Below are 144,179 nucleotides of genomic sequence, written 5' to 3'. Positions count from 1 at the left end.
ATCCGACTAGGGTTTTGACAGCAGTTCTATATAATATTGGGAGTTTTATCGAGCTAGTTATTCAGTTTCAATTTTGGTGTGGGATCTTGTTTCATGTGTTTAGGAGGATGTTTCTATTAGAGGTTGAGGTTCATCATTTCATTAGATCTACTGGTACTCCACGCTATGGGTAAGACTGTGAAGAAGAAGGAATGTAGTAGATCTAGGGTTGGTTACGAGTTCCCTTGAGGGGTTTATGTAGACTGAATAGGATAGCAAGAGAATACATGGTCTGACTTTATCAGTATGGTTCTTATTTGGTTTATATCCTTGGAATTAGAGCAAGGGTACAACTGCCTATCTCATTCTCTGGCTATGTGCGAGGTTCCACCTGTGACTTTTTGGGTTTTTGCTAGAAATCTCTATAAGTGAAGTTATGCTTACTAGGCTTTTAGGGTAACATATAGTTATGTTTATAGTTGTTATTAGGAACCTCTAAGTACCAGATTAGTCATTAATTCCAGTTAAATATTATGATTGGTCTACTTACGGGAAAGGTGTCTAGAATGGGCACGTTGGCTTGGTTAGTTGATTTCAGAAAAGATATATGTTGAAATGGTCCTGCCTCCCAACTGTCCTGCATGGCTTATTCTTATTTGATAACCATGAAAGTATATTTGGAAATAGTGAAGAATCTAACTTGTACCAGTTTGTCATAGATATTAATAAGTTATAATATTATAGGTTGATACTTAATAAACACGTTACCTACCAGTTGAATCGTCAGAAGGATAGTTGTTAATTGTCTGAGTAATTATCCAAGTGAGTTTTCTCACTATATTGTATACTCCAGTATGTATCCTCTGTATTTTAGGAGGTGGTTGCCCTATAGTATGCAATTAGGAAAATAGACTGGTTTAGTTAGCTGCATGTTATGTATGATTGTTTGTCTGCTATATACGTATTGATATATTATGTTGGGAGTTGAGAGCGGACTAGATTCACGCTAAAGGCTCATATACTCAGGTGGACTAGCTTTAAGCTGAAGGTTAAGAGGCGGACAAACTGTATGTTGAAGGCTAAGGGGTAGGACAGTTTTGTGCTGAATGCCATTATGTGTATTATTGGTGGATCGACGAAAGGTCATGAGCCATTATGTGTATGCAATGCATATGTATTGTGGTATATGGTATTTTGGGGAACTCTCTAAGCTTTGTGCTTACCCAGTTAATTATAAATGTATTCAGGTGTCTCTTAGAATCATGAGAAGGGCAAGGTTTGGCTATACACATGCACATTCACATCATCCTTTCTGCATATTGTAATTATACTCTGATATATTTAAATAAATAAAAATGAAAAATTCATGTTGAAAAATGGGACATTACAATTTAGTATCAAAGCCGCGGTTTGAGAGAGCTGGATGAACACTCGCTTGATTCCAGACTCAAACTAAGGATCTGAATATCTTAACAAATCTTTTAAGGAAAAAGAAATATATTTAAAAAGAAAAGAATGTGATGTGTACAGTCATCCAGAGCTCAGCAAAGAAAGTGATTCCCAAAATATTCATATTATTATCACTATTGATATATGGAATATTAGAAATGCATGCTAGTATGTAGGCTAAGGATCTTTTCAAGAAATTTAGGATAGAATTGCCTAATACTTAAGATGCCTTATGAACTAGGGATTTGTTTGTTATTTGCTGATTAGAACCTATATTGATATTAATTAGCTATTTGAAAAATACGTTAGGTTGCATGCTCCCCATAATTAAGTAGTTTAAGATTTCTTGATTTGGCGATATTGTGTAGCTCTTGTGTGAGTCCAACTGTTGTAATGTAGGATCTTTCAGTCTACAAACTTTTTTATTTTAGTGGAATACAATCGTATTCATTAGATAATTAGTTAATATTGGCAGAATTTCGTCCTCGACTGATAGCAGGGTAAAGTGGAGGGAATCCAGGAAGTGTAGTATGTGCTTGATAGGGCATATATTCATAAGGTAGGGCGTCGGTAGAGATATAAATTCCTAGTGGAGTCTAGGTAGATCTATTGTATGTGTGTGTTGGGTCACATACATATATGTTTAGTGATCATCATGTTTAGTGTTGAAAGTGAATTAGAAACTGCAAGGAATTTCTTGAGACAAGTATGAGTAGGTGTGAAAGCTAGTAGAGGCCTATACTACCTAAAGCACAAGACTCGTACTTGGATCAGGAAAAGTCACAAAGTTATTAAGCCACTGGTAGTTGGGTAGATAGTATGACTAACACTATAAATTTGTTTTGTGTTGTTTCTATCATTACCTGGTGTATGGTGATGTCTAGGAAAGTGGCTCTGAGCCTGGGCCCAAGTGGCCAGCAAGGATCGAGTCGAAATAAAGTAGATTTATGTAAGAGAGTTGGTTCTGAGAACCTTGTCCGACATCATGCTGAATTTAGTCATGTAAGAATTAGTCATTAAGGGGATCAACAGTAGGATTGTAGCGCTTGTTAAGGACTGAGCAGTTGCTACCTGTTATGGTGTGATTGTATGTTGACATCCCATAACCCAATGAGGAAGGATCGAGTTGTTAGCACAGAAAGTATAGGAGAGATAAAAGGTGTCTTCCATAAAGGGTTTGTCTCATAGAGAAAAGGGTTCATGTAACATCATGTTTCAAATCGTCCGTGATTAGGGTTTGTGGGTTGCGACCCAAGCATGAGGAAGCCTCGGGGCTGCGACGAGTTTCTAGAAGCGTGGGGCTTCTCGTCTCCTTTATGTGGATAGGAGGTTCATTGGAAATAGAGTTATATCGAGGAATATATGGAAGCTTGACGTTTTGTCAAGATAGTTCCCTTATTTGAGAAAGGTGGCAGCTGAGTACGCTGGGTGTACGTGTGAGTACGCTTAGCGTACTCATGTGCATGACTTTTAAGCGGAGCCACCTAGTACGTTAGGCTTACCAGAGGGTACGCTGGGCGTACTAGGAACAAAGTGAAAACCCTAAATGAGGTGGTGTCCCTATATAAAGAATAAGATGGCTTTATTCCTGGCCACCATCCTCACTCTATCAACCCTCTCAAACCCTAATCCTCGTTCTTGAGCTTGTGTGTGTCTATTTGAGAGCATCTAAGTGATTTTGTGTGTTCTTGGAGTGAAGAAGGAAGTTTGAAGAAGAAGGAGTGGGAGTCCAGGCTATAGATCTGAGAATATATGTGTTGGGAGCTTCATTTGGAGGTACAAAGCTCAAAGCTTTCTCACTCTTTTGTTTCGTGCATCATGTTAGACCATTTTAGGGTTTTGGTCCCAAAGTTGCATGCTTTATGAGAAAATGAGCTCCAGAGATTATGAGCAGCTCCTTTGAGTGTCTTTTGGAGTATAGTGTCATAAAAATCGAAACTTGGATGTTTGAATCAACCCATGCATGATATATGAGCATTTTGAGATAAGAGAATGAGAGTTTTGGGTGTTTGTGACTTTATCAGCCATGCAAAGGCTTAAAGTCACAGCATTTATGGAGTAAGAGCCTCTAGGGATTCCAGATCTGTGATAAGAGCTAAGGTCTTAACGGGTTAAGACCATGAAAGCGAGAAAAGCCATACTGGAGTGTGTATCCATTGAAAGTTAAGTGTATGCCTCAAGATTTTGGAACTGAAGGTCCATCATAGGATGAAAGAACATCTGTAGGTTCAAGCACCACTATTAGCGAATAGGTTCAAACCTATTGACTCTCACTCAGGAGGCAGTGATCATTGTAGTTAGGCATATGTGAGTGTCTTTCATGCACTTGCACCCAAGTGTTTTAAAGGTGTTAGGAGGATCGTTACTAGAGGGACAATTGAAACGTGACAAGATGATTATCCCGTGGAAAATGAAAATGATGGATCGGATCCAATAACAATTGTTGTTTCTAGTAGTTCAACTATGTTAGAATACCCACTTGTACCATTTAGTTATACATGTATGTTAGTGAGTTTCTAGGCAATGTTGTGCTTCTCACGACCTTATCTCGTTTTCGTTGTGCTATGCAAGGAGACCACTTACGGTAGATGTAACAGCCCGAAATCCAGGTATTCTTCTTTTGGCCTTACATCTTGGTTAAGTTGATGATTTAGGGTTTTCATGGTAGGCGAGTACGTTGGGCGTACAAGGTGTACGCTGCGCGTACTCGCGCGCCTCATTTGGACGCGTTTCCCCTCAGGTACGCGGGGCGTACCCAAGGTTACGCCCGGCGTAACTTATTCAGACCCAAACCCTAAATTCCTTTGATGGGGCTATAAAAGGAACATGTAGCTGGTCTTCTTAGCCACCATCCCTCAGAGTGAAACCCTAAAAAGAGTGTACCCTCGTTCTTAGGCCATTGTGTGTGTATTCTAAGCTTGGTGGTGTCATTTCAAGGTTGCAAAAGAGAAGAAGAGCTTGTTGGAGAGGCTAGAAGTGATGCTCAAGTGTAGATCTGAACCTTGCAAGGGCTAAAGCTTCATTTCCAGGTATAAAGTTCGGATCTTGTCACTTGGTTCATGTTGTATGCTTAAAAGGTCATTTTCTAGGGTTTAAGTCCCAAAGGTGGAGACTTATGTGCAAATGGCCTCCATAAGCTTAGATACTTCATATTTCTGATCTATTGGGGTTGTAGACTCATAAAAATGGCATCTTGGACATGGGGTTTGCACCATGCATGAGATATAGGTCCTTGAGTTTGAATAAAGGGTTGTTATGTGATGTTGGAGCCTTTACAGCCATGCCAAGGCTTAAAGGTCTCGACTTTATGGGTTTAGACACACTAGAAGAGTCGGATCTAGAAGTGGAAGTAATGGCTTAACCGATTAAGACCAGAAATGGAGAGTGGCTGATTCTGGGGATTACGTTGGGCGTAACTTCTAGTACGCGCAGCGTACTGGGTGGAGACCCCGATCAGGGAGGGGTTGGCGACGTACGCCCCGCGTACATCTAGAGTACGCCCCGTGTACTCTCAGGGTTTGACTTTTGTTGACTTTTAGGGTTTTGGTCAACTTGAGGACTTTAGGTCAAGGAAGGGTAAAATGGTCTTTTACCCTCTGAGGAATGATGATAAGGAGTAAAGTTCTAAGTGGTGGAAGTCCTTGTGTAATAAATGATATTTTTATGTTTAGGCAAGGTTGAGCCGTCGTTTGGGGTCGGTGTTAGCGAGGACACGAGATCTTAGACTTTCCATGAGGTGAGTCTTCTCACCATACTATACCCGGAAGGGTTTGACTGTGTGACCCGAAGGTCGGATATGGTATGATATATATGTGTTGTGTGTGATAAGTTAATCGTTATATGTGCCATGTATGATATGCTTGATATGGGCCGAAAGGCATTATGTTATGGGCCGGAAGGCGAATATGTTATGGGCCGGAAGGCGTTGTTATGTGGACCGTAAGGTTGGCGTGGGTAGGACCGGAAGGTTTACCTAGTCGGGACGGAAGTCCCCTGAGCCACATGGACCGGAAGGTCAGGGCCTGGAAAGGCGTATGTGCGTAGGTTGTATTTTGGGGAACTCACTAAGCATTTATGCTTATAGTTGTTGTGATATGTGTTTCAGGTACCAGCGAGGACCGTGGGAAGGCGCCGACGTGATCTGTACACACTGATGGAGGATTTATGATCTTGGGATTTATATGATTTGTATTATGACATGATACATTGGATCTTTATGACTTATTTTGGATGGAAATATATTTTAAGAAATGAAAATTTTGTTTTAAAAATTTCCGTTGTTACAGTAGACACAAGTAGTAATGTTACGATGAGAATGCCAAAAAGTCATTGGATATGAGAATCATGAGTTTTTCAAAGTAAAAAGGAGCTACAAATCACATATACAAAGCTAGCTTATACTTTGGTCATTTAGGAGTAGAAATGGATGATGAGTCAAACCCAAGCGGAAGAGAACCGACCCTTAAAGAGAAAGTGCGAAGAGTAGACTTTTGGTTTCTATGTTAAGGTTCCAGAGAGTTGTGGCGCAAGTAAGTGGAGGTGGTCAGTTTCGGGTTCGTCATAAGCGGGAAAGAATAAGGGAGTCTTCCGCAAGAATGCCCCCAGGATATAAGCTCTTGAAGTGGCTCTCAAGGAATGTCAAGATATTCATTCCAAGCGTTAGGTAGAATCTAGGAGTTTTCCAAATTCTAAGGTGCGGCTTAGATAGACAAGAGAACCATATAGGTTCATACCTTCTAGAGTAAAGGATTTATCCTTGCATCGGGGGAGCTGCTAGAAAAGAAATTCAATAGATCGTGTAGTTCGCCACAAGGAGCATCACATGCTTTCATAAAAATAATGGACTACTCACTATCGCTTTATAATGAATCGACAGTGTTCCTAGTTAAAGGAACAAATCGACACTTTACGTCTGAAAGCGATTGTCCGTCGTAGAGCATAAATTTTGGAAGTTCATACCGACGAATTCCTGGTTTTGGAAAACTTTGTAAGGAGTTCAAGAGTACGTCTAAGGTAGAAAACAAATTTCTATGGCTAAATAAGTATAGATATGTGAATTTGATGTGGCAACGTTGGCTAGATCCTAAGTTGATCTCGTGAAACCCCAATAGGATAGTGTGTATACATTGACCAAAGTTGCGCTAGGAGTAGGATTTTGGGGATGAAATCTCTATAAGTGGGGGAGAGTTGTAACACCCCGTTTTCACTTTATAGAAGAAATTAATATAAATGTTTATTTACTAAAATTTGAAGTAGAAATATATTACTTTTTAGCCAAAGTAATCATCATAAACATGTAGAAAGCATCTTTGTAGATATAAATAACACTTAAATCTTACTTCGTATGAAGAAGTTAAGATTCTTTAAAGTTTCACATTCAACCCTAGCAATGGTTTTTGGGATTTTACGTCAAAATCTAACTTCATATGAGGAAGTTATGATTTTTCGAAGTTTCGGCACAGTAGTGTGCGACACAGAAATCGAAATTAAGATTAGTTGAGTATTAGTCAAAACAATGTAAACGAGAGTTGAAGATCTCGTAAATACCAAACCATCGACACAAAGACAATCGAGAACGGAGTCCGTATGAAGAAGATATGAAATTTACACGATCTTTTGCAGTGTAATCTTCATAGACTGTTAAAATAGGACGAGAATTGACCGACAAAGTCTAAATTAAAGTTATAGTAATCGTTGATAGCCACCCGACTAGGGCAACACACACCAACCAGAGGCTACCATGTGTCAAACCCGAGAGCCACCCCTCCCACCTACCAAAAGACACAGAACACCTCCCCAAAAATGGTATATAATTAGCTTCTAATCCCCTTTTCATTCCACACCAATCCTCTCACATCTCTCTCTCTCTCTCTCTCTATCTTTATCTATCTATCTATCTATCTATCTTGTCCGACTTTTCTGGAGTTTTTCGGGGTTTTGAGGAATCTCATTTTATCAAGGCAACATTGTTCTGGGCATAAAGAAGTTCTCGGTATCGAGGTCAACTCGCAACTTTTTGGTTTTTCTCTAGAAATCTATGTAAGTTAAGCTAAGATTACTAGGCTTTTAGGGTAACTAATAATTATGTTTATAGTTGTTATTAGGAACCTATAAGTACCAGATTAGTCATTAATTCCAGTTAAATATTCTGATTGGTCTACTTACACGAGAGTTGAGGGTGTACTATCTTTGTGTTGGGTTTTCAGCATACTACAACATCCTATGGTGCACATACAACCCTAAATACCTTGGATCTATGTTTTCTATATTATACATGCAAATATGAAGTTTACAAGATATTACCCTATACTAGCATACAAATATCATATACTTGTGTAATAAAATAAATAGAATACATACATTGTTGTTGTTGCTTGACTCCATGAAGCTTGAGAGCCTAGTGCCCCAAGTGTGACACCTCAAATGGTTCACACAACATCATGAACACTTGGAATAACCATGAGAAGAAGACACTCCAAGCTCAAATTGACTAGCCCTCATATGTGTATTACTTGTGTCAATTTCTTGAGCTAAAGGGGTCCTTATATAGTGTGCACATTAGGGTTACACCATGTAACCCATGACTTTACCCATTTCTTATGCTCCATGGGTTTTAACCTCCATGGAGTATCCATGGACCACCACATGGGTTAAACCTAACATAAGGAATCTTGGATCATAAGCCCACATATATAAGAATGAATGATTTACACAATCAATCCCCAAATATTTAATTAGTCTCTTTTGATCAATAAATTAAGTCCAAATTTATTCTTGATCAATACTAATTAAATAACATAATTTTATATTAATATATTAGAACTTATAATACATTAATATGTCACAAATGTCCCCTTCTCACAAACGGTCTATCCAAATGTCCCGATGCCATGCAACCCAAATGGACCATGCCAAGTCGGGTCAAATCTTACCAATTATAGTTATGGACTTAGACACTAATCCAATAGTCTCCCACTTGGATAAGTCTAAAACTATTATTGTGTATGACTTCAAACCTAACTGGCAATCGTAGCTCTCAAAAGTTGTTGTTGAACTCTGACCTTGTCGATGAACTCTGACCTTTATCAATGACTTGTCCATTAGATAAGGGATCATATATTCCTCCATTCTAGATATCATATGGACCGAGACATGGATTATCAATCATTCTCTCTGTCCATTTGTTGTAACCCGATTTCCGATTTATGATGACTGGCTGATTGAACAAATCAAATCAGTCCTGGCTTGGCCAAGCGCTCACATGTATCATAATTAAATCATCGAGGGGCCCACAAATATCACTTTTATCCCGAAGGTAAAAGGAATAGATAAAATTTGACTCATACGGCTTGTTCTACTACTTGTTGAATCATACACAAACGCACGTTTTATAACATCGAGTTACCGAATGCGTTTTCGTGCAATCAATGTACAACCAACTCATAGTAACAACTCATATCTCTAGGTTTGAATAATATAAGATATTATCGTCTCATGATCACTCGTGATAAAATCCATGAAGTGATTTAAATGAGCGCGAGTTGAATCCAGTACTCAGAACTTATGAGCACTCATGAGTGTTGTAGCACAACTTTGTCCACCAACTTGGACCTCTACAAGCCAACCCATGATAGTCTTGATTCATATCTACTTCCAACATATGACCGACTGTGGATGGTTTGAATAACTTAGTCATTCTGGAAGAATAACCAAGTTATTATGGAAGTCAAAACATGCAAAGTGAAACACAAGAATAAATGAATCCAATATGGTATCAAACCCTATGAATATAAATAGACCACTTTTATTTATCACCATATTGATTACTCATTATTCATTGTTTCGGTTTTATCAACTTTATACCTGAATTAAAAACGCTAGTTGTCCCATGCTCCAAGCATGTACACTATGTTTTTCTAAACAATAGCTTTGCCATACACCAAGTATGTACTCTATGTTTATCTATGATCCTTACTTTGTGAACTAGATCTATTGAACATAATTTCAATGATTCTCTTTTCACACTTCCAAATCCTTGTCGTAAATGTAATAATTCCTAACATTTATCGAAATCTGTTTAGATTTTAAACTTATATGCATTGTTCCTCTTGTAATGATTATGCACAAAGTCACAAAGACTTGGCAACAATCATTACAGAGTATTCAAATAGAGAGCAATTCCATGGAAACGATGTCTCAAATTCAAAGCACATTGTTTTGAACATGCTTCTTGCATTAAGTTTCTTTAACCTTACACAGATTGCTTCCACCTATGAAGACTATTTCAATATGGTCCCATTTTGACTACCACTTAAGAACAAGAGTTGCCTCTTTTCAGACTATGTCAATATGGTCCTTCCAATATTAATAATATATTTCCCACTGTCCTTGAGTAACCAATCTTTGGTAAACCTTAGATTGTCCTCGACAATTGCTTAATCACTTTATTCATATCCAATTCTAGACATTTTCCTCCTTAATGCCCCAAGGCATTTGGAAAATTCAAAAAGAATAAATATTATAGCACATGTAATCGATCTTGTACCAAAAGTAAATGGGACACGATTCATGATGTTTCACATAAAGACATGGTTCTAGACCAGTCTTTTGCCATAATAATTTTTTATTTGCCATATTCTCAAATTTTGACTATGAAAAGGTATGCCGTAATCATAATCGAAATTTGAGAACGCAATATATATAATTTTCTTAAGTTGAACCAATCCAACATGAAATTTATATATAAATTCTTGACTAAAGGTGATTAAAATCTCAATATAAGCTCTTTGGAATGATTATAAACTCAATCTAAGCTTTTTAGAATTGAAATGAAGTATAATTTCCTCTCCCTTAATTATAACAAAACAACTTTTTCAACCTCTACAACCTCACAAATTGAAACTTTTGTTTTCTATAATTAACATTGCTAACTTGCAATACTTATCATAATTATCATGCTCCCACTAACATGATGATTATTAGCATAACACTTATGCTCCCACTAGCTTCGACATGTATCCAGAAAACAGTTGGACCTCTAGAAGTCAATACTTTATTGACATTCTTACCAAAGTTCAGATTTCTGATACTATACTGCTTTGATAAGACTTTATCAAAACCATACACCTTATCTTAGATAGATCACAAGTGTGTCTAAACAATTTCAAAACTATGAAAAGGGATGCCATAATCATAGTCTCAATTGTTTAGACCTTTTGCCATTTCTCATAAGTCAATGTTAGTGTGCCGGTTAACCACTCACGCTCCACTAACGACTTTGAGAACTGCAAATATCACAATTGCTATCTACTTAAAATCTACTTAGTGAAAGAATTTCCTCACCATCATTTTCATGAATCGGAGAGAAACCTTATGACACTTAGATTTTATGGTGTATGTGTTCTTATCCATGTGAATTTGTCAAACCATAATCACAAGACTAGGTTAGTGACAAATCCTAACTCATATGGATTGAACTTGTGCAATCTTAACTTCTTGCCATGTAGCAGCTCAAGGGCCTGCCATTGCTTCCAAGTAGCTATGAAAACAATTGAGAACATGTAGAACTCAAATGTATAGCCAACTTAACTGGAATGGGCACAGAAATGTCAACACGATAGGTTATAAACCTCTAGTTGTGTGTTAGTGATGAAATACAGGTTTTATTCTTGATTACTTCTTGAAACCCTTTCAGGATCTTTTAGACTCCCACTGTCTCCTTGACCTATAAGACTTTCTTGCCAAATATTCAAGAGATAGTGTGGATTCTAATCAAGACAAACACCTAACACAATTGGCCTAAGTTGGTCTCTGTTTTATCCAAAACATCACAACTTACCAAATTCAAATGTACAAGAGTAGAAAACCTTTTACTCTTACATTTCACTAGTGTTAATAAACCTTCTTTAAGATGTGTCACTCAAGTTACATTTGTGGTGGGCTTGATCAGTGCACAAGAATGTGTACACGTAATTAGTCTTAATTTTCTAATGCTTGAAAGTTCTCATTCATCATACTATACAACTTGCATGATTCCAAGTTTCGGACCAATTGAACCTTGGGTGATGAGAATCTTTCCTTATTTGGTAATATTAGACACTACCACAACCGAAAGAATCAAATCCATTTTTCCAATATTGCTATCAATGGAATCTTCTAAGCAACAACTTTTCACAAATGACATTGTAAGGATACTTAAAATAAATAAAATCAAAACCTTTTTCTTTTATTTTAAAACTTTGCGGAAAAACTTATCCTTACAATCCATATGAAAACCTTGTTGTTATCTATTCCTAAGCAATATAAATATCATAACTCTTAAGTAATAGCCCAAAATTCTGATCACCGAACCATGCGATTGAAATCCATCTTCGCGATCAGAATCAACATCTACTTAATAGAGTTAGACAATGGACTTTACCTGAAGTAGAGCCAAACTTATTGACTTTAACATCCTTAGGTAAATTTGGAAGCTTCGTAACCAATTCCCTTCCTTTGGCAATAGTTACCTATGGACCCTTGATAATGGGACTATCTCAGACTTAGCCTCTCTCTTTACCATTTGGTCAACCGAGTTGACTATGGTCGATCCCTTTCCATTGGGAAGAGAGAGCTTTACTGGATATCCAATGTCATCATTGTCAATGTCCATAGCGTTTTAGGAAGTTGATCTTAGCAAATAGATAAGATCATTAAGGGTCTTGTCTTAGTCTGTTTCATAGGATTCCCAAAAGAACTCACTGTGTGACTTAGAAAGTAGTTGGGCCACCAACTTTCTCAATACTTTGACACCCAACTCTCCCGGCTTGTCAATATGTGACTACATCTCCAAGATGTGATCACACCTAGACCTTGCCTTGCCAATATGGCTTGAGTGACCTTAAACGTTTTAGGAACTTGTGGGTTAGGGAGAATAATTAGAGGAGGTGAAAGAAGTATGATATCCATGGGACATCATCTTCATTTAGGAAAGCTTGTTTCAAGAGATTTGGGAAGATCATAAATGTCTAGACCAGACATCTTTTTGGGAGATATTCAAGATAGTTGATTTAAAGTCCTTAATATGATACCCAATATGAAATATTAAGGCTAGGACCCAACAAACTAATTTATAACTTAGAAGAGGGATGCCGTAATCCAAGCTATAAAATATTTGAAGGTAGGTGAATGACGATTCACCAATTTCCACCATGAAAAATGAAATAATTTATTAGGTTTTAATTGTATTTGAAACTCCTAGATCTTTTGAGATTCATTGAACTGTTCAAAGGCATGTTTCAATCTCGAGTGTGCCCTTCAGGTTTTGTGACTGGGATGCCAAGGATCACAAAACAAGGTGTGAAGTAACCATGCAAATATACTTGGTACCCTTAATATTTACCCCTCAATCGATGTGCCGTTTAACCACACACGCTCCATCGATACTATGATAAACATTAAGTTACCCTTTGCCTACCTTGTTAAATACGAGTTAGTGTGCCGGTTAACCACACACGCTCCACTAACCGACTTAAACAAAGTGCAAAGTGTAATTTCATGGATTAACACCTTATTCACATTTTCCTAAATAACTAAGATTGGGTATTAGTTACTTAGTATTTATCATTAATACTTTTAATGAAGGGAGAATTCTATTCCTTGTCCTACCCGTTCGGCTAACGACCCTCCACCAGTCAAGGAAGCGGTGGGTGAGAGTGGACACCCATTAAACTGCCATTTTATAGGCAGTAACCTTATACCCCCCTTATAGATCGGCTTCGTGAATGAGGCCTACTAACGGTAAGACTTGACTTTACTCTTATACATATATATAAATATTATTAACTTATAATATTATAAAGTGTAAGGGTTGAATTTTAACTTTTAAAATTCTAAGGGCTAACTTGGAATAAAAGTATTCATTAGAGAAAACTTTTCAAATTCCAAAACTTGAGGGCAGGTTTTGAAACTATTCAAAACCGTTGGATTTTCATAACTTATGAGTTTTAATTAAAGCTTTAAAACTTTTAATAAGAGACTCTTGGACATCCATAACTTGAGGACAAGTTATGGAGCCATAAAAACTATTTATAAGAAAAGACTCATCACTTTTTGTAACCTAAGGCATTTTTATGAGTTCTTAAGATTCATAAATGTGACTTTTCATATAACTTGAGGACAAGTTACAAAAACACATTTTATGAACAACTTTTAGATTAATTTGGATTGAAAACAACTAACACATATTGTCATTAATCTAAAAAAATAACTCATAAAACAAGGTAACACAAAAAACTTTTGGTAATCCATAACTTATGGAGTTAAATGTTTGTTTTATGATGAAACCTTTGAATAAATTTTTTTTAAAACCTTTTCATATCCATAACTTATGGAGGTTTCAAAAACTCTTTGGATCAAACTTTTGAAACTAATAAAATAATCATATCATTTTATCTTTTACTAAATTTGACCTAATTCAACTCATATAGTAAATGATTCAAATTTTACAAATAATTAGTTTTTTCACAAAAACAAGTAATTATCTTAAAATTTGACAAACGTCATATTTTTTTCCTTTTTTTTCAACTTTGAAAATAAAACATTTGCATCAATATAACAGAAAACAATCAGGCTCTGATACCACTATTGGGTTTTGAGCATACTACAACATCCTATGGTGCACATACAACCCTAAATACCTTGGATCTATGTTGTCTCTATTATACATACAAATATGAAGTTTCCAAGATATTACCCTATACTAGCATACAAATATCATATACTTGGTAATAAAATAAATAGAATACATACATTGTTGTTGTTGCTTGACTCCATGAAGCTTGAGAGTCTAGTGCCCCAAGTGTGACACCTCAAATGGTTCACACAACATCATGAACACTTGTAATAACCATGAGAAGAAGCACTCCAAGCTCAAATTGACTAGCCCTCATATGTGTATTACTTGTGTCAATTTCTTGAGCTAAAGGGGTCCTTATATAGTGTGCACATTAGGGTTACACCATGTAACCCATGACTTTACCCATTTCTTATGCTCCATGGGTTTTAACCTCCATGGAGTATCCATGGACCACCACATGGGTTAAACCTAACATAAGGAATCTTGGATCATAAGCCCACATATATAAGAATGAATGATTTACACAATCAATCCCCAAATATTTAATTAGTCTCTTTTGATCAATAAATTAAGTCCAAATTTATTCTTGATCAATACTAATTAAATAACATAATTTTATATTAATATATTAGAGCTTATAATATATTAATATGTCACAAATGTCCCCTTCTCACAAACGGTCTATCCAAATGTCCCGATGCTATGCAACCCAAATGGACCATGCCGAGTCGAGTCAAGTTTTACCAATTATAGTTATGGACTTAGACACTAATCCAATACTTTGTGCTAAAGGACAATATACTTTGGCGGACCAGCTTTATGTTGAAGGCTAAGGACATACCAACTTAATACAAAAGGCCAAGGGGCGGAACAGGTTTGTGTGAAGGCCATTATGTATATTATTGGTGTATTAGCAAAAGGTCATGAGCCATTATGTGTATGCATTGTATATGGATTGTGGTATATGGTATTCTTGGAAACTCATTAAACTTTGTGCATACCCAACTGATTATAAATGTTTTCAGGTATCTCTTCGGATCGTGAGAAGGGAAAATCTCTACTATACACACATGCATTCGCATCATGCCTTCCACATATTATAATTATACTATGATATATTTGAAAAAATAAAAATGAAAAATTTATGTTGAATCGAGAGGTTACACTTGTTATTCGAGGAATAAAAGTCAATGGTGGATTTAGTATCTGTAACACTATACTTGTAAATTATATAGAAAGAAATAGGGGTAAGCCTGGTGTTGTAATTACCACTATGTTGGAATTAGTTGTTATTGGTATGCTTAATGCTGTAATTACCATTATTTATTTATGATACAAATAATGGATATTATGGTCCACTTAGTGTTGGAAATATCACTGTGATGGAATAATGTTAGTCATGATAGTATTAGTGACTGTAATATCATGGATTAATATTTGTGGTAGTCTTGGTGACTATAACACCACGATATTGAGAATAATTATTAGTGGTGGTGTTGGTGACTGTAACACCATGGTATTGGGATTGGTTATTTGTGATGATCTTGGTGATTGTAACACCATGTATTAGTAATTGTTATTAGTGGTGGTCTTGGTGACTATAACACCAAAGGGCTATAAAAATGTATAAATGCTTGTATGTGAATTTTATATTATGATAATAACCTTGGTGGCTAAAATAGTATCATTTGGAGAATTGTAAATTTATAGTCACCTTGGTGGTTGAAATACTATACTTGTGAAAGAATATGTTGTTGTGAAATTTAGATCGCTTCAATGCTATTAAGAGAAATGTTGGTTGAGGGAGTTGTAATATATGTAGTATTGATTACTACTGAGGAGAAGTTGAGTGGAATTCATGGTGGCTTGCTTGAATTTAAGTCCAGTATGAATGATAAATGCCAAACTTGGTGTCAGTAATGTCGTAACATGTATTGAATGATTAGAAGACACTTAGGAATATATGATTTAGAATGTGATTATATAATTAGTTGTACAACTATATTATATTGTGTTATGCAAGTTTCTCACTAAGATATTTGTAGCTTGCATGTTTGTTGTTTGTGTGTCTTTTAGGTTCAAGTAGATGTGTAGAAGGAAGTGGAGTTAGTAGCGCCCGTCTAGGATTCTTACACTAGATTCTTGTAAGATCCTATTGATAACTATTTGTACCGATTTGTGATACGAATATACACCAAATTTGTAATGATTTATGTTTTGTAAATGGAAAATTTTTGGGTGTACTTTGTGTTAAAAAAAAATGGGTGTTACATCCATGCACTCAAGGAGTTTCACGTGAGACCACAAATTGTCCAAAAATCAAAACAAAGGCTCTGGAGTTCTTTAAACTACTAAACACATACAAAGAGGGACCAAAAAGATTAAAATCTCATTCTACACTTAGATAAATGCATGGAAATCAATAAAGCAGGGATCTTTAACACTTACTGTAACATCTTGATTCGGATTGTCCATGATTAGGGTTTGTGAGCCATGAGCCGGGCATGGGGAAGTCTCGGGTTGTGGCGAATTGATGGAATCGTAAGGCATCTCATCACCTTCCCATATGTATGAGGATTTTTGGAATCAGAGTTATATCCAAGAAGCCATGGAAGTTTGAAGATTTGGCAAGATGAGTCCCTAAAGTGGAGAAGTGTGGCAGCGAAGTACGTTGGGCATACGTATGCGTACGCTTAGCATACAAGTGCGTGTGTTCCTTAATCAAGAGCCACCTAGTACACTGGGCATACTAGGCACAAAAGGAAAACCCTAATGTTTTAGGTGGCCCTATATAAAGAATGAGATGGCCTCATTCCTGGCCACCTTTCTTAGAGAGCAAACCCTCCAAGACCCTAGTCCTTCATTCTTGGAGCTTGTATGTGTATTTAAGAGCTTTTGAGAGTTTTGTGTGCTCTTGAGGAGAAGTGGAAGCCTTGAAGAAGGAGTTGGAGTCCAAGCTTCTAGATCCGAGCATATCTGAGATGGGAGCTTCTTTTTGAGGTATAAAGCTTCAAACTTTACCTCTCTTTTGTTTTAAGTATGTTAATGGGGTATTTTAGGGTTTTGTCCCAAAAAGGTGGAGACTTGATGAGATCCTGAACTCCAGAGACTAAGACCCTCCCTTTTTGAGCTTATGAGTGGTGTAATGTCATAAAAATAGGACCTTGGGTGTTGGAACCAAGTTATGCATGAGATAAGAGCTTAATGGGTAAAGAGAATAAGTGTTTTGTGTGCTTGTGACTTCTTCAGCCATGTAAAGGCTTAAAGTCGTTAGCTTTATGGAGTAGGAGATGTTAGGAAGTCCAGATCCAAGAGATGAGTTAAGGTCTTAACGGTTTAAGACCCAGAAATTGATTTAAGCAAAACTGAGAGTACGCCCAGCGTAATTCTAGTACGCCCCGCGTACTGGGCCGAGGTCCCCGATCAGATTTGTGCATGCTTGAGTACGCTGAGCGTACCAAAGGAGGTACACCCCGCGTAATCCCTCTGTGGGCTTTTGGGCTAAGTGATGTGTTGGGCCTTGAGTGTTGGGCCTGGGGTTCGGGCTTCTCGCAATAGAGCCTTGGATCAAAGAATCATATGCATGTGCTTTGGGCCCTCGGGTTGGGCTTGCCTTTTTTTGGGGTTTTGGGCCATGTGAGGGCCCATTTATTATTGGGCCTTTGTGGGCCCAATGGGTTCAGGGCATTAATGGGCTGGTAGATGGTCTATCTTTAGACCCAAATAGTGAGAGGTTGGACTTAGCTCCTAATTGAGATAATTGTGGATTTGGCACAAAGTTAGAGGTCGGTGCGTGGCAACAATGTTTTTAGGAGCTATTCTTCATCCGAGGTGAGTCTTCTCACTATACTTTAGCTTGAGTGGTAGATATGTGTGACCGGAAGGTATTATGTGCTTACATTGAGTATTATGTTATCCTGTTATATGTGACATGTTATGCATTATGTCTTTGTGATTTATGCTATGCAGAGTTTATAGACCGGACCGAATGGTCCAACGATTTATGAGGCCGCAAGGCTTAAGCAGACCGGACCGGAGGGTCCAACGAGCTTAGGACCAGAGGGTCCACAGAGTTAGGGCCAGAGGGCCCACGGAGTTAGGACCGGAGGGTCCACAGAGTTATAGCCTCGAGTGGCTAATATGTGTTATATTTGGTATTTTGGGGAACTCACTAAACTTTGTGCTTACCATGTTATGTGTTATGTGTTTCAGGTTTTCTTGTCTGGATCGCGGGACGACATCGGCTTGATTGTACACACCAGAGAAGGAGTTAAGAGGATCCTGGATTAATAATGGAGTTGTGCTTTGTAATTAAATAAAAGAGATTTTTATAAGATATGTTATGAAGAGTATGCATTTTAAAAATGAAAAATTGTTTTAAATTTTCATGTAGTTACACTTACAATAGTCTAGAACTGATAAGAAGGATGCAAAACTTTAGAATATACTCTCCTTTATCTTCTACAATCTTCTTTTCCTAAGAATCCCACCAAAGACTCCAAAAAGCACACATAAACACCAAGAACACTCAAGTGGGGGATAGGGTTTCTTCTCTGATGTCACAACTAGGAATTCTGATACGTTGTAAACACTTAACAAAGAATGACATTGTAGTTAAAACTTGAAAACATGTATGGTATTTATTCAATGACAACAAAATTCCATCAAACACTCTATACAAACATTCAAATAGTCAACAAAAGGTTGGAAACCCTAAAAATCCCGGTTTAAGTCCATTTTGGACATTGAATTTTCTTATTGGGCCTAATGGACCAATAAGCTTCCAATTTGACTATTTTGGGCTTAGAACTCTTATATGGGCTCTAATTGGACCCATTTGCATGACACTTAACATTTTGGTCCTCATAAGCCTAAAATGGACTAGTTTATCTTTAATGGGCCTTAATGGGCCATAACAAATCTAATTAGCCCTAATAGGCCATAAAACTCATACTTTGATGAATATTGGGGCGTAAATTACTCTAAAAGGCCCAATGGGCCGAAAACCATCAAATTGGGCCCATATTATGGACTCAAGTACAAAAGGCCCAAAACATTCTTTTCCCTTACACTCACTCGGCCCAAGTTAGAAAGAAAAAAAGAAAAAAAAGAAAAAAAGAAAAAAGGGGAGAAATTAAAGGATTAAGGAGGGTTAGCCACCTCCTTATTACATAATGGATTTCCATGCAAAACTCACATACCTCCGTGCATCCATCCCTTCACCTCTCTCTCTCTCTCTCTCTCTCTCTTTCTATTTTCTCCTTCTTCTACTCTCGACCGAGAGTATCAACACACACACACACACACACTTATTTCACTTCTAAATCCTCTCAAGAACACCATCATTTCTCCTTCAAAAAATTTTGAGATCTAGGGTAATTCAAGAGGTTATTCCATAAGAATCATCATCATTGGTAAGCAGTGTTCTAAAAGGCGCGCCATGGCGGGCGCCAAGGCGTGAGGCGCGACGTCGCCGTTACGAAAAGCTTCATAACGTTGCTGTTAGGCGTGGCGCGTGGCAAGGCGTGCCATGGCGCATGTTTTTTCGTTTGAGACACGTTTTTTTTTCTCTTTTTTATACCTTTCTAATCGAACATACAAGTACTGCATTTTTTATTAACTTTATGTTATTAGTTGTTGATATAACACTTCTAAAAACTAGGTATATTTGATATAAATTTTTATTTATGCGGTAATATAATTATAAATTAATACAAAATTGCCGCCTTACATTACATCTTGGAAAACACCATGACTCGCCATAACTCATTAAGCTTGAGGCTTGGCCTTGCCGCCACGCCACGCCTCACGCCTCTTAGAACCTTGTTGGTAAGTTATTGTTTAGATCCATAACCTAGTCTCTTTATTTCATCAAAACTTCTTCCTAACTCACACAATTTCCGTGATCTACTCCTTAGAAGCTTCTTAAGTTTGAAATCAACCCAAGAAAGCTTGCTAGGGCCGAAAAATAGCATCAAACTCTTCCATTTCTTCTTCAAAACCGTGATCATCAAAGCAAGGTGAGTTCATACCCCTTTATTTTCGGTTTTCACAAGTTTTATGGGGGAGAATACAAGTAAAATGTGTAGATCTATGTGTATGTGTATGTTATGTGTGATTTCATGTGTTTATGTGGTAAATATGTAACAAAAAGGAAAGAAATCTCGAGATCTATGGCTCAAGGAGGAAAATAAACATGATCTAAGATGTATTACACTAAACAAGTCAAGAAAAATTACCCTCTAAGGTTATAATAAACACATTCCAACATAAAACTCATTTTGGGCTATATTTGTCAAAAAAACAAAAGTTGGGTTAAAAGTTGTCATTCACAGATTTCTTGAGGACCAAAAGAGTCAAAACAGTTAAAATAAATGTTTTATGAATATTATGTTCTTTAAAGGACTAGAAATGAAATTTGTAGCCTAATGGGCCAATTTTTGGGCTTTTCAGCCCATAGGCCCAAAATTTGCGAAAAATGTGGTTTTCAAGGGATTGAAATGGTAAACTTCTCAAAACTGGGGGTAAAAGGGTAAACAAATCTATTTCAGTGGTTAAAATGATTTTTTTTCAAAAAGGATCAAAAATATAAAGTTTTTGGAATTTGGGTCAAAATTGTAAAAGTTGCGAAAAGTTTGGACTTTAACTGAAAAACTCTTTACTGAAGGGGCTGAGTAAATTTTGAGCTAAAAACATTACTTCAACAAGTCTATGGGTAAAAAATGTCAAGAAAATGGTTTAAGGGCCTAAAATGTCTTTTTTTTTTAAAATAAGGGACTAAAATTTTCATTTTTTTTTAAAGAAGGACTGAATAGGTCAAACCAATATTTTGAGTCAATTATTTTATTATTAAGATATTTGGGTCAAAATACCAAATTACAACTTATGAAAATAGAATGATGAATATACATATATTTTCAAATATCGTTATAAACAATCGACAAACTTCGTGCCGTTACGAATTTAACAATTGTTCAATCAAGTTTCCGACAATTATACTATACCTAAAACAAGTAAATATTCAAATTTTTGGGCTTGAAAGATTCTAACCATGCTTATTGGGCCTTCGTGACCCATTGACATGACTTTTGGGCCTAACAATAATAACTCATGTCTATTGGGCCTCTTGTGACCCAATTGCATGCTTAAGGAACCCTCAATGGCTTTTATGTGCTATCGGGCCTCAGTGGCCCATTAACATTGCTAGTAAGGTCCAAATAAATCAAATGCGAAATGGGCCAACGTGTCCTTCGTATACTCAACAACCTTAAATAATACACGTAAGTAGTAGGACCTCGTGATCCTCTTCTCCTCATTTGTTAGGCTTACCTTCAATTCAAGTAAACAAATACATGTCGTTAATAAATGGTAATCAAATTCATTTTGGATTCAGCGAGTAATAACAGGCGACACCTTTATGGGTCGTTTGTAGTCTGTAGTTATAATCAAAGTCTCCTGGAGGGAGAGCGAGAGTTTGTGTATAGATCTATACGGGGGTGACTCCCCCACACCTCAGTTGTTCGCTTAGACTCGGCCAGTCTAGGGTGACAAAATCTTAAGATCAATTCTGGCGTTCGCTAGAATGCCAAGACAGACGAACTAGTCATTATCATGCATGGTTATATCGACTCACATAAATAAATCAAATACTATCCGAGTAATCAAGGAAAAATCATAATCATTCGTTGTGACGGTATAACAATTTGAAACAATTATATTATATTATCGGAAATCATCGGGTTTTTCGAGGAAATCAACACCACCCATTTGTACTTTTCAATAACTATAATGCAAAACTTCTCATTTATACACGCTTTGAAATCATTCATGCACAAACCTATGGATCTTCACGCTTTGGTATAAACAATTGTCTTTTCAGAAAATATCGGATTTTCTGGGTTTTATAAACTACACAAAACATTTTCATAACAACCCTGCTTATGAACTCGCCAACATTCCATATGTTGACGTTTTTCAAAATAACTTGTATTCTCAGGTAACAGGTAAGCTGAAGAGTAATACCAAGTATGTTAGGGTGTTATGCTTTGAAAACTTTCAAACAATTTATGCTATGGATATGTAATGTTTAAACAATGTACTTGATGTGAACAATGTCAGTTGTAATGTATTAATGCATGGTGAAGTTTATGTTATGTTTCATGTATATTCATCGTGATGATATTCAATTTGAGTCATGCAATCCCTCAGACGTTTCCACCGTCTGGTTCGGGGTGTGACATCTGAGGATGGAGGCTGATGAATGCACACAACCCTAAAACTTAAAGACATTAAATATGATCCAAGGCCCGAGGTCTAGGATTTTGAAATCAGCTACCATCACGTCGCAGTCCCCACATGATCGTGCCGCTAATTATCGACCTGGTCTATGCCAAGACACACTAATTTTCACTACGCGGTTTGCCAAAGACCTCAAACTTAGATAAACTTATCAAGGAAAGATCATACTAGAACCGGTGTTACATAGTTCATGGATCAAAAAAATCAATCGACTCCTCCATTTTGGCTTTCTGTGTCTCGATTGTTCTTCCCAGCCAAACTAGCTCCAGTCTCTAACTCTACACCCGTTGGGCCGTCATTTCCATTCTAACCCGTTATCGAGTGTCCTTCTTTACTACATCGCATCACCAATACAAAAACCACAAAGTCCATGAGTCTCACCTCTTCTACAACCTATCACTCGCTCCAACCACCCCCGAAACACCACCTCAGTCCATTCCATCCCCACTCGAACAATCAAAACCCATATCATATCAGACATTTCTAAACCCATAAATCCTTTCACTTTTAGTGCTTTCCACCACCTTTTCTCCCTTACCGTGTGTCACAAAGGAATCTATATCCGATCCTAATTGAAAAGGTGTTGTGACCGATGAGTTTAATGCTCGAATTGAAAATAGAACATGTTTGAACTCCATAGATTTATGACAACTCTTTTTAGTGTTATAAATTGTGTCTTGTTGGAGATGGTCGCTCATTATAGATGGGGGCGAATTTCATTGATACATTTAATCATATTGTGAAACTAACTACTATAGGTATAGTTTTAAGCCTTTACGATCCAAATCGTTTCTGAGTCACCAATTCGAATGTTAAAATTACATTCTTACACAATAATTTAAATGAGACGACGTACATGCATCAATCGATGGATTTTCGAGATCCTTCATATCCAAATTATGTCTATATCTTCTAAAAATTCTAGTTGGCCTCAAACAAGAACATCAAGCTCAATACAAGTGGTTCGTTGATAGTGTTTTCATCATTGTTTTTAGAAAACATCCATAGTAAAATGTGACGGTTCCCTTTTTATTCATAGACATGGTAATAACATTGCTTATCTCTTGGTCTACATGCATGATATAATATTTACCACATCTTTCACATCGTCTTTGCCATTACCTTACGGGCTTGCTTGCTCGTGAATTATCAATGAAGGATATAAGCTCGCTTAGCTATTTTTTGGGCATTGTTGTCCAACGTCATGCAAATGGCTCTTTCTCATCCAAACCCAATATGACAAAAAAATCATTGAACGAGTAGCCATGCTTTCTTGCAAACCGACCCACACACCGGTGGACACAACCGCAAAACTAATCTCTCTCACTAACAAACTATAACTAGATCCCGCATATTTAGGATTTTAGAGAGAGTCTCGACATTTATCTATCCTTGTTTTGCCTGCAAACCTATTAATATCTTATAGAGTAAATTACACGAATGGTCCTTATGATTTGGGATAATTTACGTGTTTGATCCCTAACTTATTTTTTTTTTAACTCGGAAGGTCCCTATTGTTTGTTTTTGTTACGCGCTTGGTCCCTACTGTTTATTTTTGTTACGCGTTTGGTCCCTGTCTTACCGAAAAATACTATTATTTAAATAGGAAAAAATGGTGGGTTAGATAAGGAAACGTGAGGGAGATGAGATTGGATGTGTGTTTATTTAAATAGATTAAAAGATCAAGGGCAAAATAGTTTTTTTAGGTAAGACAGGGACCAAACGAGTAACAAACACGAACAGTAGAGACCTTCCGAGTTAAAAAAATAAGTTAGGGACTAAACGCGCAAATTACCCTAAACCATAGGGACCATTCGTGTAATTTACTCTATCTTATACTTATCTTGTAAATTTGGATAAACATTCATTTGAGTAGATAAGATTACACTTTTGGATATATTACCATATTACCATATTGAAAATGAAATAACGAAGATATCCATTTCTCACATTAACCACCTAAATTGGAATTACACTTCTTCCAACTCGTTCATGTTAGTTATAAAATTTAATTATTTTTCATATTATCATAACATAATGATGAATAAAGTCTTGTGTCGGTTTTCCATTATCAAACCTTCTTTTAAAAACATCATCAATGTGTTGAGTTTTCAATTTCGCTTACGTCAATTTCTATGGCAATTAGATACTGTACAGTGATTAATGTTGTTAAAGTAGTGTCATTTTCTAACAAGATTTCAATGAAAACAATACGCCACCCTATAATAATCGATGTTTATTATAGTATTACCAACAAGTGTCTTCATCACTTTGTTTGTTCACAAGCCTAGTGGTAAAGTGCATGTGATTATCATGTGATCCAAGGAGTTGTAACACATTTGGCTATCGAGGATACTTGTCTTCCTATTAAAAATGTTGAAGATGATTTACATATACAACTCAACATGGTTCGAATGGCATCCTATGAACACAATTTTTTCTGACCAACATATGGTTTAAACGAGATACTGGAAGGCCCGATCCTAACATTCTGGAGGCTTTATACGAAAATCAAAGTGAGGTCTCATAAAAATTTATTGTAAAATATTACTAAGGGGGTGTTTGGATAGGAAAAAAAGAGGTGCTTATTGCTTATTCCCATAATAAGCTAATTTGAGTGTTTGGATAAAATCCAGCTTATTAGGCTAAATAAGCTAATTTTAATAAGCATCCCTCCCTATGCTTATTGCTTATTCCCACCACAAATAAGCTATAAGCAATAAGCTAAAATTCTAATCCAAACACCCCTTAAGTAAATTTCCTACTGTTAAATTCAAAATTTAAAGTTAATAACAAACATCTCATAAATTCATTACCATAATATTATGTATTTCACTCATTAGTATTTTTCTAAGAAAAGATAAAAAGTCAACAAATTACTATTTTCTAGACATCGACTTTATAGCATTTGAGAAGCAAATTTATCTATTACATTTTTGATAATCAATATTTTCAAAAAACTTATCCTCAATTGAAATAAAAGTTAAAACATTTAATCTCTTTTCAGGCATGGTGAAGAACAAATAGGATTTTAAAAGCTTATTTTTGATGATGCAATTGTAACAGGAACAATCAACAATATTCTATATGCAGACAATAAACTCGATAAGTGTTTACCATTTAAGAAATTTAATATTGTGTTTGTTGTATTATGTTCAAATGGTAAATATTTTTGCAACAATTCTAATTCGTTGAATAAATTATCAACATCAATGTCTGAGATATAGTCATTTTGCAACCTATTTTCAAGATTTTTTTTACAATTGCCTTTAACTCATTCATATTCACTGATTTCAACTTTTCTATTGTAAATAAAAAACTAAAAGTGTTTCATATTGTTTGTATTATTTAAACATTCTCTCCAATTAACCAATAGCTTGATGAAATATGTATACAAAATATTGAATCCTAAAACATATTTATATTTTCCTTTGGATATATAGAATTTCTTTAAATTATTATTAGATTTTGATTTTTGTTTTTCTTTGATTTTTTTCATAATTCAAATGACTTCAAGACTGCAATAAAATGGTACAACCAACAACCAATTTTATTTAACGATAACTTATAAAAATATATTTTACGAATATACAAACACCATAACTATATATTAGTCCTAAAATTTGAAGGCCCCTTAAAATTGGAGGCCCCATGCAACCGTACCTCCTCACACCTCAAGGTCGCTACTAAATGTTAAATTGACTCAATATTTTATCACTGTGATAAACAAAGTTGGCTTAAAGTGTTTGTTTACAAAGGTTGGTAAAGATTGAGTGTAACTCAGTTAAATTCAAATTGTTTGATGTCGTACTTGAAAACGTCTAACTTGATCTTACTCCCTAATATATCTCTGACTCAGTCAGATTTAAGATTATGCTTAACTCAATAGATCTTGAATTAATCAGATTTAATTGAATCAAGAATAACTATCATATATTTTTAACCAATTTTCAATAATGTTTTTCTATAAAAACACTCGTAATACATTTGATTAAACAATTAACCATGTTTACAGCACATACTCAGCCGGTCAAAACATTTTGAAGAACTCAAATCACCTAACAACCCGGATATAATTAATTCCAACATTATTCCATCAATAACATTTTAAAATTGAATTAATATATAGAAAAAAACAACTTAAACACAAAGTAAAACAAAATTCATGTATAAACAAAACAAACTTTTGACAACTAATAAACAACAAACTTTTCATCTTAAACTCGTGTTTTATATATATATATATATATATATATATATATATATATATATATATATATATATATATATATATATATATATATATAGTTATTTTAACATTTGTACTTTCTCAGCTTATATGTTCGTAATTATTATATAACTTTTGTTAGATTGAAATTATAGAAATAATGATTGATAGTACAAAAATAATGTGTGTATAAATTTTTAATTATAAAAAGAAAAAATAAAAGAATTATTTGAAAGCATAAAAAATAAAAGGAATTACTGAAAGGGGTAGTTGTGGTAATGCTTAGCTGGAATTAGCGGAAGACAGCTGGAAGAAAAGTGTACGGTGAGGGTGGATACGCAGCTGTACTCGTCGCCGTTTCATCCTTTTATGTCCACGTGGTCCCCTCACCTCTTGTCTCCCCACCATATTACTTTTTACCAAAAAAACCCCATTTTCACCTTCTTTTTACCCTAAATGACATTAATGTCCTTCCCTTTATTCAAGGTCATAAACGTCTTTTCATCCATAACTCAAATCTGAATGTTAACCCTTCTTTTAAATGATTCAATCACGAACATATTCTATGGTGTAGAAGATTCACATTTCCTCTTTATTAAAGAATAAAATCTTTTAAATGAATCATGTTTGGTTTCTTAAAAAAATTGTTTATATGAAAAAGTAAAATACTCAAAATGTCAATACCATGATACCTAAAAGAACCTCCTTCGTTAGCAAGAGAAATGAAATATACATTTTTTAAGTAAAAGATTTCATATTAAGATACCATTACTACTAGAAGATATATGTTAATAATGACACTAATCAATTAAATATTATTTTAACTAATTGGTTATTAATTAGTATTTAGTATCAAATAAAAGAGATTTGTATTTTGAACGGTGGATTTCCAACATTTTACCAAAAATAGTTTAAAGAAAATGTTTAATCAAATAGCTAAAACTCATAATAATTTATAGTTTTATAATTGATACTATAGAGATGTAATCTTACAAGAATATTTATATGTTAAAAAATATTGTTTTTGATAATTATAAGATAAATAAACCTTGTATAAGAAAATATAACAATTATACGATCATTAGTAAATTATTCAGGGTGAGTGAGATAGTAGATAATATAAATGTTTTACCGATACTTAAAAATATCTACCTTTTGTAACAAAATATTTTTTTCCCATAGAATAACCAATAAATTAATTCAATTAATTAAGATTCTTTCGATCTTTTTACATCATATGGTCTATTTAAGATGATAATTTATATTCTTAATATTTAAATCTATTATTTTACCGGCAATATCTTGTTTAATGGTTTAAATGTTGTTAACCAATTTAAAAGAATAAACAAATACAAATTGCAATATAAAAATGTAAAATAGACCACATGGTGAAGCTTGTAGAGTTGTAGTTGTCGCATTCTTTGCCCTTATCGAACACAACTTAATTGACTAGAGTTCGTAAAAGTTATTTAGTCAAACAAAATCTCTCTTTAAATTTTATTAGATTTAAAACAGATAAAAGTAAATAAACACAAATTTGTATATATTTTTTTATTATTGTACTTTTTTATCTTCAAATGATATAGCACGAATATTTATAGTTTTTAATGTATGACATAGGTTTCAATTCATATTAAAAAAATTAAGTACAATAGTAATATGCTAGGCCACACTAGATAATGGAAAGACAAATGGAAAGCATGTAGTATAAAAATAGAAAATGACATGTATGATGATGGGTCGATGTAAGGCGTATGACGAATATGAAATAATATATTCTAATGTTATATCAATGTTGTTTTAGGTGTACATAAAATTTTAATTTGTTGCATTTTAATATAAAGATACAGTTTAAATATACTTTTTATGACATAAGATTTGGGTCAATATTCATATTTTTTGTTTTGTTTTTCATTTCTACTATCAATAAATTTATTTTATTGTTGAGTAAAACTCATTAGTTTTTCTATTTTTATGCTTGATAAAAGTTATAAATGTATAAATATATATAATTAAAATACTGCAAAATAAATATTTGTTTATTTAGACCAACTCCAAATGCATTTTAATGCATAAAATCTACTCCAACCACATTATAAAATCTAAAACAAGGAAACAATTTCAGTTGATGAATAATTAATTAACTACCAGTCAAATTTTGTATTATACTACTATTTATATCTTATATTGTACAAAAAAAATACCAAATTTGGTTTTACATATAAATGTTAGACATTCAACTTAGAAAGTTAAAAACATAAATTATATAACATCTCTAATTACAAAAATATTATCGATAGTTATAGAATATTTATTATATATGAAATATAATTTATACTATTGTCATAATTGTTTTGTTTTAATAAAATATTACAAATAACCAGGGTATTTTTGGTATTTTTTTTAATATAGAGCTAAAAAATCATTAACTAGAGTTGAGATGGCAGATGAGGTGTATAATTTTTGAAAATTAAAAGAAAAATATATGAGAGAGAGAGAGAGAGAGAGAGAGAGAGAGAGAGAGAGAGAGAGAGAGAGAGAGAGAGAGAGAGAGAGAGAGAGAGAGAGAGAGAGAGAGAGAGAGAGAGAGAGAGAGAGGGTGACAAATCCGTCAATTCACAAAGGTCTAAGGGCAAATCTGTCATTTATTCAATAATATATAAGAATTGAGCAGTTCGCTTCCCAAAACTTCTCTCTCAGTCCAAAGACCGCCTCTCTCTTTCTTTCTTTCTCTCTCTCTCTCTCTCTCTCTCTCTCTCTCTCTCTCTCTCTCTCTCTCTCTCTCTCTCTCTCTCTATAAGATTTTATCGAACACCTTGTTTACGTCTCACCAGCGCCGGTATTTCGCCGGAACAGTACTCCTCCGGCAAAGGACGCTGTGAAGTCTCCCAACAAGTCAAGAGTTTCCTGTTTCCTAGTTTGGCAACTGAATCGCAAAACGGAATATATGGCAGCGGAGACGGAGATTCTTTAACCAGTTGATTCTTGAAGAAAGTAACGATAGAGATGGGGAAGGTAGGATTAGGTTTGGCTGTGGGGTGTGCAGTGGCGAGTTGTGCGATCGCGTCGGTGATGGTGGGGAAGAGAGTAAGGAGTCGGAGGCGATGGTGGAAGGTCGTTAGGGTGCTGGATGAGTTCGAAGAGGCGGCTTCGACACCAGTCGGAAGGTTAAGGCAAGTGGTTGATGCTATGGCCGTTGAGATGCACGCTGGTTTAGCCTCTGAGGGCGGTAGTAAGCTTAAGATGTTACTCACCTTCGTCGACAATCTCCCCGACGGGTTCGTATAGCCATTAACACATTTCTCGCTCATAGATGCATATATTATACTCTAAAATTCATGTATTTGTGATTTCCTTCTATGGGTTATGGAGCTTTTGTTCCAAGCTTAACTTCTTGTGCGAAAAGAAGCATTCCCTGATTCTAATTTCATTGAATTCTTAATTCTTCCTACATTCGGATACTTTTAATTAGTATATCGAATTCTCATACTGTTAATTTCAACCCTTTTTGCTAATGCTGCTGTCGTAGACTAATGTATCATCTTTGTGGATGTTGTTTTACATTGTATTCTTCTTTAAAATATCAAATTTCTGATCAATGTGTGGTGCTACTGCCCACTTGCCTATCTACGTCTATCGACTGGGTTTCTTGTAGAACCAATCTTGCCTTTTGTGTTTATTACTTGTTTTTTTGGGTTAGCGCTCTTAATATTCTTTATTTTGTTTGAAATTAGGGCATTATTAGGTTAACATATATTATCTTGAAACATTTTCCCCTATTGAAGCGTCTTTGAACCAGTCTTTCTCAAACTTCTTGTTTGAATCAATCTTTTGAAACTTCTTGTTGTGGTCATAACTCAAAACTCATAAGCATTTATGCAACTGTGCTTCTATGTTCATTAATTCTTTTTAACATTGTCCCGTATTTTTTGTTTTTTTAGGAGTGAAAACGGAATTTATTATGCTCTTCATATTGGAGGCACCAATTTTAGGCTTCTAAGAATCCAACTTGGAGGTCAAAGGTCAATCCTTAGTCATGATGTTGAACGAAAACCAATTCCACAACATTTAATGACAAGCACAAGCGAGGTTTTGATGAATTTTTCATTTCTACTTTCACAAGTTTATATGATAAATTCATTTGATCTTTTTACACTTTCTTCCCAATGTTTGCAGGAGCTTTTTGATTTCATTGCTTTGTCCTTAAAGGAATTCATTGAAAGAAATGGAAATAATCAAATTAGAGGAAAAGATCTTGGCTTTACATTCTCATTTCCTGTAAAACAAACATCTCTTTCATCAGGCACTTTGATCAAATGGACTAAAGGTTTTTCCATTGAAGACATGGTTAGTATAGCAATCAAATCAAATAGTCAAACATCCATGTAACATGGTCAACACTCAACCATGTGATTCTTGTTTCAGGTTGAAAAAGATGTTGTTGAATGTCTGCAAAAAGCATTGTCTAGAAGAGGTGTAGATATGAATGTTGCTGCACTTGTAAGGACTTTTGTTCATTGTTACTCTGTGTATTTAATTATTTATATAGTTATTAAGATTGTTAATATGATTATTAATATATTATATGTAGGTGAATGATAGTGTTGGGACATTAGCTCTTGGACATTTTTATGATAAAGATACAGTTGCAGCAGTTGTAATTGGAACAGGAACAAATGCATGTTATTTGGAGAGAGCTGATGCAGTTATAAAATGTCAAGGTCTTCTCACGACTTCAGGAGGCATGGTATCTTTAGTCTTTCAATTATAATTTAATTTAATTAAAAAAAATGGAAAATAATATCTACTCCAATAGTTCAAATTCACTTATGTAACTTAACTTTTCAATTAGGTTATAAACATGGAATGGGGTAATTTTTGGTCCTCGCATTTACCTAGAACATCATATGACATTGATCTTGATGCCGAAAGTCAGAACCCAAATGATCAGGTTAATTTAATTTCTTTTTTTTTTTTCATTCTGTAATTTCCATATTTTTTTTACCTGATATAATTTTTTGTGATTAATAATACAGGGTTTTGAGAAAATGATATCGGGAATGTATTTAGGTGACATTGTAAGAAGAGTAATTCACAAAATGTCATTAGAATCAGATATTTTTGGACCAATTTCCTCTAAGCTTTCAGCAAGATTCATGTTAAGGTATGTCATAAAACAAATATTTTCAAAAAAAAAAAAATCTTTACTCTTTTTACCAATATAGGGGTAGAAATGTTGCTATTCTCATCAAATTGGATTTTACAAAAAAGGTAAATTTATATTTTGTTTCTTGAAAATACTCAGTACACCATTAATGGCTGCTATGCATGAAGATGACACTCCAAACTTGAGTGAAGTTGCCAAGATTCTAGAAGAAACCCTAAATGTAAGATTTTTCCTAGTTTCTATATAAAAAAAATAGTTTTTGAATCTGGGTTTATTTTCTTTTTTGACAAAAGATGTGTTGTTTTTTTTTTTTAAAAAAAAAAAAATTAATTATCAGATAAACGATGTTCCATTGAAAGTGAGAAAACTTGTGGTGAAAATATGTGATGTGGTGACAAGAAGAGCTGCAAGGTTAGCAGCTGCGGGCATTGTTGGAATTTTGAAAAAGATTGGTAGGGATGGGACTGCAGGGATTACAAGTGGAAGGGTTAAAAGTGGAAAAAGTGGGAAAATGAGAAGAACAGTTGTAGCAATAGAAGGTGGATTATATTTAAGCTACAGGATATTTAGGGAATATTTGAATGAAGCAGTTGCAGAAATATTAGGGGAAGAAATTGCTCCATTTGTGAGTCTGAAAGTGATGGAAGATGGATCAGGGATTGGAGCAGCTATGTTGGCTGCTTCAAATTCAAATGTGGATACAGTAGTACAGGTTCTATAAAGATATGTTTATATATATTTATATATACTTATGATATATATAAATATAGATATATATATACATATAGGTCCTGTAAATTGTAAATTCCATTTTTCTTTGATGTTTTTCTTATTCATGATATATTGTATAGAAGGGAAGGGAATGTTGTAAATATGTCATATAGTTTGGTGTAGTTTCATTCTCACAATGTGTTCATTCATTTCTTAGGGAAATTTGGTTTTAGAATTTTGGTTTATTGAATGTGAGAATAGATACATGGAACAACACCTAAATGAGGACAAATTTGGTTAAAAAACAAACGTATATCATGTGTTGAGGTATCCTATGAGAGAGTTTGTTTTGTTTGGAGTGGATACAATGATTGACTTGCTTTATGTCGACTATCAAAGTCAAGGTTAAGGAAAAGATGAGCTTTAGTCCAAGAATTTCAGGTTGGCAACCATGGACCTACCTAACAATCATGATTGCCATTATAGAGACATGATGATCTTTGATGATGTTTGACTAGACAAGTGTAGATTTTGGTTTTTGGGGTCTTTGTAAATGGTGAGATATGATTTCAAAATTTAATGTTATGGTGAAGAATGAAGATGATGTATGTTTGGATTGGAAAGATGATTAATATGCCCTTAGGAGATTTTGATGGTGTTTTGAGGATATGCGGCTTTTGGCAAGAGGGGGAATTACTTTTGTCATTGGTCAAAGATATATGGCAAAAAGAGTGAAAAAGGAAAAGTTGGTGAAAAGATATGATTTCATCAAAATACTCCCTCCCACCCTCCCTCCCTCTCTTCCTTTTTCATTTTTCCAGAATGAGAAAATCATTGCTTCTTGATATTGAAATTGGTAATACATGTTTTTATACATCTGATCTTTTGAAAATAGTTGATAACCGAATAAAGTGAAAAATCTTTTCTTAATTCGGGTAGATTAGGTTGGGTTAATCGGGTTCAATTTTGAATTTGGTTGATCTGATATTATATTAGTCTGGGTCTAAGTAGAGTTACAAATATTCAGGTATAGTTTCTAAAAATACAACCCCAGTAGGCATGTTGGATAATACCATCAGACGCTTCTCTTCCTCTTCCTTCTAGCTGATCATGTTTATGAAAAAAAAAACATGCCTCTAATTTTCGATGAAAGAAACCCTCCGTTCATAGTTCGTAGTTCCTTGTGAGTCCGACATACATTCCGTCTCTCTCCACTTTGACTTTTGAAGACCGTCACCACCACCACGAAGTAAAGAAGTTGTTAAAGTAACTATATTATCATTCTTTTTTCTTAGTTCCTTCTATCGTTGCTATTTTTGAAACGACAGAAATATAATAGAAACAAAACTAGCAAGAGAAGTACCTAAGCATATCACAATATAAACACAATATAACTTGAAATAGAATAAATAAAGGAATACATACCGGTCACGACATCCAGTGTCGCACGAACCTCCTCCGCTGTCAGTTGGAAGGCTCTCCCATGAACTTTCGGCGCCTCGGCCTTCACTGGCTGGCTTTCTGTAGCTCATATAGCAGCAGGGACAGGTCCTTGTGTTGATCCCTGAAGCAGCTGCGGGCACTCGGGTTCATCTTACATTTCATCATTCTATTACAAATCTAAAAGAAAGACCTAGAAACAATTCATTAAAGACAACGGAGGCCTTCGGTTTCACCGTGGCAAAAACTTGGGCAATGCAAAAATTCCACTACCAGAAAGCAATAACCATCACTGCATCAAAGCACTTACGTTGCAGAGTCGCTAGAGGGGTTTGATCAACCATTAAATGATTGCATCCACATAACACATAATCGGGACATCAACGGACCACCACCTAGCAAGCATCTACTAGATACTTGAAATAACCTCGCACTCCAGAAAAACATGTTGTATAGTCTCCACATGAATCGAACAAGACTGGCACATAATAGAGTCTAACATAATCCTGCAAGTAGAATGTAACGATTTGGTAGCAATACGATTAAACCAAACCCTCTAAGAAAGGATATTCAACTTGTTAGTAACAAAATTGTTCCATCGAGTCAAAGAACCACCCGTAAATAATGTACGACCATCCAGAAAACATCTTACTGACGACACCAAATAGTCATCAGAAGAATCCAACCACCTCAGCCTATTTGTCCGACTAGAAAAAGCAAAGTTTTAGATCAAGTCAGAAAATCGTCAACCACTACTCCAACTCAGCCCATCCCCTAGACTCTTGGCGTAAAGAAGAAGGGAGCCACTCATCCTTGATTTTATCAAGGACCCGAACAACCTACACCTCATCAAGAGCAAAAATACGTGAAAATTGAATAGGTTGAGATCCAAGCCAAACATCAAATCAGAAATCTATCCTTTTTCCCATCAACATCAAACCAAAAATCCACCCTTCTATAGTTGCTTGTCTTCACAGTCTTGATGATAGTGGGTTTTTATTACTTTATATTCACATTGTTAATGATAGTTAGTTTCTTTCTTTTGCTTAATATTCACATTGTTGATGATAATGAGTTTCTTTCTTAGTTCTTGACGATAATTAGCAAAATATAGTAAAAAAAATGCACATTGAGCAAAATTTATTATGATACTGATTAGTGTCATAGTGGTATTCGTTATTCAGTAAAAAGTGAGGCGTGATCTAAGCCCAAATTTTGCCATGGTGGTATTCACTATTCACTAATCATTATCATAACAAAATTTTCTTAATGTGCATTTTTTTACATTTTATTTACTGAATTTTGCTAATTATCATCAATAATAAAGAAAGAAACCCATTATCATCAACAATGTGAAGATCAAGCAGTGAAAACCCCAAAACCCACTATCATTAACAATATGAAGACAAGAATCGATAGAAGGAAGTAAGAAGAAATAATGATAATATACTGTAAGGGAAACAGACGATACTTGTCAGGACTCAAAATCTGATGCCGCTTGCCAAGTTCTTATGACCCTTGTTAGGAAGTAATACGGATAACACGGAACCAAAAGCACACAAAGACATAGTATTTATGTGGTTTGGTTAAGGTGACCTACGTCCACAGCCAGGAGGGGAGTATTCTTTATTTATGAGCTCTCAAACATACATTACAAGTGCAACCATAAAGATTCGACCTACTCAGTAAAGATATAAATGACACACCAAATGACTTAGCAGACATCCCTATTTATAGTGGAAGGATCATACCTAAAACCCTAATGGGCCAAACCCATTGGCCCATAGGCCCATGAATGGTTTCAACAAATCACAATCCGCCATGCAGTAGCTTGTGGAACATTCATCCTTGATTTACATTGCATGAGCATCCGCAACACCCATAATGGAGCATCATGATCCATAATGGCTCATCATGATGCAAGAGTGACACATCATGATCACCATGGCTTATCAACCATCATGGTGACACATCAAGCAATAATCCTTAAGCATCTTCAACTTTTGAGCATCCTTGAACAATTTTGAGCATCATAGTGAACATCACAGCATAAGCAGCTCATCAAGCGATACCATGGCTTATCAGGAACATATGTGGCCCATCAAGACACCTAATGGAGCATCATAATGTACAAGTGGTCCATCATGATCATTAGTGGAACATCCATGCTTTAGTAACACATCAATGCTTCAGAGTACTCCATGACACACTAGAGTGGCGCACCTTGTACTAAGGTGGTGCACCTTGTCCATGAATGGCGTAACTTATGCCCAAGGTAGCTCATTTTCCTTAATCATAACGCATCTAGCTTCAAGGTGGCGTATCTTCCTTCAAAAGTGGTGCATCCCCTTCTCATGTAGCACACCTTGCTACCCAATAGCGCACCATACTACCTAATAGCACATCATGATTCATAAGTGGTGCATCTATGCCAGAAGTGGCGTATCTTGAGCATAGATGGGGCATCCATGCACCAAGGTTCTCTATTCCGCTCCTATGTGCTCCATATTTTTCCCATATGCTCCATTCCTTTCTCAGGTGCTCCATACCCTTCTCATATGTTGAATTCCCCCTTTATGATGATATGTTCCTTTGTCACATGATCTGTTCCTTTATTACATGATCCATTCCTTTGTCACATGATTCATTCCTTTGTCACATGCTCTATAAACTCCAAGTGCTCCATTAAACTAAAATGCAACATATACTTATTGTGATATCTTTGTTACTTTGTGGTGGTGATGACGGTCTTCAAAAGTCAAAATGGAGATCGAAGGAACACAAGTTAAAATCACAAGGAACTAAGAAATGAGGGTTTTTTTCATAGGAAGCAAGAGGCACACTGTAAGAGCCTATAATTATTGTATAACTATTTTATGTTGTTATTATGCGGTTAAGGGCATTTTGGTCCTAGTAACAATATGTTAAATTGTAGAATGGTATTAAGTGCCTATTTATATGTTTGTTTGATGTTTGTGTTGGATTAGGTGTCTAAGCCCATAACTATAATATGTATATACTTGAGTCGATAGTAGCATATTCCTTTTAGGTTGCCCTCAAGACTAGCAATTGAGAAGGACGATTTTGGAGAAAGAGGTTGATTTATTAATTTGATTAATAAATTGAAATAAGTAATTTATTAATACATTATAAGAATAATATATTAATTAGAAATAATAATATTTAATCAGAAATTAATTAGAATTAATTTGGGATTAAAAAAATTAATTATAAGTGTAGGGACTGAATTGTAATTGTTCAATAGTTGAGCAAAAGACAATCTAGAACCCTCCATTGACTATGGATGGTTTCTAGAGCCTTAGGGTTTCTATAATGGTCTTTTATGGATAATTATCCGGTTTAAGATAATCTTGGATTTGGGCTTATCTAGGGTTTCCTAACTGCACTATAAATAAGGCTTATACCCTATGATTTTGGCCACTTCTTCCTAGAGAACACAAGCCAAAAATTTGCCTCCTCTCTCCTTCTCCATAATCTTCTTCAATTGCTAGTGTTGGGTGTGAGCCATTAGAGGCGTGATAATTGTGACGCTTGTTCTCAAAGTCTCAACAACACTAAATGATTTAGATTGTTATTACTATATAACAATCAAAGGTATGTTTTTGTAACCATAATTATGTAATTTTGATTATATATTAGTGTTATAGGGTTTCTACATTGTTGTTCAGATGGTATGTTAAATTAGAGAAAACGTAGATCAATTTTAGGGTTTCATGCACACGTATGTTATGCTCAAAACCCATAAGTGGTATCAGAGCGTAGGTTTAGTTTTCTTTTGAATTGATATTAATGTGAACTTGAACAAGGAGGTGAAAACAGAATCGTCATTCTATTCATTAAACACTTCGCGAAGTTCTTCTTACACGGCATGTTGGCCTGTGAAATCGACCCAACACGACATGGCGATTGGTCATCACGGCGTGTTAAGCTGTCAGATCCTAAAAATTCAATTTTTTCAATATATATATATATATATATATATATATATATATATATATATATATATATATATATATATATATATATATATATATATATATATATATATATATATATATATAAGACAAGCCAGTCGAACCGCTAGTATGGTTCATTCATGAAGCCGATCTATAAATGAAGTATAAGGAGATTGTCTATAAAGTGACGATTGATTGGGTGTCCACTCTCACTTATCGCTTCCTTGATTGGTGGAGGGTAGTTAACCAAACGGGTTTAATAAGACACTTAATCCTCATTAATAAGTATAATGATCTATAAAGTAACTAAATACATTTTATAAAATTCTCAATATTAGTTACTTTAGGAAAAGTATGAAATTGTATGTTAATCCATGAAATTACACATTGCACGTTATTGGTCGTTAATGGAGCGTGTGTGGATAATCGACACACTAATATGGACTAATAAAGAGTGGTAATGGGTGTCTCGTAAATTATCATTGATTACTGGAGCACGTGTGGCTAACCGACACATTAAAATGGGATCATAAATGGCATCAAGAGTACCAAGCTAATTTGCATGGTTATTCGCATCTTGTTTGTGATCCTCGGTATCCTAGTCACAAATGGAAGAGCATAATCGAGATCAAACTTGTCATTGAAAAGTTCAATGATTCTCAATAGATCTAGGAATTTCATTCAAAACCTAATTCGTTCAAATTTCGTTTTTGGTGGTGAAATTAGTGAATCTTCATTTACCTACCTTTATATAATTTACAATTAGATTACGACATCCCGTTTCTAAGTTGCGAATTATTTAGTTGAATCCTAGCCTTGATATTTCATTTGGGTGTTATATTGAGGATTATTCTTATCTAACTAAAACTTTCTTTTCTACTCTTTCATATGTCTAGCTACTCCAAATGATGCTTCTGGTTCCTCCTCCTCCAACAACAACTTCTCTCTGTTGAACATTTGCGTAAATGTGCAATTGGATGACATAATCTACAACGATTGGAGCTAAGAAGAAGTGAGGATGTGAAGCATGGAAGGATGAACCTAATTATGGGCAATAGGAGATCTTCACATGTTACCAAGATTGGAGTTTATAACTTAGTGCTTAGTAATGGTGTTAGTTTAGATTTGATGAATTGTTGCTACTCATTAGAAATGACACAAAACATTATTTCTTTTTATGCATTGTTCAGACAAAGTTTTAGATATTCTTTTGAAGAGACTTTTTTTTTTTTTTTTTTTTTTTTTTTACATTCCTCCCAAGTTTTGTATGATATTTGTATGGATGGCCGAGAGAATGCTTGTTTCATTTGACTCACAATTTAGTTGGTTATCTTGCTTATTTATGTAATGCAATGCAATGTAACAATTCATTAGTATGTATTTTTTTTTATGACTCAACTTTTATAAATGTATATTTGCATATATTAGAAACAAAAATAATATGATGAATTCAAATAAACAAATATTTACAATAAATTGTAAATGACTATTTAGTTGGTTTTCTTGCTTATTTATGTAATGCAATGTAACGTAACAATTCACTAGTATATGTATTTTTTTTAATGACTCAACTTTTATAAATGTATATTTGCATATACAATATTAGAAACAAAAATAATATGATGAATTCAAATAAATAAATATTTACATTAAATCGTAAATGATTACATTAATTTTACAACATAAATTCATAATAACTTTCATTTCTCTCTTATTTCAACATGAATATTTGTCATATAATATGTTTTTTTTATGTAAAATATAAATTAAAAATAAATCTTAATTTTTAATTAAAAACGATGCATGGTCGGTCCTGAGAAATTAAATATCATCAAAGGCACGGGACAAACTAGATAGAAAAGATCTTGATTGTTATTATTTTAAATAATAATTTATATATAATATATAATAAAAAAATGGCCCCTATACAATTGTCCATTTTGCAACACCCCTATGAAGTGGTGATGTATGTTGTTGCTCCCGATTTAAATAATAAATATAGAATTTTAAATCAAAATATCATTTGCCAACCAATAGGATTTATCAAACCATATCAAGAAATCGGACAACCTAATCTTGTAAGCAACTATATATAATCGTATGACAATGTCCACCATCGAGTAAATTAAATCGCTCATTCCTCATAGTGAATATTACCATCCTGATAAATAAACTTACACAACATGGTCGACTTTTAAACCCCACCATTGGTAACTTTGAATGAAAGAAGTCGACATGCAAAGGTTTTTGAAAAGCGACATAGTGAAAAACATTATAAAAAAACCTATGAAAAAATATGTTCCCAAACATTCAATATATATTGTAAGAGTCTGCAAACTTAATTTGTATGTACTTCCTCCGGATATAGATGTTAGGTGCATTTAATATCTTAGGTGAGGAAATATTTCCAATTATTTATATTCATTTCCAATAAATACGAAACGCTACATGCATGAAATACGTTATGTGAGAATATTGTGAGAGACTCATGAGCAATATATTTTCAACTGATTACCTACAATATAGTGAATTTAATCTTTAACGATGTTGAATTAGATAACATATTGTTACATAAACAACGAAAAAAATAAATTCCTTAGAAGATAGATGCTATTTGCTAAATAAAAAACCACTGTTACACCTACTATAGAAGATATTTTGTTTGAAAAAGTATGATATCATCAAGGGAAAGCCATGCATGTATTATATAATGTACTTTTACTTTGTTTTTAGGCTGATCTTAGACCTTTTTTGATAACAAATGTTTGATTAATCCTTTATATTTATATTGTGTGTTGCATCGTTAATTATTTTTCCTTATTCTTGATCATATGTATTATTTTAGTGAATAACATACATACAGGATATTTTTCCTTAATAGCTCAATAAAATTTTGGCACGTCTCATAATTATCATCAGCCGAAGAGGCTTTGGGTTCTCTCCATCTCCTAGGGTTTGTACGCGTCACTTTTCCGATCATCATTTCCCAGTGTAACTATAAATTCCGCATTCTTCTAGCGACTAACAATAACCATTTCTCCAATTCTTCCCCTACAATCTCCTTACTTTCTCACTTGAAACTCCGAAGAGATGGCTGTCATTACTTTCTCTGATCTTCACACCGAGGCTGGCCTCAGATTCCTCGAATCCTTCCTCTCCGGGAAGACATACATCTCCGGGTTCGTATTTATCGTTTTCTATCGTAGTATACGCGAGGTTAATTTATCTTATGTTTCGTGGTTAATTTGAATTTGGTTTTATGTTACAGGAATCAAATTACAAAGGATGATGTGAAGGTTTACGCTTCTGTTTTGGAAAAACCCAATGCAGATCTCTATCCCTCTGCCAGCAAGTGGTACGACTGCGTTGCTTCGAAACTTGCAACAAGGTTTGTCCGATAATCACACTTTCGTTATTGAAAATTTCGGGTTGCTTCAGTGTTTGTTCTTAATGTGATCCGCATTATGATCTAAACGTTTTTTTTTTAATATGTATGATATGATCGTTATATCAATTCGTATTGATGTCAATTTCTTAGTGAATTATCAATAGTGTGTTCTTTACAATTTTTATATGATCATGGACATGGTAATTTTTTTATGCCTATTGATGTGGATTCTTAGTTTTGTATGATTGTATCCTTATTGCAGTTTCCCTGGTAAAGCAGCTGGAGTGAGAATTTCTTCCCAAGCTCCATCAGCAGAAGCTGCTCTTGTCAATGGAGCTGTCAATGGAGTTGCCAAGGTGAGTATATATGGCTGTTTATTATTATTATTATTTTTTTTTTAATGTCAGTTTACAAGAACAAAATAATGATATTTCAGGAAGATGCTGCTGACGAGGATGATGACCTGGATCTCTTTGGTGACGAGACAGAGGAGGAAAAGAAGGCAGCTGAAGCACGTGATCAAGCAAAAGCATCAACAAAGAAGAAAGAGAGCGAGTTTCTTGTTTTTGATTTTTCACTATTATTTAACTTTTCACAACATTGATTAATATGCTCTAAAATGGCAATTTGGTAAATAAATTGTGATTCAGGTGGGAAATCATCTGTTCTTATGGATGTAAAGCCATGGGATGATGAGACAGACATGAAGAAGCTTGAGGAAGCTGTTCGCAGTGTTGAAATGGAAGGACTTTTGTGGGGTGCATGTACGCTAATTTCATTTCTCAATCTAAACAACAAACCTAATACTTTTTTTTTTTTTAACGCATTATATCAGTGGACTTAGAAATTGTTGTACAATGTGCAGCAAAACTTGTACCAGTTGGGTATGGGATTAAGAAGCTGACGATTATGATGACGATTGTGGATGATCTTGTTTCGGTGGATACTCTGATAGAGGAGCGGCTTACAGTGGAGCCCATCAATGAGTACGTGCAGAGTTGTGACATTGTTGCCTTCAACAAAATCTAAAATTCAGCATCCTACGATTTGATTTGCAACAATTTTGCTTCGATTAATTAGCGTTTGGGGTTTTAATTTCATTAATTACTTTGAATTTGGTTTTGAGTTATCTAAATTTAATGGAAAAATGATGAAATTTCAATCAATCTTTGTTTGAGTACTTATGTTGTAAGTTTATAATCAACCTTACCTTATTATGTGTTTGAGTTTCTATGTAAATCTTATCGTATATTCTTTTTAATAATAACAATCTTGTTCTATTGATTCCTAGCATTCTTCAATGTTAGGACTCAATATAAGTCCCAATTGTGCAACATAACAAGTTCATATGATAAAAATTATTGGTTTATTTGAAAATCCAATAATGTTGATTGAAAGTATGTGTATAAATTGTTCTATCAAATAAATGATTCAATAAGATGCAACTTTACCACTTTTATCATAGTGAATTTAGACTTAGGATTGTAAATTAGTTAATGATCGATTTTGGACACGTGTTGGAACCTTAAATAAAAAAGAACGATTGTTATTGACCGGTTTCTCAAAAGTTGTTTTGTAGATGTTATTTTTATACATTTTCACATAATCATTCATATGTTTGTAATGAATAGATGATAGATTGAAGAGTTGCTAACTTCTGTTTTTAATGTTTATAGCTTATTTTTCTGAATAAAACAAAAACATTAAAATTCATAGGTTTTTTACGTTTTACAAACAAACATCCATATCGGTATATAAAGCATATATTTTATTTTTCTACTTGTTGACATTCACATTCACAATGTGAATATATATATAAATTGCTCCTAACTTTTACAAAAGCTAATTCACATATGAGTGTGATTACTGAATACATTTTTAAAAACAATCTTTGATCATTCACTAATTAAACATTAATATATAAATTATTGATATTCGACATTCGATGTGAATGTCCATCATATACAAGAATCATGTAATTACTAAAGATTTCTAATTCTACATAATTTTCATTTACATATGAATGTTGAATATATGTGTGTGTGATCATTGATATATATATATATATATATATATATATATATATATATATATATATATATATATATATATATATATATATATATATATATATATATATATATATATATATATATATAAAATTTACATATGAACTCGAATAAATATTCACATGCACACATGTCTCATTGTAGATCGTTGATAACTCCGATTCACATGTAAATGTTAGTAAACTCATTTCCAAAGTTTGTTTTAATATTCTGATCATTCACAAGTCAATTTACTAAGATTCACAAATAAACTATTCATATTCATCTAACATTGAATTAACATGTGAATTCAAATAAATAATCACATGTATATATACATGTCTTTCTTTTTAGATGATAATTTGGTTTTGTGTGAGTAGATTCATAGGTGAATCTTAGTAAATTCACTTACAAAATTTTATTTACTATTTCAACATTTTAATAATTTATAGGTGAATCTAGGGCTGGCAATTTTCGACACGACCCACGACACGACACGAAATAAATGAGTTTGGGTTGAGTTTTTCAACCCGCCAACACGCCAACCTGTTTATTAAACTAGTCATATATGAGTTTCTCAAAAAATAAATGGGTTTACCCGCCAACCCGTTTATCTTTTTAATAAAAAAAATTATTTTATTTTTAAATGTATTTTTGTATCAAGTATTAATATTTAATAAGTATTATATAATATATACCATTGATTAAGAGACCATTTGACTGTTTTGACGTTTTGACTCATGGTGGATGGCCTAAGGTCGTAAGTTGTAACATGTAAGGCTAAGTCTGTAACCATTTTGTACATTTGTCCTAAATAATAATCTCAAAATCAAATCGGGGATCCCCTCTGTTACTCTGTGATCGAAATCAGATATCGAAATGGTGTTGGAGAATTAACTTGTTTTTTGGGAGAAAAAAATGGGAATTGTGGCTATTACTTTAGCACTTGAATTATCTATGTTTGTATTAATGTTAAGTTTGAACATGTTTCTATGAATGTATTTAATTTTCATTTGGATGTTTAAGACTTAAATGTCTAAAATGCGGATATGTTTGTATCAACCATCAAGAATTTATCCATGTTTAATTGTCAATTTTATTTATGGAATCTGACCCACGAACTCAAATCTGACCCGCCAACCTGTGAACCCGTATAAATAAATGGGTTGGTGGGTAATATATGGGTTTATGTTCCAAACCCGCCAACCCGTGACCTGTATATTTAAATGGGTCGTGTTTGAGTTGACATTTGTTGACTCGCCAACCTGCCAATCCGCAACACGCCAACCCGAACACGACACGATTGTCAGGTGAATCTCTATAAATTCACTTACAATTAAGTTTCTTATGGGAGTTGATGTTCTAGGAGTTTATGTTGGGGTTCGTAAAACTAGTTATGGAAGTTGGTGGTTGGTTCTATATCTAGTTGTAGAAGATGATGGTGGGGCTCATAAATGCGGTGATAGAGATGATGGTGGGGTGCATAAGCTTGATGTGGAAGATAAGAGTGATGATTCCATTCTTGGTCAACTTGTGCTTGATGAGGGAAGTGTTAAAGATACTGCGCCAAAACCCATGTACCTATATCAATTTGATATTGCAACTTTAATACAATATGGATACACATTCTGCCATAAAATATGTCACGGATGAAAAGGGTAACATTGTATTTCCTCTCAAACTACAAATTGAAAAGGGTAACATTGTATTTCCTCAACAAGTTAATGATATAAATAACATGGTACTTTAAGTTACACAAGTTATGATTTAAGCATAAAAAGACAAAACAAAATTAGAGAGACTAACTTATTAACACGTCACCTAATGGTGAGTTAATTCTAACTAAAGAAACTAAAGGGTCGAAGTGTAAGTATTCTATATTTGAATTGGTAAGTATTTATCTCTTAAATAAATAAATGGATAAATATACAAATTCTAGAAGATACTTGCAGCATATAAAACCCAAGGTTTGTCCAAGAAGGAACCGATTTCTCTCTTTATTTCCCCTGCTCCCCTCTCGATATCTCTTCAATTCCCGATTTTAAAGATCGAACTACATTGTTTGGCTAATTCTTGGAGATACAACAGTCGAAATCTCTTAATTATTGAATAACAACTTCCTAACACCCATACCAACATTCTGAATAGTTGGATCTTCTAGATAAGCTCTATAGGACCCAAAAACACTACTTCTATTTGTTGGATAACAACATTTTTTGGGTTCGGTTTTTGCTACAACAAAGAGGAATTGTCATTTTGCAACTACATTATAAGATTTATGGTTTTAGCTTTTCCTCATCCAAGACAACTAAAGAAATCAACTCACATACACAAGTAAGGTATTGGTTCGATCCATACTTCTAGGATTTAAGTTTTTGTTGCTAAAAGGTCACTAGAATAAGATCCTTAGTGAGATATGATGATCGTGTTATATTTCATGATTTCGTTGCTTTTGTGCTCTAATGATCATCATAAGCAAATAGTGGTATAAGAGCCAATGTTTTAAGGTTCTACCACATTATCAGTGATTTGGTCATAAAAGAGTTTTTTTATGGGGTATAAATTCATACACGTAAAAATAATGCATTATGTCCCGGTTTTTAAAAATCACAATTACTTCTAGAAAAATCGTTTAAAGACGAGATATAACAATTGGTAAAAATAGGTTAACGTTCGACGGCCAAACCACCGGTACCGATATGTGTATATGACCAAAATTATGTAATTTTATGTTTATAATATATATTAAATATATTATACTCATCAATACTTTCAAACCGCCTCAAATTACTCAAACAACCATCTATCCTTAAGAATCGAGTCAAAAACCACAAAAATTAATTCTATTTGTGACGTTAAAAATGAATTTTTGAATCGAATATGCTTAGGACCAATTTATGATCAAATTTGATAGATTATGCTCTCTAGACTTTGTGGATATAAAGAACATCAAAAACGGAGGTTGTATGCACAAAAGTTACGACTGTTTTAAAAAACCAAATCAGTAAAATATTAATTTTCTTAATAAATGAAAACCGAATTGATCCGTTGAGGTACTTGTACACCTCATATGTAATTTCTAAGAACGTTGTTGGACTCTGACACATGTCTAATATTTGATTTCATAATCATAATATTTTAACCTGTTATTGTAACAAAGTCGCGAAATTTGTCGAATCTAAAACGAATTAATCACGAAACTTTAAACGGATTTTCCCAGAGACCTACATATCGGTATTAGGATCCGTCTGAGTTTTTAGAACCTTTGTACTGTCATTCACCAACTTCGGAAAATTATTAGATGCCGGGAATTGGGCATACAAATCAAGAAGGCTATTTTAATGCATTTTTAGATGTCACAAGTGTGATATCACCTTGTCTTGCACTTTTGGAACATGTTTAATAGACTAAATGGCGAGCCATGTGGCTAAAACGTCACTATCTATCTCTCAGTAAAACACATGAATGAAAGATGAATTAAATCAACACATCAATACATATATAAATACGTGAATAATTGAAGCAATACATTGCTTCTAAATCTAACAAAAGTACACCAATTAATTGACAGCCAAATTGAAACCTTCAATCTTTACCTATGAATTAACCCAGATAAATATACATAACTTGCTATCTTAAACTCAAAGTACATTAATAATTGAATGTTAGATGATGGAAAAGGTTGTAGTTCTGGAAGACAATTCGATTACTCAATTTCTTTCATCATCTTCTTCTTCGTGGCTACTAAAGAAACCGCCGAAGGTGGCTGTTTCCGGTGAGCAATGGAGGCAACAACCTCTCCCACTTCCTTCTATCTTCCCCTCAAGTTCATGATGGATCTAAGTTGAAACCACACTCACAAGCAATTTGTAACGTCCCGAAAAGCACAAGGTAAAAAAAATTCATTTTTTAATATAATCAAAACACCAATTCTCTTTTACTCAAACATTTAAAAGTATATCACAATAAAACAGTTATCAGATTACAATTCTAAAATCACTAAGTTGCGTAAAACATGGATGTATGTGCTGCGATCAAGTCGAATCATTCCCTTTTGAATCGGAAGTACCTGAAACCAGAAACGTTAAACCTTAAGCATAAAGCTTAGTGAGTTCCACAAAATACCACATACCATACATATCATAAATGCCATAGAAAGTGTTATGTGTCAACCATAGTCTTGTCATTATGCAACGATCCGTATCATGGTCTTTCCTTTCAGGCCGGGGGCTGAAACTCTAAGTCTCACAGACAAGTGGTAGGAGCCACCTCCTGGTCTTCCATGCAAGCATCACAAAGACAACTAGCATACAATCTACAACTAACTATCTACTTAACGGTCAAGGTCCGAACCCGGGTCTTGCATACAGATTTGCTAGGAGCCACCTCTAGGTCTTTCATACAAATTAAAACATTGTTAGGTGCATTTCATGTACCCATTTTGTAGCTTTATTTTATAAAAGTACATTGCATATAGGCTTAAACTCATGCATTTTGCACGTTTTCGGGATTTTTCATGAGGCAATTTCATTCAAATACTTTTGTGATATTTCAGGGACTTTTGGAGGAAGGATATTGTTGGAGGAGGTAAATAAAAGTTGCGGACAAAATTTCAGGACTTGCGGAGCACCGAGGAGCAATATATCAAAGAAACGAAGTTTGGCTTTACAGACGTTTACACGGCCGTGTAAATGGAAGCCTTGCGTTTACACGGGCCGTGTAAATGTAGATTTCTGCGCAGTATATTTTTGCGTTTACGCGGGCCGTGTAAATGACAGTGTTAATTTACACGGGCCGTGTAAACGTAAACGTGGGTTTTAAAGCAGTTTTTCACCATTCTTAAAGGGGGGAACCAACTTTTTACCAAGGTGTCGATTTTGGGAGCAAAGAAGGAGATTTTCTAGAGGATTTTGGAGTTGATTAACACTTGGGAACATTTGATTTCATTTTGTAAGAACTTTAATTTCATTTTCTAGATTTGTGATCTTGTTCTAGTCATGAGTGGCTAGAACCCTAGTTTCTCCAACTTCATGTCTTGACTTTTTAGTTGTGATTTCAATCATGTGATTTGATGTTTGCTTCTAATTCCTACCTAGTGAATTTGATTTTGTTTCAATTGAATGTTTGATTCTAATTGTGATTCTTATTGGCCATTTGAATTAGGGTTAGGTCATTCAAGTTATCAAATTGCAAAATCCATAATTGTTTTGTGAATTGAACTAAGTAACAAACACTAAATTGATTTCCATTGAATGGATTTAGTGTAAATCTTATTCACATACACTTTTACACTCCCGAACTTATGAGGAGTATTGGGTGTTGTTGGGAACATTCACATAAAGCTTCATGCAATCTTCCAATCTAATTCTAAGAGCTTGTTTAGATTAGGTTAGTAAGGTTAGGATTAATCAAAGAGCTTCTTTTGGTTAATCAATGTGGTGAATGGAAAGTGTTAGAGCTTGTTAACACTTTCAAGTACCAACTTAGGTGGAATTGAGTAGATATCATTTCATCCTTGGAATCACATTGTTAAATTGTCTTGCATAGAGTTGGAGTTCTCACAAATCCTGAATTTGTTTCATTTAATTGATCATTTAGTTATTGCTTTATCCTCTTGTTTAAATCCTTGCATACCAACCCCCCATTTATGTGACCATTATTGTACCTTCCGCAAAAAGGTATAAACACTTGTCCCATGTCTCTGTGGATCGACCCTGCTTACCTTGTACTACATTATTAGTTCATAGTAGTAGTGTTTAAGGAGTCATTTGTACCATTTATTTGTTGGATTTGACACACCTAACAAATTGGCGCCGTTGCCGGGGACACGGTGTTACTAATTGTTTATGCCAAGCATTTTGTGAGCAGATGCTTTAAAAAAAAAAAAGAAAAAAAAAGTCAGGTAGAAGATAAGTTTTCAATTGAAGGAAGTGGCGAGAAGGTTAATGTGTTGTAAAGGCCCACCTACTTAGAACAAAGCACATTCAGGGGCCAAGTCGAGCCAACGACTTAAAACAAGGGCAGCTAACCAGGAGGCAACCCGGGGTTATTTTTGTCCTTTCTTTAAAACTTTTTAGTGTTTGGTAATTTTTTTTAATGTCCCAAATGGTTTTAACTTATTTTTTATGCCTAGAAAATGAATCTCCGGCTCCAAAAATACTTCACGGGTAGCTTGAGGAGGATGAAGAGGAGGTTCACACCACAATTGCGAGGCTCCAAGAACGATTCGGTAAATTCTTTCCATATCTTTAACCGTTCATATTTTACTTAAAACTCAATTGGTGTGCATTTGTAACTGTTTTGAACTCATTCTCAACCCAACTACCATCCTCCACCATCCTACTCTTAATAGGCCGACTATGCCTCTCTCCAAGCATCGAGGACGATGCTATATTTTAAGCTTGGGGAGGGGAATCCATCCATGCATAAATCCCGTTGCATGTAGTTTTGTACATATTGCATTATTTTTCTTTTTCATTTTTCTGTATAGATTTTTTTTTTCAAAAGCCAAAAAGATTTTCTTTCTGTTTTTTATTATTCTTTGCATTTTGCATCTAAATTTTTGCATTGCATTCATTTGTTTAAAAAAAAATTGATCCAATCCCAAGTAACCAAATTTTCTCAAAACAGTTGAGTCGGTAAGTGAGTCATGTGCCTTGATATTAGACTTGCTCTTTTTATTGAAACTCTAAAAGCAAGTTAATCACACATGAACACACCTCCCGAAGCTACTTGTGCAAAACAGAAAGTGAGAAGATTGTCAACATTGGAGCATAACAGTAGGTATGAGTCAATTCTTTGGAACATATGATTGGTCTTATGAGTAGTTAATGCTCAATTGAACTTAAAATGCCAAATTCATAAATTCATAAAAAGAATATAAAATCTCAATGTCCTGAGCTTTCCAGCGCTCTAAAAAGTCCTTTCTACTCATTCCCTTTTATATACCCTGCTTGGGAACATAGTTTCCAACTATACCTACGGGTATTTGCATGCTAACTTTAGTCCCCTGAAAAATGTCTTAGAAGTCCTCACGGTAATAGACCGTGAGATGTCCCACAATAGAAAAAGTCAGGGACGAAAATATAAAGAAATTGGCCAAATAAATAAATTAATTAATAAGAGTGTTATGTGTTGACTTAGTTATTTGTATATGTGTTACTTTAAAAAAACTATTATTAAGTTAATCTGTGACCTTTGGGATTCGAACAAGTAAACTCTAAGGGGTGTTCTACACTTAATCACCTAAAGCTAAATTGTTTGGGATTGATTGGTTGAAAGTTCGCTACACGGGTTCCATAGAAAGTCATGAACTTAATAATAGCAAATAAAGCTAATCTGTGGCCTTTGAGTTTCGGGAAAGTAAACCCGAGGGATCTCTTCAAATCTAGCACACTAAGGTCATTTGATTTGGATGTGTTGGTTGGAAGCCCGTTACACGGATTTCAAAGAAAGCCATGAGCTTTATTTGTAAAAAAAATGTAATTAGGAAGTTTGTATATAGTTGTGTTTATAGTTTATTTATTGTGTTTAGGAAAAATACTTGGCTGTCAAAAGATTCCCTTGGACTTGGATTTGAATTTATGACATTGGACTGAATGTTAATTACTTCGACTGGTGTAAGTGGTTTGAAGTTTGTAATCAATCTGGATAAATATCAGGGAATTTTTAGAAAATATTTTTCAGAAAAAGATTGTTGTTAACCAACAAATAGCTGGAATCGGACATTATTATATTTTATGAAACAAAGATGGTTGAGCATGTTTTGTCACATATAATTTCACGAGAGTAAGACCATAATTTGTTCCAAGAATTGACTTGATGATATCGAAAAGGAATAAGTGTTGTGATCTTTGATTCTGTTGAGTTGTACTAGGGAGTGGCCAAAGTCTTGTCTCTATTATCATATAATATTTTGAGATTAAAGCCAAGTTAACTCAAGGCATGACAGGTACATTCTCAACTATGGTACAAAACAGGGTAATTGGGTTGGATCTTTTCATGTTTGTTTTGATTTCATGCATTAAGTTTCAAATAGTTTTAACTTTAATTTTCTTTTCTTCTATTCTATTTTATTTTCTCCAGTTTAATTCTTCTTGTTCTTTCTTGAGGACAAGAAAGGTTTAAGCTTGGGGAGATTTGTTAGGTGCATTTCATGTACCCATTTTGTAGCTTTGTTTTATAAAAGTACATTGCATATAGGCTTAAACTCATGCATTTTGCACGTTTTCGGGATTTTTCATGAGGCAATTTCATTCAAATACTTTTGTGATATTTCAGGGACTTTTGGAGGAAGGATATTGTTGGAGGAAGTAAATAAAAGTTGCGGACAAAATTTCAGGACTTGCGGAGCACCGAGGAGCAATATATCAAAGAAACGAAGAGTTTGGCTTTACAGACGTTTACACGGCCGTGTAAACGTAGATTTCTGCGCAGTATATTTTTGCGTTTACGTGGGCCGTGTAAATGACAGTGTTAATTTACATGGGCCGTGTAAACGTAAACATGGGTTTTAAAGCAGTTTTTCACCATTCTTAAAGGGGGGAACCAACTTTTTACCAAGGTGTCGATTTTGGGAGCAAAGAAGGAGATTTTCTAGAGGATTTTGGAGTTGATTAACACTTGGGAACATTTGATTTCATTTTGTAAGAACTTTAATTTCTTTTTCTAGATTTGTGATCTTGTTCTAGTCATGAGTGGCTAGAACCCTAGTTTCTCCAACTTCATGTCTTGACTTTTTAGTTGTGATTTCAATCATGTGATTTGATGTTTGCTTCTAATTCCTACCTAGTGAATTTGATTTTGTTTCAATTGAATGTTTGATTCTAATTGTGATTCTTATTGGCCATTTGAATTAGGGTTAGGTCATTCAAGTTATCAAATTGCAAAATCCGTAATTGTTTTGTGAATTGAACTAAGTAACAAACACTAAATTGATTTCCATTGAATGGATTTAGTGTAAATCTTATTCACATACACTTTTACACTCCCGAACTTATGAGGAGTATTGGGTGTTGTTGGGAACATTCACATAAAGCTTCATGCAATCTTCCAATCTAATTCTAAGAGCTTGTTTAGATTAGGTTAGTAAGGTTAGGATTAATCAAAGAGCTTCTTTTGGTTAATCAATGTGGTGAATGGAAAGTGTTAGAGCTTGTTAACACTTTCAAGTACCAACTTAGGTGGAATTGAGTAGATATCATTTCATCCTTGGAATCACATTGTTAAATTGTCTTGCATAGAGTTGGAGTTCTCACAAATCCTCAATTTGTTTCATTTAATTGATCATTTAGTTATTGCTTTATCCTCTTGTTTAAATCCTTGCATACCAACCCCCCATTTATGTGACCATTATTGTACCTTCCGCAAAAAGGTATAAACACTTGTCCCGTGTCTCTATGGATCGACCCTGCTTACCTTGTACTACATTATTAGTTCATAGTAGTAGTGTTTAAGGAGTCATTTGTACCCTTTATTTGTTGGGTTTGACACGCCTAACAAACATCCTAAAAATACAGTCCAAAAATTTCATTTTAAATCATTAAGAAAACCATAGTTATCAAAAATCATAAGTCGTGTATCTCAAAATATCATAAACATCTGTCAAATATATATCATAGTATAAACATCCTAGGCTAAACAAATGATTTGTGCACTACAATCATCCCGAGCTCTTCCCCTTGCTACCAGAAGTACCTGAAACCAAAACTGAAAACTGTAATCACGAAGCGTAGCGAGTCTCCCCAAACTACCACATACCATACGCATAATCATCTAATCACATAAAAACATACATTGGGCCTTGCTCACTACGTCGGGCCCCCCTGGCATTGGACAAGTCCGGTATCGGGCCCCGCCCGACATCAGACCGAAATCTGGTTTACATATAAACATATCAACAAATACATATAACATATTCACATATCATAAACATACTAAGACTAAAGAGTCCTCTATCTTAAATTCACTATTTACGTCTCCCGGTGTCGTGCCGGTTTTGCCGTAAAACTTCGACGAGCCATAAATTCTTCGTTATAACTCGGATTTCGGCGTTCTTTATATGTACGGAAACCTTGTGACATATTCTACAACTTGATTAAGATTATTTATTCTAAATAATATTTGTCGAAAAGTCGTTTTCGACCACTATTGCCTCTAAATTGACTAGCCCGGATCTGCGGACGTTACATCGGGTCTCGGGATGATACCGGGGCTTCGGGGGTACTTCTTTGCACATAAAGCGAGGTAGTATGGGGGAGAGAAGGGTGAATTAGCAACCTTGGCCGGCTGCCCCTTCAAATCTATTTATAGGGCAAATTTCTCATTTTCCACGTCGTGGGCACTTCTTCCACGTCGTGGGCTTGGTCGTCACTGCATGCGTCATCGTCCACTTGATCTGTTAGGCTCCGGAATGCGTCAGAAGTCATGCCACATCGTGGCCACTGTTTCCACGTCGTGGTATCTGACACAACTTTGGGGTTCGCGCCCCGAACTTCAGAAATTCATAACTTTCGCATACGAACTCCGTTTTCGACGTTCTTTATATCGACACATAGGTAAAAAAAGATCTACAACTTTCGTTTAGACTCCGTCGACTAATTTTGACTTTATTTTTATTATATTATTTTTAGTAGGCCGGGACAGGAAAACTTCGTTCGAAATTCATAACTCTTTCATTTGAACTCCATTTTCGCCTATCTTTTTAACGTTTCGCTACTATTAATGAGATCTTCGATTCTCATTTAGATTGTTTCGGCTAAAAATCGCTCGGTCTCAAATCGAGTATTCGGGCTGCATACTACTAAGTCGAAACTTAGAAAAATTATAACTTCCTCATACGAAGTCAGATTTGGGCGTTCTTTTTATGCACGCTCTCGGTTTAACGAGCTCTACGGCTTTCGTTTATATTACTAAGGCTAAATATCGCTTTAACGTAAATTTTACTTTTTACGTCATTCAACGTCGTGCCGGTTCTGTCGCGAAACTTTGACAGATCATAACTTCTTCGTTATAACTCGGATTTCGGCATTCTTTATATATTCGGAAACCTCATTTCAACTACTACAACATTATCCAAAGATATCGGCTTTATCTACTATTTTATTTTGATGTTTATTTTTATTCTTAATTCATTTAAGCCACACAACTAAGCACAAAACATATAATACTCAAATAATACATTCTTATTATTTCAAAATGGGTTACAAAGGTTAACATAGACTATTACATTGCTATTAATGACAAGACTAGAAACACAGGCGTTACAAAGAACATGTTGCGTAATATGCTTTTATAATTCATTAGTCTAAACACACCCTTGATTGTAAAAACACTTGGATTCAAAGTTATAAACATAAATCTTTTTTACTTGTATGTATTCTACAAGGCTCAACATGTTGCATTTTTATACTTTTATAATTCATGAATCTAAACACACTTTTGATTATAAAAACATATAGAGTCAAAACCTATAAAGCTCACCAACATTATTGTTGATGTGTTGTTTTCAAACGTATGTATATTCAGGATCTTAGGAGCTGAAAGACACAGCCTGTTTGTCATGGAATAAGACATTTCTTTGTTTGGCCGATCTGTTAGGTCTTTTTGTTTTCATTTTGACATATATTTGTAGAACTTGTTCTAGTATCTTTAGTTTGTTAGATTGAATACATTGTAATTCTTCGTACCGGATTTATAAAAGAATGAAATGTTTGTATTATTCAATATATGTTGTGAACTATGATCCAATGTTTACATCGCAACCTCGACGTTTCCTCCGTCGTTCGGGGTGTGACATAAGATCAATGTCATTAAAAATAAGAATATTTATGACAAATCAATTATAAATCAAATAGTTTTGATTTAAGTTTTATTTCTTTTGTGTACATATAAAATATTTAGATTGTTTTGGCACATAACCATAAAAATAACTATATATGATATGTTTACATGTTTATGTTGTTAAATTAAGGGTGTGTTTGGGATTCTTTTTTGAAGTTAAAAATTCTTTTGTAAAAATGACTTTTTCTAAAAGTATGTATTTAAAATGTGTTTGGGTGGACTTTTAAGACTTTTAAGAGATAAAAGTCAAAAGTCACAAAAAAATGGAATTTTATAACTTTTAAAAAGGCTCCTTTTTGGTCATGGCTAAAAGTTGATCTAAAAGAATTTTTCTATTTTGCCAAACATCTTTTGGACTTTTTTAACTTTTTGAAAAAATTAAAAGTCCAAAAGTTGTTTTAAAAGATAAGCCAAACACCCCCTAAATGTTAATACAACATAGAAAATGTTTATTTTGTTGGTTGGACCTGGTGATATTTTGTCTCACCATACCCATATGTGTGATATTTGATTGTTTGTTTTGGGTTTTAAATTTATATTTTTTTGTAACCTATGAGTTGCTTCATTTTTTTTATAATGTAACTTCCTTTAAGTTTAATATAAACTAGTTAGGAAATTGTATTACTTTATTTAATGTAATAAATGAAGATTGAAGACTACCAAGTGAGGACCATGGAGATTGGAGTCCCACACTCGATTTCTAATTCCATTGATTATTTGATAATGTACTTGCCAATTTGTTAAGAAAAACATCATTGATCATTTGGGATGAAGCACCCATCGCCCACAAGCATGCATTTGAAGCTTTAGATCAAACTGTTAAGGATATATTAAGGTGTGACAATTCTACCAACTCAAATATTCCATTTGGAGGGAAAGTGTCTGTTTTGGATGAGATTTTAGAAAAATTCTACATGTTATTCTGAGTGGTAGTAGGCAAAACGTCGTTAATGCATCTTTAAGTTCTTCATATTTTTTACAACAATGTAAAGTTCATAATTTAACAAAAACATGAGGCTAACTGGAAGTGCCACCTACTATTAAAGAAATAATGGATTTCGCAAACTGGATTTTGGATATAGGAGAAGACAATCTTGATGGTTCGAACGATGATGAAGTATTATTGATATTCCAGAGGATATTCTCAATAATGATCCTTGTGATCCTACAGGTTCATTAATCAAATTTATATACCCTTCAATTCTACAAAACTTCAAATTACATGTTATTTTCAAGAAAGAGCAATACTTGCTCCATAGAATGAAATTCTCCAAGAAATAAAACGATCGTTTGCATTCACTTTTTCCAAGAGATGAAATAGAATATTTAAGTTCAGATAGTCTCTGCCAATTTGAGTTTTTCATGATTAGTTTGATGCAAATTTATACTCACCTGGTGTTTTAAATGGTCTTAAAGAGTCAGGTCTACCAAATCATAAGTTATTTTAAAAAGTCGGGGTTCTAGTTATGTTACCGAAAAACATTGATTAAAAAAATAATTTTTGTAATGACACAAGACTTCATGTGATATCTTTGGGTAAAGGTCTTATTAAAATAATTATCATATACGGAAGTAATATTGAAAATCAAACTTTTATTCCAAGAATGTTTTTAAGTCTTTCTAAAAAGAAAATCAGTTCAAATTCTAAAGAAGACAATTTCCATTAGCCGTATGTTTTGTAATGACAATTAATAAGAGTCACGGACAATCCTTATCGAATGTTGGTTTGTTTCTCAAAGATCATGTTTTTACACATGACCAATTGTATGTTGACTTATCTAGAGTTCAAAGTAGAAAAATATTAAAATTGTTAATTTTAGATAAAGATTGTAGACTTACAAACAAAGCTTTTAATATTTTATATAAAGAAGTTAGAAATTTATTAACAAATTGTAGATTTTTTTTACATAATCTTTTATCATTTTTTGTAAATCACATTTCATTCATCATTTTAATTTGTAATTTATTTTGTTGTGTTTATGTATGCTTCTTAGGGTGTGTTTGGGTTAGCTTTTTTTTATCACAAAAGTGATATTTAAGAAAAGTGTTTATTAGTTTATGGCTTTTAGAAAAAGTTGTTTTTAAAAAAGTGTTTGGATAAAAAAAAACTGATTTTTACGAGTAAAATGACTAAAAAGCTAAAAAGCTAGGATTTTCCAGCTTTTTGAAAGCTTTACTTTTTCCTATCTAAAAAGCTGTTTTAAAAAGCGCTTTTTAAATACACAAACAATTTTTTAGCTTATTAGTTTTTTGAAAAGCTAATAAGTTAATAAGCTCATTTCAAAAGCTTTCCCAAACACCCACTTACATTACCTTGATTTTTAATTTGTCATTTCCATGAGTGATTGTGTTTTCTTCACTGTATTCAAATTTATATTACATTGTGCAAAATCATGATTTTATCAAATATCTACATATACAGAATGTCGATCGGATATTCAAACCAGTTTATATATTGATTTTAACCAAGGTGGTAAAAAACGCTCGACGGACGCTCGACGGTCGGCTGGTGTCAAGCGATTAATCGGTGTTGGCAGCGATTAATCGGAGACCCTTATATATATATATATATATATATATATATATATATATATATATATATATATAATTGTGTTGATAAATAACAACCATCACCTACATAACAATAACAAAAGGAACAACAATCACTTACATAACAATCACATAAGGAAATGATTACTGTAAAAGAAATTTCATAATCTATGTTTGGACATGAAGCAATCATAAAAGGAACCAATAACAAAAACCAACTCACAACTCCAGCAAACACCAAAAACAAACCCACCAAGCAACATCAAACAACCAAAAAAAATGGAGAAGGCAAACACAAAACTTCCAGTAGCAGAGAAACAAAAAACCACCATGGGTAAAATGGTCCACCACACTAAAAACAACTAGAAAAACAAAAAGCAAAGGAATCTCAACAACAAAAAAAAGACAGCAAAATCATCGAAAAAAACCAGAAAGCGAATTTGTACAGATGTATAGAAATCATGATAATCACATTCACAATAATCAGTTACTCACATAACATCCATAACAGATGTCTAAACATCACAGAGAAAAGATTCAAGCATACATAACTGTGTCTAAGTTGCGTTGCCTGCCTCTATGAGTTGCGGCGCCTGCCTCTATGTTGGTGACTGATGGTGTTGTCGATGTTTCATGGTGCGGCGTCGATGGTGTCGAACTGTGTTGCCAACGAGCAATGAACTGTGAGGTGAAAGCACAAGGAGATCACCGTCCATAGAGAGAAAAAAAAGGGGAAAGGAATCAACAAAAAGAAACTTTTAGGGTTGACTGAACGAAAAAGAAACGACAAAACTTTCTTTTTGGAGATTTTTTTCCAATTTTGAGCAGAAAATGATTTTTTTTTAATTGTTGACTTTGGTTGACCGATTAGGCCAATTAGCCCGCCAAGAAACTGTAACACCCGGATTCACAGGTATGATATTTTGTTCCTTTATTTTTGGGTTTTGTGGGGGAACTCGCCAAGTTGGCATCTAGACTCGCCGAGTATGGTCGCGGATTCGTATGCGAGTTCACAGCTGGACTCAGCGAGTCCACGCTGTTTAATGAAACCCTAATTTCCAAGGTTTAAGACCTATTTAAAGGGACTTATGGCCGTCATTTGCGGCCACCAACCCCCAGAGAGAAACCCTAAAGAGATCTAGAGTGTTTGTAAGGAAGGAGAGGCAAATCTTGAACTTTTGTGGGTGTTTTTGCAATAAGGAAGTGTTCGAGGAAAGAGGAGGCTGAAGGAGGTGCAATTTTGGTGGTTCTTGAGCTCTTAGAGACTATATTGAGGTATTATTCTCGGACCTTCTTCAGTTTTGGTGTTGATCCTTTGTGTTAGGGTTTTCTAACCCTTTTAGAAATGGTTTAAGTAGAGCATTTGGTCCCTTCTCGAGTTTGTATTCTGGATCTGGACCCAAAGAGGTCCGGAGGCCTTAACCCTTAGAGCTTTATGAGTCCTTTTGGGAGCCATGGGCTAGGAATGTCATTTTTGGGGATAAATCACCATTTTGGACCATTTAGATGTTATATGAGTGCCAAGGTCCGAACTTTACGTGATTATCATGCTTGGGGAGGCCAGATCTATGATTGTACGGAACAGATCTGACCTTAGAAGTTGTTTTGAGTTTGTGCATGGCACGAACTCGCCGAGTCCGAAGAACAGACTCGACGAGTAGTATGAAGGTTGCCTGTTAATCACTCTGTGAGTGGACTTGCCGAGTTGGGGAATAACTCGGTGAGTCAGGGAGAGTCAGGGGGACTGAGTTCAAGTTGGAACTCGTCGAGTTGTTCTTTAGTTGAGTCGGGGTGGCCCCGCGATTCATGCCAGGTGGAACTCGTCGAGTCAGGGGAAGTACTCGACGTGCCAAGAGAGGGTCTAAGAGAGTCAGTGGACACGTGTAGACTCGCCGAGTCGCCCTAGTGCACTCGCCGAGTCGGGTCAAAGTTTGATCGTTGACCTTGTTGACTTTTAGGGTTGAGTGCAGTTGTACTTATGAGAGTATTACTTTATGTGATTAGGCAGAGGCTAGATCACACTTCTTCCGAGTCAGATATTTACCGAGACATCGAGGTGAGTCTTCTCACTATACGTTACCTAGAGTGGTACTATGTGATGACCAGAGGGTCTAATGTGTTATGTATGAGATTATGTGCTATGTGATATTTGTATGTTGTATGATGATATAGACCGGATCGGAGGGTCCAACGAGCTACGGGACTGGAGGGTCCCGCTGAGACACATCGACCAGATGGTCGTATTATAGCCTCGAGTGGCGTATGTGCTGTATGTGGTATTTTGGGTAACTCACTAAGCATTTATGCTTACAGTTGTTGTGTTATGTGTTTCAGGTACTAGTGATGAGCGCGGGAAGGCACCGGCATGATTCGTACACACACTTGTGGAGTTTATGTTCGAGATTCTGGGGAGATGTTTTGTAATGATAACATTGATACAATTCGTTTGACACTATTTTATGAGTAAATGAATGTTTTAAAAATGAAAAATTGTTTTGAAAAATTACATCGTTACAGAACCGGTGTTGACCAGTATTATTTGACTCGGGTGCGAGTCGGTCGTTTGTTTCCATAGCATTTAGTCAGCATATTAGTGTCCGTCGAGAGGCGTTGGATCGGCCTCTGTGAGTTTCCATAGCTAATGAGCGAGCAGTGTATGCTTCGGATGTGATTCAAGGATGTGTCCTTGAGATCTTCGGTGTGGAGTTTCTGTTAGATCTGGTTCCGATCGCGATGGGGGACGTGTGTGTTATAGTGGGTATGGATTGGTTAAGCCGATATGGAGCTGTGATAGACTGCGAGCGACAGATGGTGACGATTTGAGACCCTAGTGGGGGAGTTCTTACAGTGCACGGCGACGGTACCCGTGCGGGGTCATCCTTTTGTTCGACCGCCAGAGCGAGACAGAGTCTACAGCAGGGCTGTAGAGGATTTCTGGCATATGTGATGGATGCGAGGGTTGTTTCAGAGAGACCGAAGTCGGTTGATGAGGTTCCGATAGTGCGCGAGTTTCCGGATGTGTTTCCAGAGGAATTGTCGGGTGTGCCTCCGGAGAGGCAGGTAGAGTTCGGTATTGAGTTGGTTCCAGGAGTTGCGCCTATCGCTAAGGCGCCTTATCGCCTTGCGCCTTCGGAGATGCAGGAGTTATCCTCGCAGCTTCAGGAGCTGCTGGGAAAAGGGTTTATCAGGCCGAGCAGTTCACCATGGGGGCGCCTATCCTTTTTGTCAAGAAGAAGGATGGCTCGCTCCGGATGTGCATTGATTACCGTGAGCTGAATAAGCTAACAGTCAAGAACCGTTACCCATTGTCGAGGATCGATGAATTATTTCATCAGTTACAGGGAGCATCTTGGTTCTCCAAGATCGATTTAAGGTCTGGGGATCATCAGGTGAGGGTGCGGGAGGAGGACATCCAGAAGACAGCATTCCAGACTCGTTATGGGCATTACGAGTTCGTGGTGATGCCTTTCGGACTCACCAACGCACCGGCGGTGTTCATGGATCTCATGAACAGGGTGTGCAGACCGATGTTGGATCGCTCAGTGATCGTGTTCATCAACGACATATTGGTGTATTCGAGATCCAAAGAGCAGCATGAGGAGCATTTGAGGGAGATCCTCGGAGTTCTGAGATCGGAGAGGCTTTATGCCAAGTTCTCCAAATGTGAGTTCTGGCTACGAGAGGTTCAGTTTCTGGGACACCTCGTTAACCAGAATGGGATATTGGTCGATCCGGCCAAGATTGAGGCGGTCATGAGATGGGAGGTGCCGAGGTCACCCACCAAGATCAGAAGTTTTCTGGGTTTGGTCGGCTATTATCGGAGATTTATTAAGGATTTCTCCAAGATCGTCGTGCCACTCACCAAGTTGACCCGGAAGGGTGTTGCGTTTTCTTGGAGTCCGGAGCAGCAGACCTCGTTTGAGACACTTCACCAGAAATTATGCGAAGCACCAGTGTTAGCTCTTCCGGAAGGGATGGAAGATTTTGTGGTCTATTGTGATGCATCGATATCTGGATTGGGAGCGGTGCTTATGCAGAGGGGGCATGTGATTGCATATGCATCGAGGCAACTTAAGCCTCATGAGTCGAGATATCTCACTCATGATTTGGAGCTGGGAGCGGTAGTGTTCGCTCTCAAGATCTGGTGACATTATCTGTATGGGGTTCGGTGTACGATATACACGAACCACAAGAGCTTGAAGTATTTGATGGATCAACCCAACCTGAATATGCGTCGGAGGAGGTGGTTGGACGTGGTCAAGGATTATGATTGTGAGATCCTGTACCACCCGGGCAAGGCTAATGTGGTAGCCGATGTATTGAGCCATAGGGCGGAGGGCGCCCCATTTCGAGATGTTTGTTTGAGATTGTCAGTGATGACCCCGGTGTTGGATGATATTCGTGGGGACCAGGATGAGGCTGTAAAGCCAGATAGCCAGAAGAGAGAGCGAGTTGTCGGGCTGGTATCAGAATTTGTTACCGATAGCCGGGGGCTTATGAAATTTTAGGGTCGGATATGGGTACCGTCTGTGGGCGGAACGCGTACCATTTGATGGAAGAGGCTCATCGATCGAAATTCTCGATCCATCCCCGGGCCACTATGATGTATTTGGACCTGAAAAAGGATTATTGGTGGCCCTGTATGAAGAGGGATGTCGCATGGTTTGTAGAGAGGTGCTTGACCTGTCGCAGGGTGAAGGCCGAGCACCAGCGTCCACATGGTAAGCTGCAGCCATTAGAGATTCCCGAATGGAAATGGGAACAGATTACCATGGATTTCATCACCAAATTGCCAAGGACCGCGAGGGGTGTCGATGCAATTTGGGTGATTGTGGACAGGTTGACGAAGAGTGCTCACTTCCTGGCCATCAGTAAGAGCTCTTCCACGGAGAAGTTGGCAGAGATGTACGTGAGAGAGGTGGTATCGCGGCATGGAGTGTCGATCTCGATTGTCTCAGATCGAGATGTACGTTTCACTTCCAGATTCTGGAAGAAGTTTCATGAGGAATTGGGTACGAAACTACATTTTAGTACCGCATTCCACCCACAGACTGACAGGCAGAGTTAGCGGATGATTCAGACGCTCAAGGACATGCTCCGAGCATGTGTGTTGGATTTCAGCGGGAGTTGGGACACGTATTTTCCCTTGGCAGAATTCTCTTACAACAACAGCCATCATTCGAGCATTGGCATGCCGCCCTTTGAGCTGTTGTATGGGAGGAGGTGTCGGACCCCTATTTGTTGGGGAGAGGTAGGGCAGCGTGTGATGGGTAGTACTGAGATTGTGCTTCAGACGACAGAGCAGATCCAGCAGGTCAGACAGAGGTTGTTGACCGCTCGGAGTCGTCAAAAGAGTTATGTGGACAGACGCCGATCCGAGCTCGAGTTTCAGGTCGGCGACTTCGTGCTCCTGAAGGTCTCTCCTTGGAAAGGAGTGATCCGATTCAGGAAGAGGGGCAAGTTGGGGCCCCGATATATTGGTCCTTTTAGGGTGATCGCGAGGGTAGGCAGGGTGGCCTATCGTTTGGAGTTGCCGGCAGAGTTGGGTCAGATTCATGACGATTTCCACGTGTCGCAGTTGCGAAAGTGTATTGCCGACGAGTCAGCAGTGGTGCCATTAGAAGATATTCAGGTGGATGCGAGCCTGAATTATGCTGAAAGACCGGTGGCGATCAGGGATCGGAAGATCAAGGTTTTGAGGAACAAGGAAGTGTCATTGGTGCAGGTCCAGTGGAAACATCGGAAAGGGCCAGAGTTGACTTGGGAACCGGAGCGTGAGATGCCGGAGCAGCATCCGGAGTTGTTTGTAGAATGAGACTTCGAGGGCGAAGTCTGATTCTAGTGGGGGAGAATTGTAACACCCGGATTCCCAGGTATGATATTTTTTCCTTTATTTTTGGGTTTTGTGGGGGAACTCGGCGAGTTGGCGTCTAGACTCACCGAGTATGGTCGCAGATTCGTATACGAGTTCACAGCTGGACTCGATGAGTTCATGAGTGGACTCGGCGAGTCCACGCTGTTTAATGAAACCCTAATTTCCAGTGTTTGAGACCTATTTAAAGGGACTTATGGCCGTCATTTGCGGCCACCAACCCCCAGAGAGAAACCCTAAAGAGATCTAGAGCGTTTGTGAGGAAGGAGAGGCAAATCTTGAACTTTTGTGGGTGTTTTTGCAAGAAGGAAGCGTTCAAGGCAAGAGGAGGCTGAAGGAGGTGCAATTTTGGTGGTTCTTGAGCTCTTAGAGACTGTATTGAGGTATTATTCTCAGACCTTCTTCAGTTTTGGTGTTGATCCTTTGTGTTAGGATTTTCTAACCCTTTTAGAGATGGTTTAAGTAGAGCATTTGGTCCCTTCTCGAGTTTGTGTTCTGGATCTGGACCCAAAGAGGTCTAGAGGCCTTAACCCTTGGAGCTTTATGAGTCCTTTTAGGAGCCCTGGGCTAGGAATGCCATTTTTGGGGCTAAATCACCATTTTGGACCATTTAGATGTTATATGAGTGCCAAGGTACGAACTTTACGTGATTATCATGCTTGGGGAGGCCAGATCTATGATTGTATGGAACAGATCTGACCTCAGAAGTTGTTTTGAGTTTGTGCATGGCAAGAACTCACCGATTCCGAAGAACAGACTCGGCGAGTAGTATGAAGGTTGCCCGTTAATCACTTTGTGAGTGGACTTGCCGAGTTGGGGAATAACTCGGTGAGTCAGGGAGAGTCAGGGGGACTGAGTTCAAGTTGGAACTCGCCGAGTTGTTCTTGAGACTCGACGAGTTGAGTCGGGGTGGCCCCGCGATTCATGTCAGGTGGAACTCGTCGAGTCAGGGGAAGTACTTGACGTGCCAAGAGAGGGTCTAAGAGAGTCAGTGGACACGTGTAGACTCGCCGAGTCGCCCTAGTGCACTCGCCGAGTCGGGTCAAAGTTTGACCGTTGACCTTGTTGACTTTTAGGGTTGAGTGCAGTTGTACTTATGAGAGTATTACTTTATGTGATTAGGCGGAGGCTAGATCACACTTCTTTCGAGTCAGATATTTACCGAGACATCGAGGTGAGTCTTCTCACTATACGTTACCTAGAGTGGTACTATGCGATGACCATAGGGTCTTATGTGTTATGTATGAGATTATGTGCTATGTGATATTTGTATGTTGTATGATGATATAGACCGGACCGGAATGTCCAACGAGCTATGACCGAACCAAAGGGTCCAACGAGCTACGGGACTGGAGGGTCCCGCTGAGACACATCGACCGGAGGGTCGTATTATAGCCTCGAGTGGCGTATGTGCTATATGTGGTATTTTGGGGAACTCACTAAGCATTTATGCTTACAGTTGTTGTGTTATGTGTTTCAGGTACTAGTGATGAGCGCGGGAAGGCGCCGACATGATTCGTACACACACTTGTGGAGTTTATGTTCGAGATTCTTGGAAGATGTTTTGTAATGATAACATTGATACAATTTGTAAGACACTATGTTATGAGTAAATGAATGTTTTAAAAATGAAAATTTGTTTTTGAAAAATTACGTCGTTACAGAACCGGTGTTGACCGTTATTGACCAAAGACCAATTAAATTGGTCGTCTAGCTTTAATCGTAATCGGTTCAAGACCGTCGAGTGATTAATGACCGATTAATCGGCCGCCAAGGTCGATTTATGCAACACTGATTTTAACTAATGATTATAAACTTACATCATACAAAACATATATCCTTGTAAATTAATAAATTTTTGCAAAATCATTGATTAATCATTACACTTTTTTTTGGAAACGGCAAATGAATTAACGGAAGCCTACACACAATATTTCAACGTTCACCCCGAGTTCGAGCTCTACATAAGCGGGCAAACGCAACCCCCATATGGATCTCCAAAGAAAAATTCCCCACATACAACACTGAAAGAGGTATCCCCTAAGGTTTGAAACCAGGACCTCGGCCACACATGGATACAAAACTCCACACATCAATCCGGCTAGGTTGGACGTCATTTGCTCATTACGTTTTTGAATTATCAACAATGTGCCTTTTTTCTATCAAGTGTGGCGTCTAAGAGTTATAACATATTATAGTATTTATAATATTTGAGTGTCTAATAAATATTTTTTGGTAACAGATGCAATGTTTTAAAAACTGGTTTGAACCGGTTGGACCGAGAACCAAAGGAGGAACGATTCAACTTTCACCGATTTTATATCTATTTCTAAACCGAAAACCAGAGAAGGAGCCAATTTTTACAAAAACTCGATTGAACCGGTTAAATTAAATAAAAATACATAGAAATGAATCATTTTACATAACAAACTTTGGTATTTTTTTTCATATTCGTTTAGATTTCTTTGAATAAAACACATGGTAATTATTATTAAGCATTTTAATGTGTTTGTATTTATTTAAAACTATATTTTGTTTCCGCATTATACTTTATTTTATTTTTGATGTATGTGGATTGATGTAAAACTTATGGTTATGTGTTTTTTTAATGTATCTGATATTGCTCTTCCTCTTTGTAGTTGAAAGTTCAAGTCTCGTTATGGACATCACTGAAATTAGGTCTTAGTTTATTAGTAGTTTAGATTTGCCGGTTAAAAAAAATGGATTGATCTACAACTTGTATTTATATGTATGTTTTATATTTAAACCCGTGGGTGTCTATGAGTGTGTAGTGAAATATGAAAATTATAGAATCAGTTGAACCGACGGTCGAACCAGTTTAACTGGTTGAACCGGAAACCAGTCACCATACCAATTCAACTAAAAAACCGATTTTTAAAACATTGAATAGATGTGAACACAAATTACAGTTTTTTAAAATGGAAGACATTTCTCAAATTAGTGTAAGAAAATCTCTTATTCCAAAAGATCCACATAAAATATATATATTTTTTTTTTAAAAATCTCTTAAACCATACTAGTCGACATAAAAACAAAATCTTTTAAATCATACATGTCGACATAAAAAAACAAAATCATTTAAGCCATAGTAGATAATCAAAAGCCTTTCAAATAGCATAAATTGACTATCCAAAAATAATCAATAACCAACAGATGATCAAATAATAAAAAAGCATACATTTAAAACGATTCCTCATACCCTTTGAAAGAGTTAATCTTTTAGTTTAAATAATAAAATGGTTTTCAATACAAAACAAAACACATCAAATAAAATATTACTAAATTATATTTTATATTTATAATTATATACTTTATACTTTTTGTAATTTATATACATATTAATTTAACTTTGTTGTAGGAAAATAAAAATAAAAATGAAAATGAAAATGAAGGTCACATTATTCACAAATAATTCATGCTTGGCACGCGTTGTTACAGCGTGTAAAACACCTTGCAGAGCAGACTACTCCTCTTCTCGCTCTTGGGTTCATTTACGGAACCAAAACTGAAAAATTAGGTCAAGCAAAACGGAAAATGAAGAAAGCCGGAGCCGAGAAGAAGAGGGCCCGGCGATCCTCCGCTGCCAGCCGAGATCCAGCCACCGATACTCCTCCTAGGGTAACTTACCCCTACTTTTTCCTTTTTTCTGATCCTACACCCACGCTATAATTCGATTCACATCGTTCTTTTGTCATTTCTGTTTATCCGCTTTCGCTGGATCTGTGTGAGAAAACTCTATGCTGGTTCTTCAGCATTATGTGTTTTTGATGAGACGCATTACGTTGCGATCATGATTTTGAACTTTGTATAGTATGTGTAGCTGTGCAGGTGTAATTCCTCGTAATTGCTACATTATAATTCTTTCGTTTTGCGAAGAATCTCGTGTCAGATTGTTAAAAAAATTGCTTCTTATGTGGAACTACGGGGACTTAAAACGGTTGTTTTGCTCAGGGGTTTAATTACTGTCTATTGCATATGAACCAAATCCCCAACATGTCACTTCCTTTGGGTTTTCACTTATGAGTTGTTGATTGCATCATAGCTATTGTGAATTCAATTGTTCCAGTTTTTCTCAACATAATATTGCATCAGAAAATGCTTTCTCATAACAATTGAGGTAAAAGGATGATGCAGAAGGAAGAAATTTCTTCTAGTTGCTTTGATCTTTAGACTTGATGATCCCATCACTATCCATAAACTTGGTAGAGATAGAAATCAATTTGGAATCTTTTTCTAGCTTTTTCTAAGGAGAACATGGTATCATTTCTGTTTCAAATTCTTATCTTTGATCCAACACTAAAGTCTGAACCAAAGTGGTTTATGGAGTAATATAATAGTATAGAAACTGATGAGATATATGTATATATGTTGGCATGAATCCAGAAACAAGCGAACAAGAAAGATGTTTTCCAATTATTTGCTGAGAAAGTGAGAGATCATAAAGACTTGGTTTCTCGGTGGGCGGTGTTACAGGAAACCCGTGTTGAGTACTTTAGGGGAAAAGATTTTGTTACCTTTTTGAGAAATCATCCAGAGCTGAAAGACATCTTAGAATCAGATAGGCATCTAGAAGTAGAAGATATTGTCAATGTCCTTCTCAGCAAGAATCTTTTAGTCCGTTGTGATCGTGTCGTCAAAACAGTACGCCCTGGCAAGAGAAAACTCTCAACTTGGCCAGCTCATCTAGAGATATATCCCGTAAGTTCTGTTCTTCTTAATTCTTATATATATATATATATATATATATATATATATATATATATATATATATATATATATATATATATATATATATATCACAATCACATGCTTTGGTTAAAAATTTTGATTGGGTTTGAGTTTTGTTGAGTATACAGGATCAGGAGTTTTCGGATAATGATGCGTTTTTTGCATGGACGTTTGTAAACAAGCGACCTTTATGGCAAACACTTTTGTCATTAAGTTGGCCTGTTTTGACTCTTGCAATCTGCTTATTCCCTGTGTATCCCCACCAGGCAAAGCTGCTTATACTCTACTCTTGTGCTGGGGTACTCCTCCTTATACTTTGCCTTCTTTTGGGTAAGCCTATTCTTTATTTTAGAAACTTTTACTTTTAATGCATCTCTCTTGTATAATTTATCATGTGAAAAATATTTTCATGAATTGAATTGAATGTAGTTCGGGGGTTGATATTTGGGGCATCATGGATTTTACTGGGGAGGAGGATCTGGATATTTCCAAACATCCTGGCTGAAGAAGCAACACTGCGTGAACTTTTCCGTTTTTGGCCTAAAAAAGATGAAGAAGAAAAGCCAAAACTTACAGCAAGATTCTTCTTTGCAATTGTTGCTGTGTTAGCCATTCTGCTTTTGAGGCATCATGCACCTGATGAGGCTGCTAGGGCTAGGTTTTATTTATTCTACTCATCCGTCTTTTATCAATTTTCATTTCTCCAATTACACTTTATTTATTTTATTTTTTTAACAGGTATCAGAGGCGGGTTTCTAATATTATTGATGATGTCCTTGAGTGGGACCCACGGCTGGCTTTGTCTGGGATGATGGATAGTATGCAGTCGGAGGAGGTTAATGGTACTGAAACCAATGGGAATGGGAATTTTACAGATGGTGAAAGGGTGGATGATGTTAATCAAAGTACAGATGAGAAAGATCATCTCTTTGATGATGATGATAAAGATAATATATAGGAGAAATGTAAACATTCAATAGAAGAAGATTACAAGTTTTTGAAAAAGGAATACTATTATTATTATTATTATTATTATTATTATTATTATTATTATGTATTTTCTCTTTTTATATTGGCTTTGAGTGTAGAATTTGTGATTCAAGTTTGAGAATAAATCAAAATGGTTACTTACTTACAACAAAAATTAACCCCACTTTCACTTTGCCTTGAGGCTTTTGCATGCAAACTCTACTTTTCTCATTATCAAACTAATCGCAAGTATAGGCTGATTATTGATATGGGTCAGGTTTGGGTTGGCTGATTACTTGATTTGCAGATATTTTTGTTTATTTTTTGAATTTTAAAAACCTAATGTGTTAAATCCAGTTACAAAACTACAAATGTTGCCACCATAATAATGTATATTACCCTTTTTTTAAATAAACAAGGATTGTGTTTTTTTTAAACAAAGTAACCACGTCAATCTATTTATGTATATCTTAGTAATTATTTGACACCTCAATTTGAGATTGCAATCAAAATGGAATGTCAAATTTTTTTTATCTATTCCAAAAAGAAATGCGGATGGTGTATAATTGTCTACAACATTGTTTGTGAAAATATGAGGAGCTATCTGAACCTTACCCATAAACAAGGGGTCTAAGTGAAAGTTTTTTGTTCTTTCACTAGCAAAACCAAAAAGAAGAACGCCACGCCGCCCACAAACATCGTCTCTGAAATTGTGTTAAACCTTAAAACTTAAAACACAGCCGGCGGCGATGAGGAGTAAGCCAAACATACTAGTCACCGGTACACCGGGGACAGGGAAGACTACGACGTCGGCGGCGCTGGCCGAGGCAACTAGTCTACGCCATATCAACATCGGCGACCTTGTTAAGGATAAGAAGTTGCACGATGGTTGGGACGATCAACTCGAATGCTACATCGTCAATGAAGATCTCGTAATACCTTTATTCTCTATCATAACGATCTATTTACCAATTTCACACATAAGAGCTAATTCCGTTTGCTACTAATGATTTGCTTTCACGATTTGATAAAATTGCGATTGTAATCGTGCTATGTATGAGATTTTAAGGAGTTGTTATCAAAGTTGTATCACGATGATTGGGTAAAAATCATCAGTTTCTGTGAATGAATTTGCAAAGAGTAATTGGTTTAGAGATTGAAGGTTTAGTTTATGTACCTGATAAGTAAACTGTCTGCAGGTTTGTGATGAACTTGAGGAGATAATGGAAGGTGGAGGGAACATCGTTGACCACCATGGTTGTGACTTCTTTCCTGAACGGTGGTTTGACCGTGTGGTGGTGCTCCAAACGGAAAACTCAATTCTTTACGATCGTTTGACCAAAAGGTGTGTTTTGCTCCTCTTTCTTCATTTTTTTCTTCTAAAGTTATGGTTTTTGATTGTTACAACATCATGATGAATTTGTGGGGGGATTATGTAGGGGTTATAGTGGTGCAAAACTTACAAACAACATTGAATGTGAAATCTTTCAAGTTTTGTTGGAGGAAGCTAAAGATAGTTACAAAGAGGAGATTGTTGTGGCAATGAAAAGTGATTCAGTTGATGACATGAACAGTAATGTAGCCACCATAACCGAGTGGGTTAGAACCTGGAGCTCCACGAATTGACCCGAATGGTGTAAAATTTTCTTATGTAAGAAAAAAGTATCTCATGTTCCATGGATTTTAATGACTTATGATTCCCGAAAGATGGTTTTACATGGTGTAATGGTTATTGTTCCTCTTTAGGTCAAAAAGAATAGAAGAGGCTTGGAAATCTATTTAAATCAATATCTCACAGTGCAATTTACAAAACGACATTTTTCTAGCTTTCTAAGACAAAATTATGTGGAAAATACGATTTGATTTGGATTTGGATTAAGCACCTAACTAAAATATGTTTGGTTTAAAATGAATAATTACATAAAATGTATTAAATTAATTAAACTTCATGCGAGATAGGTTGACAAATGCTAGACATCTTATGGGGAAAAAGAGAAAAACGGGGATTTCCATATGGTGTTTATCGACTTGGAAAATATGTATGATAGTGTACAATGAGAGACGATTTCGAAGACCCTGGAAGTTAGAAAGTTATGTTAGGGTATATAAGTTCAACTTGTTTCCTTGTTAGCTACCTTTTCAGTTCTATAAATCAAGTTTTATCACTAAATCACAACCCTAATCATAGACCTATGTTTCTTATACATTGATCAATGCAATGTTGTCCTTAATTTTCGAATGTATAAAAAAACATGGGAAGTAGATTTGTTTGAGGAAATTCCAAGTATCCTCGACAAATAACTATACATTAATGGAGATGCTCGCACGTTGCGACGTGTTTATTAATCTTATATTTTCGACACCATTTATGTAACGTTCTCTTACCAAATGACAATTTATCTAATCTCATAATTACATCAGGACCATTAATGTAATTTTGTCTTAGATAGAGATCATTTATGTAATTATTTTTATTACACATGAACTATTTCTGTAATTTTGCTGTTACATAGGGGCCATTTCTGTAATTTTATCATATAAAAGGACCATTACATAATTTTTTCAAAAAACATAGGGGCCATTTCTGTAATTTTATCATATATAAGGACCATTACCGTAATTTTTTCAAACAACATAATGATCATAAAATAATTTTGCAAAGACCATTTCCGTAATTTTCTCAAACATGGGGACAATTAGATAAAACATAATTTTTATACAGAAGCCATATCTACAATTTTCTCAAACATAGGACCATAAGATAATTTAACACGGGACCATTAATTTTCTCACAAATATGGAACATCAGATAAACTTGCCAGGACCATTTCTGTAAGTTTGTCAAACATATAGACCAATAGACAACAACATATGATTTTACACAATGACCATTTCTATAATTTTGCCATATACAAACATGACTTCTTAAAACATGATTTTACACAATGACGTATGTTATATTTGATAACTGATAATTGGTGATGGAAAACTAAATCATTAAAACCTTGATAAAATAAACTAGTCACTAGCGTTACATTACATTATTCGATCACGTGTCTATTTGTATAATCTGTTATGGTAAAAACCATCTACATAAACCCTAAACAACTCAACTTTCATCTCTCAAACCACCGAACAAAATTGTGAATTTGAAGAAAAACCTCAAATCAATGGAATTGCAAAACCCCAATGATACTAAAAGGTGGGTTGATCTCAACACGAGTAGCTTTTCCCTCCAAAAACAACTGAGGCAAATTATTGGCTTCTTTGGGCTGAATGCCTTCAGCTGTCCATAAAGTCAAATGAGGCCACTCGTTTTTACAGTTAATCTTTTGACCATCAATTGACCCAGGGTTGACTTCCAATGCTGCTAATTTATCTGAAAAGAAAACCGCATTCACATCCACAGGGACCTTTTGGTTCACAAACTGACCATAGTTTGCAACCGCGGTTACACCGTGGCTTCTTTTGTGGGCCAGGGTTATGTGTGCCTTCTTTAGCTTCTCTTCCATGTCCTTCTTCTCCAAAAATGCTTTCACTTTTGGCTCCTTCTCACCTATCTGTTGTTATTCACATAATAAATAAGTTACACAATTATACTATATACCAAAAAGCAACATCAAACCCTCCTCTCAACTTTCAGAAATGACATTTTCCACCACCCCTCTATTTTTTAAAAAATATCATTTTCACCCCCATAACTCTCTACTGACACTTTCCACCCCTATACTTTGTAAAATATGACTTCGACCCATTTAGATTTGAACTTCCTAAAATGTCAGTTTCACCCCCTCCATTTTCTAAAGTTATGTGTTTAACCCTTGTTGTACTTACTCACATTTGAAAGGAGGTTATGAACGTCTGCAACAGGAACATCAATGGCAGCAAAAACTATGGTTCCAAATTTCCTTTTTTCGCTTGTTGGTGTTTCGTATTCTCCTTTTGTGATTTTTTTCAGCTCTTCTTTCACATGATTAACAGCAAATTCAAATGGAACCTGTAAAATAGAACTTCTTTTGATTTATTTCCATGTATACAAAAATGATGAGAGTAATTTGGTCTTTTAATAATAAAAAAAGATGTTACCTGAATAGATGTCAAATACTCAGCATTTTGAAATAAAACCTCACGAAGTTGCTTTTCCCATGTAACCCACTCCCTTATGTATGTTCCTTTAGTCGACTCTAATCTACAAATTAAAAAACAATAATAATAATAATAATAAAGTTACACCAATTAAGAATTAAAGTATTTGAGAGGAAAAGAACCAACCTCCCGTGCCTATTAGTATGCAGCCTGTATAGATTAATTCCCTCTTCCAATATTGTCTTCACTGAATCAGGTAGTGGGGCCCTTTACACGCCAAAAATATAAAAATATAAAATATAAGTCACCTAAACATTAGAAAATTAGTATTTACATTACCTTTCAGATTTCAAGAGAGGCATCTTTACAAGGGATCCAAAACGCTCTATAAGTTCACTTTCAAATTCTCTACGACTCTGGAATATGTGAAAAATAATATGATTAAAAAATAACTGTTTTTTTTTTGGTGAGAAAATAAAGCATAATATGGCTTTTTTGAGGTGTTACTGTTGTTATACCTTTCCATCATATAGGTGATAGAACATTAGCAACACGAATCCAGCATTTGGAGACGATTTATCAAGATTTCCCTATTAATTAAAAATATAAAATCATAAAAATCAAGAATTTAGACACCAAAGATATAAGAGAAGAAACTTACAGGGTGATTGACTCGGTTGACTACACGATATATGAAAACTGCTAATGCATCAAGAGAAAATGGATTTGATTCACTTCCTACAAAAAATTTAAGTAACAATCAATCAAATTTATATCCATTTATATATAATAAATAATAAAATAAGAACCTTCAGAATCTGGAATAATTGGTACAGCAGATGCTTTAGTGGTACGACACATGTTCTCAATCTGGAAAAAATGACAACCAAGTATAACTCCAAGGGCTTATTTGTAAATCTTGGAAAGAAGAGAAAAAGTTACCTGCCTCCATACTTCTTCATTAGGGGCATTTTTGTCAGCAAGGAGAATAGAATAAGGTTTCTTTCGTCTCTCATCCGCAACTCTTTGCCAATATTTCCCTATTGAGATTTTTATATAAATATTTCATTATAATAATATTATTATAATACTATTATTATACCTTTTATAAGGTCACCCATGAGACTATGAATAGGTCGATCATCTTCAAGACTTTCTGAGCCACTTAAAATTTCCTTACAGAGTGCAGATTTAGCACAACCAGGTATTCCAGGAAAGAATATTATAAGACCTTCCTTTTTATGTACAGCATCTGGTTTTGGACTAGAAGCTTCTAGAACCTTCTCACTCTCCAAATCACCTTCTTCTGCATCTCTACCTCCATCAACAATGGCCAAAAAACCTTCAGTTCTTACTAAATCTCCAGCACACCCTATCAAAGCTTGATTTTCTTCACTCCTTTTTGCATATTGTTCAAGAAAAGGCTCAGCTTCACTCAAGTAGATTGATGATGACAGCTGTTTGTTCCCGTATTTCCTTCTTATGTACACTGCCCTGAAAGTGTATATAATTTATAATTTCTTTTCTTATAAAAAAAGAAATTTTAAAAATTCTAAATCCTTCTTCCTTCATTACCATTCATCCAACATCTTACTGAGTTGTCTCTGCTTTCCTGGTGATGTATTCCATATCTTCATTTGCCTACATCATGCAATTTGGTCTGATTATGACAAAATGATATCAAAAAATGACATAAATGCCCTTGTGTGTGAAGGTTACCTGAGGTAGTAGGTTTTATAGGCAGCTGGACCTTCTTTGAAAAGAATCGACAGCCCGTTGCGAATCAAGAAAGTTCGCAGCTGTTTCATAACAGAATTATGTCAGAAGGGTATAAAAGTAATTTCAACCACATGACTAGGGGATAATATATATAATACCTTATATGTAAGAAATTTCAGCTTGATCATTAGATTTGCATCTTCATCTGCTAAACTGTTTTTTGTAGACGTTTCATTGCCATCTTTGTAATTTTTTCCAATGTCAGGGGTATTTTTGGAAATCTCTGCGGATTTCTCTTTACTTGCCTTGAACAGATTAATTTCAACAAAAAAACCTCGATATAGTGGCCATAAATCTGGCTTGAATCTCATCTCTTTTTGGTATCTCCTGAAGGTTGAATCACTATGCACATGGATCACCATTTTATAATGAAGATTATCACTAGACATTGAATTAATTTTGTGGAAATTATAGTAACACTTGAAAGCAGCAGGAAAACGTTTTTCTTTCATCAATCTGACCATTTCCTGAAAAAAAAAATCATGTAATTAAAAAACTGTTTGTGTGTTATTTATACTGAAACTTGATAAAAGAGTTTGGATTACCTTTAATTTAAAGGTAGTATGATCAGAAGGATTTGTTTGTAGAAATTTGGAAACAACTGATTTATCAGCATTTCTTGGAGGTATATCAGCAGCTTCAAATCCAAACCAATCCACATAATTTGGACAAAATGATTTCCCAACATTTTCAAGAAGTGCCTTTATTTGCTGCATTGTATATCAAGATTATTAAAAGTCTCTACAAAGTATTAAAAAGAGATTAAAAGATTAAAGATTACTTGTTTCTCATCAGATCTATTTGCAGCACATATTTCCCGTAGACCTGGTCCCAAATCTTGATCAACTGCCACATAAGCAAAAGAAAAATAAATGATAATGTATGGAAAACAAAATATATATACATGAAATTAGGTGAAAAGGGTAGCAAACCTTCCTCTATGGGTGAAGGGTAATCTTGTAAAACAAGCTCCATTTGTTTTGTGCTTTCATGGCTTACAATACGTGCAACAAGACCCTCCAAAATCTCACCCTGCACCTTTATGTGGTCTATTGATCCTGTAATCATTCAACATTGTTTGTATATGTTTTAGGATTCTATATTGTATATAGTCATACTTATTGTCTAGATACATTAGTGTTTCCATCTATCTATCCATGTTCTTTTCTTAATTCAGCAGTTAATTTATGTGGTTGATGGAAATAAATGGTTGCACACCTGGCACAGAGATATCTGCCACCTCATCAAGAGCTTTACATACAGATGTAGCTGTGCCTTCCTCACATAGAGCATCGTAAGAAGCAAAAAATGATGTTACAGAGTGCCTTGAAGAAACAAATAAACATGTTTCAGTTATTGATTTTTATTAAGATCCACCAATTTAATATGAAATGGAGGGAGTATTTGAGAAGATTACCTTGTGGAAAACAACCAAATATGATTTGTAGGTAAACGCCATTTTCTGCAAAATGCAATAATCTCTGGAGTGGAGTAGAACTTTGGCTTCCCATTGCCCAATTCAGTGACAGCTGTCACAACAACATAATCTTCACGAGGTCTCTGTCCATGGTCTCCTAGAACAGCAGTCACTAACTCCATTGATATGCTCATGTGTTCTCGCTAAGGGTATAATGGGAAGACATTAGGGATATGAAGGAATAACAAGAGTTATCTTTAATTTACCTCATATTCAAGAAGAAACTAAACAAACAATTTTCGTAGTATCTATTATATCAATGATTATCATCAGAATGTTAACATCATAATTACCTCAAGGAATTCATTGAATTCTGCTTGCTTTTTGCTGGCTTCTGTCCCCCATGCCTTGCGAAATATTCTTCCAAGAACAAAAACTCCAACTGCAGTATAACTACATGACATACAAAAAGTTTAATAAGAGAAAACCAAAATGGCCAATTTAAGCAAAGAGTTTGATAACTGGATTGAAGATGCATTTAGTAGAAAAACAAGAAAGAAAGAAAGAAAGGGGCTCTCAACATACACATTCCCAAAGCTGTTCTTTGCATACGCTCCACCCTCATGGCCAGCATACATAAAAAGAGATCCAGAGTGTTTGAGTGAAACCTAATAACACCATGGAAGTCAATCAGAAGATACCAATGAGCATTATCAACCATAAAAGTATGATAAAGGAGCATCAGAGATTACAGGGACAGCATACCTCCACTGTAGCTAGGCCTTTTGAGACCATTTCAATCATCCTTATCCTAACCTGGAATCAAAGAAATACAAATAGGTAATGTTTATAGACCCCCAAACATCATAACTACAATGAAATGAACAAGGGAATTTCTTTACCTCTTGATCAGACTTCTCATTTTCAAATTTGGGATAGAATGTTGCTCTGATTTTGGCACTGGAGTAAGTCGAGTTATCTACATTAAAATTCTCCAACAAATCTTTTTTAAACAAACGGCTCAAAGCAGCAGTTTGAGCTGCAGCTTCCTGTCTGGTAGTTTCTTTTGCGGCATCACCAGAAACTGTCCCATAAGACTTTGGTTGGTAGACATATTTTTTACCATGTAAAGAGTTGGCATTTATTACTGGAGAACATCCAACTGAAACATGGGACGACTGTCCATTGCTTTGACCATGAGGAGGTGCTACTGCTACATCATCCACGGTGATACTCCCAAACTGTGGCACAGGAACAGAGGATCGTGCACTGTTTTCAGCAATAGCAAGCCTATTAACTCCATTTGTGATAGCCTCAGTAGAAGCTGCAGACTTAACTTCTGCAGCATCAAACGTTTCATCCGTTTTGCTACTGCTTGGCTTCTGAATCCACCTTTGGTCTGGTCGACCTCCTCTTTTCTGGACATAATCAAACTTAGCCAATTAGTAGTAGCGATGGAAGCCAATTTACATCACACTGTACAGACAACAGCCCGATCATCGAGTAAAAACAATACGAAACACACTTCTCATATCTGATTAATCGATTAAAGCCCAATAAATTTTATCATAAACCCTTGCCCACCCCCGAATAAAACAAAACCAATTACTATCTAAAAGTTAAGTAAACAGAGGTGTTATTGACGAAAATACCTGGTTACGCGGCATGAAATCCGAGATGTTAGAAGCGATGATAAAGCGAGGACGATGAACGAAATGGATAGAGAGAAAGCGAACGAAACTGAAACTCCTCGAAGAAGAACAGAGAGTGCGAGTAGAAGTTATTGCAGAGTGGGATACGAATACCGACATTCACGTAGAAATCGGAATAGAGGTGGCGAGTGGCGAGCTCGTTGCTCGTTTTTGGTCAACAGATGGCGGATTGAGAGGGGTTTATGAGCTTGTGTGTTCATAACCCCCGAAATCACACATTTTCTGTTTTTTTTATTGAAGTTTTTAAACCTAACTCTACTTTTTTTTTCTTCTTCTGTAAATATTTAGGACTTGAAATTAATAAATTTATGTATGATTAACATTTAGTCAAAAGTCATATGCTTTTTATAAAAGTACGTTGCAATTTAAATGATGTAATTTACTCACTTGATGATAGCCGTTATACATATGGTAAATGATCATGGCAAACTACAAAAAATAATAATAATATAAAAAGTCGTAAGGCAACATTTATTTTTCTTTTGTGGGATGGATGTGAATTTACATCTGTAATGTGGGGAGATTTTCTTTTTTAAAGATTCATTGAATCCATGCTTTAGATCATAGGATGCATGAGTTTCACGACTTACATGTAACATTTGTAATGTGAAGTCACCAATTTAACCCCCCAACATTGCACCATTTCAAATTGCTTCACTTTGGTAAGGTTTCCGACCCTAACAACTAGGGAGGCATGTTCCAAAAGGTGGGTGATAGGGTGACCGTCTATTGCTTATCTTTTAAAGATGCCCAAATTTTTTATGGACATTGTTAATGATATGTTATCTTGAGAATATCATTAATAAGTTTGCATCTCAAAAAGCTAGAAGTATATCTTTTTTTAAATATATATGTATTTTTGTAATCGAAAATGTAATATTTAAAAGTTAGTATAAATAATTTCCTTTCAATTATTGAACAATATAAAAAATTAATGACATTTATGTATTTTAAGAGTCTTTTTTCATCTTTCGCCATGAGCCCAAAATATATTTGAAACAACCCTGCAACCAGGAATGAGCAAAATTCTCCTTGAACCTAGCCGAACCGGAACCGGAGTGATTGGGAACCGAAGATGTAATTTGGTTCGGTCCTCTGTTCCTCCATATCCATAAATTTTGTTCTGGTATGGTTCGGTTTAGGAATCAAGCTCACCTCTATACCAAGTTTGATCACATACATTTTGTTGGTTTTTTAAAAATTCTTATAAATAATTAAATTATTAAAATGTGATTACAAAAACTATACATTAAAATTAGGGAATAATCTAATATGTTATGACAAAAGGATTAATTATAAATACATTTGAGCCATTGGATACATACATTGTCTGGTTGACCCGAATCTTTTTCCCCAAAAAAAGTATATATTTTCATAAACAGTTAACACACTATATTTTGGAGTTTGGGATAATATGATTAAAAAATTAAGATAAACGAACTGGAATTACAAATCTATCCTTTATTTTGTAATTTGTATATCCATCAAATTATCTTGCTTGGCTCGTGGATTTTGCTAATCTCTGTCCAGCCTACAAAGTGTTATTTTCATTTCACCAGCTATATATGAAATCACCTCTTGTTGTGTATGCATCTAAAATTTGCATATTAATCATAGAACTAAATAAAAGTAACATCTGAATAACTAACTTCAACCTCTTCTTCCATCTCTTCATTTTTTTCATCAACATCATCCTTATCCTTCACAGGAGGAATCAAATCAACTTCAACAGTCAATGGACCTTGAGGGTTCCCAAATACTGTGGTCAACATCTGTCTATGACATTCTTCACAAAAATAAAAATAGGTGAAATGACCCTCGTAAAGAAGCTTATGCACCATTGCTCCCGGTAGAATCCTATGCACATACTCGCTCATTGATGGTGGCACCACCCTATCTTCCATCCCCTGTAAACAAAAAACAGAACAGAACATGACATGACATAACAGTACAGAACAGAACAGTACAGTATAGGTTTGGTGTGTACTGACCTGCCAGATATGTATTGGGCCAAGGAAGCCGGTCAACTCTTGTTGTGGTCTTTTGTATAAAGACTTAAGCCAAAAAAATACGCCTTTCCCTTGGTGTTTTTTCTGAACATTGAGATCACTTATGCTAAAACCCCAATTTGATACTTGCAACACTGCTTCCTCTACAAATGGCTTTACATTACCCTGTCTGACTGACTCCCCTAAATCCCGCTTCCAAAACTCTTGATATTTCACTTCTTCTATAATACCCTTGTCCTGAAAAGTGCCAACTCAGCACAATTAGAATTTTTTTATCTATTGATCGAGGTTATATAATAAGATTGATTACTAATTACCCTTGTTCCAAGTGACATTGAGAGCCACTTGTCTATTCGATCAAGATTTCCTGACAAAAAGCTGCGTTTGTAGAAATACGGGAGAGCTACCGGAAACTTCCGTGCTAAAAAGTACATAAATTTCCGTTTTGTTGTCCACTTGTCCCATGTCCTACGTGTCTCAACCTTATTCATGCTTGCTTCATATGGATTCACCAATGGTGCTACCATGAAAGCACCTGTATTTTGAGTTCAAGATAATCAGATTAAAAAAAAAAGTATTTGATTTAGAAAATGGTGAAATACCTGCAATTCTATCGGGAATGTACTTGAGTGCAGCCCATGTATGTATGCTTCCACATGAGTATCCAACTACCCAAAACTTGTCTGTTATATGAACAGCATATGATAGATATAACATGTCCATTGCTGATGATTCAAGGTTCCTTTGTGGGTGAGGATCACTTTCCCCAAATCCAGGAAGATCATATGTTATCAATCGAACACCAAATTCTTGTAGTAGTGAACCCTTGATTCCAGGTATTCCTGTTGAAAGAAAGAAAATATTGAAACATGTAATGAATTCAAATTCCACAAAGTTGTCTTTTTGTATCATGTTTTTACCTGCAAGTCTTGATGAGAGGAAAGAATGAGGTGCAATGAGGGTAAATCGAGCGGAGTCAAATGAAACACCTTGTTCATGGTAAGCCAAGTGTCGCCCATCTGGTAATAGTATACGGGTTGCATTTGGAGGGTATATGTGTAATTTTTGTATAAGTTGGGTGGTTGTATCGCTTTCAGAGGTTACAATTAGAACTGCATGAAGTTGATTGTTGTCAGTCAGAAGTGTAATGGGATTCTTTTTTCATTTGCAATTTGAAGTGATCGGTTTTTAAAGATTGGAAATTGCAAAGCTTCATTAGTTTATCATCCCATCAGTTATTGACATTCCGAAACCTTTTAAGCAATTTGAAAACTGAAGTTAACATGTTCAAATGTGACATTAAAATCAAGGTCAAGTATATGAAGGGGAAGATGATCTTTCATAACGCAGTTAGTGCAAAAGCAGATTAAGCTAGAAAATAACTAACGAAAATTCATCTCTTCAACCCTATTTATATGTAGAAATGTTGATCATATGAGCTTCTTTAGTACGTCAACCATACAGAAGAAGTAATTTGCGATACTAACGATTATGATGCTCGATTATAGTGATCAATGGATAACAAGGAAAATTGAGTTTATTCTGTTGTAAATGAATATACTGAATCAAATTAGGTGATTCTTTTGGATTGCCTCTTTTTCCTAACCCAAAATAGAGAAGACAAAGAAACCAGCAGAGGAAAAAGTCAATTATTAATCATCCCTAGAAAAAAGTTCCACATCCAGATCGATTGATTTACAATTGATGAATTCTACCAGAAATGAGAGAAATAAAATCAGAAATCAGAAGACTGGATAAGATAATCGAATATAGTGTAGTTTTCCCTTCCAATTTCCGGAAAAACCCACGCAAAATCGCTTACAAAACGAAACCGATATTACCTGCAATAACGACGGCGAAAACGACGGAAACCACACTCCACGAGTGCATCGGATCGCGATCTTCAGGCAGATACTCGTTTAAAAACTTCAATTTCGTACAAGCGGCCTTGCACGGACCTCTGAAATGTCTCACAACGAACGAATCATCTCTCAATATACTCTGCCTCACTACATCCCTACATCCTTTCCCAAATTCAACACTCAATTCCGCCACTCCCTTCGCGAACTCCGTCGCGTGAAACCTCCAATCCTCCTCCCTCGATACTTTCCTAAAATTGCCTCCGAATCCGACACCGACACCGACACCGGCGGCGTACGGAGGCACCACGCCGTTGACTTCATCCATAGATCAATCGTGATCCACAGCCACTTTAATCCCGTGATGTTTTGCTCATAATTGTCTGTGTGGAATTAATAGATGTGGGACTTTGCGGTGGTTGCATGAGCGGCTGGTTTGGCTGAAAGAGGGAGTGTGAAAGGGGCCAAAGTGTGAGATTAAAGAAACTAAAAGGGGAAATTCTGTAACTATGGTTAGAAGGTTGGAATGATGAATGATTAGGATCTAGGGGAACATGAATATCAACGGCGGATATTCCGCCACGTTAGTAAAATGGGGGATAGTGGGACGGTAGCTGATGACAGCGGTGGTTGGTTTTATATGGGGCCCAAGGGTTTGCTGGAAAAAGGTAACGGCTGTTACCTGATTTTGCCGGTTTAATGACCGGACAATACTCAATACTGTATATCACCGTATAAATACAAATTAATAAATTGTTGTGATTTTGTAATATTAACAAATTGTTGTAGTTTTGTAAAAAAACTGTTACTTGTTAATCCTGATATTTAAAGTATAATATTAACATATTGTAATGTAATTTTGTAACATAATGACAACGATGTATCCAAGTATTAAAATTAGTTTGGACCAAGGAAGGATAAGCTAGGACCGTAGGTTTTCCATTTGTCGCTTTCGAATGCAAAGTTTGCTAATAAGCAAGACAAATGAGAGAGAGAGAGGATTTTGGAAGGATATTGTGAAGTTAGGTTTGAAGGGTTCTTTTAGTCTTTTACGAAAGTCATGATCTCAAATACGAGGAAATGAAGACGTAGAATTAAAGTAGTGAAATAGTATAAAAGTATGATATAATCGCAAATAGTGGTGGAACCATGAAAAAAGTCATAAGATATAATACGTATCATTTTTTAGGGTAGCATGTCGGAAAATTAACATCATGTCGAAATTTTTTCCAAAAAATTTATCTTATGCCGAAAAAATATAAGGAGTAAGTACCGGCTACCATTGGAACCTCCTTGGTTCCGCTCCTGATCTATTAATAGGATAGAATTATGGTAGTGGAATAGTATAATAGACATTAGATCTAAGAGTTTGATACACAAACATGACATTAGTTTTCTGTGTATGGGTTTTAAAAATTTATGTTGACATGAATTCTAAATTCATATTTCATGTTTTATATGTGTCAAACACGAATTTACTTGTTTAAAAACATAAGACACAAATTAAATCCGTTGACACGCGACACATATAAACAATTGGAGACATGTGATACATACATACACATATTAACATGTATATACACGAATTAAATGTATGTGTTCCTAGCTTCAATTGGTATTAGGCAATGCATATATAAACTTGTGTAAATTTATGTTTTCATGTAGCATGGTTAAAATTTTGTCTATTTGTGTCAATAATGTCTTATATGAATTAATTATGTGTCATGTTCGTATTTGATACCCAAAACATGTCTTAGAGTTTATGTCGTGTTCATGTTTCACAAATTCATGTTATATAAATTTGTGCTTGACATGTATGCACGACACAAAAAAAAAAAATGAATTGTGAGATCTAGGACACTAGCTTCATTTTTTGTGCGTTTTCCACCTAGTTTCACCGTTTTACTATTGTTCCTTTTCCCCCAAATAGCTTATAGCTTACATTGCCTCGTTTTTCTACATGTTTTACTTCTAGTATATGCTTTCATTGTTCTTATATATGTAACAATATTTACATTAGTTGCCCTTGCTATATTTATGTTTCATTTTATTGCATGTATATGTAAAATGTTTACATTTCCTTTTTAGCCACATGTTACTATTTATCTTCTATCTTTAAATAATGTTTTATATCTCATATCTTATGAGTTTATTCGGTGTGGAGGTACATACAAATAAATTTTATTCATTTATTATCTTATTTATTTATTTATTCTTTACTTTGGGCTAATATTTCATATTGATGGAGCTTATGTAGTGTGGATGCTCCTCGAACAAGACAAGTTTTGCTTATTTATTTATCTTTTCTTTTATGCTGCAAGTCACCCTCAAAAGCAACCTTCCTACTAACCGTAGATGCTACCTACTTCTTACTTCTCATTTACACCATTTTATAGGATAATGATAATGTCTGTGTTAGGGGTTATTTTGTAACATTTAAATGATTTAAAGTTGAACCATTTAGAGATGTGAATGATTCATAGGCTTAAATGAATATACGTTGTTTGGTAAGACATTTAAATGAGTTTGTTGAATGACATAAATTATCATTTTAACCTTTTTGAAAAAACAATGTTATAATATAACTTGAGCATTTGAAAATTAGAGCATCTATAATCAAAGTTGGAGCATTTGGAAGCATTCTGAAGGAGTCTTAACAGATGTCCCCCCTGGAAACAGGATGTGCCCAAAGGTTACCAAGTGCGCCTCATGTACTGCCAAATGCGTTGGGGGCATGGTATGGTGCACTTTAGAATGATGTTGGTCTGTATGTGGAATTGATGTGATGTTGGTATCATAATGTGCCCTTATGGTGTATGATGCACCCTTATAGTACATTGTGCACCCTTGGCTAGATGGTACACCCTATCTTGATGTGATGATTTGTTATGGTGTTCAAGGAGGTCCAAGGATGCATTGTTGATGAATGTACTCAATAAAGATGTGCCCCATGGAGCATGATATGCCCTCATGGAGCATAATGCCCCTATGGCACATGATGCGCCCTTGTAGCATCATTTTGCACTCCATGTCCTTAGCTGGTTCCCATGCATTGTTACTCAAGGTGGACGTCTCTAAAAGCGATTGCATGGTGTGGGGCCTTACTATTGATGTGTCTAGCCTGTTAGGATTTTAGGTATTTCCCAGTCTATAAATAGGATCCTCATAGTACTTGTGGTCTTGTTTGTAAGTTGGGTATTAGTTGTATTAGGTGTCTAAACCAATAACTATAATTGGTATATACTTGAATTGATAGTAGCACAGTCTTTTTGGGTTGCTCTCAAGACTAGCAACTAGACGGGATAATTTTGGAGAAAAAAAGTTAATTTATTATTTGATTAATAAATTAAAATAAATAATTTGCTAATATATTATGAGAATAATATAATAATTAGAAATAATAATGTTTAATTAATATTTTATCAGGAATTAATTAGAATTAATTTTGGGATTAAAAGAATTAATTAAAAGTGTAGGGACTGAATTGTAATTGTTCAATAGTTGAGCAAGAATGAATTTACAACCCTCCTTAGGCTATTGACGGTTTTTCTAGTGCCTTAGGGTTTCTAGAATAGTCTCTAATGGATAATCAGAAAAGTGGATAATTACCCAGTTTAAGATAATCTTGAATTTGGGCTTATCTAGGGTTTCCTGATTGCACTATAAATATGACTGATGCCCTATGATTTTTTGCCACTTGTTCTTGAAGAGTACCAACCAAAAATTGCAACCTCCTTCCTCCTTCTCAAACATTCTTCTATTGCTAGTGTTGGGTGTGAGCCATTAGAGGCGTGACAATTGTGAACCTTGTTCTCAAAGTCTCAACAACACTAAGGATTCAGATTGTTATTCCTATATAACAATCAAATGTATGTTTTGTAACCCTGATAGTGTATTTATTATATACTAGTGTTCTCGGGTTTCTACATTTTTGTTCTGTAACACCCATAAAAATCAAGTCAATTTAAAACTTTTTCAAACATCCAAAAGCCATTAGTTATTACAAAATGTTTTCAAATAGTTTAATGTCAAAGTATCCCAGAAACCATAAGTCCAAAACACGAGGATATGTACGATCACGCCTTCGTCTTGTCGAGATATATAAAGCACCTGAAACAATAAACTGAAACTGTAAGCACAAAACTTAGTGAGTTCCCCCAAAATACCATACACACAACAATACACATTTAACCACAAACAGCATACTATGGGTCAATCAACCATCGGGTTGGAATACCCAAGGCCCTCAAACATCGGGCTGGAATGTCAACATAATATGGGTCCAACCATCCTCGGGATGGAATACCCTAGGCCCACAACCAACAGGTTGGAATGCCCATATACTACGAGTCTAATCATCATCGGGGTGGAATACTCACGACCCACAACCATCAGGTTGGAATGCCCACATACTACAAGTCCAAGCATCCTCGGGATTGAATACTCACAGCCCACAACCATAGGGTTGGAATGCCCACATACTACGAGTCCAATCATCCTCGGGATCTAATACTCACGGCCCACAACCAACAGGTTGGAATGCTCAGGTCTATTGGCTTTTGCACAAGGCAGATAAGCCTCAACCACCAATTAGTGCACATACAACAAATAATCACATAACAGTCTATAGATAGATAAACCGATCTAACTAATCATAGCAGCATAATAACATCCTGTCTACCAGGATACTGATCTAACAGATCATAATAACATATAACATCCTATCTACCAGGATACCGATCTAACAAATCATACTATCATAACATATTAGGATAACAATCCAAAAGGGTTGGCCTTGGTGCCTTAGATCCTTGAGTATAGTGAGGAAAACTCACCTCACATTGCTGAAGTCCTGCCAATAAAACTCCAGCTGCTGGTTGACAAATTCCCAAGTTGTCAACATCAAACAACACCCAGTTAATAATTGGGTTCTAAGCCCAAGGTCCAACTCACACTCCAAAGGACCAATAGTCAACCAATTGACTAAAGCCCGACATATGGCCCAAATTTCCAAATTGGGCTCAGACCTCTACATGGTCTTTCCTTAAGGCACATCTAATTATTCTAGTCCAAACTCTTGGTATTCCCATGGCCCAATATCACATAATTATAAAGGCCCAATTATGTCCCATCTATGGCCCAATCTTCCAAATTGGGCCCAAGACTCTCACATGGGCCTTATCCTAAAACCCATACAATTATTTAGTCCATTTACTTATTCTTAGACAGTCCATCAGTAACCCAATCACCAAAGTCCAAAAGAAAGGCCCAACTCAAGGCCTAAGTGAAATTAGAGTTTTCACATGAAATGACAATTAGGGTTAAGTGTTCCTACTAAACCCATTAAGAACTTAATCCATTAAGTCTAATATTGCCTTAGATTAATTTGCACATGATTATTAATTAATATTTTAAGTTTAATAAATAATTCCCGTGCGGTCCCGATAAATCCCAAAATTAGGGGCAATGAGTTTTCATTCGAGAAAGTTTCGGACCAGGGTATGTTGCTAGAAGCGTAGGTCTTCTTGCCACCTTTCCGTGGACATAAAGTTCGTCGGGAACGGATCTAGAATGAAGGAGTTATGATACTTTGAAGATATTGGCAACTATGACCCTTATGGAGAAAATTTGACGAGAAAGGGGCATGCATGCTTTTGGGACATGCGTGGCTACGCCCAGCGTAAGCTGGGTTACGCCCTGCGTAGCGGGTATTTGGATCGCGGAGGTGTGATGCATACGCCCAACGTACGTGAAGGTACGCCCAGAGTATGCTAAAGTTCATTAGACCCTAATTTGGGTTGAGCCACTATATATAGAACATAATGGCTTCAACCCTAGCCCCCATATCAGCCTCCCTAACCTCATAAGAAACCCTAGAACGTTCCAACCTCCATTTTTAGAGATCTTGGCCTTGAAAAGCTCATCTTGGTGGTTTTTAGCTTGGAAGAGAAAGGAAGAAGATTGGGGAGGAGGAACCTTGGAAGCTAGAGCTTATAGATCTGGGACAAGTGTTTCATTTCAGACCTCTTCAATGTAAAAAGCTTTGAGCTTGATGAATAATCTCTTAGATCTCTCTTAGTACAATTTTATGGACTTTTTGGTCCCAAGAATGCATCTTTATGACTCTAGCACGTTTCTAAGTCCAGGGTTGCCACCCTTAGTATCATATGAGTCCCTTATGCAGTAGAGTTTCAACCTTTAGGGCTCATTTGTGATCATGCATTAGATCTAGCCACCTTTATGGAAGTATGATGTTATATTTCAAGTTTGGGTTCATTTGGTGGGTTGCAAGCCACCAAGTAGCCGACTTTATAGCTTAAGACATCTTAATGGACTTGGATCTGTGATTATAGCACCTGTATTGAAGTGTTAAGCACTTAATGAGGAAATGACTTAGCAGAGCACTACGCTGAGTGTACGCTGGGCGTACTGTCATCGAGCCTGTACGCTAAGCGTACATTGAATTACGCCCCGCGTAACCCTTTCTATTGGATCATGAGTTTTGGGTCGTGGTTTGGGGCATGTTTGGGTATTTGGGCCTTAGTGGGCCCTCAGAAATCATATTATATGGGCCAAAGAATATAATTTGGGCTTAGGGTGAGGCCCATTAAGGGATTGGGACCAATGTAGCAAATTGGGCCATTAGTGCTTCATTAGTGGGCTTGAGAAGCTTACCTAGTGTTGGGCCTTAGCCATGGACCAGATTTAGGTTAAGGGTAAAATGGTCAATTTACCCTTAGAATGATATTGTTTTGGGCTAAGTGTTATTATTGCATTGATAGTCCGGGGAGCTAGAGGAGAAACGGTGCGGGGATTGTCAGATAGCAATCAGAAGGATACCAACAGTGTTTCAACAGTTCAAGGTGAGTTATCCTCACTATACCAAGGATCTAAGGCACCAAGGTCGGCCCTTTGAATTGTTATTTGAGTAATTGTTGTTGTGATATGTTGGTTTGGTATTCTGCTAGAAAGGATGATTATATGCTAGTATGGTTGATTAGACTAGCATCCTGGTAGACTGTATGTGGTTATGCTTAGTGACCTGTAGCTGCTCGGACTTTCTGTGTGCTGGTAAGAGATTACCTGTGAGATGTGTGCATGTTTGAATAGTTGTAGAGGGTATTCCATCCCGGTAGGATGATAGGGCCCTAGTATGTTGTTTCAGTGGACTGTTATGTGATTCTTTGATAAATGCACATGTTTGCTAGTATGTGGGCATTCCAACCCATGTTTGTGGGCCAGGAGTATTCCATCCCGGTAGGATGATTGGACTCGTATTATGATGGCATTCCAACCCGATGGTTGTGGGCCTGGGGTATTCCATCCTGAGGAATGATTGGACCCATAGTAGTTATTGTATGTATAGGTGTGTGGGCATTCCAACCTGATGGTTGTGGGCTGAGAGTATTCCATCCCGAGGATGATTGGACTCGTAGTATGTTGGCATTCCAACCCGATAGTTGAGGGCCTGGGGTATTCCAACCTGGCGGTTGATTAGACCCATTGTATGTTGCTTATTGATGTATGTGTATGGTTATGTGTGTATGGGTGTTTTGGGGGAACTCACTAAGCTTTCGAGCTTACGGTTTCAATTTATTGTTTCAGGTACATCAGATGATCGTGGCAAGGCAAAGGCGTGATTGTACCGCTTCTCATAATTCATGATTTTTTGATTTGGTTATGGGGATACTCTGATGTTTAAAATTGTTTTGAAAATAAGTTGTATTAACTTAATGGGTTTTGAATGGTTTGAAATGTTTAAAATTGGTTGGAAATTTTTGATCGTTACAGAAACGTTGTAAGACTACGGGATAGCCGTATCATTCACCAGGTTGTTAGGCAGATGTGGAAGTGTTATAAGACTACGAGGTAATCGTAGCACTCACAGGGTTGTTAGGAAGTTGTGGAAGTGTTGTAAGACTACGGGGTAGTCGTAGCATTCACCAGGTTGTTAGGCAGTTGTGGAAGTGTTGTAAGACTGCGACGATATCATAACATTAACTGGAATGTGGTAGGTCATTGTGTGAATGGTCGGTTGGACCGTGGAAAGATCAGCGCATGTCTGGTCGAGGCAGATAGTATGGATGGAGAACCACCACTTGACTAGTACAAGGATTGTTGGATATGAGGTAATGTTGTTCGATTGTGTAGTATATGTGAGATCTGGAAGGATTGGTGAGGGCAAGGTATCAGGTTCGTTTAGAGAGGGATGACTTTGGGGTAAATGGTTGGCATCCATGTGGTGGTTAGGCTTGAGTAGCCCTTATTAGTTGGACTCTTATTCAGAGACGTGCATAGGGACCGTATGTGAGTCTGTCAGCCTCTGCGGTGGGTTAAGGACTTTATATTTCAGTTCAGTGAAAGGTCGCTCTATAATTTTAAGAGTTTGGATAGAATGTAGGTGTAAACCCTTGGATTTTGAGATAGGAGTTATATTTCTAGTTGATGCAAGGGGGTTGCGAGCCGTATTGGAAATCACCCCTGATCTCAATTAAAGTATTCAATAGTAATAAATGGTTGGTTATAATATCGTTGGTTGGATTAGGAGAGCTATTAAAGCCATTATGGCAGGCGAGCTAGGAAAACTCTTATCATGTTGACCCTTGTTCAGGGGTCGCTTAGTAAGTCTACTTGAGACTATCAGCCTCAGCAACCGGTTGGAAATCTGATATATCAGTTAATTGGTAGGTAAGTATGAGACCAGGGAGGTCTCGATTGCATCAGAAATGTAATTGTGGGACAACAAGATGAGCCTGAGATGGTACTAATGTTGAAAACTCATGCTAGGAGTCGCCTTGGTATCAAGTGAAAGTTTTTTCGGAAGCAATGATTAGACATGGATTCTGTTTCCCAGCGGAAACAATAAGACAATCCAGGGTTGGAAGGGTTATTGCTCAGTTGGGATTGCAAATTGGAGTCGGATTAGCAGTGATTTAGAATGGTCTGCTTGTTAGGGAGTTGGACAAGGTCATAGGCCTTCGGATTTCTGGTAGAGCGGGGATGGTTATTCTTCAGTGGTTAATGCTAGTGTGGTAAGGGTTTGTTCGTCTTTAGGATTTGGGAACCCTGCTAAGGTTCGGTTCGGTGATAATCTTAGAAGACCGTTGTATGTAAGAGTCGACTTCTCCATCCGTATCGGGGTTGTGGACGAATTGTTCAAGTTGTATGGCGTACATGGGGTGGTAGGGAATGATTTCAAGGATAAAATCTAATTTAATTAAGGAAGAATTGTAACACCTGGTTCAAAGTACTTTTCAGTTTAGACCCTTGGTGCGTAAATGTTTTGCAGATTTGGTCCCTAGGGGGCAATTTTGCCAACTTCAAAAAGTTGGAGTACGCTGGGCGTACGCATGCAGCGGACAAACCCTAAATTTTAGGATTTGGACACTATTTGAACATTTGGAGAAAGGATATTTGATCAAAGGAAACTTGTAGATCTAGAATTCTCACATAATTTCTAGCTTCATTGAGGTATAAAGCTTGGAACTTACTCATTGTTTGCTTAGATCTAGTATTTTTGAAGTTTTGGTTCCATTTTGGTCATATGATTAGGTCTAGTGGATTCCTTCCAGTATACGAGTTAGAAATTACTTCTTTGGATATTTCTGAGGTCCTAAGTCTATAAAGTTAGCATCTTGATGGTTGTGGATCAACCATGCATGAGTTTAGGCCTTTACGGTGAATGTAGAATGCTAAAAGTGGGGTTTGGGTCCTTGTGAGCCATGAAAAGGCCCCAAGTTTCTGACTTTATAGCTTAAGATGTTTGATAAGACTTGGATATGAATTTTGGGTTTTTGGTTGCAAGCATTAAGCAATTAATGGAAAAGTCGGGTGTAAGCTGGGCACGTACGCTGGGCGTACATTTGTGTACGTTGCCCGGTCCCCTATCATGGCTCACTTGGTGCTACGCTGGGCATACACAGCTCGTACCCTGCGCGTACTAGGAATCCTTGAAGAACGTCGGGCATAAGCCTGAGTACCCCAGGCGTACTAAGTCGTCGTTGACTGTTTCGGTTTGGGCCACTTTTGGACTAGAAGTGGTTTGGGGCCTTCTTGGATAGGTCCATGACATGTTTTGGGCCCAATTAGGAAGTTGGAACTTATTGGGCTTTTGGTGTTATTGGATTCGGCTTTGGTTTTGGGTCAAGTGAGAAAAGGGTAAAATGGACTTTTACCTTGAGGATTGGCATCGGACTTGGATTTTGGTTATGGGACGTGGACTAGTTATTAATTGGATATTATTTGATGGTGTTAGAATGGGATTCTTCTGGATTAGCAGTCCGAGTTTTTATCTGAGATACTCAACAGCTAAAGGTGAGTCTTCTCACTATGTCCATGGGTCCAAGGCACCAATGTCAATGTAACGACCCAAATTTCACGTCCAAAAATTTTCTTTTTAAATCAATACTTTAGAAAACGATATTAATTAAAAACACTGTCTGGTCAAACCATTTCATAACATACATCGTGTCTGAAAACCGAAACATGGAAACAATCAACTATCAGAGTGCAAAATCCCAGAATGACTCATGGTGCGGAAAACAAGGTGCGTGTATGATGTGCCGCTACCGCGCTAGCTCCTTCCCCATTGAAAAAGAGGTACCTGAGAACAAAACTATAAACCGTAAGCACGAAGCTTAGTGAGTTCCCCCATAATACCTCATACCATGCAAACATACAATGAACAGCTAGGAGATACGGGCCTCGCCCACACTCATGAAGATACAGGCCTCACCCACACTCCGCTAGCTGGGAGATACGGGCCTCGCCCACACTCCGCATCTGGGAGATACGGGCCTCGCCCACACTCCCTTATCCGAGAGATACAGGCCTCGCCCACACTCTGCTATCTGGGAGATCCGTGCCTCGCCCACACTCCACTATCAGAGAGATACGGGCCTCGCCCACACTCAGCTGCTAAACCATAACATACAAGTATCACACAGACAATGAGTATAAACAATTCTATCATACTGGCATATATCATAATCAAACTCAACCATGAGATACGGGCTCTGCCCACACTCCGACACTAACATATCATCTATACGGGCCGGCCTTGGTGCCTTAGACCCGTTACTACTAGAAGGAAACTCACCTCGAAAAGTAGCTACCGAAAGTCTGACTGCTAGACGTCTGGCTGCTGCACCGGTAATCCTCCGGCTACAAATCCATAAACATAGATTAGCCACTCATAAATACCCTTAGGTCAATTGACTGACCCATCCCTAGTCCAAGGTCAACTCCTTGGTCAAAGTCAACTTCCAGTTGACTGGACTCGCCGAGTCGTGGAACAGACTCGCCGAGTCCTTCTCCTACTAACCGGTCCTACTCGCCAAGTCCCTCTTCCCACTCACTGAGTCACCCTTAACTCACTATTCGGGACTATAGAACCGACTCGTGATCCGACTCGCCGAGTCCAAGAACAACTCGCCGAGTCCCCACGAGCAGATCTCCTACTCGCTTCCAAATCCTCACCAGAGCATCCCTTAAGAGGATTTGGGATTTTGGGACTACGTTAAACTGCTAATTCCGCGTGCAGATACGAAGGGTTGGACCTTCAACACTTAAACCCCTCTTACTCAGTGAAAGTTCATATGAATCGCCGAGTTTGAAGAACAACTTGTCGAGTTCCAGGCAATCTTCATAGGACTCGCCAAGTTGTTCATCCAACTCGCCGAGTCTAAGACCATCTTCATAGAACTCGCCGAGTTCCACTTTGGGACTCGCCGAGTTCCACTTTGGGACTCGCCGAGTCCCTTCGACCCACTTCCCATACAGACCAAATCTGAGACATGCAACACTTCTAAACCATAGATCTATGCTCCTAGGGCATGCCTATCACGTAAAGTTGCAAACTTTACGTGCATGCATGGCCTTATAAGCTCAAGAAGGAAAATCCAAGCTCTTTAAGAGGTCACACACTCAATAGGGATCTCAATAACTCCAACCACCGAGACTTTATACTTCTAAGATGTCCTTAAGGTCCCAATCTGAAGTCCTTTTAGAACATAAAGTATAAATACATGGAGTTTGAGGTTTTAGGGCTTGAAAACCACTAATTTGGGACAAAAAGGGGATATGATGAACTAGTGATCAAGGTAAGAACTTTTCTGCCTGAATGGAAGCTTCTCACAGTGTAGATTCCGGATCTACCTCCCCTCCTTGCACACTTCAACCTCTTCCTTCTTCCTCTAAGCTCCAAACCTTCTTCACAAAGCCAAAATCACTCTCAAGAACAATATGGGGGCTAGGGTTTCTTTCTATAGCTCTCTGGAAGTGTTAGGGACAAGGGTGGCCAAGTTAGAGCGTTTAAATAGGGTGCAAACACCCGGATTAGGGTTTTTGCCCAAACAGGGTCTACTCGTCGAGTCCAGAGTTCAGACCCCGCGCCTTATCCCGCTCCTACTCGGCGAGTTGGTCCTTCAACTCGCTGAGTCCAAGGCAAAAATTCACTATATTAAAATATTAATCACAAGGAGTACGTACCATAACCCAGGTGCTACAGTCAACACATTACTTATTGTGTGGAATGCTAGCTGTCTCCGTGATACTTACATGAAATACTAGGATCTGGGTCCTGCCATCTGTATGAAAGACGACGATATGGCTCTGACAATCGCATGAAAGACCAAGATTTGGCCTCTGTCACTCATATGTAAGACCAAGATTCGGCCCTCGACATTGCAAGGAAAGATCATAGGGGTAGCCCATGGCTCCTGTACGTTTTGGTATACGGTATTGTGGGGAACTCACTAAGCTTTGTGTTTATGGTTTTTGATTTATATTGTACTTCCGTTTTCAAAAGGAAGGGTTCGTCTTGATCGCAACACATCCACTCATGTTTCCGCACTTTATTATTTTGGGAATTGTACTCTGATAACTATTCTACTCTAAAATACTATTGAATAATTGTAATGGTTAAATGGTGTTTGTGGTTGAACTACAAATGAATTTTTTTAGTCTTAATTTTGGGATGTTACATTGTAACTATGTTTGAAAGTTTGTGCATAAGAATATTCTATCCTTCATGTTGACGTAGGTCACTTTGGCCGAACGATGTTAAATATCGTGTCTTTCTTGTTTGTTTGTTTTCCACACTTTCTTGTTTATTTCATTGAAAGTGGCATTTGAACTTTGCAAGTGATATCAATCGCTTCTAATTCTTGACAACCAATACATAATTCATAATAAGTAATATTAGTGGACTTCCGATTCTTGACAAGTGATACCTTATTTATAACAAGCAATTTCACTACCTGAACAACAACCAACCAAAATCATATTTAAGCAAACAAAATTCAAAATTCAAAAAATTAGGTTTCAACAATATCATTTCAAAATTTAACAACATTTCATAAATAAAAAATTCCTTAATATTTTAGATAAGTTGTTTTAGATTTCAGCAAATGGTTTATCAGATTTCAACAATGTAAAAAATAAATGAAAAAACTTCAGATTTCGATCTCTTACCAACAATTTCATTAGAAAAAGAGAAAACTAAGCATTTTCAACAAAGGGTTTGATAACAACGTCAAGAAGGAAAAAAGGGGCACCAACAAAGATGGATAAAATAGTAGTGATTGTAATGAGGAGAATGAAGGTTGTCGGCGTCACCAATGTCGTTATGTTTGGAGGAAGAAACACATAGAAGGGAAAATGTTGTCTTTTTTTCTTGCTGAATGATAAGAGTATGAGATCAGATAATCGGGTGTAACTTTAATAACATAACCATCTTAAAATCGCACAAACTTTCAAAAAAGATCACATAATCACTTACCCGACCCAAAACCCATCACATAAGTTTTAGATTCTGTGTATTTTGGTCATCCCTAGTTCTCTATAAGCCTAGTCAAACAATCGATATACTCTCATACTCACATCTTTCATATATAATCTTCTTTATATACATTAATACATCACAACGGAAATAAAAATGCAATTGCTTTTTATGAACCAACATTTCTACAATCAATGTGGTATATTCGTTTATTATTTAAACACTACAAATAAAGTACTTCATATACAAAATTCACATCATACATACTTATAAAAGAAACATTTTTCCTTGATTCTTATGCATTTGAAACCCCCTAATTTGATTTCCTTGATTATTATGCATTTGAAAACTCCTAATTTAATTAATATCACTCAAAAGACTTTTTAATAATAATTATTAATTGGTTATTTAATGTAAAAATAACATGAACAACATCAAATATAACAAGACCAAGTATAAATACGATGAATAATAGGAACATCTTTGTCATATTTTGCAAGGATTAAAGACCTTTAAAGAAGGAAAAAAGACTTTTATGTGTGTACTGTTTTTCATACAAATTTCAATATATATATATATATATATATATATATATATATATATATATATATATATATATATATATATATATATATATATATTGTTTTTACCAACTGTCCAATGTCTGGTTGCTTCTGGTATGTCACATGTTATATTCGGAGTAAAAACTTTTGCATAAAGATGCACTTAATTTCATTCACTACATGTACTAAATTAATATTTGACTCACGCACACACAAACAAATCTTGTTGAGCATTTTAAATTATTTGAATAGATTCGGTTTTCATCATCATTCCTTCAACAATGGAAATTATCTCTACCTTCACTATTTGACACTTCCATATGTATCCATGCGTGTAAGAACTTCTATTTTTCTTAAAAAAAATTTGTTAAAACAATTTTAATATCTAAGAATATAAAAAAAGATGGAAAACAGTCAAATATTCATCCTTGGCATCACAAGGTGGATTTATTGAACCCTAAAAGATATTGGAAAATATGAAGTCATATTAGCAAATGTATTGCTACATATAAATTATTTTACATGTCAATTGGTCTTAGTTTCCACTAAAGTCATGATTTCCTATTTGATCCTATAAAATATCACATGTGAACTAAAGGCAGGTCATGCATATTTTAATGTTGTACTGATATTAACCGACACCAATGAGTTGACATGCTCCTTTTCAAGTCATGAGAATGTAATCCTTTTAGCTTTCATTTTTTTGTATAAATACATGTAGTCTGAACCAAGCATTTGTGTGGCATGGGTGTGTTTCTATTAGTCTCTAATGGAAATTAGATGTTGGTATCCAAACCATGCATATGTGGTTTTAGTTTACTGATGTTGGAATATGAAAATTAATATGATGCATCGATATGCATTTAACAAATAATAAATACATCACATTATTTACTTAATCGATATTAATGGATATGAATGTCACTTTGTGCATTTGCAGTAGCGTAATCGGGATTGAATCCGAGAAGTAGAGTTGTGTGGTAATAAACAAACATAGATTTCGTAGTATTTGTTGGATGTTTTGGTTTTGATAGAAAAGAAACCATCAAATACAAAAAAAAAAAAAAAAAAAAAAAAAACATTAATATATTTCTAAAAATGAAAACGGTGTATTTTGAATAACATGAAATAGTAGGGTAAAATATGAAAGGTATTATGATATAAATATCAATAACATATATTAATATTTATTTGTCAGAATTTTAAGTACGTAATTTTACGTTGCGCAACGCGCGACTATTCGCCTAGTTTTTTAATATTTGAAGTCTGGAATGACCGACCGTGTTTTAAAGCATGTGTCACGTAAATGTCGTTTAATCTATTTGCCTCGAAACTTTCTATCATTATGTTACTTTAATTTAGAGATAAAACTTACAAGTAAAAAATATCAACACTTTAATTGAATTATTCTCTTTTCTAATTAAAATATTGTTTCTAGAAGTTTTTATTTAATTATAACATCATACAAATATAAAATAGTTATCGTTCATATAACTACGTAGATTTAGCTCTTATGTCAAGATGTTAGCCATCTCATGGGCAGATGGACATTTTATTTACATTTCACGAAATGTTCAACTCCTTTATATATATATATATATATATATATATATATATATATATATATATATATATATATATATATATATATATATATATATATATATATATATATATATATATATATAACCCGTGGGAACCACAGTGACAAAATTAATTAAATTTTCATGGTGAAAACTCAAAATTATTATTCAGTTATTTTAAATAAGTTATTAATTAATAGAAATTTTTTTAGTTATATAAAATTATAATCGTTAATTTGAATAAATATTTGAAATTATATCATCTTATAATTTTATTAATTTTATTTTAATTTTAATTCTAATGTCATTAATTTAATTTAATTAGAGTGAGAAATTTAAAATTTGAAATTTGAAATTGAGAATCAATAGGTTGACAAATGACATGTATTAATTATGAGGTTTAATAGGATGCCACTTGGCAAAAAAAGAATAAAATATGTATTAATTAGGAGGGCTAATAGGATGACATATGTTAAAAAGAAATTAAAACTATTCTTTTATTAGAATATATATATATATATATATATATATATATATATATATATATATATATATATATATATATATATATATAATTTTGTAATAGTAAAAAATAATTGAAAATATATTATTTTATTACCTTTTAAAATCAAACATCATCCAAGAAACATAGTAAAAAGATACAATAAAGAAAGAGATTTGTTGATCCGATAAACGAGTGGTCCCTTGCATCAGAACTAAACCGTGGTGTCCATGTGCTGCCTGCGCGTGGTGCTGTTTATTATTTTTACTTTTTTCGTTATGATGCATACATGTTAGAAATTAGAATAAAAACAGTTTATTAAACGTAGACATCATTTTATTATTGACACATAAAGAAGTTAGGAATATTTTATATATTTCTAAAAAGTTATTGGTTATTAATGGTTAATGTTATAAACTACATCCTAAAACTCAAACGGTTAGATTGAGGGAAAAAAATACGTTTGAACCGTCTATTGATTTTAAAGGGGTTTAATGAGATTAAAGATTGGCATATCTCTTCAAATATAATAAGGAATTAATTAGACATGAAAGAAACAAGTGATATGATCACATCAACAATCCATTTAACCCATAGACATTTGAATAGAGTGTTATATATATATATATATATATATATATATATATATATATATATATATATATATATATATATATATATATATATATATATATATATATATATATATATATATATATATATATTCAATTCTTAAAAAAACTATAATTTTTTCACTAGAATCTCCGTTAAACCGTTCAATAGGGATTAAACTCAACATTCTATCTTCTATGTTATATTTAAGTTTATTCTATTAAACTGTGATTTTTGTGGATGCCCTTTATAGCGTAAGGATGAAGGAATATTCGAGAAGAAAGTGATGACAAAGTTAGATATGAAAGAATAGTTGATTTTTGGGATTTTTTTTTTTGAACTTCCTTACACACCCTATAAATCTACGTAGTCATCTAAAACATGACTTAAACCTTCAATATGTTATTGTTGAGTGAGAGACATATTTCTAACAATTCATGATATTGTGAGCCCATAAATGTTTGATTGTTTTTATCGGGGACGTTATCTCAAATAAAAAGTTATGAATACTTAACGTCATGATAGTCGAGTAATACATGTTATTGTTTTATTTCATATGTTTGTGTTTTCACTAAAATGTACACATTTTTATTCTTAACCCACTTTTGCTTTCGGTTTATATTTTGTATCTATTTTTTTATTTTCCCAATATTCATAGGGGGTGGCCCTAAGGCTAGAGAGAGTGGTGTTGCATTCCCTCATGAAACCGCAGTGACACGTAGACGTCACCTCACTCATCACCACAAAAATATGGTTTCATATGTGACATCCCCAAAATTTCGGCCAGAAAATACCGATTTCATTTATTCTTTTAAAATAATTTCAGAGTAAATCCTTTTAATTTAAAAGAGTTGCGGAATTTGTCCCCAAAACAAAATATGATAAAATAAAGTTTATCAAAGCATTTCATCAAGATATGCATTTTCATTATATAACAATATTCGGGATGTCATGTTCCGATAAACATACCAAAAGCATAAACAATATATTACAAGCCATACAATAGTTATATACATATACAGGCTCATAAACAAAACAACTTGATGATTCATCCATCTTATGCCCTCGCGCCACTTCCTGTAATACAAATAAGGCTGAGTGGGTCAGGCTTGGGAGCCTGGTGAGCATAGAGGTTTTTCAACCCATAATAAATAATTATATTTAATTTTCACCAACCAACAATAACCCGATTACCCATTCCCGTTATCCTCACTTTACGTCCCTAAAACAACATCTATTACAAGGGACCTAATCTAGGATTTTCATCGGGACGGACATTACTGCAAGGGGTTTCCTCAACAATAGATGTCCTAAAGGCAACCATGAGGGGGATAGAGTACACCGATGAACACATCATTCACAACACCTACAGGTTATGAACCTACTAGCGTTCCACAGGACTGTCTAGAAAGAGTCCGTGGTCGTCATCCATACTCCGCTAGATGACTAGGTCAACAACAACATCGGGGCCTCTCATCAGTTTACCACACATCAACTATCTACCCAAGTTCTAACATTTTGTAGATAACAATATACATATGCATACATATGCAACTTAAAAACTGATAAGATAATCATTTAATACTCGTTCCAAATATACATATTCATTCCAAGTAACAGCTAATATATATCTATATACACATAGCACGTATTCACTCGGAGATACTTTATATCTATGTGTTAGAAGAAAAGGAAGATACATTCACTTGATCAGAAGATGATCAGACAGCACTACGGCTTGCAGAAGTAGTATTCTTTGATAGATCTGGAAGATCTTCACACACCGGGCTTCTCGCAGGCAGAGCTTCGACTCCGAAACTCTTTTCTTCTCGGGATCTTCGGGCTTCGGGACTCGCTTCGGGTCTTGGGATGATACTGGGGCTTCGGGGGTACTTCTTTGCACGTAAATAGAGGTAGAACGGGAGAGAGAGGAGAGAAAATAGCAACCCTAAACGGTTGGCCCTTCAAATCTATTTATAGGACAAAATTTGCCCTTGCCACGCCGTGACACCTTTTTCCATGTCGTGGGCTTGGTCGTCACTGCATGCGTCATCGCAAGTTGCGTCTGGGGGACTCCAGGAGGTGTCAGAAGAATTGCCACATCGTGGCACTGCTTGCCACGTCATGGTATTTGACAGTTTTGGGGTTTCGCGCCCCGAACTTCAGAAATTCATAATTTTCGCATACGAACTCCGTTTTCGACGTTCTTTATATCGACGCGTAGGTGAGATTATGATCTATAACTCTCGTTTAGACTCCGTTGGCTAATTTTGAATTTATTTTTAATATATTATAAATATATTACTTATATATTATTTTTAGTAGGCCGGGACAAGAAAACTCCGTTATAAATTCATAACTTCTTCATACGACGTCCGTTTTCGCATATCTTTTTATCGTTTCACTACTATTAACGAGATCTTCGATTCTCGTTTAGATTGTTTCGGCTAAAAACCGCTCGATCTCAAATCGAGTATTCGGGCTGCATACTGCTAAGTCGAAACTTCAGAAAATCATAACTTCCTCATATGAAGTCATATTTGGGCGTTCTTTTTATGCACGCTCTCGGTTTAACGAACTCTTCAACTTCCGTTTAGATTACTAAGGCTAGATATCATTCTATCTTAAATTCGTATTTTACGTCATTTGGCGTCGTGTTGGTTCTGTCGCGAAACTTCGACAGATCATAACTTTTTCGTTATAACTCGGATTTCGGCATTCTTTATATATTCGGAAACCGCGTTTCAACAACTACAACATTATCCAAAGATATCGGCTTTATCTACTATTTTATTTTGATGCTTATTTTTTTTTATTCTTAATTCATTTAAGCCACACAACTAAGCACAAAACATATAATACTCAAATAATATATTCTTATTATTTCAAAATGGGTTATAAAGATTAACGTAGACTAATACATTGCTATTAATGACAAGCCCAAAAGCACAGACGTTACATCATACCACACCCAAGGAGTGGTATCACACTCCTTTAAATTATTTTTATTTTTTAAATAAATAAAATTTTTAGTTTTAAATAAAAACAAAATATTTCATTAATTAAAATTAAAAATCATTACATTATTAGAAAAAAAAACCTAGGAAATTAGAAATTAAAAAACTAGATAGCTTAAATGTACAACTTAAAAAACACACACACACACACATCAAATAATTAAAACTAGGAAAACAACTAAAATTAACCATGATTAGTGTAATGTTCGTTGAGGTCGAAACCAACACAAGCATCCAATGAAGTGTGTTTTGAGTCAGAAGTTTTTGACCATTTTGATTCGCTATCGATGTGCTCGTCGCTTGTTTTCAGGCTTTGCCCTTTTTTTGTTGCATTTTAGTAGATTCCAAACTTCAAAAAACTTGAAAGTCTTATTTTGCTCTTTTTGATAAATGTTAAAAGCTTTCTCCAAAACCACTTCGTCACTTTCGCCGCTTTTCCATTGTTGTTTCATGTTGTTGTATAAATTGTTAAACAACATCACGTCTCTGTTCATCTTTTTCCATTTTGAGTACACCTGATGTTTATTATGATATGATTCCAAGTCCATTCCTTTATGGAACCGAGCTCTAACGCGCATCCAAAAACGATCATGTTTTTGGTTCCCTCTCGTCTTCGCGTCATCTGAAACATCAATCCATGATTGTGCTAATACTAACTCTTCTTGAGGTGACCACGGTTTAACTTCCGCCTTCTCTTTTCTTTTATTTCCCGGCTGAGAGGGTTGAGTTTGTGGAACAAATTTTGGTTCAAATTCAGAAATAGGTGTTTGTGGTTGTGATTGTGATTGTGTTTCTGGAATAAACTTTGGTTGGGAACCAAAATCAAAAGGATCAAAATCTTGGTCAAATTGTAGTTGTGTTTGTGGAAATGGTTGCATATGACGTGGTTGTTGGATATGTTGTGGAAAATAGGGAACCATACCCCCGTAGTGGTAGAAAGGAGGCAAATAAATCGGTTTATCGAGTGAAGGTCTTGGAGTTGTTGGTTTTATGGCGGGTGTTTTTTTGTTGGTTGGATTTCTGGAGGATGACATTTTTTGTGTGTTTGAAAAAATAGAAAATGTGTGTTTTTTGGTTAGTTTATAAAGTATATATAGTAGTTGTTAAAAAAATAAAAAAATAATAATAAATATTTGAAATTTGACCGTTTACAAACGGTAAAGAATGACAGCCAATCAAAATCGAGCACCACTCCCTCCGGTCTAGACCGCACCACTCCCTCCGGTCTAAGAGGATGCAAGAGGTGCGACTACACATGCCCCGATTTTAAACACACATGCCCCGATTTTAAACTACTTTAACTAGTTAATATAACATGTATATTAGTTTATGCAAACAAAAAACGAAAACAACTTCCAGTTAAAATGACTAGAAAGCGTGTCCTGAATCCAGTTTCTCTAGTGATCCGTGTATAACTTCCAATTATTATATTTTTTAACCACTCCCACATTTTAGAAGGTTTCATTCCTCATTTTGTTTTCAATTTGAAGATTCATTAATGGTCCCTTAAATATTGATTTTTCACTAGTTGTGTGACCCGTATGTTATACGGGTTGAATAAAACAAAAATATTAAATATAAAGGGTTAACAAAAATTTATTTAGATTTGAAATTTAAAATTTAAAATTTAAATTTAAAAGGAAACATATTAAATAGTATATGAATAGTAATATTGTAATTTATTGGTTATTTTTAATTAAAACAATTATTAATTGAGGTGTAAATATGATGTGTTAATTAAGAAAAGATAAAAAAAATGAGAAAATGACAAATGAAAAAACATTTAATGAGAAGATGACATGTGACAAAATTATTTTTATTTATTAGGGAGGATTGTAATTGCCTGAATGTACAAATTACCTCCCTCAAGTATCCAAATACACATTTAGATCATTGTAATTAGCTTTATTCACATTTTAGTTTTTCTTTATGAAACTTAACACCCATCTATTTAATTTAAATATAAAACACTTTTTTCTAAATATTAATAAAACCTTTATACTTAATTCAAATATAAACAAGTCTCGTAGCATGTTCAAAGTTCAAATTGAATAACCCATCGTTCTTATGTTTCGATTGTTTTTATAACATTTATAGATTTACCGTGTTATTAGCAAATCTTATTTGTAAGAAATTATTAGCATATCTTATTTGTAAGAAAAAATTATACTTAGTGGCCCATATTTATTTGTCGTATAAGGCCTTCAAAATTCACGGAATGCCCTTACATATTCATGGTTGTGGGTATGGTTGTGGGCTCATATTTCATACATCTCACAAATGACATACATCTTATCTCCCCAATACAACATCATTGTGAGACTTGGCTTTTGTTGTTGTGTCTCTTCTTTAATGTGTTTTCTTTGGCGATAATTTTGTTAAGCTATAATCAAACATAGTAATACGTAATGTGGTGTAACCCCAATTTAATCATTTGGTTAATTCGATTCCATATGAATTAAACTTCCGCCAAAAGTGAAACGTCCCAAAAATATAATCCAAAATTTTCATTTTTAATTTAAATAAAACAATATTCCAAAACATTATCCGTAAAACTCAAATGAAAATAAGTATCTCAATATCATAACAATCAGAGTGAAATCACAAAAGCGAAATCCATGTAGTGTGTACGATACAGTCAACACGAGCTCTTCCCCTTGGTTGGGTGAAAATAAGTATCTGATATGTCTTTTTTGTTTTAAATAATTTATTGTTAACTTATTGATTAACAGATGAGAGAAAATATATTTTTTGTGAATTAAAATGTATTTGATAGGATCTTGCGACCCGATTCGGTCTTATAGTCACGATATTGCAAAACTAAAAACGATCATATGAAAAATCTCGATCTTGACAACCTTAGATCGACCCAATCAATTAGTTTGATTTTGAAAAAGTATTAGACATTTTTTTATATAATAAATAGATGCATTATAGTAGGGATGTTGAAAATTATCATCTTAAATTTGGATATATTGGACTAGTGATTTTTCAATTGTGGATGTTTAATGAAAACATATTTTTAATAATTGAATTTTATTTTTTAGTATGAAAATGGATTAGTTGGTTCCCTTGAAAAAGAGATAAGGTATGTTTTTTTAAAGAATAAATGCCTCTTAGCAATGTCATTCATTTCATTTATCTTTAGGTAAAAAAGTCACATACCTAAAATAGAAGAGTGTTTTTTAGAATCAACATCTCAAAAGCAATGTCTATTTCTTTTGGGAAGAAGATCACATTTCCCAAAACCTTTTATTTAAGGAAATTTTATATTTCTAAGAATTTTTATTTATATAAATCTTTATTAAACAATAAATATATTTTAGCGTAAAAATGAAGCATCTCAATGAATCATCTAATTAGTTGTTCTTTAAGACTGCGGATCAAACTACTCGGTATTTTTCTCACACCATTGACATGATGTTGATGTGGAAACTCTTCTCAGACGTGGACATCAACCTCACATGTAAGGTGCCTTGTGGTGTGGTGACCCGTGAACCCACTCACACTAGACTATTTTTCTTTCTTGAAAATCAATTTTATATATATATATATATATATATATATATATATATATATATATATATATATATATATATATATATATATATATATATATATAATCAACCAATTTTATTTACAATTCGTCAAACTTCTATATTTTTTTCTCTTAAACTTAGGCGTTGTTTGTTTTTTCGAAGCGAAAATTTATAAAGTCTGTGGACCACCTCTGCAACCCTCTATAGCAGAAGAGGTAGAACGAACGACTGCAATCTATAATAAGATTTTTGTTTGTTTTTTAACATCTACAAGCTGCTATAATAAACTAAATTTTAAATAAACTGATTTTACAAATTTAAAATAATTCTCAACATTGAAATTTTAGTAAGTATAGTCTTAAAACATTGAAAGAATACTAAAAACACGTGTAAAAAACAAAAGTATAAAATTTCTAAAAACAAATCTAAAAAATATATAAGAAAAGGCTATCAATTATTTACTAGAATAAACTAACTTTAAAGAACATAAAAAAAATATAAAAAATTTAAAAAAATATTACAAACAATGTCTAGCAAACATGTAAAAGAATCACACATATTAAAAAGATTCATCCGAAACTGAAAATATTAATATAAGAAAGTGTAAAAAAAAATTTTAAAAATCAAAAGTTTTTTTTAATCAAAATATAAAAAAATTGTGGAAGCTATTAAAAGAAATTGTATCAAATCCGCAAATCAAAGTTTAAAAAAAAATCAAGTTATACCAAATTTCTAAAAAAATCATTTGGAAAAAATGAAAGTTGAAGAGGTTTGAAGAGGTAAATCAAATGTTGCGTCACGCTAAACGCACAGATGTTTTATAGTCTGAAGACTTCCAAAAATCAAACAGTTACGAGAGGATAATTGTTGTACGTGTGCTGCGCAGCATAGAAAAAATGGTTTGAACCGTTTTTTCTAAAATAACAAACAACCTCTTACTTCCAATTTTCTACGATATATATCCGAACTTCATTAGTTCAACAACCTAACACCAAACGAAATTCATTCCACAAAATTCAACCACGACAAGATATGATAACCTTTTTGCGCTAAACAACTCATCACCACTCTTTTATTAGTATGATTCTATTGTATTCTTTCACCATAGCTTACTTTACCAACTTACTTAATTCATATCTTTAATTGATAGTGGCTATAAAAAAAGTAGTTAGAGGTTAATATTTATAATTTTTTTATGAATGAATAAAATCTTTAATTTTAATTAGAGTATTTAAATTTGTTTTATATATTATATGTATTAAAACTTAACAATTTTAAAGTGATAGAAAGTGGTGATAATGCTGGTAGATGTGATGTCATATTTGCTATGGTCCATATTAACGGTAGATATAATTAGCATGAAAAACTAGTCCCCTCTTCCTATCTATTTTCCCCAAACCATACACTATCTCTCATCGACACATTTCCACCAAGTTGCTGAGTCGAGCTCGGCATGCCGAGGCCTCAACCAAGTGTTCGCCGAGGTATCCGAATGGCTTGCCGAGACCACTCCGAACAACCTAAGTGAATATAAAGGAATAGAAATGGAAAATTGATGCACTTTTAAAGTGACACGCTAATGTGGACTGTGGAGGGATGGGTATAACATATAACATAGCCTTATTGGTGACTTCATGTACCATGTCTTTTTATTGTTTCTTAGGTCACATTAAAGCATCAGTTAGTTTTTTTTTTTTTTTTTTTTTTTTTTTTTAAATAATAATAATTTGCAAAAGTACATAGGTGGTCATATGTAATAGTAAAATTACATAAAAATGACATTATGTAATAGTAGGAAACAAAAGTTATAATAAGAAAATTATGGTCTATATGCAATAACATGGAATATGGAATGGTCTATATGTTCGTAAAAATTTAAATATTACAAAAATGGTTCCATGTGTTTATAAATTGGTGTTTGTTGTGTTGACTTCATTACGCCATTCAAAATACTCTCTAATTTCATAAAATCGATTATTTTTGCAATAACACTATCTTGTTTTGTTTACCTTTATGTTCATGCTTTAGCTCTAATTTTGAGATATTCTCATTATGTTTTATATTGAAAATCTTGATTTTTTTACAATGAGTAAATTACTGAAATGGTCCCTATGGTTTGGTCAAAATTACATGTTTGGCCCTTAACTTTTTTTTACACTTGGATCGTCCCTGTGGTTTGATTTTGTTGCGTTTTTCGTCCCTTACATACATAAAGTTAGGGACTAAACGTGCAATTTTCAGCAAACCATAGGGACGAAAAATGCAATGAAATCAAACCACAAGCATGATCCGAACGCAAAAAAAAAGTCAGAGACCAAACGTATAATTTTGACCAAACCATAGAGACCATTTCTGTAATTTACTCTTTTATAAAAAAAATGCCATATGATATATTGGTCATTCGCAATACTTTTCATCAAGGGAGCTTTAACAACCATCACTTCAATTGTCAAAGTAGTATAAGGAATGTTGTTGAAATGTATGAAAGAACATGTTGTTCTTAAAATAAATTCTGTTATTGTTGTAAGTTTATTTTCTTGTATATAATAGCTACAATGTTTTTCAAGACCATTGAATCTAACTAATTCTGAATTTTACCTTCACAATAACAGAAAAGCACAACAACAAAGGGAGGGGAGGAGAGTGTTTAATTTTCAATCCAATGTTTACAAATTCTTGTACATCAAAATCTATAACTGTTTATTAAATAACTCAAACATAACCGAAAAACTAACAACAAATATTGAAATTAAAATTCATGTTTAATTCTATGTTCATTGTCATTTATAAATTTTATATTAATTTTCCAGTTGTGAGAAAAAGATTTCAATGATTTTTTGATCTACGGATACATGTCTACATGATGCATGCACACAAGTTCAATTTAAAGAAACCAATCTCGATTCATATTTGCATCCTTCATGCACACACAAAAAAAAAAAAAAAAAGCCTTGGTGTAATAAGTCTTACATATCTTAGAAATCTTTATACATATAAACTCATTACTTTTTCACTCTCCAGCCTTTATGGTATGACTTAAAACTAAAAGTCCATTTTTAAACATTTAATATACCAAAATGAAGGTATCATGAAGAATAACACAAATGATTACTATTTGCTTTTTTTTTTAAAACATACAGGGTTCGGAATTATGGTAAAAAAAAAGTTGGAAAAGACCATTTTTGAAACACGTAGTGACTTCAAAAATGAAACACGCAAATATGACAATATTTGGACTTGTGTGAAATTTCTCAGAAGAAATTGTCAATGCAAGAAATATGATAAATTCTTTAAGGAATTGTGAGATTCCATATTGAAAACACACACAAATATATTATGCAAAGACTATAAAATTTAGTCCCAAACACCACTTAAAAATTAAAATTTAGTCCCAAAGTTCCAAATACTATCTATTAAATTCCATTTGGATCTATGAGACAAAATTATAAAAGAAAATGACAATGAATTAATTCAATAAAGTCGTTGACATGGAGATGGAGGCTTGGACGACCCGTGGGCTACGGCCCACTTAAACCGACCATTAAAACCCAATGGAAAAAAGTTGGGCTTCTAATTGGGCCTTAGTCTTTAAAATTAAAACAAAAAACGTATCATCTTTGATCTTTCTGCTTTCTAGAACTTCTATCAAAATCTCAAACGCATGGTTGGCTGGGTGAAGGCGTGAAGCTCTTCCAGTTTCCATCCATGGCCACTTATTGCTTAACCTCAACCTCATTACATTCGCATCCGTCTTCTTCCTCTCAATTCATGTGTAAATCCAAATCCAATCCCCCAGATTCTTTCATTTCTTCAAATCGTTGCACTTACAGGAAAGATACATCTTTTCTGAACTCCCAATTGTCTTCTTCGTCTTCCTCTTTTACCCTCTGCCCCAAAAATCCGGTTACCAGTAGGGAGGTTTTCACCGTTTCAGCAGTTGTTGAAGGTGAACAACCACAATTTTCTTCCGAACCCGACATTACTGGAAATGGGTACAGCTTACAAGAGGATTCCAACTTCAGAAACTCTTTTAAACCATATGAATTATACGTCTGTAATCTCCCCAGAAGCTGCGACATCCCTGAGCTGCTTAATCAGTTCAAAACCTTCGGTACAGTTCAGTCCGTTGAGGTACTTCTTTCTTCCTTGATTCCCTCTTCAATCTCTTTATCAAGTCCTCCACCTGTTCGACGAAATTCCTCAACCAAACATGATATCAATTATTTACAAAACAAATCATGCTTGCTTCGTCCCTCAAAACTCCCCTTTAGTTTCAATATAATTCCAACACTACTTTTCAATCTTCTTACTACATTCATATGTTTCTAGTTCCTTTTCGTTCAAAAATGTCATCTACGACGATAATAATCAGGAATGATCCAATTGTTTTTGGGTTTATTAAGGTGTCAAGAAATCCCGAGACTGGGGTAAGCAAGGGATGTGGGTATGTGACCATGAGCTCACTCCAAGAAGCCAAAGCTGCCATTGCTGCACTAGATGGATCTGTGAGTTTTCTTTTTCGAAAAATCTTTACTTTTTACATGATAATTTTGTCGATTTTGAAGTGAATAAGTTGCATATCATTAGGATGTGGATGGACGTGAAATGCGAGTGAGGTTTTCATCTGACATGAATAGTAAATATGGAAGCAACGAGTCACTGAGTTCACGACCTCAAAAGAACTTAGTATTCGAGTCGCCTTACAAAGTTTATGCTGGGAATCTTTCATGGAGTGTGAAACCTGAGGATTTGAGAAATCATTTTAGTCGATTTGGGAATGTGATTAGTACAACAGTGTTGCATGATCGGAAAGGTGGAAAGAATCGTGTTTATGGGTTTCTTTCATTCTCAACACCTCAAGAACTTGAAGCTGCAATGTCTTTGAATGGCACAGTTTAGTCTAATTCCCCCTTATTTATTTATTTATATCCAGTTTTATTGATTATAATTAATTGCTAGTATTCTCTTTGCTTATTGTAGGAATTTAGTGGTAGAATATTGAAACTTCGAGAAGTTATAAAGTGGCCTGAGCAAGAGCCTTGATTGGAATTTGATGCATGATGATGATGGTGAGTTATTATTACATGAATTGAGCTTATTTTTGACAAAATGTTTACATACATGATACATGTATGTATTTTTCATATTATTTGATAAGTTGCTATCAGTTTTGTAAATCACTTAATTGATTTTTGTTTCTAAAGAAAGCTCGATGCAATGCGATAACTTCTTTAAGATGGCAATACCACATTGAGAAACCACTTGAATTTATATTGCAATGTGGTGAAATTTGGTTCGAATCAAGGTTAAGCAACTATGGCGAATCAATAAAGCATAAGGGTATACAATCAAAGTTTAATTCTGAAAAAGATGACAAAGTTCGTGATTCCAAATAGTTTTTCTTTCAGCCACTTTGACAATCTACGATTGACGGATTTCATCCAAAAACTCTTCAACCAGGTTATCGAGAAGTAAGTCGTTCATGATGCGCAGAACAAATAAACACAAATAAATTTTGAAATGTGGTTATATTATTGAATTCAAAATGTCGACAAAAGCTTACAAAACCATTTAGATAGAACGAAATGTAGCAGGCATTGCCAAATTTATGAAAATTAAAACTAACATAATATTCTGCTTTTGAAATAAATAAAATAAATGAAATAAGTTGACACCGATGGAAACTTAAAATTGAAGGCCTAAACGAATGTATTTCATGACGAAGCGTGGGCAAACGCCTTCGGCTATTTGTTAGGAGCTTTGGACTGAAGAGCTTTCCGGCGATATAAAGTGGGCATCTAAACTCCCGGATCAAAAGTTACTTTCCATTTTATGTTAGACATTTTTTTGGCCCCATTTTTCATTTTCTCATTTCTCCATATTCAGGCTTCTACTATTCTATGCGTTTTGCATCAACTCAACCCTTAGATGTGATGCAATTAAAATGTGGAATATAGTAAAAATGCAATTAAAATGTGGAATATAGTAAAAATGAAATGATCATAAGGTTTTGAGAAATTAGAATATATATAATATATTTAAGGGATAATGACTTGAAAGGGTAACGAACTTTTGACTTTGTTCACATTTAGTCACTAAACTTTTTTTCGTTATCTATTTGCCATTGAACTACTGAAACTATTCACATTTTACCCTTATGACCGGCTATTACCGGTCATAAGGGTAAAATGTGAACAGTTTCAATAGTTTAGTGGCAAATAGATAACGAAAAAAAGTTTACTGACTAAATGTGAACAAAACTGAAAGTTTGTTTCCCTCTAAAAAGTTCAATGACTAAATGTGAACAAACTTCCTATTGTATTATGTTTTAGTAAATTATTTATTTTTGTTTAATTGTAGCAACATTTGTTGATGAAGAAATCTATGAAATAAAAAAACAAAATTTAACATCTGGATTTCCAGGTATCATAATTTAAGTATTTTTCTTTTGAGTTAAGAAGAGAGACTCGACGAGTTGACGCCTCAACTCGTCAAGTAAGGTCGCGACTGATGACTCAGATTAATGAATGAACCCGACGAGTCGGTGAGGCGACTTGACGAGTCCGCATTGTTGGCAGAAACCCTAAATCTTTGGGCCCGAGCCATATTTAAAGGCACTTATGGCCTTCAATTGCGACTACCTTTCCCATAAGTGAGAACCCTAGCGAGCTTGAGTGTGTAAAGTGAGAGGAAGAGCTATCTTGAGCTTTTTGCTGTGATTTTGCAAGAAAGGAGAAGAGTTCCAGCAAGAGGGACCAAGGAAAGTTATTGTTTTGAGTTATTCAAGCAAGGAGTTTCATTCTAGGTACAAAAATGAACCATTTTCCTTCCTTATTGTGTAGATTCCATTTTGGGGTTAGGGCTTGAATCACTTCATCTTTCGGGTTTTGAATGCCTCAAACCCCTCTTGCAAGTTTGTGTTATTGATCTGGAACCCTCTAGGTCCAGAGAGCCAAGAATATGAAGCTTTAGTAAAGTTAACCTTGGGGTTTGAAGTTAGGAAGCATTTATGGGATTTTTATGGTATATATAGTTACTATCATCTTACACATAGATATGAAGTATTTTATATAAATTATGTGTTATGTGTGCATATTATTTGAATACTTGTTGTCTATGTTGGATGAATGATTTTTTACATGTTTTAAAAGATTTAAATGGTATATTTATTTTATATCTACAAATATGCTGCGGATGAAACATGGGTAGATGAAATAGTTGATGTGTGATGAAATAAAACGATGAGAGATAGGTGATGATAATTAGGTAAATAAATGATGATGAATAGGTGATGTAGGATGAAAGGAGATATCATAACCTTAACCGACAATGTGGCGATGTAGTTATCTACCAGAGTATAGATGGCGACCACAGACTATTCTAGACAACCCAGTGGAAACACCAGCAGGCCCATAACCTGTAGGTGATGAATTACGAGTTCAGACGATGTTGTAACTACGTATTCATGCGATGATACTCTAACCCCTTACAATGAATTACGAGTTTAGACGATGTTGTAACTACGTATTAATAGGATGTCACAAATTCCGTATGCCAAACCAATGGTCATAATTCACATCAGTAAGAATGGTTCATTTTTTTGTAAAACCAAAATCAGATTGGAAATTTTGATTTTTTTTTTGGAAAATGTCAAACTATTGGTTTTTTATTTCGGTTTCGGTTTTTTGTTTTTTTTTTAAATATATTTTCAGGGTTTTGTTTGTTTTTTTTTATTTCATAGATTTCTTCATCAACAAATGTTGCTACAATTAAACAAAAATAAATAATTTGCTAAAACATAATACAATAGGAAGTTTGTTCACATTTAGTCATTGAACTTTTTAGAGGGAAACGAACTTTCGATTTTGTTCACATTTAGTCACTAAACTTTTTTTCATTATCTATTTGCCATTGAACTATTGAAACTGTTCACATTTTACCCTTATGACCGGCTACAGCCGGTCATAAGGGTAAAATGTGAACAGTTTCAATAGTTCAATGACAAATAGATAACGAAAAAAAGTTTAGTGACTAAATGTAAAAAAAATCAAAAGTCCGTTACTCTTTCAAGTCATTATCCCTATATTTAACTTGCAATGTTTTAGACAATTCTACATTGTTCGTCAAATTTGTACTTTTGTGTTACTGGTCATTGGCTAAATTACCTTTGGCAAATGATTAAATGTACTCTTGTATTTGAATTGTTCAGATATCCGTATCATATCATGAGATAAAATACACAAAATTTTAGATTACTTAATAAACACTTATAAATTATAAAGCTAATGCTTTTTCTATATCTTTTGGTCGTTGAACATTACCGTTGTCATTTGACACTTTCAATTGATGCATATACCGTTTTGTGATGATTTTTTTTTTGTACTCGATTTGTTGTACGCATTATTAATTTGGTTGTACAAAACAAATTTACATATATTAATAAATGTTGTTGGAGCCAAAGCTTTACTTGAAAATATATCATATGATTTGGGTTTATTAGAAGAATACATTAATTTTGCATCAAACACAACCTAAATTTAATTATTATTAATTTATTTGAAGCTTATCTAACAAAATATTGTTCAACCAATTTACATGAAATGATGAGAAATGTGAGTGCATCACCTAGCTCTAGTAATAATGAAACAATTAGATTATAAAAAATGGTAAAAAAAAAAAAAAAAAAAAAAAAAAAAAAAAAAAAAAAAAAACGATATCTTAGCTAGGGCTGTTTACTATTCGGATAAAACCGAATTATCCTATTGGACAATTTGGATTGGACTATTTGGTTCAGATATTCGGATTTTTGGATTGGTTTTCAATAAAACCGAATTAACATTTATTATTTATCTATTTATAATACATATCTATAGTTATTTATTAATTTTGTAATTTATTTTTTCAAATAGGTTCAAAACGTTTCATTCAATAAAAAAAACATTAATATGCATTTTCTCTCAAAAGTTTTGTATCTATAAAATATTTAACTATAATATATCTTCTTATTAGTTGTTTATAAATTTCAAATCACAACAAAATTATTTGTTTTTGCTTCTTGTGTCAAGTTTGGTAATATTATAATTATATGTTGTTTTAAAATGTTTCGGTTTTGAAAACCGAATTATAAAAACCGATCCAACCGAATTGTAATTGGATCGGATCGGATTTGAGTTTTGTTTGGACAATTCGGATTCATGTTTTGAAAACCGAAATCAATTTGGATTTACTTGATTGGATCAGATCAAACCGATCCATCCAAACGAATACCCTTAATCTCAGCGGCTTACGTAAACTCATCCCAAAACCCACATGGAAGGTCAATCATGAAACACTAGCAATATTTTAGGCATTCTAAGGTTTGAACCATGAGCCTTATATGTGAAATTTTACACCTAAACCACTAAGCTTTCATCTTAAGAGCAACAATTAGATCATATGCTACTTTAAGAAATGAAGCTACTAACTTAGCACGGAGCAGCATCCCCGGTGCAAGCTCGGAAGGTATACTGAAACAATTTCTTAGCACATAAAAGTATACAAAAGTTTAAAATTTTAGACATGTTTGCTTGATGGAAAAAGAATGAATCTTAATTTCCGATTCTAGCCGTTATGGCATGTGATCAAAATAATGGTCTAAGTTTCTACATTAGCTTTAGAATCCATTATTTAGTTAGTACTAGATCACTTCCTCCAACAACAAAACTCATCCGCATATCAGTGTGGATATATCTTTGCTTGAAATACTACTTAGATGAGAGATGCAAAATATTTCACATCGTGAAGGAAAAATTACAAAGGTTGATCAACAAGCACACAAGGAAAAATAACTATAGGATTGTGGGTCCCACTTACAATGTAAGAGCTTGCATTCAAAGAAGAGCATTTTCACGACTAAACTCTAAAACAACTACAACCACCATTACTACTTACAAAAGCAAGTGATATCCAGCTTAGCTGGGTTGATGCACCGGGTTTTATATTCATGTGGGGCGTACGGTTGAGAGTTCGATTCCTTTAAACTATCTCTTATGGTGTCACATGTGTAGAATTTTTCTCTGAAAATCCCTATGGGGGTTGGGTTTGCCCTGTAAATGAGCTCGAACCCAGGGTGTTCGTTGAAATATTACAAGTAAGCTTCCACTTAATTCGTTTGTCATTTCCAAAAAAAAACAAAGCAACAAAGACGATGATTATATCCATTAGATATGCTTTGTTTTATGTTTTTCGAGTTAAAAGAAATATTACAATCCTTTTTTTTTGGAACTCACAAAAAAAAAAACATATAAAAATGTCGAGTTTGAATTTTTTCAAACTGGTTTTTCTTCGGGTTCCTATATTTTTGCATCATATCCGATCTAAGAGGCTTTTGCGGTTTTGCCCTCAAAGAATCTAATTTCAAACCGTTCTAGATCGAGAGAAAAAAAATCCAATGGGCCCACACAAATAGTTTGCTTTACCAACACTTTAGGCCCCACCTATTTGGGTGGACCAAAAAGCCTGCAATTTTTGTCCCATTAGCAACCGTATCAATTTAATACATGTCAATCACAGTACAAACACAATAAACTGGCTCATGTGTTATTGTGTCTTGTCATGTTCTGTCTAACAAATTGAACAAATTAGGCTTATGTGAGACTTCTCACAAGCAATTCTTTAAATTGAATTCCACTCAAACCTTTCCCCTTCCTACTTTAAAACTTTCATTTACCCGAGCCTTCCTAACTAAGTATTCATGTAAATCAACACCCGTCTCCACTATTCTTGTATTCGGCTCGATTTCAACCTTCAACACTTTGTCTAATCTTTCACTCTCCACCTCACAAACCCTATTAACAACATCCATCCATGTTTCAAAATGTGGAGCTTCACCACTCTTCAACATCCCCTCCAAAACACAACACGCATCCTCAATCTTCCCAACATTACATAACCCATTAATCAAAACATGCAAAACCGATACATGAGGAGAAAACCCCTTTGAAGTCATCAAATCCAAATAGCTTTTAGCCTCATTATACAAACCTTGATTACATAAACCACCAACTAAAGTCCTATAAGACACCAAATTCGGCAAGCAACCATTTGTAGGCATATCCTCGAGCACCTTACATGCATCATGTGCACGGTTTTCCCTACAGAACCCTAAAATAACAGTATTGTAATGGACGATATCAGGGTTGCATCCTTTCACTTTCATCCTACATAGAAGCTTATATGCCTCCCTAAGCTTCTTCTTTCTACACAAACTGTTTAACACAGTGGTGTAAGTTAGAGAATCGGGTACAAACCCTTTGTTCCACATGTCATCTAATAACTCCACAGCTCTATTCACTTGACTCTTTCTACACAAACCCTGCATTAGAATCCTGTAAGACTCAACATTTGGAACAATATCTCTCTTTGGCATTTGATTGAACAGGTTGTAGGCAATGCTAAGATCGTTGTTAGAACAAAAGGCACGCATCAAGATGTTATAGGATTCGACATTGGGAGAACAATCATACCGATGAGCAGACTTGAATAGATCAAACGCAGGGCGGAGATGGGTCCTCTGTGAAACTAAAATTTCGAGGATTACATTCAGTTGCTTCGTGTGTGGCTTGATGTTGAACTCGAGAATTGTGTAGAACGTTTTGAGCGCTTTATCTGGTAAATTTGCGTCACCGTATATGCGAATGATATGCGTGAAAAGGGAAGGCGTAATCATGTAGCCACGATCAGATTTAAGGCGGGATAGAAGGGAATTCATGAGGGTGAAATGGCGACAACGACCGAGTTTAAGGATGAGAGTCTGGTAAGTTGCGTAGGAATGGCGGAAACCTGGATGTGCATTTGAAGCTAAATCGAAAATCTCTTTAGCTACAAGGGGGTCTGATTGGGAAGCTATAAGTTTCTGGATTCGAGATGGAGATGGAACCCCAGTTGCTTGTTGATTATGATTCAAGAGAAGGGTTGAAGAGGAGTGGAAGGATTCCACAGATTTTAGGGTTCTAACAGAACAATTGATGATCTTGTTGAAATGAGAGAGAAAAGACGGCATCACTAGGTAAAATTTGCTCTCGATTATTCAGAAATTTGATTGTTAGATGCTAGAAAAGTAACGATTTCAACAACTGTGATTCTGCCTTAGAACCCTGGAATTGAATTTAAGACAGGTTTTGGGGCTTCAAACCTTCATGTTCATCACTCACTTCCACTCAACAATTTTCGCTCACAAAATCATCAGCCCGATGTGGGGATTTTATTTACACCAAAAATTAATAATAACCTACTGATTTGATATCTTTAACTATTTTAAATTGTTTTTAAATCTATTTTACCATGAAAGTCTATTATGTTATATATTTACATTTTTTTCGCTTTAGTTTATTGTATTTGTAACGATTTCACTTTCTATTAAAATAAATGAACTCAACAACTTTAAACGTACCATTTTATACTTTTATTAGCATATTAATTTATATAAATGTTTCAAATTATACCCTACTTACATAAATAGTTTTAAATTATATATTTTTAGTTTTTTTTTATTATATAAACATTCATGCATTAAAATAGTTTCCATATATTCACCAATAAAAATATAAATGAGATTTATTATATTATCGTGCAAAAATTTTATTTTGGTTCGATGTTTTATTTGACCGATTCAACTGAATATAATTTTAATTTTACTATAATTCACAACATGCCAAAAAAATTCGTAACCAAAAGAATCATATGATCATATTTCTAGTTGTGATGGTTTGGGATGTATGGAGAGAAAGACGACGATGCGGTTTTCTAAGAATTCAACAAAAAATTTGGAATCGTTCAAACTTGATTAATCGTTTGGCAGTCTCAAACCGATTACGATATAGGTGTTTGGCGGAAATTGGTCAAAATATGTCATTTCCTGTTAAAAGAAAAAAAAAATGATTATTTGTAAAAACACGATAATTTGAGACTTTTCTGACAGTTTTCCTACATGTAAACTTAAAATTTTAGCGGTTAAACTTATAACTTTCTAAAAACGCTGAAAAATTAAGGGAAATAATTTCAAAGGGTTTGTCCATAAGAACACTCCCCACCCCTTCCATTTATCTTCACCACTGTGTAATTGACTCCCCATCTTCATCACTGTGCAATTGACCCCATCCTTCCATTTTGTATTTAAGTGCGGTGTAAATGAATACCACTACGATCAAATCAAAATAATATAACTATACTTACATTTATGGTCCTTTAACTTGCCATACATTTACAATAAATACCTTATCTTTATTTTAGTGCGGTGTAATTGAATATCACTACGATCAAATCAAATAATATAGCTACATTTACATTTATAACACTTTAACTTACCCTACATTTACAATAAATACCTTATCTTTATTTTAGTGTTGTCTAGACGAATACCACTACGATCAAATCAAATAATATAGCTACATTTACATTTATGGTCCTTTAACTTACCTTACGTTTACAATAAATACCCTATCTTTATTTTAGTGTTGTCTAGACGAATACCACTACGATCAAATCAAAATAATATAGCTATATTTACATTTATGGTCATTTAACTTGCCATACATTTACAATAAATACTCTATCTTTATTTTAGTGCGGTGTAAATGAATACCACTACGATCAAATCAAAATAATATAACTATACTTACATTTATGGTCCTTTAACTTACCCTACATTTACAATAAACACCCTATCTTTATTTTAGTGTTGTCTAGACGAATACCACTACGATAAAATCAAAATAATATACCTATATTTACATTTATGGTCCTTTAACTTGCCATACATTTACAATAAATACTCTATCTTTATTTTAGTGCGGTGTAAATGAATACCACTACGATCAAATCAAAATAATATAACTATACTTACATTTATGGTCCTTTAACTTACCCTACATTTACAATAAACACTCTATCTTTATTTTAGTGTTGTCTAGACGAATACCACTACGATCAAATCAAAATAATATACCTATATTTACATTTATGGTCCTTTAACTTACACTATAATTTATATACTATTCCTTTTCATGCCTAAAGTTTTACTATAAATGAATGTGTCCCAAACTTCATTTTCATTGTACGATAGTTTGAAAAACGATAGGCTAAGTAAAAGAAAATGAGTTGGCCAGAATATTTGCCATCGTTTGATGAGTTAAATTACGAGGTATGTTTGTTTATTATTATTCATATATTTATGTTTTTATATATCACATATTTATAGTTGTATGTATTGATTAGGATAATGATATTTACACAAACAATGCATCTCAAGATGAACATAATGAAAATACTTACTTCATCAGCGACACATCAAAATTTGAAACTAGCATGGTATAAAATTTTAGATTTATTAATATTGTTATTAATCAACAAGTTTACTTGTATCTAATCTAGGATGGGAAATATTGTATAATGCTCGACTTAATGCATATATTCCACCGAATGCACCACGTAATAATTGTAATATTCATGTAGTTGATATCCCTGATAATTAATAAAATTAAAATATGACCGTGTTTGACAAAACAATAGTAATTGAAAATGATAATTTTATTTGTTATAGTTGTGAGAAAATATCATATTATATTTTTTATTGTTCGTTTAATTGTTTGTAATCGTTATTTTTTATTGTTCGAAACGTAAATAAACTCGAATCTAAACCGAAAAGTTTATAAAAAACCATGTAATTTTAAAAAAAATAACGTAAGAAAATGTTAACCACCTTGAATTATACCAACAAATATATAAAAATAAACTCTACCGCAAGCGTTATTTTTTCAGTTAATGTCCCTGATAATTAATAAAATTAAAATATGACAGTGTTTGACAAAATGGTGGTAAATGAAAATGCTAATTTTATTTATTATAGTTGTGAAAAAATATCATATTTTGTTTTTTATTGTTCATTTAATTGTTAATGATCGTTATTTTTTATTGTTCAAAACGTAAACAAACTCGAATTTAAGCCGAAAAGTTTATAAAAGAACCATATAATTTAAAAAAAATAACGAAAGAAAATTTTAACCACTTTGAATTATACCGAAATTATATGAAATCTATACAAACTCTCTATTAAAATAAAGAACAAATAAAATTGTTATGAAATAATAATAATAATAATAATAATAATAATAATAATAATAATAATAAATTGTTAAAAGAAAATAAAAAAGAAAAAGAAAAAATAAGTTAATATTTTTATATGAAATAAAGACTAAAAGTGTAATATTCGTAAACCATTAGGGAGCAAAACTGAAAATCAACCCAAAGCACAAGGACCATTTCTGTATTTTACTCAAAACAAAAAACATTCAAAAAGTGTCACCAGTGATACGTATACACTATGGTGATGTGGTGATGGTTTAAAAACTTATTTATCAATTGAACTTTATTAAATTGAAAGGGAGGAAAACAAAAATGAAGACATAAGTACAGGACTAATAATGTATTTTACAGTTTTAATATTTCTTTGTAGGTTATCATTATGTCAGTATAGGTGCGATTAGCAACACCCGCCCGATCTTTTCAAAATTGAGATGCTATTTGGATCGTTTTAGGTTTGTAAAATCGGGGTTGTAAGATCGAATCGTAATCATACGATTTTATAAAACAATATAATTATAAGTTCTAACACGTGAAAAACATATCTTCATCCATCCTTTGATTGTCCACAAGTTTTATGACATTAAAAGTTAAACTTTAGTAGTTTTCGGCCAAATTAATTTAAAAGAAAGTTGTAGTTGACTACTCGAATACGAATTCATAGATTTAAATCATAAAGATCATCAAAATCTAAATACATATGTAGAATTTATGGTTATATGAAGTTGGAAGGTAAAGTATTTTTTTGAAAAGAAAGTTGGAAGGTAAAGTACATTGTTCAAATGGAAGAAACAAAAAAAGAGGAGTGTGGGAATTAAAAAAAATGGTTGGCTTCTTTTTTGTCGTAATATTTCGATGCCGACTTTCCATTTTTCTTTTTCTACTTCACACGACACCCCCTAGCTCCCTCCCACTGCCTCTTCGATTTGCAATCTTTCGCCATCAGTCGACCACCGCCTCTGCTAGCGAAGCCACTACCGCCATTGTCGCCCTCTAACATCCTCAAAGTTGTCGGCAACGACAACCTCTTGATAAGGTTTTTTTTTATTGCCTTAAAACTCGATTATTTTCACTGGAATGGTTATATAGTTTTTTATTTGTCTCTCGCTTTGGACAATGTTTTTTGCTTTACAATTCTTGATCTAAATTTATGATGTTGTTGGGATGATTTTTTGAGATAACATTGGTGTAATGGTTTTTTGAGATTAGTTGGAATGTTTGATATTATTGAATGTTTAGCATGTTATGGTGGATTTGAAAATATTTATCGTGGATTTAAAAATATTTATGTTTGATTTGGATTTATGTTTAATTTGGATTTTGTATGATGTTTTATTTTTATTTTTTATAATTATTCATAAAGTTGGTTAAGTTATTTAATAAAACATAAATATTTAATTTAGTAATACAGAAAAGTTAAATGATCATTTTTATCATTAAACACAACAATTAAAAGGTTCAATCAAATAGTATTTTAAAAATTTTAATATTTAAAAATTCAAAACCTCTTAAAAATTTTAGATCTTAAAAACTCATATCATGCAATAATCTAATTCCCTAAGTATATCTCGCATTCCAATAAAAGATCTGTAGAAAAGAAATTAAATATCCTTCTATTTTTTTCTACAAAGCTTCATATCAAATTAAATGATAACATGTGTCATATTAATATAATAAAATATCATTAAATGAGCATTAAATATTGCACATGTCACTATTTAATTTGGTAGGACGAGACTTGAACCCTCGACCTCAAAGAGGAATGACACCATCTGATACCGTTGGGCTAGAAGCCCTTTTGGTAAAGGGCTTATAGCCCAGGGATATCAGGTGGTGTCCTCCCTCTTCGAGGTCGAAGGTTCAAATCTTGTCGTGGACATGGGTGGAATTAGGTGTTAAAGGGCTTCTAGCCTAGCAGTACCATGTGGTGTCCTCCCTCTTCGAGGTCGATGGTTCAAATCTTTTCGTGGACATGGGTGGAATTAGGTGTTAGTTTAGGAGTAGATTATATTTGTATTTACCGGTTCAATTTTTTTTTTTTTTTTTTTAATTTGATAGGAGGATTTGTCAGAACAAAAAGTAGAAAGACATTTAAGATCTCTTTCTAGAATGGGCTAAAATAGGAATGTTTTCTAGTTATATTTTAAAAAAAAAAAATTACTCAAGCTAAAAGAATTAATTAAAAAATCACAAATAACAAATTTACCTAAGTTTTAAATTTAGAAAAATATTGGGAAATGAACTTATATTAGATATTTGTCAAAAAGTGAAAAATTACTATTTTAGATTTAAGAAGTGTATAATAGGTATTTTCTTTTTATTTGCATTAAAAAAAATTAAAAATTAAAAAAAATTTAAAAAAAAAAAAAAACTCTACATGTTTTCAGAATAATTATTTGGAATTTCTAATATAACCGTATTTTTTTAGTCAAATGTCATATTTTATGTTTTTCTATTGCATCTAGTTCTCATATGTTATTTTTCTTTTTCTTTTTTTTTTTGTTAGATTTTAGTAGGGATGAGTGTGGGAGAGAACCGGTACGATCGGTACCGTTCCCGATTTTCCGAAAACCGATTTCGATTGAAATTAATCTTGAATACTAAACCGAATTGGCATTACCTATATCAGTGTATCAGTACCGAGTACCGACAATGGTACAAGTTTTCGGTACTTTCACCGTACCGATGGTATGAAACTCGAATTTCATGATTTCAAAGTACCGATATCATCCCTATAATTAAATTCGCTACGGGTCGATATTAGTTCTGGTACGGTATCAGTACGAGATCGGGATTTTGTAGTAACTGTTTATCCCTATATTTTAGTAAAAATGATGCATATTTTCGAAATTTTGAATTTGTTTACTGAATTTCCAGGCATATTTTGTGAAGTTTGTAAATATTTATATATTTTTATCCGGAATCTAGAATATGAATCCAAAATGTAATTTTTTTTCTTTAGAAAAAATATTTTTAATATGACATCAAACTAGTTTATAATAAATCCCAAATTACAAATTACTGATGGTCATTTTTCAAGTAGTGAAATAGCTTTTTGGTTATTATTTCATTTCTAATAGTTATATTTGAAAATAGATACTACTTATTTTTTGATTTAAACATAAACATTTTTCCAATCTAACTAAAAAATGTCTTATCTTTTTGTTTTAGCATTTGTTTGTCATGTTATCTATCAATAAAAAAATAAAAAAATAAAAAATAAAAAATAAAAAATAAAAAATAAAAAAAAACTTTTTCAAACCAAATTTCACAAAACGTGTCCCATAGCCATAACCAAAACCAAAATCAAAACCAAAACCGGTGGTTTCAACACCGATCACAATGGTTCCTATATGTTCTCTAAAATTTGAACTATTTATAGTTAAACATTTGATAGAAACCCATAAAATTAGTTTTTAGATGCCTAGAAGGTTCGCATGGATTTATAGAGAAGAACTCATGAGTTCGTTCGCTTGATGAGGCCATGTATGATGAATTGTTTTCAGTTAGCGCTGCAAATGAGTCGAGCCGAGCTCGAGCCTGACCAGACTCGGGCTCAGCTCGTTTAAATATTTATAGGCTCGGGTTCGAGCTCGGTTCGTTTCGAGCCTTATGGTACAAAGCTTGAGATTGTCTCGTTAAGAATTGTATGAGCTCGGGCTCGATTTGGGCTCGGCTCGTATACAATATACTCTAATTTCTAAAATAGTATTTATTAAATTATTATTTATTTTAATATATAAATATAAAAATAATTTTTTTATTATATATATGTAAACTCCTTTAGGCTCACGAGCCTAATCGAACCAAATAACAGTGACTCAAGCTCAAGCTCGTTTAATAAACAAACCTAATATTAAGCTCGAGCTCGGCTCGGGCTCGTTTAAAATCGATCTCGAGTCGAGCTTTTAGCGATTTGGTCTCGAGTAGCTTGGCTCGTTTGCACCCCTAGTTGGGTCAACTAAGAATTTTATTGATTAAACATCATCACCAACTCATAATTAAAACCCTAACTCCTCCTATAAGGACAAATATATTGGGTTGGACATTTTCTTTGTATAGAAGTTGAGGCTGACTTTTTATTATGCATGTTATGTGATGTTAGCGTGATAGCGTCGATACTCAAGAACAACTTCTAAAATTTTGTTTTGTTGCAAAATCAATTTTTAAGCAGGTTGTTAGATTGTGGGATATTGACAATCTCATATGTGGTTTGACTATTGATAAACTTATTTGTGTCGAGACATGTGCCCTAAATAAAACTCAACTCAGGCATTATGTTTTCATATGGTCGCGTTTGCTACGATTTGAGTGCTTTGGAACTTTTTCATCACATGTTATACTGAAATTTATAATGACTATTTGGTCCAAAACCAAACCAAATGTTTGAGGTTTGAACAAACAACAATCCAATCTATTTCCTATTTGTTTTTTTTTTTGCTTTCATTTCACTTGATTTTTATATAATACAATCTCTAAAACACCCTAATGTGATTTTCTACCATACTTGGGCAGCAATTGTCAATGTCTATGTTCAAACATATTTTTAGTCAAAAAAAATTTTATATTTCTGTGTTATGATATCGAAAAATAAATGAAGAAAATAAGTTTGGAATTCATCATATCAAAACAGAAAGTTACATTAACTCTGGAGTGGATAAATAGACAACATCTTGTGTTTGTTTTGTTTGTTTGTTTGTTCATCCTGTTTTTATTTCTACAAATTAAAATCTCAAACAAAAAGGAATAATCAATTCAAATGGCTTTCTCACCAACAAATCAGTATCCCCAATAATCATTTCTGATTTCATCATCAAATTTCTTCTTCAACTCCGGGTGTTTCTCAAAGTATTCATCTGCTGTCATGGTGCTAAGTTTTTTCTGTTACAACACAACAACAAACTCATTTCACACACAACCACTTATATAATTTACTTTATTCTTGAAACAATATAAACATATTACCTTCAGATCCTGGACATCTGCAATTTCTTTTTCCAATCTTTCAGATTCCTTGAGGGATTTCTGCTCAGCCTCTTTCAATTCCACCAACTGTAAATGTAATTCAATACTTCATCTTTTCTTCAACCAATTGAACAATAACAGGAATTCTCAAAATCAAAACTTTTTTTTTATGTAAAGTAGGAATTCTGACCAGTGCATCAAATTTGGGTTTGTACTCAGGAGTGGTCTTGTCTACAAACTTGGGGATTTCAACACCTGTATGTGTAGAGAGAAAAAGGAACAAAGAATCACATTTCTTACATATGATATGAGTAAAGATGATAACAGAACAAAATCTTGGTGAAGGAAGATAACATACTGTCATAATATTCTTTGTATGAATCAACTATACGAGATCCAAGTCCTTTTCTGTAGTACTCCCAATCAATAGGTTCTGGTTCCTGAAATACCAAATGGGATTGATATCAGATTATTGGATTAAATTGATAACAATGTTGATCATAAAAGCATACAAATTCAGGCATGGAAGCATTTAATAAAAGTTGTAACAGCTAAAAGAGTTTAGTCCAATGCAATAGAATTACCAATCGGAAAACATTCATCAAATCATCGCCAAAAGTAATTATCTTCTTTGTAATACATACAAATGAATCTGCTGGATTTATAACCGATAATATAAAGGAATAATAATCATTTCGGCATCAAACCTAGTTCGAATCTTTTAAGTTCTCAGAAACCCTAAGCATCTAATGGAACGTAGATCTATTTCATCGAACACATAACAATCGATGCGCATACACACAATACACATCGAGATACAGTAAAGTATTTCACACCTGACTGAATTTGGTCTGAAGAGTGGAATTGACTTCCTCAAAGGCACGGCGGAGGGAGGAGAACTCCTTGCGAGCCTCGTCGGTGACGATCATCTTCGCCATCCCATCCCAATCGATCGTCTTTGACGCCTTGAACGCCACATCGACAACCTTCTTCCCTACACCGCTCATCTTTCAATGGCTTTCTCTCTATAATCCAACCAAAAGAGGAACCTGTGCGAGAGAGCTTATACAAAGGCAAACCTTTCCCTTTTATCTCATTTTATATCAGGTAATGGTAAGAAGAAAAAGAAAACAGAAATCCCATTTGCCCCCCCGTATTTCTTAATTTTGACACTTTATCCATGCGTGTGTCATATCGTTGCATTTTGCCATACCTGTGTTGTGTTTCTTAAGGAAAACCATTGAAAAGGGTAATATAGTTTTTATTTTGTACATATTTAATCATCATTGTTTTTTTTCTTATAAAATAAGACCTTGAACTTATTGTTTTATACACATTTAGTCATTAAGACCGGCTACTCTAGGTTAAGTTCTTAGTTTCTACATATTTAATCATTAATTTTTTTTGTTGCAAAATAAGTCTTTGTTGTTTTTGTACATATTTAGTCTTTCTGGCAAATTTATGTAGGTTTTTCTCACGTGACATCCTACGTAAGACAGTCATTAATGAGGCATTTTCATATGTGGCTCGATCCATGACTCGCTTAAGTACGTTGCGTGTACCTTACATATGCCCAACGTACGACTGAAATGTGAGACTTTTGCCACACAGGGCCAAATATGTAAACTTTAAATAGGCTAAGGACTAAAATGAAAATACCTGAAAATCGGATGTTACGTTGGGCCAATGTGGTTTTTGTGTTGTTCAAATGATAAGCCAAAATGAACTGATCATAACAACTTGGCAAGGAGTTCAAGACCATGTCAATGGCCAACTCCTCATCGAAATGCACATTGAGCCTAACAAGATGTTTGCATTTTTTGCATGTGGTTGCACATAGACTCTCCCACTTTCATCTTGCAAGCCATGAGAGCTTTGACCACTTCATATTTCTCGTGACGAGCTCTCTTGTGGTACTTTTACACAAGGTTATTATTCATCTCATATAACCAATAGTCCTCATAGAACCTCTGAAATTCGGGGGCCATAGTAGCGACCATGATGCAAACAATTTTTGTTGCATCATTGTAGAATTTCTTCTAGGAGGCTAGTTGTTATGGAGTAGTAGTGGATTCATCACTTTCAACAAGTTTTACTTCAAATACATACTCTTTGCCCTCGAATCGAAGAGCCATCTTGATATTGCACATCCAGTCATTGTAGTTGGTGTCATCAAATGTCACCTTGGACACGATCGAGAACAGGGAGAAACCTAAGTGGTGAGTAGAGGACGAAGGAGTAGAAGCATCACCAGGAGTAAACATCTATAGAGAAAAAGTAGTTTTAGTTAGACGACAATAATCCTTAATATTATAACCCATAATAATTAAGGCTAGGACTCAATTATGCAATTCACAATCTAGAATAGGGATGTCGTAATCTAATTATAAAATTTATAAGATAGGTAAAGCAATTCACCAATTTCAATCAAAATGAAATTCCTAGATCTTTTGAGATTCATTGAATTTATCAATGACATGTTTAATCTCAGATTATGCTCTTCTATTTGTGACTGAGATAATGAGGATCACAGACAAGATGTGAATAACCATGCAAATATGTTTGGCAACCTCGATGTCATTTATCATCTCATATTGATGTGCTGGTAAACTACACACGCTCCATCAACAATGATAATTCTCAAGATGCCCATTATTGCTCTTTATAGTCCCTATTAGTGTGTCGGTTAACCACATACGCTCCACTAATGACATATAAAGCATAATGTGCAATTTCATGGATTGGCATATAAATTCACATTTTCCCCTAAAGTAACTAGATTGAGATTTAATAAAGAGTTATAGTACTTTAATAGCATTATACTTTTAATGAAGTTAATGTCCTATCAAATCTGTTCTGCTAACGACCCTCCACCAAACAAAGAAGTGGTGGGTAAGAGTGGACACACATTCAACTACCATTTTATAGGCAGTTTCCTTATCCCCCCCTATAACTCAACTTCTTGAATGAGGCATACCAGCAATCCGACTAACTTAATATTATACATGTAGTAGTTAACTTATAATATTAGGAAGCATAGGATGCTAGATTGGGTATAATTTGTATGCATAAGGCAATCAGTAGCAGGAGTGGGATTTCCTAGTATGAGTTAGTGTATGTGGGATTGGATGCTCGTGGTTATTATATTGATTGGGATGGTACTGCATGAATGTTGCTTGCTTTGTGCTTTGTGGAACTCTTAGGTGATGGGAGTTGGCTACTAAGTGAATATCTCAAGTCATATGCGACAACGGTTGAATAATCTCAGAGTAATTGATTTGACCCTATTTCGCAGTTCTTGTTTGAGTCCAACCTTTGTAGGGGTGACTCTTTTACTCTAAGGATTATCTAAGCTTTGTTGCATATGATTGTACTCGTGAGGTGGGTGACTGGCATTATAGGGAGCTCTTCAGCAGCTTATGGCAGGGTGAGGTTGGGAACCTAGGAAAGCCTAGGGATTGCTTCAGTAGGTTGTTGCATTGGGTAGCGAGTGTTGGGTGTATGGATTTGAGAATGTGGCTTAGAGGATTCAGGAGGATTCTTGAGGAAAGTATGGATAAGTGTGGAAGGTAGTATTGGACCCGTACTATTGGAAGCACAAGATCCATACTCGAATCGGGGAGAGTCTTAGAAAATCTAGGAAACATGTGGGATGAGGATTCTTGGTTATATTCGTATCTTTTGCATGTTGTCTTTGGTATGGTGTTGAGCACTTAGGAATGGTGTTCAGGTTTTGGTTCCGAATTAGGTGCAGGTACTGAGCCGATCGATGCATGGATGCATAAATTCATCTCATCGGAGGTTACTCGTGGTATTTGGGAATGGATGTCAGTGGTCTTTGGTTCAATCAAAGAATGGATTTTGGAACTCTTGGATGGTCATCACGGGGTCTTTTGGTTCGGGTTTGTAATAGGGCAGTTGGGGGCTCATTTAAAGCCCAAAGCTTGTGGATCTCTAGAATCCTTCAAGAAGGGGGATCCTATTGTTAGTTCTTATCAGTTGGGATCAAAATAAAATTTTGCATCATGTCCTCAGGATGGACGGGTAACTCAGGAGGAGGAGGTCAGGATTTCTTCAGATGCTTTTGCGGGTACGTTATCTTCTGCTTTCTTTTGGGTTGTTGTCTGGAATTTGTATTGCTTTTGAATTTTTGCTTGGGTTTGAGTAAGTTATATCTCGGGCTGGTTCTCTGCTTTTGTCTGGGTCATCAAAGATTACTATATGCCATCCTACATGCCGAGAGTTTTCAATGAATCTGTAGAGGGTCGTATCTCGTTGAGCGGGTTTCAGCGTGTTCAGTTGTCGATCCGGGTCTTTGTTGGGATCAACCCAGGGGTATTGCTTGGAGGATCTTTGGTTATTGTTAGCAGGTTAGTTCTCCAGTGAAGTCAGGGTTCAGTGGTTTTATCATCTATTTTGGTATGATTGGTGATTTCCTATGAAAGAACTTTTGGGTTCAAACACTACTGATGTTAGGAGAGGAGCAGTAGCAGGAAGATGGTGGTGTCAGTTGCATGAGTTGTTTGGTTATTGAAAATGTCAGAGGAGTTTTATATCCGCATGGGCTGTAAACATTTAGAATTAAATGATTCTTTGAGAATGTAAGTTAGGGTGAAGATTCGTCGGTTCAGGGCAAGGCTTATGGTCTTTAGTCGCCAGCATAAGAACTCAAGGAATTTGTAAGGTATCATGGGAGGCAATTTAAATTATCAGATTGGTTAGGATTTCAAGAGTATCCTTCAGGATTTCAGAAGTTGTGTGATCATTGAGTTTGGCTAGTAATGGGACGCTAGTATTGATTAGCATGGGTCATAGGCAATTCATGTTATATGAGGTTAATGGGTTGGGAATCCATAGAATCTAAGAGACGGGAGAGCTTCATCGAATCCAAGTGAGGGAGAATCGATCAGGATTTACGGGATTTAGGAAAGATGTGGAACTAGGGCATGTTTCACATCTTGGCCAGGAGGAGAGACACCCCAAGTAGCCATTTAGATTGAGGTTGTGTAAGTGGGGGTTCAAGAAACTTCCAATCTTTGGTCGACGTCTTCTTTTTATGCATAACGGGTTTGTGGTTGAGTCCTGGTTAAGGGCTTTCAATTCGAAGTATGACCCGAACACCTGAGTGGATGCAGGTTTCGACTCAGGATGAGTGGGGTTGTGATGGTTTGGGTGTGGTAATGCCATAGGTGGTAACCATGGTTGGTTAGAAGTGTTGTAAGACTGTGATAGGATTGTAGCATTCACTAGTTCTAGGTAGACTATCGTTGGAGGTGGTCACGAGCGTAAAGGGGGATCAGTCCGTGCCTTGGGCACATGGATCAGGACTTTCAAGGAGTAATTCTCTGTTTTAGGTTGAGGACCATCGAGGTCCGGGGCGAAGTCGGGCATGTGTAGCTCTGGATAGGTGGGACTTGTGGGCGAGGTCGCTCTGTGGTATAGTTTGGGTGGGACCCATGGGTGAGGCCTGTGTGATTATGGCAATACATGTGGGACTTGGTAGAGATCTTTGGGTCAATGTTTAGGATCTTGAGTTGCAGGAATTAAGTCGGTGGTCAGTGTGTGATGCAAAGGGGATTATAAGCTGGGTAGCCTTGTTATTTGGACTCTTGGGAATTTTGTGGTTGGAACAGGTGCAAGATTGGTAGTCTCGGCGATGGTTTGTGAACCTTTATATGTTGGTCTAATGAGGGTTTGTCGTGAATCAGAAGGTTTTTGGTGAAATGTAAGTACCGATATGTGGATCTCGGGTTATGAGTTGAGTATCGAGTTGGTTTTTGGGTGAGATCTCGAGTTGGAAATCGCGAGTGTTTATGTTCAGGATTTTCTTTTCAGTGAGATAAGAATTGGGGTATCTATATGCCAAGCGCATTAATCGAAAGGTTCAAGGGTAAGGAATTGATCCAGTTTTGATGATAGATCAAGCCATTATGATTGTGTCTTGGAGTAGTTCTATATGTGAAGGGCATCAAGATAAGTCAAGATGGTATTATTAATTTGGAACATGTGTGTGGAGTCGCTTGTTATTCAGATAATATGTTAGGTCACTTGCATTTTGGATTAAATAATCTCAGAGTAAAATATTTGACCATGTTGCGCAGCTCTCGTCTGAGTCTAACCGTTGTAGGGATGAGTCTTCTACTCGAAGGATTATCTGAGCCTTCTATCAAGTAAAAGTTTACTGCAACAGTAATTGGTCTGTGATTTTGTGTTTTAGTGGAAACCTCAAGTTATCAGAAGTTGAGTAGTCAATTGGGAGATAAGTAGAACGGATTTAGCAATGGTTCAATATGGGCACTCTACCAGGGATTCAAACCATCTCGAGACTTCAGATTTCAAGGTTAGTAGACATGGTTATTTCGCAAGGGATTATCTCCAGGTGGAGAAAGGATTTGTTCATCTTCGGTTTGGAGAGCCCTGCTAGGGTTGGTTTCGGTTGCCATAGAAAGGTTGTGGTATGCTTGGGGTGTCGGGTGTGCTAGGAATGGTAAGGAATAATTTCGAGAATGAAATCTAATTTAAGTGGGGGAAAGTTATAACACCCTTTTTCGAATCATTTTCCATTTTGGGGTGGTGATCAAGGATTGGGTATTAGCAGACTTAGGATCCTTGAAGAATTGAGATTTGGACTCATTTGGGGGTGGATGATGTATTTTGGATGATTCGGGTATTTGATTTGTGTTTTGGAGCCAAAGGGTATTTTAGTGCCAGCTCGGGGTTTTATGGAAATTGGATGTTTGTTCGGGATATGGTAAGGCATGTACAAGTTGATTAAATCGTAGAGCTTCTAGTTACCTTTTCAAGGATATAAGGATTGTTGAAATCAAACTTATAACAAAGAAGTTATGGCCTTCGGAGTGCTTTCGGGTGTAAGAGGGAACCCTAGCATGTGGGGCATACCTAGGGAGTACACGGGGTGTATTGGTGCAAAGAGTAGTACGCGAGGCGTATTGTGGCGTACACTTAGCGTATTGCGAGGGATAAATCAGGGGTGTGTGACCTTGTACGATGGGCATACGAGGGGTAAATGAAAACCCTAATTTATGATGTTGTACCCTGTATAAGCACTTTAAGTCTTTAGGGCTGGCCTATTTACCAGCCTACAAGTCCCCAAAACCCTAGAAATCGTCCCTTAGCCTCTTTGGTGGTGTTTTTGAGCTCATTGTGTGCATATTGGTGTGTTTTGGTTCATATTCAAGAAGATGGAGTTTAGTGCAAGGTTGTGGATCAAGGAAGAGCTTGTGGATCCTGATTCTCTACTTCATTTCCATCTTGTTTTAGGTAAAAAGCTATGAACTTGTTCATAGATGTCTTAAATCTATTATATATGAGTTTTGATTCATTTTTTGCCCCAATAATGGGATCTAGTGGTTTGATGCCACTCCAGGAGCTATGAGTTGCCATTCTTGGTGTTTTTGAGGTTCTATATTCATAAAGTTGTCTCCTTTAAGGTTTGGAATCCCCCATGCATGAGATTGTGTCCTTTTGGTGGAAGTATAATGTTATATGTTGAATTTGGGTTCTTTTGGGGCATGCAAAGTCACTAAGTGTAACACCTGGTTCCTACTTGTGGAAGAAGAGGAAGCTAGAGGATTCAGAAGGAAGTTAGTAGATCCAGAAACAACATTTCATCCTCTTCATTTTCTGATAATCAAGTCACAAACTTGCTTAGTAGCTTGTTAGATCTCCTTGTTATCATTTTATGGGGGTTTTGGTCCAAGAAACATGATCTTCGGGGCATGGACGTCCAAGTGGGTATGCATTCAGATCTATGACCTTGAGGGGATCACACGGCATAAAGGTGCAAACTTTATGGCCATGGAAGCCCCATGCAAGCTATAAGGTGTCATGTTTGCCTTTTAAGCTCCAATAGACCATGTATGGAGTGTAAAGGTGGAAGCTTTACGTGTTCATGTGGTATTTAGGGAACAGATCTTTGTTAGTATGCACTACTTGGCGAAAGGATGGCTTGTGGACCAAGATCTAGGTCCTAAAGGGTTAGGGTTTGAGCTAAATCCATGAAGTAGAGGTATTAACGGGTAAAGTTGGAAACTTTACACTTAAAAGGATGTTTTCAATGTGTATGAGAAACAAGAAGCTTAGATCTGAAGTGTAGGAGTTGAATCCGTTAAGATGGCCCTATCAGACAGAGGAACTCGTCGAGTTCATAGAGAAACTCGACGAGTTGAGGCGAGTTGTCCCGATTCTGAATATGGTAAAACTCGACAATTCTGAGGATGACTCGACGAGTTGACTTGCTTAATCGAGACTATGAGTAGCCAGGGAAATCGGCGAGTCAGGATGATGACTCGGCGAGTTGGATCGCGATTTCAGGATTTCTGATTTATAAAACTCGGCGAGTGTTACACCCCTAAACCAGAAGACGGAAACATCCGGGGGTGGATGACTTCATTTGTAGTATCACAACACATGCATTATAGTAATCAAAGTACAAACAACCATTGAATTAAAAAGTGTAAGTTTATACATGTGTTCAATCATAGTATATTGACACCAAAAGAGTTATAGCAAAACATAGAAGACTCGACTCAAAACAGCTCCATCTTCTCAAAAGCTCGGGGAGTACCTGTTACTGATTCCTTGAGAATACAAGTAATTTGAAAAGAGAGTATCAACATAAAGTTGAGTGAGTACATAAGTATTTATGTTTTGAAAGTATGTTTTCTTTTCTTTGAATATGTAAAATTGTTTCCAAAAAATCCTGTATTTTCTGTTGTATATGAAAAGTAGTTTTAATCTCATAAAACCGTTCTGTTTGGAAACCATTGTTCTGTATTTATATTCCTTTGTAAAACTTGTAAAAGTGAGTGAGCCTGGCTCCACCAGCCGTTATTGTAAACTGTAATGTACTACTGTAAACTGTATGTTTGTAAAACTGGTACTTTGAAAATGTACTTATGTTTTAGTTAATTATACATTAACTGTATGGTTAATATATTTTTAATGAGTTATGATAACCATACTATGACTAGATGGCCTGAAATAAACGCTTTGAAGGTGTTTAAACTATTGATAACAATTGTCACTCATAGGCGTGTATGCCCGACTGTAGTTAGCAGCCCGAGTGCGGGGTTGTCAATCCCAATATAGATCTATACACACTTGTTTCGATCCCCAACTGGAGATTCTGGTTATAATATCAGGACTTTAACTATTTTGTTTAAATGAATAAACAACCTGAATTAGTTGACTCATAAAAAGCATATAGACGTTACGTGTATAATAGTAATGAAAACCCAATCATTCTGAAATAAATGATTGATAGTATGTGTCTTGTTTGGTATACTTGTAATGTATTTGTAAACTGTATATCCTTGTTTAGTTTTGAATAAAACCCATGTTACTGTAAAACAGTGTAAACCCGTGTTTCTTGTAAGACAGTGTAAACCCATGTTCTTGTAAGACAGTGTACTCTTATATACTTGAATTGTGAGTTAGTGTTCTTGAATCATAAATTATACATATTATAATTCATATGCACTTTTTGTATAGATACTAACTATTCATGAATGCAACCCCTTGCTTGACATGTTACAAAGGTATTGAAACTGAATGAAATAACGTTTCTATCACTACTAGAAAAAAGGCCTTTTACGACGCTCATTGCGCGTCGTAAAACGCTCAGACGATGCGCAAATGCGCGTCAAGGAAGGCCCTGTCATAAAGAGAGACGACGCGCATTTATGACGCGCGGTTATGACACGCGATGCGTATCAAGGAAGGCCCTGTCATAAAGGAAGACGACACGCATTTGCGTGTCATAACCTTACGATGTGCGTGTTTATGACACGCAATGCGTATCAAGGAAGCCCCAGTCAAGAAAGGCCATGTCATAAATGAAGACGACATACATTTTTGTGTATCGTAATTTTAATTTTTTAAAAAATATATATATTTATATATTTATTAATTTATAAATTAAATTTGCATTTAATCTCTCATAATAGAAATAAAATACCATATACAAAAAATACAATCCATTGCATTTAATCTGTATGTATAACAAAGACACATGTGTTAAACTTGTTACGATTAACATCTGATTCATAAGTCCTTTCAACAAGATTGTTACCTGCATAAATGAAAACAAACAGGAACATTAACAGCCCAGCTATGAACAATTTCACAGGATGCGCCAAAAATGATGATCATTAATAACTCCTTTCAAGGATAATTTGGTTGGATAGAAGATTAAACTAAATACAAATCATAAAGAATCTAAAAAAAGTCAAATGGGAGACTGCTATATATTACTCAACTTTATGATCAATTTGAAGCTTACTCTTGTGGTCTAATAAATTGTGTTTGCAAGTAAAACTTACACATGGTTGCTATAGTAATTGATTTTGACATATTATGATAGTTTTTTTTTTGTTTTGGAAGCAACAATTCATTACCAAATGGGAGACTGTTATATATTGTACTTATAATTCTAGTAAATTCTACAAGAAGAGTGCATGTGCAGTTCAATCCTAGACACAAATATCCTAGTATTCATCAGATTTTATCTATCTACGATACAAAATAATCAACATGCCATTGAATTTATAACAGGGGTAAAGTCGGAAAAACTCCAACAAACTATACCCATTGTCCTAGATTAGTCAGGAACTTTTTTTTTGTCCACATTAGGTCCTTGAACAAGTATTTTTGTGGCTATAGAAGAGTCAACATTTTAAAGTTGACTTAACCGGTAAACCTGCTATTGCCAACCCATAAGGACCTAATATGAAACAATGGGTATAGTTTGTTGGAGTTTTTCCCTTTATAACAAATATCAGGCATTATTTTAGCAGCAGGTGATGGAACATGATATGAAACTAACCTCCTTGGATGTTGTGCTTGTAGCAGGTGCATTTGATGTCTCTATTGGCCCAGGGAAAACAACTGTTACCCGAAATATGGTGGACCGTTACTGGTATCTGAACATTTCACGCTGCCTCTATTGTCATACACTCTTTTGTTTGTTTAAACAAGTTATTGGTGTATTAATAATTATTCATGTCAAAGTAAAGAGAGATACTTGCCACAAAGCATAAAGCACATACTATCAATACAAGCAGAAAGTAAAGAGAGAACAAGAACATTAAAAAATACCTGCTTTCACGATCACGATCAGGTTCTGTAATTTCCCTTTCTTTTTCTTTTTCTTTTTCTTTCTCTTTCTTTATCTTTAACCTCTCTACCATGGCTCTTTTCCCTGTCCCTTACACTCCCATGTCTTTCTGATCTTGCTTCCACTTCGATGTGGTCTTTCATGTTCTTTCTCTTTCTCTTGATCTCTATCTTCCCTTTCTTTCCCAGGTTCACGTCCATGTTCCCTTTTTACCCTCACTCTGTCCCTCTCCTTATCCTTGTCACCACCTTTGTCTCTTTCTCTTTCTCTATCTTTATCTCTACCCTTTCCATTTATGTCCTCTCTGCTCCTATCTTTATCCCTATCTCTGTCTCTTGTTTCACGGGTACCCCTTTGTTTGTCTCTATCACTCCTAACCCCATCTTTTGGAGATGAACGATGGTGAGAAGAGCGTCTCAGCATCCTCTTCTAATGGAGCCCTGCAATATTTATATTCATGCACATTCTCATGTTATCTATTCTCTCTCATATATGATATATCCAAATCCAAATGCTAATCAAATGGAAATGCTAACCTGTCTTACTCCCAAGGCTGCTTACAATGGTGTCATCTTCTCATAAGGAACCTACAACCTCATATTCAGATCATTCTTAACTCTTAATGTATGATAATAAGTAAAATTGTGTATTTAATTATTACCTTGGCTGTCACAAGCTCCCATAAAACAATCGCAAAACTGAAAACATCCGCCTTTTCATCATATTGTTGAGATTTATAACCTGCAAACCACGACAATACATACGTAGCTCCATTCATCATGGTAAATTTAGAGTTTACAGGATGATTCACAAATTAGTTAGGGTTTATCAGTGAAAAAGGAAATATCTTCAAATATTGTATGTTCCAGTCTTTGCTGTCCTAACTCCCCCTTGACTCAGAAACCGGGCAACCCCAAAATATGCCACCTTCACAACCTAAAATTAAAATGTTAAATTAAATTTAAAAAAATAGAGAAACGGCTAAGAAGCTAATAAGACAACACCATTAGTTTATATTGTTTAAGATTTGGCTCCACACTAGCCTTTATACGCTCATATGCTTCCTATAAGATAATCCAAAATCCAAAACACATGATAAGCATATTACAACAATTATTGTGATGGTTAATATAGGGGTTTAAAAAATAAAACTTACCTCATCAACATATTTGTAAAAGCTAACATGAATATTCAAACCAAATTGCTTCTAAGTTTCAAACATAAATAAAAGAAATTAAAAAAAAAAGACTTATAGTACACTAAATGTACCTTCACCTGTTGATTTTGCCAACACCGGCACACCACATGTGTAACACCGTAAATTTCAAAATAATTTTTCGCATAATATAAAACATATTCATTTAATTTTCATAAAAACATCAATGTTTGAAACTCCAATCCATGTCATACAAAGAATCCCAAGATCACATAACATAAAAATCCCATTTGTGTGTACTGATCAAGTCGGCGCCTTCCCACGGTCATCATTAGTACTTGAAACAAACAACACCAACACTGTAAGCACAAAGCTTAGTGAGTTCCCCAAAATACCACGCATAACACATATTAGCCACTCGAGGCTATAACTCTGTGGGTCCGTAGACCCTACTCTGTGAACCCTCTGGTTCTAACTCTGGGAACCTTCCGGTTCCAACTCTATAAACATGCACAGCATAAATCACATAGAAATAATGCAGTACAACACATAACATACATATAGCATACAAATACTCTGTCGCATAACTCTGATTACCTACTCAAGGTAAAGTATAGCGAGAAGACTCACCTCACGTATCTCGATAACTCGTAAATCCCGGAAATCACTCGCGCTCGATCCTCCGAGCTATAATCCTCCTATAACACAATATATCTCTAATTAACACTTTCTCAACTAAGGTTGACTACCCCTATCAAGTCAACACTGGTCAACTCTGGTCAACGGTCAATGGTCAACTTTGACCGGACTCGACGAGTGCACTAGAGCGACTCGACGAGTCTATACGTGTTCATTAACTCCCTAGGATCCTCTCTTGACACGTCGAGTACTTCCCTGACTCGACGAGTTCCACCTGGCATGAATCGCGGGGCCACCATGACTCAACTCGCCGAGTCTCAAGAACAACTCGGCGAGTTCCAGCTCGACTCAGTCCACCTGTCAATCCACTCTAACTCTCCCTGACTCACTGAGTCAACCCCTTAACTCGGCAAGACCACTCGCTGAGTGGTTATGGACAATCTTCATGCTACTCGCCGAGTCTGTTCTTCGGACTCGGTGAGTCTAAGCCATGCATGAACTCAAACTCACTCCTGAGGTCAGATCTGTTCCATTAACTCATAGATCCAGTCCTTCCAAGCACATTCATCACGTAAAGTTACAATCTTGGTGCTCATGCGAAGGTCCAAAGGCCTTATTTGATGATATGGTCTCTAGAATGCTATTCTAAGCTCATGGCCTCCATTAACACTCATAAAGCTTGAGGGAAAAGAGTCTCTGGACCTCTTTGGGTCCAGATCTAAAGCATCAACACAAAAAGAGGCCAATCACCCCATGAATCATTCCACAAAGAAGCCCTAACTCTAAGATTTGCACCAAGGGCTAAGAAAGGAACGAATGGTTACCTCAAATGAAGTCTCTAGACTCAGGAATCACTGGATTAGCACCTCCTTTGGTCTCCTCTTTCCTTGATCCTCTTCTATATGCAAAATCACCCACAAATAATCAAAGATCCTCCTCTTCTCTCTCACAAAACGCTCAAGGACTCTTTTAGGGTTCTCTCTGGGGTTGGTGGCCGCAAATGACGGCCATAAGCCCCTTTAAATAGGCCTCATACCCTAGAAATTAGGGTTTCATTAAACAGCGTGGACTCGCCGAGTCCGGACGTGAACCCTTTCCCAAACCGCGATCATACTCGGCGAGTTTGAGCTCCAACTCGCCGAGTCTCCTCACAAAACACCAAAAATTAAAAGAATAAATTAATACCTAGGAATCCGGGCTGTTACAATTCTCCCCCACTAGAACTAGAATTCGCCCTCGAAATCTCGCTCTTCAAATAACTCCGGATGCTGCTCACGCATCTCACGCTCCGGCTCCCAAGTCATCTCGGACCCTTTCCGATGCTGCCACTGAACCAAAACCAAGGGTACCTCCTTGTTCCTCAGAACCTTGATTTTCTGACCTCTGATTGCCACTGGTCTCTCAGCATAATTCAGGCTCGCGTCCACCTGAATATCCTCTAATGGAACCACTGCCGACTCATCGGTTATACACTTCCGCAGTTGCGACACATGGAAAGTGTCGTGAATCTGCCCCAATTCTGGTAGAAAATCCAAACGATAGGCTACCCGGCCTACCCTCGCGATCACTTGGAATGGACCAATATATTTGGGCCCCAACTTGCCCCTCTTCCTGAATCGAATCACTCCTTTCCAAGGAGAGACCTTCAGGAGTACAAGGTCGCCGACCTGAAACTCAAGCTCGGACCGGCGTCTGTCTGCATAACTCTTCTGACGACTCTGAGCGGTCAACAACCTCTGTCTGACCTGCTGGATCTGCTCTGTCGTCTGAAGCACGATCTCTGTACTGCCCATCATCCGCTGTCCAACCTCTCCCCAACAAATGGGGGTCCGACACCTCCTCCCATACAACAGCTCAAAGGTCGGCATACCAATGCTCGAATGATGGCTGTTGTTGTAGGGAAACTCTACCAAGGGTAAATATGCATCCCAGCTACCCCCAAAATCCAACACACATGCCTGGAGCATGTCCTCGAGCGTCTGAATCGTCCGCTCACTCTGACCGTCTGTCTGGGGATGATATGCGGTACTAAAATGCAATCTAGTACCCAACTCCTCATGAAACTTCTTCCAGAATCTGGAAGTGAAACGCACATCACGGTCTGAAACAATCGAGATCGGCACCCCATGCCAAGTTACCACTTCCCTCACATACACCTCTGCCAATTTCTCTGTTGAAGAACTCTCTCTAATAACAAGAAAGTGAGCGCTCTTCGTCAACCTGTCCACAATCACCCAAATTGCATCAACTCCTCTGGCAGTCCTTGGCAATTTAGTGATGAAATCCATGGTGATCTATTCACACTTCCATTCGGGAACCTCCAATGGCTGCAACTTACCATGCGACCTCTGGTGCTTGGCCTTAACCCTACGGCGAGTCAAGCACCTCTCAACAAACCACGCAACATCCATCTTCATACAGGGCCACCAATACTCCTTTCTCAGGTCCAAATACATCTTAGTGGCCCCAGGATGGATCGAAAATTTTGACCGATGAGCCTCTTCCATCAAAATGGTACGCGTTCCTCCCACAAACGGCACCCAGATACGCCCCTGAAATGTCATAAGCCCCCGACCATCGGTAACGAACTCTGAAACCAAACCAATAACCCGTTCTTTCTTCTGCATCTCAAGTTGCACAGCCTCGGCCTGTGCCCCACGAATGACGTCCAACACTGGAGCTATCACGGTCAATCTCAAACATACATCCCGCAGCGGGGTGCTCTCAGCCTTGCGGCTCAGTGCATCGGCTACAACATTAGCCTTGCCTGGATGATACAGGATCTCACAATCATAATCCTTGACCACATCCAACCACCTTCTTTGTCGCATGTTTAGGTTGGGCTGATCCATCAAATATTTCAAACTCTTATGGTCCGTGTATATCGTACACCGAACCCCATACAGGTAGTGACGCCAAATCTTGAGGGCGAACACCACTGCCCCCAACTCTAGATCATGGGTGGGGTATCTCATCTCATGAGGCTTCAGCTGCCTCGATACATATGCTATCACATGCCCTCTCTGCATCAGCACCGCCCCCAACCCCAAAATCGATGCGTCATAGTATACCACAAAGTCCTCCATCCCTTCCGGGAGGGATAACACCGGGGCTTGGCATAACCTTTGGCGAAGTGTCTCAAAGGAGGCCTGCTGCTCGGGGCCCCATGAAAAAGCAACACCCTTTCGGGTCAACCAGGTGAGTGGCACTGCGATCTTAGAGAAATCCTTGATAAATCTCCGATAATACCCTGCCAACCCTAGGAAATCCTGATCTCGGAGGGTGACCTCGGCACCTCCCAACTCATCACCGCCTCAACCTTGGCCGGGTCGACCGATATCCCTTTCTGATTAACGAGATGTCCTAAGAACTGGACCTCCCGCAACCAGAAATCACACTTGGAGAATTTGGCATAAAGCCTCTCCGATCTCAGAACTCCGATAACCTCTCTCAAATGCTCCTCATGTTGCTCTCTAGATCTTGAATATACCAGAATGTCGTCGATAAATACAATCACCGACCGATCCAGCATCGGCCTGCACACTCGGTTTATGAGATCCATGAACACTGCCGGGGCATTGGTGAGCCCGAAAGGCATCACCACAAACTCGTAATGCCCATAACGCGTCCTGAAAGCTGTCTTCTGGACGTCCTCATCTCGCACCCTCACCTGATGATATCCAAACCTCAAATCGATCTTGGAGAACCAAGACGCTCCCTCTAACTGATCGAACAAATCGTCGATCCTCGGCAACGGGTAACGGGTCTTGATCGTCGGCTTGTTCAACTCCCGGTAATCAATGCACATCCGGTGTGAACCATCCTTCTTCTTGACGAACAGGATAGGCGCTCCCCACGGCGAGCTGCTCGGCCGAATAAACCCCTTTCCCAGCAGCTCCTGAAGCTGCGAGGATAACTCTTTCATCTCTGGAGGTGCAAGGCGATAAGGCACCTTAGCGATAGGTGCGGCCCCCGGAACCAAGTCGATACTGAACTCCACTTGCCTCACAGGAGGCACACCCGACAACTCCTCAGGAAATACATCCGGGAACTCACGCACTACCGGAACCTCCTCAACTGACCTCGGTCTCTCGGAATCCACCCGCGTATCCATCACATACGCCACAAAACCCTTACAGCCCTGTTGTAGACACTGCCTCGCCCTAGCGGCCGAACAAAACGCTGATCCTGAACATGTACCCTCGCCGTACACCGTAAGAACTCCCCCACTAGGGTCTCGTATGGTCACCAGCTGTCGCTCGCAGTCGATAACCGCACCGAATCTGCTCAACCAGTCCATGCCCACAATGACACAGACATCACCCATCGCAATAGGAACCAGTTCAATCGGGAATTCAACACCGAAAATCTCGACTACGCACCCTCGGAGAACCTCTGTGGCATATATCACCCTCTCGTCAGCTATGGAAACTCTCAGAGGCCGACTCAAAGCCTCACGACTAACACTGATATACTGACTAAAAGCCAAAGATACAAAAGACCGACTCGCATCCGAGTCAAATAACACCAAGGCAGGTACAAAATTCACAAGAAAAGTACCTACGCATAACATAATATAAGCACAATATCTCAACATCAAAATAAATACATGAAAGAATACATACCAGCCATGACATCGGGCGCTGCGCGGACCTCCTCCGCGGTCAACTGAAAAGCTCTCCCTCGTGCCCTCGGCGCCTCGACCTTCACTGGCCAACTCTCGGTAGCTCTGATGGCGGCAGGGGCAGATCCCTGAGGTGTTCCCTGAGATGATCCTCGCAATTGCGGACACTCTGCCTTCCGGTGTCCGGTCTGGTTGCAGTGGAAACACACCGCAAACCCCTTGGGGCAGTCCTTTGCCATATGCCCCTCCTTGCCACACTTGTAGCAAGATCCCGCTCTACAAACTCCATCGTGACCCTTGCCGCACTTCTCAAAAGTGCGGCCCTTCTGGCTCCCTGGTTTGGGATCAGCGGGCTTGGCCCGCTTGGCTGCCGGCTGAGACTGCGCCGGTCGCCGATCCCTCCCCTGAGACTCCGCCTCCTCCCTGGCCTGAGTCTCTAGCTCAATCTCCCTCTTCCGGGCATTTGCCTGAAGCTCGGTAAATGTCCGGTACGAGGAGTTCGCCGCGAACTCCTGAATGTCTCTCCTCAAAATACTTAGATATTGGCTCATACGTGCCTGCTCGGTGGACACGTGCTCAGGGCAGAACATCGCCCTCTCATGGAACATCCTGGTAATCGCCGTAACAGACTCAGTACCCTGCTTAAGGGTCAGAAACTCCTGGGCCAAATGCTCCCTCTCCACCTGGGGAACGTACTCATCTCGGAACATGGCAGTGAACCTCTCCCAGGTCACTGTTGCAAGCTCAACAGGCGTAAAGTGCGCCGTCACAAACTTCCACCAGTCCTTCGCTCCCAAGCGA

At 35.6% G+C, this 144,179-nt stretch overlaps 9 protein-coding genes across 11 annotated transcripts; 5 read left to right on the top strand and 4 right to left on the bottom strand.

Annotated features, from left to right (window-relative positions):
• The first annotated feature begins 29,293 nt into the window (after window positions 1-29,293).
• LOC111903825 (hexokinase-3) lies at window positions 29,294-32,693 on the top strand. Its single transcript, XM_023899569.3, has 9 exons — window positions 29,294-29,848; window positions 30,512-30,659; window positions 30,747-30,917; window positions 30,996-31,070; window positions 31,162-31,317; window positions 31,423-31,521; window positions 31,607-31,734; window positions 31,876-31,957; window positions 32,075-32,693. Exons 1-9 carry the CDS (start codon window positions 29,577-29,579, stop codon window positions 32,456-32,458), a joined length of 1,515 nt encoding a protein of 504 aa, XP_023755337.1. The 5' UTR covers window positions 29,294-29,576; the 3' UTR covers window positions 32,459-32,693.
• Window positions 32,694-40,727: 8,034 nt separating this feature from the next.
• LOC111903844 (elongation factor 1-beta) lies at window positions 40,728-42,492 on the top strand. Its single transcript, XM_023899589.3, has 6 exons — window positions 40,728-41,044; window positions 41,134-41,253; window positions 41,516-41,609; window positions 41,690-41,804; window positions 41,904-42,017; window positions 42,119-42,492. Exons 1-6 carry the CDS (start codon window positions 40,956-40,958, stop codon window positions 42,280-42,282), a joined length of 696 nt encoding a protein of 231 aa, XP_023755357.1. The 5' UTR covers window positions 40,728-40,955; the 3' UTR covers window positions 42,283-42,492.
• Window positions 42,493-67,033: 24,541 nt separating this feature from the next.
• Window positions 67,034-69,357, top strand: LOC111903826 (uncharacterized). Its single transcript, XM_023899570.3, has 5 exons — window positions 67,034-67,203; window positions 67,969-68,283; window positions 68,442-68,643; window positions 68,743-68,971; window positions 69,052-69,357. The coding sequence occupies exons 1-5, from the start codon at window positions 67,120-67,122 to the stop codon at window positions 69,269-69,271; spliced, it is 1,050 nt and encodes a 349-aa protein (XP_023755338.1). The 5' UTR covers window positions 67,034-67,119; the 3' UTR covers window positions 69,272-69,357.
• A 597-nt stretch (window positions 69,358-69,954) lies between these two features.
• On the top strand, window positions 69,955-71,070 carry LOC111903827 (adenylate kinase isoenzyme 6 homolog). Its single transcript, XM_023899571.3, has 3 exons — window positions 69,955-70,214; window positions 70,482-70,627; window positions 70,722-71,070. Exons 1-3 carry the CDS (start codon window positions 70,032-70,034, stop codon window positions 70,906-70,908), a joined length of 516 nt encoding a protein of 171 aa, XP_023755339.1. The 5' UTR covers window positions 69,955-70,031; the 3' UTR covers window positions 70,909-71,070.
• Window positions 71,071-72,257: 1,187 nt separating this feature from the next.
• On the bottom strand, window positions 72,258-78,497 carry LOC111903829 (tRNA ligase 1). Its single transcript, XM_023899572.3, has 23 exons — window positions 78,217-78,497; window positions 77,467-77,982; window positions 77,330-77,380; window positions 77,150-77,232; window positions 76,918-77,017; window positions 76,565-76,767; window positions 76,366-76,472; window positions 76,080-76,205; window positions 75,929-75,993; window positions 75,693-75,857; window positions 75,246-75,614; window positions 75,088-75,167; window positions 74,944-75,009; window positions 74,471-74,862; window positions 74,311-74,408; window positions 74,178-74,238; window positions 74,030-74,106; window positions 73,887-73,958; window positions 73,708-73,784; window positions 73,555-73,635; window positions 73,369-73,471; window positions 73,121-73,279; window positions 72,258-72,842 (listed from the first exon to the last, which is right to left on the bottom strand). Exons 1-23 carry the CDS (start codon window positions 78,373-78,375, stop codon window positions 72,450-72,452), a joined length of 3,603 nt encoding a protein of 1,200 aa, XP_023755340.1. The 5' UTR covers window positions 78,376-78,497; the 3' UTR covers window positions 72,258-72,449.
• Window positions 78,498-79,686: 1,189 nt separating this feature from the next.
• On the bottom strand, window positions 79,687-82,609 carry LOC111903830 (uncharacterized). Its single transcript, XM_023899574.3, has 6 exons — window positions 82,127-82,609; window positions 81,206-81,397; window positions 80,888-81,127; window positions 80,603-80,820; window positions 80,268-80,522; window positions 79,687-80,183 (listed from the first exon to the last, which is right to left on the bottom strand). The coding sequence occupies exons 1-6, from the start codon at window positions 82,470-82,472 to the stop codon at window positions 79,896-79,898; spliced, it is 1,539 nt and encodes a 512-aa protein (XP_023755342.1). The 5' UTR covers window positions 82,473-82,609; the 3' UTR covers window positions 79,687-79,895.
• Window positions 82,610-109,365: 26,756 nt separating this feature from the next.
• LOC111903831 (28 kDa ribonucleoprotein, chloroplastic) lies at window positions 109,366-111,370 on the top strand. Of its 3 annotated transcripts, none has more exons than XM_042895691.2 (5): window positions 109,366-109,871; window positions 110,144-110,245; window positions 110,328-110,633; window positions 110,721-110,809; window positions 111,149-111,370. In XM_042895691.2, the coding sequence occupies exons 1-4, from the start codon at window positions 109,446-109,448 to the stop codon at window positions 110,781-110,783; spliced, it is 897 nt and encodes a 298-aa protein (XP_042751625.1). In that variant the 5' UTR covers window positions 109,366-109,445; the 3' UTR covers window positions 110,784-110,809; window positions 111,149-111,370. The 3 variants fall into 3 exon arrangements, with proteins under 3 accessions (XP_042751625.1, XP_023755345.1, XP_023755344.1); XM_023899577.3 differs by lacking the exon at window positions 111,149-111,370 and adding an exon at window positions 110,945-110,975; XM_023899576.3 differs by lacking the exon at window positions 111,149-111,370 and having other exon boundaries at window positions 110,721-110,975.
• A 4,873-nt stretch (window positions 111,371-116,243) lies between these two features.
• Window positions 116,244-117,979, bottom strand: LOC111903832 (pentatricopeptide repeat-containing protein At4g01400, mitochondrial). The gene has a single exon (XM_023899579.3). It carries the CDS (start codon window positions 117,778-117,780, stop codon window positions 116,410-116,412), a length of 1,371 nt encoding a protein of 456 aa, XP_023755347.1. The 5' UTR covers window positions 117,781-117,979; the 3' UTR covers window positions 116,244-116,409.
• Window positions 117,980-125,479: 7,500 nt separating this feature from the next.
• LOC111903833 (ATP synthase subunit d, mitochondrial) lies at window positions 125,480-126,903 on the bottom strand. Its single transcript, XM_023899580.1, has 5 exons — window positions 126,659-126,903; window positions 126,181-126,262; window positions 126,013-126,077; window positions 125,823-125,909; window positions 125,480-125,738 (listed from the first exon to the last, which is right to left on the bottom strand). The coding sequence occupies exons 1-5, from the start codon at window positions 126,827-126,829 to the stop codon at window positions 125,637-125,639; spliced, it is 507 nt and encodes a 168-aa protein (XP_023755348.1). The 5' UTR covers window positions 126,830-126,903; the 3' UTR covers window positions 125,480-125,636.
• Between the last annotated feature and the right edge of the window lie 17,276 nt (window positions 126,904-144,179).

The sequence above is a fragment of the Lactuca sativa genome, chromosome 6, assembly GCF_002870075.4.
Source record: "Lactuca sativa cultivar Salinas chromosome 6, Lsat_Salinas_v11, whole genome shotgun sequence".
NCBI lineage: Eukaryota > Viridiplantae > Streptophyta > Magnoliopsida > Asterales > Asteraceae > Lactuca > Lactuca sativa.
Note: the sequence above shows the minus strand (reverse complement) of the source record. Positions and strands in the feature narration are given on the sequence as shown.

Coding starts and splice junctions, on each gene's coding strand:
- LOC111903832 (XM_023899579.3), bottom strand. CDS start 117,780: ATGCCGTCTTTTCTCTCTCATTTCAACAAGATCATCAATTGTTCTGTT.
- LOC111903844 (XM_023899589.3), top strand. CDS start 40,956: ATGGCTGTCATTACTTTCTCTGATCTTCACACCGAGGCTGGCCTCAGA. Junction 41,254..41,515: donor GCTTCGAAACTTGCAACAAG/GTTTGTCCGATA, acceptor TCCTTATTGCAG/TTTCCCTGGTAAAGCAGCTG. Junction 41,610..41,689: donor CTGTCAATGGAGTTGCCAAG/GTGAGTATATAT, acceptor ATGATATTTCAG/GAAGATGCTGCTGACGAGGA.
- LOC111903826 (XM_023899570.3), top strand. CDS start 67,120: ATGAAGAAAGCCGGAGCCGAGAAGAAGAGGGCCCGGCGATCCTCCGCT. Junction 67,204..67,968: donor CCACCGATACTCCTCCTAGG/GTAACTTACCCC, acceptor GCATGAATCCAG/AAACAAGCGAACAAGAAAGA. Junction 68,284..68,441: donor CTCATCTAGAGATATATCCC/GTAAGTTCTGTT, acceptor TTGAGTATACAG/GATCAGGAGTTTTCGGATAA.
- LOC111903831 (XM_042895691.2), top strand. CDS start 109,446: ATGGCCACTTATTGCTTAACCTCAACCTCATTACATTCGCATCCGTCT. Junction 109,872..110,143: donor GTACAGTTCAGTCCGTTGAG/GTACTTCTTTCT, acceptor GGGTTTATTAAG/GTGTCAAGAAATCCCGAGAC. Junction 110,634..110,720: donor CAATGTCTTTGAATGGCACA/GTTTAGTCTAAT, acceptor TGCTTATTGTAG/GAATTTAGTGGTAGAATATT.
- LOC111903833 (XM_023899580.1), bottom strand. CDS start 126,829: ATGAGCGGTGTAGGGAAGAAGGTTGTCGATGTGGCGTTCAAGGCGTCA. Junction 126,263..126,658: donor TTCAGACCAAATTCAGTCAG/GTGTGAAATACT, acceptor TTGGTATTTCAG/GAACCAGAACCTATTGATTG. Junction 125,739..125,822: donor CAGATGTCCAGGATCTGAAG/GTAATATGTTTA, acceptor GTGTTGTAACAG/AAAAAACTTAGCACCATGAC.
- LOC111903829 (XM_023899572.3), bottom strand. CDS start 78,375: ATGTCGGTATTCGTATCCCACTCTGCAATAACTTCTACTCGCACTCTC. Junction 77,983..78,216: donor ATTTCATGCCGCGTAACCAG/GTATTTTCGTCA, acceptor GATTATGTCCAG/AAAAGAGGAGGTCGACCAGA. Junction 74,863..74,943: donor AGTAAGATGTTGGATGAATG/GTAATGAAGGAA, acceptor ATACACTTTCAG/GGCAGTGTACATAAGAAGGA.
- LOC111903827 (XM_023899571.3), top strand. CDS start 70,032: ATGAGGAGTAAGCCAAACATACTAGTCACCGGTACACCGGGGACAGGG. Junction 70,215..70,481: donor ACATCGTCAATGAAGATCTC/GTAATACCTTTA, acceptor AACTGTCTGCAG/GTTTGTGATGAACTTGAGGA. Junction 70,628..70,721: donor TACGATCGTTTGACCAAAAG/GTGTGTTTTGCT, acceptor GGGATTATGTAG/GGGTTATAGTGGTGCAAAAC.
- LOC111903825 (XM_023899569.3), top strand. CDS start 29,577: ATGGGGAAGGTAGGATTAGGTTTGGCTGTGGGGTGTGCAGTGGCGAGT. Junction 31,071..31,161: donor ATATGAATGTTGCTGCACTT/GTAAGGACTTTT, acceptor TATTATATGTAG/GTGAATGATAGTGTTGGGAC. Junction 31,318..31,422: donor TCACGACTTCAGGAGGCATG/GTATCTTTAGTC, acceptor CTTTTCAATTAG/GTTATAAACATGGAATGGGG.
- LOC111903830 (XM_023899574.3), bottom strand. CDS start 82,472: ATGGATGAAGTCAACGGCGTGGTGCCTCCGTACGCCGCCGGTGTCGGT. Junction 81,398..82,126: donor TTTCGCCGTCGTTATTGCAG/GTAATATCGGTT, acceptor AACTTCATGCAG/TTCTAATTGTAACCTCTGAA. Junction 80,523..80,602: donor CAATGTCACTTGGAACAAGG/GTAATTAGTAAT, acceptor GGCACTTTTCAG/GACAAGGGTATTATAGAAGA.